Source organism: Cupressus sempervirens, chromosome 9 (assembly GCF_028749045.1).
Source record: "Cupressus sempervirens isolate cs-2001-9-10 chromosome 9, ASM2874904v1, whole genome shotgun sequence".
Taxonomy (NCBI): Eukaryota; Viridiplantae; Streptophyta; class Pinopsida; order Cupressales; family Cupressaceae; genus Cupressus; species Cupressus sempervirens.
Window position 1 is genome coordinate 21,132,151 of NC_143126.1, and position 144,179 is coordinate 21,276,329.

At 36.2% G+C, this 144,179-nt stretch overlaps 1 protein-coding gene across 2 annotated transcripts; it reads right to left on the reverse strand.

The window, feature by feature from the left end:
* Positions 1-19,168: 19,168 nt before the first annotated feature.
* LOC149537437 (uncharacterized) lies at positions 19,169-104,231 on the reverse strand. Of its 2 annotated transcripts, none has more exons than XM_089798880.1 (7): positions 103,738-104,231; positions 97,074-97,334; positions 79,848-79,924; positions 79,695-79,734; positions 79,534-79,591; positions 41,088-41,157; positions 19,169-20,539 (listed from the first exon to the last, which is right to left on the reverse strand). In XM_089798880.1, the coding sequence occupies exons 2-7, from the start codon at positions 97,285-97,287 to the stop codon at positions 19,706-19,708; spliced, it is 1,293 nt and encodes a 430-aa protein (XP_089655006.1). In that variant the 5' UTR covers positions 97,288-97,334; positions 103,738-104,231; the 3' UTR covers positions 19,169-19,705. The 2 variants fall into 2 exon arrangements, with proteins under 2 accessions (XP_089655006.1, XP_089655007.1); XM_089798881.1 differs by having other exon boundaries at positions 79,848-79,940.
* Positions 104,232-144,179: the final 39,948 nt, after the last annotated feature.

A 144,179-nucleotide genomic window follows, 5' to 3' on the forward strand; every position in this document is an offset into this window, starting at 1 on the left:
TGTCAACTACCAACAGCAAAATAACCAAAGCTATCAAAACCACAATCCAAGACCCAACTTTCAAGGGTCTAGCAATCAAGCTAATGCCATCAATGTAGATGCAAGGCAAAAGCCCAAATTTTGACCTACACCTAGAAATTATATACCCCTTGGTGAACCTTTGGATGTCATTTTTGAGAAATTGACTAAGGAAAATCTCATCAAATTTCCTCCTACCCAGCAAATCAACCCAAGCCAATCTAAAGCTGCATGGTACAAAGATAATGATTACTACAAATTTCATAGGGTAAAAGGTCACACTACCCTCAGATGCATGAAACTGAAAGATTATGTGCAGGACCTCATTGATCGGAAAGAAATCACCGTTGGTGCCCAAACCTCTCCCAATACAAGCTTATAGATCTATCAAAATGCTTTTCCTCCTCACAACAACCAAAATCCTAGAAAAACACCTATCCAAACCAACAACAACAACAACACCAACAACCGCCAGCCAAACCAATAGCATGGGAAGAACAATGACCACACTTCATCCTATATAGAATATGGTAGCCTCATAGGTTGTATATCAGAAAAAGATCCTTCTATCAATGTTATCAATATCCAAGGCCCAAACAATGAGTGTGCAGTCACCACTAGAAGAGTATGATTTAACATCGCAAGCCCACCAGTTTCACTAGCACCATCAGCTCCATCAAAAAGCGAGTACAATATCTTGGAACACCTCGGGAACATGCCAGCCCAAATCTCCATTTTAGACCTTCTCTGCACTAGTCCTATGTACAAAAACATCCTTGATAGTGCTCTCATAGAATCCGATGTCCCTTCAGATATCAACGCTACTAATTTTCATAATCTCGTTGGACACCTATCCTCCTCATGTGCCCTATCATTCAAACCCACCGACATACCCGTGGTTGAGCCAGATCACACCCTTTCACTTCACATAGCCGTCATGGTATCCAATTTTTCTGTAAAAAGAGTAATGATAGATAATGGATCAGCCTTGAATATTTGCACCCTAACATTCATAAAACAAGTTGGGTATACTGAAGCAGATATCATCAGTGAGGTTATCACTATCAAAGCTTATGACAACTTGGAAAGAACCACATAAGGAACTATTTTGCTACCAATCAAGGTTGGGCCAGTCATCCAAGAAACACTCTGCCATGTTATTGATCTAAACCTACCATTTAACATCCTCCTCGGTCTCCCATGGATTCATTCCATGAAAGCCATTCCATCCACTTACCATCAGTGCATCAAATTTACGCATCAAGGCACTGAGGTAACCATCCATGCTGATCCAGAACCCTTTGCTTACTGCAATGCGGTTAAAGCTTCATATGCAAACCATTTCCCTAGAATTGATATCGGCATAGCCATCGCTAGCTCATCCCACACTTGTAATGACCCAGAAACCATCCTCGCCTCTACCCTATCTACCATGAAGATCAATAACAAAGGTTGTGGAGAGTATAGTCTGTCAGATGCATTTGCTGTTGGGGCACTCCCATTTGATCCACACGCCCATGGATGACCGACATATCACAAAGCTAATAAAATTTCACCTCCTCGATACAAACAGTTTGGCCCAACAACCTTTGTATCCTCAAAAATCCCTCTTCATGAGGAGCTCACTCCAAATATCAATAATTGGTTACATAAGGATGCACCTCCAAGAAATCAAGCATGCCTTGATCACTTCAGCTAGAATTATCCCCAAGAACATAAGCTCATCACTGACAAATGGAACTATCAAGATGGTGGTCTAGGACTAGAAGAAAGAAGCATGTAGTGCCCAATCGACGTACACAAGTGGGAATCGAAGTCAGGTCTTGGCTTTGGCATACCCACAACTGGGGGCACCAATACGGACGGTCATGCTTTTTTGAACATTCACCGCGACCTTGTCAAAATTGAAGACATTCTTGAGAAAGTTGAAAAGAGAGCCTACGATGATATCCCAGACCAAATCTTCCTCGAAGACTCTGTTCTCCAAGAACTATCCATCCATTTCATTGACCTACCACTCACCCATCCACAACTCATAGATTGGGACCAACCAAGCATCATACACATTGATGAGTTCACATCAGAGGAAGTGCTTTTGAGATTCATGGGAGCTAAAACACCTCACAAGAAAACAAAGCCAGATTCTACCTATATCTATAAGCTAGATCCCAAGGGGTATTTTGGAGAAAATCCCCAACCTAGTTTCGATACACCCAAAACTGGAACTAAGGTGAATTCGAGACTAGCTAAGGCAACAAAGAGAGCTCCTCAGCAAGAAAATCCAGAGTCACAAACAGAACATGAGGATTTAGCATTGCCTCCTCAAGATAATCAACCAGAAGTGTCTTCTATTCTAATTGAGGATACTAGAGAAGTCAACATCGGTTCTTTAGAGATCCCCAGACTTGTTCACATTGTTGCATCCCTATCACAAGACCAAGCTGGCCTCCTCTTTGAGGTCTTAAGAGAGAACATTGGCTAATTTGCATGGTCATATCAGGACATGACAGGACTTGATCCAAAGCTTGTAGTTCATCATCTTGCAGTCGATCCAAAGATCAAGTCCATCAGACAAAAGCTTAGAAAAATGCACCCCAAGGTGGCATTACTAGTCAAAGTTGAATTAGAAAGAATGTTAGCTGCTAAGGTTATCTGACCTATCAACTACTCAGAGTGGATCTCCAACATGGTCCCTATCACTAAACCTTTCGGTGACATCAGAATCTACATTGATTTTAGAGATCTTAATAAAGCTTGTCCAAAAGATGATTTTCCCTTGCCCAACATAGATATGATTGTAGATCTTACAACTGGACATGAAATTTTGTCCCTCATGGATGGATTTTTTGGGTACAATCAAATCAAGATTGCAAAAGAGGATCAGCATAAGACAGCATTCGCTACCCCTTGCGGAACCTTTTGTTACAACATGATGCCTTTTGGCCTAAAGAATGTTGGGGCTACCTATCAAAGAGCTATGAGAGCCATTTTTCATGATCTCATCCATAGCATTTTGGAGCATTATGTGGATGATATCTTGGTTAAATATCACACCTTCATGGATCATCTTGCTGACCTGGAGAAAGTCTTTGATAGGTTAGCCAAATATCATCTCATGCTAAATCCCAAGAAGTGTGTCTTTGGGGTCACATCCGGAAAGCTTCTAGGCTTTATAGTTTCTAAATGAGGTATAAAAATCAACCCCAAGAAGTTCAAGGCTATCTTAGACATGCCTCCTCCCCAGACACTGTGACAACTTTACACTCTTCAAGAAAAGCTTCAATCCATTCGGCGCTTCATCTCCCAGCTTGCAGATAAGTGTATGCCATTTGCACATTTACTGAAGAAGGATGAGAACTTCAAGTGGGATCCTTTATGTCAGCGCAGCTTTGATCAGCTCAAGCAGTATCTCACCAATCCCCCTATCTTGGTTCCACCAGTTTTTGGTTGTACCTTGATTTTGTACATATCAGTAATGCCTACTGCTCTAGGGGCACTTCTAGCACAGCTCGATGACTACGGCAGACAAAGAGCCATCTACTACATCAGTAGAACCCTAGTTGGTTATGAACTCAATTACACTCATATGGAAAAAGCTTGTTTGAAAGTTGTTTTCTCAACTCAAAAGATTCGCCACTACATGCTAAGTCATACCATCCAACTAGTCTCCAAGATCGACCCTCTCAAGTATATGCTCTCTAGAACAACACTTACAGGCCGTTTGGCCAAATGGGTTATGCTCCTTAGCAAATTTGACATCCAATATGTGGACAGAAAGGCAATCAAAGGGCAAGCTATAGCAGATCACCTAGCTGATGCACCTCTAATAGATGCATATCCTTTGATGACAGAATTCCCAGATGAACATATATGTCTAATTGAAGAACAGCCCCCATGGAAACTTTATTTTGATGGCTCATACACATCTCATGGATCAAGGGCAGGAATATTGTTGGTCACACCTCAAGGAGATTACATTCCAAAAGCCTTCAAGCTACAATTCCCTAGCACCAACAATATAGTTGAATATGAGGCTCTCATAGCAAGATTAAAGATAACCGTAGAATAGAACATTACTGAGTTACAAATCTTTGGCGATTCTCAGCTCATCATCAAGCAAGTCCTCAATGAATATCAAACCAAAGATGAAAAGCTATTACCATACAAAGCGCTAGTTGATCAGCTAACCCAGCATTTTACAAAGCTTTAGTTTACACAAGTGTCTCGAATGCAGAACAAAGCAACAGATGCTATGGCTACTATTAGCTCGCTCTTGGAAATTCCCCAAGTAGCTACGTAGTATGAGTTTTTAGTCGAGCAACTCCTCACACCTGCCTATGCGAATGAGGATTCAAACCATGTTTCTATCTTGGTTGGTCCCCAATCCCCTTGGTACCATGAGATTCACGCTTACCTTAACAATGGTATCATATCCCCTCACCTCACACGTACCCAATGCCAGAACCTCATCTGAAAATCATCCCGCTATGTTATCATAGCCAATACCCTATATCGTCAGGGTTATCACGATACTCTCTCTCAATGTTAAGACCAAAACGAGGCCGCGATGGTGTTAAAAGAAGTACACTCTGGTGCCCACATGAGTGGTATTTTTCTAGCGCAAAAAATCCTTAGAGAAAGCTACTATTGGCCTACCATTGAAGAAGACTCATGTGACTTTGTCAAAAAGTGTCTCCCATGTCAGCAACACGCAAATCTTGTGCACGCTCTAGCACAGGATCTACAGTCTATTGCACCACCTTGGCCTTTCACTTTTTGGGGCCTTGATCTAGTTGGAACTATCAAACCTCTCTCATCTGATGGACATAAATGGATAATAACAACTACAGACTATTTCACTAAGTGGGTGGAAGCAATCCCCCGAGTCTCAGCTATAGGACTTCAGGTCTCCAAGTTCGTCTTGTACCACATTGTTTGTAGCTTTGGTATTCCATCCACCATCTTCACCGACCATGGAGGTAACTTTGAAAATATCAACATGGAAGAATTATGCACTTCCCTCCGCATCCATCACCACTTTTCTATCCCATATTTCCCACAAGGTAATGGCCAGGCAGAGGCAACTAACAAAACTCTCCTCAAAATCCTAAAGAAAGTTGTCAATGATTCCGGCCGCGATTGGCACCTACAAATAAATCCAGCCCTATGGGCCTATCGAACTTCCTTCTGTACATCCATAGGCACAACTCCATACTCGTTAGTTTATGGTGCCGAAGCAATACTACCCATAGCGGTTGAACTTCCCTCCTTGTGCATATCTTTGTAGGGGCAAATATCAGATGAAGAATACAGAGTAGCTCGGCTCACCCAGCTAGATCTCTTAGACGAGAAGTGACAACAAGCCTATGATCATCTCACAGTCTATCAAACTCATCTCAAAAGGAATTTCAACAAGAAGGTGCTTCCACAACACTTTCAGCCGGGCGACATGATCCTCAAAGAAAATATGAAAGTCCAAGAAGATCAAGAAAAGAAAGGCAAGTTTGAACCAACCTGGCTTGGTCCTTATGTTGTCACTGCATCCTTTGGCTCTGGAGCCTATCAGCTATCTACACCAGAAGGAGAACTCTTGAATGATCCTACTAACATCATTCATCTCAAGAAGTTCTATGCTTGAAGATCCTTGGTATACCCAGCTTTTGAAAAATACAAAAAAATAGTAAAGAGAAATAAGCGTCCAATGGTGAAAACTTGGCAATTCAAGCAACTTGGATAGGTACCGTGCTGAAAACCTGGTAATTCAGGTGCCTTGTGTAGTAAGACTAATCCATTATCTATCACTATCATATCCCTCATCCATTCACCCACCATCCCATTAAACACTTGCGTGTTCCCTTGGTGTTCCAACCAAATATCCAAAATCTAATGAAGCTTGTAAATACCTCCTGTACAGCTTGTAAATCTTGTACCTTAGCTTGTAAATCTTGTACCTCAGCTTGTAAATTTTGTACCAAAGCTTGTAAATCTTGTATCCCCCCTTGTATCATAGCTTGTATATCCAAATCTTGTCCAAAGCTTGTACCATATTCCAGCTTGTAAATAATCTTGTATCCTAGCTTGTATCCTATCACATGCACACAAAGAACCCCATTTTTTGAAAAAGTCTTTGATGACATCATCATTTATTAATTAATTAATTATTTAATTTATTTATTTATTTTTATGTCATTAAATCTCCTTTTCTTAATTAAAAATATTTAATTAAGGAATCCCTCCCAAAAATGTTTAAATCTTATTTAAACATTATTTCTTTATTTATTAATTATTTAATTAATAAATTGACCAAAAATCCCAAAATAAATTATTTATTTATTTTTTGCCCAAAACTTGGCCAATTTTTTTAAGACCACTAACCTCTTCCAAAAGCTTCTAATCCTTCTTTAATTTTGATTAAAGGCTAATCCCATCATTTTCTACCCTTAATCCCAACTCAAAATATTTAACTAAGGTTAAATATTAATCCTCATGTTTATTAAAAATGTTTTAATAAATATTTCCTCAACCCAAACCTTTGAGATAAATAAACTTTATTTATCCTCAAAACCTTATGAAGTTCTAGACTCTTCTAGAAGGACTTTATCATCTTCCTAAGCCTATCTCTAAACCCCCTTTTTAGCTTAATCCACCCCATCCACCCATACTAACCAAGTTTACCTACTAACTCACCCACCCTCATTAAATGCCATCCACTTGCATATCTCTAACATCCCTAATCTAATCCTAAATCACCTCTAATCCCCCCCCTAATCTTGTCAAATTCCCTAAGCAAGCTTAAGACTTTCCTAAGCCAAGCAAAGTCAACAATCTCAACTCCCTCCAAAATATCTCAACCACCCAATCATGAATGCTCTTACAAGGCCATAAAGACTCTTACAAGCCCATTCATTTCTCTTACAAGCCATTATGAAGATATTATCCCTTGAGCCTCCTTTGTTGACTCATCCTTGCCCTTTCCTCCATCCACTCACCCTGTGACATGTGTCGCTCCCTGATTGGTTGTAAGGAAGCACAATCCATGTGCTCTCCTCTCATGCAATCCTAGCCCTCCTTAACCTTTTCTCCATCCTTGCATCTTAGCCCTCAAACGCTCAAGCCCTTAGCCTATAAATTGGATCCCCTCCCAAGCCATTTCATCACAACCTTGAAGCTAAAGTTATAATGTTAGTTTGAGAAACAAAGCCCTTAACCATACCCTTATGATGCCAAATTGAGAGCTCACAAAGCTACTAATTTGCCATTTTCCATCTCCATTGAATCATAGTTTGAATATCTTGAGCATACATCCTAAATCCATATCCAAATTAGACTCATCCCCAAATCAAGAGAACAATCTCATCGAGAGAGCCTCTCAATGGCTCACATTCTCATTTGAGTTTGTTTCCTCTTTGTCTATCTTAAGGTTATATTAGTCTTGTTAGTTAATGCTTTATTTCTTTAAATAGATTAGTGTTTCTTGCTAACATATTAGTACATACACTCACAACTAGGCACATTGGATATTTTCACATATATTTTATAATGCTAGGTGCATAGTCAATTTGTAAATATTTGAATTGTGTGTCTCTTGATGCAATCCTAGGTTTGCTTCTATGTGTACTCTTGCCAGGGTTGTTAGGTGATTGGACTCTCATCCTCTCATCTACCTTCCATACGTAATCATGATAGAGGGGATAGATGGATCTCTCTCTTGTTGCAAAGCTTCAAATTGGTCAACCAGAGAAATATAATGCTAAGTGATTTCAAATTCTTTATAGTAGGAGATGAAAATATCAACCTTTTTCTCACAAATGAGTAGGTGAAGGGGGAAATGGAAACTTAATTCCAAGAATTTAATTTTTGGGCGACAAGATGAATGGTGGACATTTTAAGATAGACTAAAACCACTCTGACTCTAAACATTCCTTGAAGGTCATTTCCTTTTCCTTATAACTTTCCAACTATTTTTCATTGCATCATCTTTATAATATGGGTCATCAATATCAAAATGCTTGTGTAATCTTAAAGGTATCAAAGGCATCACTAATCAGTAGAAGAATGTTATCCTCAAGAATTATAGCAAATTGAGGTTGGTTTTTAAAATGTTGTTTGATTGGAAAGGATTGAACCTTGAAATTATTCATTTTTGTTTCTTGTGGGACAATCTCTTATCAAATGGGTTTTTTTTGATAATAAGATAAAACATTCAATGTATTTAAATATGCCAATGGCTACACAAGAGCCTATAACACAATGATAAAGCCTCTTATTTGGAAGGTCTTGGGACCGAGTCTATTTGAACTTAATTTATAATAATAATAAGTAATCACAACATATGATTATTCATCTTGGCTTCAACCTCTTACTGATCATATATATATATATATATATATATATATATATATATATATATATATATATATATATATATATATATATATATATATATATATATATATATATACACACACACACACACGCAAAGGGAGAGAGAGAAAGAGAGAGAGAGAGAGAGAGAGAGAGAGAGAGAGAGAGAGAGAGAGAAGTGGTTGACAAAATCATGACCAATGGACTTAATATTTCACAAACTTTTGGCCAACTATGGATATCATTAACAATCTTATAACTTGCATAAAAGAATAAATCAATTAAGTTGAATAGAAAACACAACCATAGAGTAATGCAACACATAACACCATATTTTGTTAGCTAAGGAAACCATGGCTAATGGAAAACCCCAGTGGGGATGGTACCCACAAAATGACCCACTAATCAAAAGTATATTTTGAAAGATATTGACCTTGTTAGGATTCCATTCCATCCGTATGAAAAGGGTGAGTCAAAAACTATATATACAAAGAAATTTTTTATTGCTACCTTCCATTACTTCATGTTGATGGATTATGCAACAATGCAATGGAGTTAACCAAGTTTCTTTTTAGACTTGTTAATCCTTCATTCTATGTTGCCTTCACTAAGTCTAAAATTGTTAAAAGTGCACATAACCCATAAGATGCTAACTCAGTTGATTGAAAATATGTACAACTAAATTGTTCATAGGATGTCCTTTCTTGTAGAAAATCCTCAAGATACCTCTGAACTGTATGAACCTTCAGGGATAAGTGTTCTCTCAACAAATAAATTCTTTACAAAGTTTTCTTCATGCTTCTTTCTAATATCCTTATTTCATCATGTATCTTTCTAATCCTCTATTCCAACTATATGAGTTGAAAATCTATCTTTTTTAGCTCACTAGTTACAAATGTTATCTCATCTTCCTTGGCATTTATTTGTGCATTAAAGGTGCTTGTATATTCATGTGCTAGTGCACATTTCCCATAGAGCTCCTTGGCTTCATGAATAAAAGTTTGTAAATTCTTTGATGCATGTATCAATATTTTCCAAATCATCTTTGACATTCTAACATACTTTTGCAAAAATATTTGTATCATGCTCTACTTGTGCATTTGTTGTTGCTACCTCTATCAATGTCTTGAAATGGATGTCAAATTCTTCCAAGACCTTTACTACCCTTTTATGAATGTCATTCTCATATATTTAAATATTTAGTAGTCTTTCCATCCTTTTTTATATCTTCTCAAGAATTTCTTGAGTTCCTTTTATGCCTTTTCCTTTCTCTATTATTCTACCAGTTGCTAACATTGATAATTGCTTAAGCATTGCCAATTCAAGATCTTTTGATGAGTTCAATGGGGTAGAACTCATTAAACTTGCCATTAAAGTCTCCATTGGTGACTTTAAAGAACTTGTTGTCTCTTGTCTTGCATCTCTAATAGGAGTGACTAATAAACTGGCATCCTCATGCTGATAAACAACTTTGTCAACCTCAATTTCAGCATGTTTGAACTTTGGTACACACAAAGATGTTTCTTGTGTAATCACTTTCCAAGTAACTTGTAAATTCAAATCAATCTTCTTTAACTCATCTACAAGGATAGTTAGATCCTCATCTTTCTTCAATTCTCCTTTCTCTTCCTTTTCTTCTCCCTCTTTCTTTTTCTCATCTACCTCTTCTTTATCTTCTTTGTCTTCTTCTCCATTCTCAAAGCTAGTATACCCTATCAAATTGTCAACATTGGGGCCATAATACTTAAAAGGATCTTATGTTGTATCTATAGTTATTATTGTGCTATCTATATTCATGGTGTCTTTACCAATTATAATCTGAGGGGCTACTGATGTAGGTGCTTCTAGTGTTCTATTGTCCTCTACCTTCTTCATCTTTGTATCAATTGTGGTTGTTGGTGGTACTAATTTTGTAACAAGAGTAGGGATTGCTCCCCCTATTACTTTGTTTGCTTCTTCCTTATTAGGTTCAGATGAAGACACGATTTTGTCTTCTGCACTTCAATGTGCTTCATTTGTGTGATGACCTTGATAATGGCTTGCTTTGTCACCTTGGTAACCTCTTCGTAGTTTCCTCCCATTATCAATATTGCTCTTGTCTTGTTGTGTAATAATGGCTCAATGCTCCTCATTATCCTCTCCAAATGATCATCACTCTCCACTTCTCATAATTTTTTGATGAGTATTTCCCTTATAGCTTTTTCTTCTTCTACTACTCTTCTCTTCCCATTTACTAATCTTTCATGAAAGTCTTTTGGAATAAGTCCTTGTATATAAGTAAACTTCTTATTATTCAAAATTGCATGTGTAATCACTACATTCTCCAACTAAAATTCTCAAAGTTACTATACAAATCATAGAACTTGTTCAACTTTGGAAAATTTCCATCATCAATGATTTCACAAGTTATCTTTTTAATTTTGGGTTTCCATTGTTTCTTCCATTTTCTTTTAGTCTCTATTTTTCCTTTCTTGCTTTCTTTTCTTATTTTCTAGATGGTCGAGTCTCTACAGGGGCTACATATCCTACCATTTTCTTCTTACCTTCATAAGACATTAGTACCTTCTACCTCTTAATAGGTCCTATTGTCATTTCCTTCATTCTCTTTTGTTTGGGTGCTTTTATAGGCTCTTGTTTAATTTATGCTAAGCTCGTAGACTTCCTCTTAACTTAAGTTATACTCACCTCTTCTTCTTCTTTGCTTGGTTGAACTGGTGAAGGTTGGATAATTTGTGGTCGCACTTGTGCAACTATTGCATATGGGGTAGTAGATGTTTTTGTTGATGGCTCAACAATTGTAACTCACATGGCCAACAATACTGATTATGATGGAGTTGCTACCAATGGTGGCACATACAAGATGTTCTCTTGTCCTATTTTCTCCGTTCTAGATAAAGTTTTCTTAACTACTACAAACTCCTGGGGTTTCATTTGTTTTGCTTCCATAACCTTTTTCATTGTGTTATCTACCTTTCTCTTGACTATCTTTTCAAGCTTGGCTTAATAAGCCAACTACATTTTTTCTTCATATGTCCCAAATCTATCAAATTTTTCATCAGATTTTGATTTCAGAATAGCTTGTACATATCCTTCAACATCCTCTTCAGTTACCTCATATCCAAGAGGGTCTACATACAAAATTATAAGCTCAATTGTCTAAATATAGGTGAAATATGTTTTAATCTTAAAACAAATTTCTTCCTTGTACTTGCTCACAACTGATGGTGGAATTTTGAACCTCTGTTTCATCTTAGTCTAAAATGTCTTAACAATTAGCTCTTTATTGCTCTTAATTTTATATATGGGATGTCTTCATGTAAGTCTTTTATCTTCTCCATGGTGAATTCATCATTGCTATTCAACTCAGTAACTGACACAAAGGGAAATCTTCTCAACAAGTGGAAAAACATGCGTAATCAAAGACTAAAACCTAAACTATCCATTCTTCACTTTCTCGATCCTCTCAGTGTTTTCAATCAGTTGGATTCTTAAAACCTCACATAAATTCACCTTAGTTCTCTCAAAACACATCTTATAAGCAACAAGCACAAATCCACTAGCAATATCATCCTCTCTTGAACTAGAACTTAGCTTTAGATGAAATCATATTACAAACAAATCTTACATCATCATGTGTTATCTTGTTGATAACTACGCCTCTTGCATTGTAGGTTGATTTGGTGTTCTCCATTACATTTTTATTTACATTCTTTTTATTCAATGGGATGGAGTCTTCATTAGTTAGACTAGTAACTTCATGAATAAGGTTGGCTGAAAATTCAACTAAACTATCTCCCAAGCAGAACTTCCCATCATGAGTTATGCTAAGAACTAAAAATTATCTTTGTCCATTCTTCATTGTTGAATTCATAGTAAAATAGATAACTACCTCATTCCGACTTAAGTGTTCAAAACCTACTTTAAATGACATGTTTTGATTGTAAACTTTATCAAATTCACCTCAAATGTTTCCTTCTCCTACGGTTTCAAATTTGCTCCTTGTATAACTACCAATGTCCTCCAAGTATAATATTTCGTCTAGGGTTTGGGAAAATGTAGTTGAAGGGTCATCTTCCATTGGTGGAATGTGGTTTATCTTCATCTTAGGTTTAGGGATGTCCTCTACATTAAGAATCATGGACTCTTCCATATTAATTAATAAAATATTGAATACTACTTCACAATTAACTTCACAAGATCATAAAATACCTCAAAATTGCGAAATTAGGGTTTGTTGTAATCACCTTAAACTTCTCTTCAAACCACTTTAATTCACTCTTAAATCTGCCTTCACTTTCTCCTTAACCCTTTACATGATCAAATGGTACACATAAATCCGATTTTGATCCTTAAATCATTTCAAATCTACTTCTGCATTAATTGTGCTATTACACAGGCATCTAAAAGTTGTTTATGTTAGCCAAAGAACTTTATTCTCTTCGCGCACTCACAAATGAACTCAAAAACTCATGTGCACTTAACCATAGCTTCATTTCATCCTTTTCTATCTCATATTAACTGTGCAAGTCTCAACTCTTCATTTAAGGATACACATAAATTTTTGATGCTAATTCCTTTGGTGAAATATGAAATAAGTTGCTCAAATGGATAGGGGTTGGTTAGCAACAATTTTTTACTTTTTCATGTTCTCAAGTGCTTCACTTGACTTATTTTCTACCACAACATATGAACTTGTTGGATCCTTAGCTCTAATGAATGTTTCATTAAGATCTTCTACACGTTCTCTCATACTTTCTTTCTTACCGTTGTTATTCTTATTTGTCCTAGTATTGTTCACATTCTTTCTAAAGTTTGGGTTTCTCACATTGTTCCTAATGTTGTTTGTCATTCTCACATTCTTTATTCTACAAAATCTTGTTGTATGTCCCAAGTTGTTACAAATCTGACATGTTATCACATTGTTTCCATATCTAGGTCCTAATTGATTGCTCTGTAATCTACAATCTCTGGCAATATGACCAAAGTTGTTGCACTTATAACACATTATACCATTTCTTAAAATTTTGGTTCCTCCAATAGGTCTATTATTTGTAGGACTAGTATCTCTAAACATTCTACCATTATTGTTGTTAAATCTAGGTTTCCTACATTCACTATCGTTATGTCCAAAACCATAACAGTTATAACAATAACCCAAAATAGGGTTGGTATACTTACATGTACATTTCTTCTTTCTATGACCAAATTCATTGCATGCATAACACATTCCATTGAATTCTCCTTACTTCTTTAGGTGGTTCAATTTGTTTAGGTACATCTTTAGATTGACTTGACTCAACCTTGTTTTGATCTTCTTGTTGTAGTTCCAGATGTTGGATCACAAGATTTGGTTCCTTAGAACCTTCAAATCTCTTTGATGATTTTGCTTCAAAGTATCCAAGATTAGTCTTATCATAGGAAGGTCTCTGTGCAAGAATCTGCTCATCAAGTTTTCCACTACTTGAATACAACCTTTCAAGATGTTGCTTAGAGTGTGTAAGTCCTCCTTTCACAATTGCATTGTACTTCTCAAGTTATGCATATTATAACTTTGATGATTCAAGTTCAGATGTCACTTTCGCAAGTTTGATCTCAAATCTCCATTCTCTACTCTCATATATGATTCAATTTTCTTGTCATCACCCTTCAAGCTCAATTTCAGATTTATAATCTCTAGCTCATGCTTTAGGATCTCATTCTCTTTCTTATGCCTTGAACTTCATCACTATCCTTGATTTTATCTTTAGACTCTATCTTGGATCTAATATGTTCTATCTTGTCCTTCAACTTCTCAATGTAACATTTTGAATCTTCATAATTATCCTTCAAAGTATCTACTTCTTTTATAAGTACATCAAGTTGCTCAAGAGTTTTTTCTGATTGATCCATATCCAAGTTGTTAGGCCTCTTTTGAGTAATTGTGCCCTAATACCAATTGTTAGAAATAGGAAATAGTGAGGAGGGGCATGGGGTTAATCAATATTTCTTAAACTTTTTCTTAAGCTATGGATATCATTAACAATCTTATAACTTGCATAAATGAATAAACTAGTTAAGCTTAATAGCAAGCACAACCATAATGAAATGCAACACCTAACACCACATTTCAGTAATTAGGAAACCTTGGTGGAGATGGTACCCACAAAATGATCCACTAATCAAAAGTATATTGTGAAAGATATTGACCTTGTTAGGAGTCTATTACATTTGTATAGTGTCTCGGTCCTTGTTAGAGGACTAGGCATTGTCAGAAGCCTCACCCCTATTAGGAGTTGTTATTATAATTACAAAATGTATGCAAGATGAGCCTACTACTCGAGCATGTAATATACAATGATATTCAATGTACAAAAGTATAGATACAATAACCTATTTCTCTATGCTAATATCTTCAATATCTAATATGACCTTTCTAACTCATACTACCAACTTCACATACTCTGTCTTTTACAGATTTGATTACAAAGTTCGCATCACAAAACAATAACATACAAATCACAAAGAATCACACTTAACCTTGCCTTTCAAAACTTTCCTTTATACCATGATAATTCATAATATTTTGCATTGTTAGCCTTAATGCTTTCACACGAGTGCTAAAATACAAAATTATACTTCGCCCACTTAGGGTTAACATCTAGGATGTCATCCCTAATCAATCAAGTAATTATTTTGGTAAACAAAATAATTCCTTTAAATAAAATATTTGATTTCTTAACCGTGTCTTGTTCTGTCTGCTCATAACTGAAACTAGAAAAACCTTTACGACTTTGTCTCTATTGATCATACTATCTCGCACTCTCAAATGTGGAATCCTCATACTCTATTTTATCCATCATGAAGTGTGCACATGCCAATAATATCTCTATGTAGCTCCCCAATCAAAACTATGCTAGTGTTAATAGACAATCTTCATGATACTTGGACAATTTTCTAAGTTTTACTGCCAAAACTTTATCTCCATACTTTGCTCACTTAACACTGAGTATATGTTGTCATAAATGACAACCTCATACTATCTACCCTAGCCAAATTGCCAACAAAGAGAAGCCCCTAAATATGCTTTCTCACCATGATCCCCAATTGGGTTTAACTCTTGAATGTAGTAACCCTTTTTTTTTTCGACCAATGTTATTAGTTTAAATGACACTATAAAACTTCTCTATAAAAAACTTTTTTATGTTCACAAATGTATTAAGAAACTCATGTAGCTCAATGTTTCATCTATTTCGTTGCTTTTATTTTGCTTCATCAAAGTTTTCTTTCTACGGTCAAGATCCTCTTACATCTTAATTTTTGGCTAGCATTGATTATGCATGTGATTAGGTTATAAGGCATAGAGGTTTTAACTTCAAGGTTTCTTGTGATTGGGTGCTTATCAATTCTCTTTAGTTATCTCTATCTACAATTTGACATGCTGCCACCCCAAACCTTGCAACCATATAGAACCATCGGTTTGACCAACAAACCTAAAGAGTCATCTTGTTTTTTCAATCCTAGAGTTCAGTTGTTCTGCATCTATTGGAGTAAATATGAGACTTCCCAACTCCCCTACCTCCTTTTCACTCTATGTCTCCCAACTTAATTTATAATGAAAGTCAATCCAAAGATACTTATATTCTTTCACAATTTCCAACGTGTTGCCTTCAAAAAAGAATGCAAATGTCTTGCCTTCAAAAAAAAATGTAATGTATATATATATTTTTTCTCTGTAAAAAAATCATGATTTTTATTTTTGGTAATATTCACCTGCATCCCAACCCCATAGAAAAAGTGCTCTAAAGCACCTAAAGTCTCCATAGCCTTTTCCTAATCCTCTCAAAACTTCAATTTCCCAATTAAAATTTTTCCCATTATGTCAACCTCCTTTTCACCAATTTCACTAATATCTCCTTAACTTGAACATAAGCTCAAAAACAAAATATTCCTTGTCCCCGCTCTCCATCTTTACGATGCCATTCATTGAACTCTCTTCTTCATTCTAACATTGTCATGAATGCCTAGCTTCCACATTTAATCTTATGCTACAAAAACCAAGCAACAACTCATGCAGAAACCAAAAGGGAATGTACGCACACTAGTGTTTATCTTAGCTTCGCTCGCTCACCTCTTTCCTTCTTTTAATGCCCTTATGATTTCTCAAGTGGAACAAATTTATGTCACAAAACTCCCTAGCACTAAAGCGTCACAAAGCCAACCGGAAAACAAAATTATTGTAAATATATCAAAAAGTAATGGCATGCAATCCAAATATGCCAAAAACAAAATAAACACCAAAGATTATAAGTTCAAGCTCCAATAAATATATGACTTGCATACCTAAAAATTCAATTCAATTTTTTTGAAAAATAAGCCGAGAGGTATCCAATTTCAAGTATAAGTTTAATAAATGTTGTATTCAAATGAACACAAAAATACTATGAATAAATTCTTGTATTTATCTTATATATACTATCCCTTAATATTAATACATAAAAATCTTAAATCAATCAAAAATATATATAGAAATCTTAAATTTTAAAATTCTTCCTTAATTTTATAAGACTGTAAAATCACAACAATTCAAATTTAGACAATGAGTTATTTCATCATAGCAATAAAATAAACAATGGTAATAAATGTTTTGAATTTATTTTTATTTCATTTAATCTATAGAACTGTTAACATTCTATTTTATTTTTCTAACATGTAAATGAATGTCAATTTTTTTACAAAATAGAAAATGTTTACATTGAAGGTTGCTGCCACTGTAGAAAGCCTCTTGACTTAAAAATGTTAAAAATAACGACATCTACATAAATAAATCAGTGTAATTAAAGAGTAATCATTATGCTTTGGCCCTCCTTGAGCGTCCAAAGCTAACACAATTTCATTCAAAAAAAATTCTCCAATTTTTTTTTGATGAATAGTTCTTTTCAATTAATAAAATTTACTAAGATTACAATTCACAAAAAAAAGCTGAGGTATACAGGATCACCCCGCGAATGTGTTCAATCGGCCAAAGCCGGAACAAACAAAAAAAAATTCTCCAATTTAACCTGTTAAACATCCTCAAAAAGATTTCTATAACAACAAATAGCAATGGCCAACCAAAAGAACTCGTAGTGCACAAGAACATTTGTCCACCTAGACTAGTTCATGGGTTGTGTTTTGGCACACATAGAAGATCATTTTCATTAGAAAATAAAAAATGAATTGGCGTATCACCAACAGACCAGTCAATAGTCGTTGAGTGTTTGTTAATTAGAGGTCAATAGATCAAATCTCTCTCACTCTGACTGGACTTCGCTGATATGAGGCAGGATTGTAACCGTTGCTAGCGAGAATCAGAAAGCTATTAACTTGAAATGCCGATGGTAGAAGCAATGAGAAGTGATGCACTATTGGAGACAAATAGCTGGATTTCAGCGGAGATAATTAAAGATTGACTGAATTTCCTACAGAACAGCAACAACCACAAAAAAGAAAAACCAACAGCATTTTGGATGTAATAGACCATGCTTAATAAATACAAAATGAAAAGCTTTGTAAAATGAGTAACAAACGACGATTGAGAATACATCTCTTCCAATGAAAAATTCTACCAAAACTTTCCTAAACAACAAATTTAGAACTTTTATTTTTCAAGTAATGCTTAATTACATAAAAGTATGACAATTCTCATTAATGAATATCATGGATATCTACAGGTACATATGCATTGAAGGTTATGGTAAAGAAACACACTTTCTGTAGCTTATGGACTTGAAAACCGTTAGATCTGTCACTTTATAGATCCTAAATTATTAAACCTCATTTTTATGTCACTTCAACATACCTCGCTATTTATTTGCATACATGAGCTATAGAATGATGGATCTTTAATAGAAAAGTGGGGAAGAGAATAATCTGAAATTTTTAGCTTGAAAACTTCGAATTCCAACACATTCAAAGCTGTGATGCAGACCCTAAAAGGAATAACTTCTACCAGCTATTTGCTCTGAAAAATACAAATAAATACATTGAATGGTTAAGGGGACACTAGCATGGTCTCTATTTCACTACCCAATGGAGTTCCACCAGGAGAAAACAGTCCAAGGCATATGCTTATTGAAGATAAACTTAGAAACCAAGCCATTATTGATGCATCACAAGGAGCGTTCCCTATTACAGAATTTTTTCTCCCTAAACAAATTAGAGAATGGTGGCAACTAGTTAAATTCACACTCCATCAGGATGCCATTCATTGTTAATGCACATTACAGTAATCTTTTAAGTCTAACATAAATTTAACATGCTCCAGCATCATCCATACTCGTGTTAAGGAGATAGCAGATTGTGGCATTAAATATGTGTGTGTGTGTCAAAAATAAATCTTGGATCATAAGGTGGGCTCTAAAAATGCTGACGACGCAAACTTGTAATCATTTACAAACAACTTGAGAGTGCTAAGACTTGCGAGTATCTAAATCTTGGAAGTAAGCTTAAGGTCCTGATATTCTGTATACTTAATTGTGGAGAATATTGTTTACACTATTTAAACATTGGATCAATTCAATTCAACCATTTGAACAGATCTCCATAATGGAGGATTGACAAGCTTAAAAGGGGCAACCAAAACTACATAAGCATTTCAAATAGTCCAAACTATATTATCATATATATGGTGCTCAAATAGATCTACATTAATACTCTTTTACAAGTAACAAATTTTAATTGTAATTGCATTACGTTTCAACCAAAGTAGGGTTGAAACCTTTCAAATAAAGATAAATTACTAATTAGTTAAACCTCCTGACAATAAAAATTACGCAAATAGAAATAGATTGTATTTCTGTGGTATTGCCTCTGGGTTACATGATGTTGGACTTTTAGTTACATTTGAAAGTACTCAAAATAATAAAAATTTGACCCTTACAACTACATTTCAGATGTTAACAGTTTATCCCTTAATATCTACAATATGTCTACATCCATGGCATAAGCCTGTATACACATTACAACAGTAAAATGGCAAACCTTGTGACAAGGGAAAAGGTGGTTTACCACATATTCATTCTCAACATTGACAATTGTTGCAAATAATGGTTAACAGTGATATTCTTGGTGTAAAATGATAATAACTTGCTCTCTAAGAATATCATAAACATTTAGACATCTCTTGGTTTTTAGTTGCAGGCATATAAGGGAGAGCTGGGGACAGACTTATCATGAAGAGCACTAAGTTTAACTAAGTCTATTTAACATATCTTACATGTTATACTCTGATCGGCATCAGAGTACTAAGCCTTAAACTCAGAGACCTATTCTATCAACTCTTTGGGATTAACCAGCTTGGCTCAACTTATGTCCATGGTGGAAACAAACCGGCTTGGGAAGATGGAACATTATGGTGTCCACTACGGCCATCCAATGCACTTGAAAATTCACCTTGACCACTAGACAGATTTGATGCATGCAAACAAGTTGGAATTTGTATATGAGATTGAGAAGACACAAATCCCATAGAAGGAGATGCACTTGTCTCCAAGAATTGTTTAAAAAAATCGTGGGCATGAGGAATTTGGTCTTCGTCGTCTCTCGATAAGGCCTCTGGCAATTCTTGCACGGGCAAGTCTGCAGTATGCTGGGATTGTGTAGGAGACTCAACCTGCCTTGTCAAACTTGCAACAGTGCTTTGGTAGTTTGAACCAGGTGATTTTTCAGCTCTAAAATGCGACTGGCTAGAGAATGTCATTGGCATCAGCTGTTGTTCACTATACCGCTGACTTGCCAAGTTCTCAACATCATTGTTGAATCTGCTTCTTTTCAAAGCTGGTCCAAACTCAGGACTAGCTGAATCTGCAATACCATCACTGACCATATATGGATAGGATGAAAGTTGGTGTTGCTCATTCTCTCTATGGTGAATAACTTCTACATCTTGATGCTTTTGAGTAATATCAACCAAAGGCATGGTAATGTTTCCATCCTTTGTTAGAGTCTCCTCCAATTTGCCACTCTTCCGTTGACCATCTGAATTGGGAAAAGCATTATCTATACCTTCATCAGGTTCTTCAGAGCGAGGGGAGAGTTCAGGGGAAGAGGATGTTTGATTTTTTGCTCTCTCCTGTTCTTCAATGATCTTCTGTAAATATTTACCCTGAGCCTCAATTCGTAATTGTAAATGCCTTTGTACCTGCCAAAGAATGTTCATAATATGTAAGATGCCTAGCCATTTGATTAGTTTCATATAGCAGCAAATAGTAATCATGCAACTTGTTACTCGTAAAATACAACTTCCACAAAATAGGCACATCTTGTCAATCCAAAATGTTCTCTTTCAGTCCCCCCAAACCAATGTACATCTGAATCATTGCTGGGCTTTGGCTACAAAAGCTAAAACATATTATCTCCTTAATAAAATTCTCGTTTTATACTTCTTTATTTTAACATAGAAATAGATTCACTCTATATGAAAAACTCAAGAAGTGACTTTATTGACCATATTCATAGTGGCATATTAAGGATAGTTGTTCAAGATATCTACCTCGCACGCTTGGGTTTCATATTCAGTCATTTACTTCTGCAATGTATAAATTTTTGAGAGCTACTGTAATTGGGTACGATAGGATTTAAATCCAATGCATAGCTGGTGTAGACTTACATGTGGCCAAATATATACTCTGTAAGAGAACTTCATTTACTTCTGCAATGTATAAATTTTTGAGAACTACTGTAATGGTTATGATAGGATTTAAATCCAATGCATAGCTGGTGTAGACTTACATGTGGCCAACTATATACTCTGTAGGAGAACTTCTTGGTCAAAGTACTTTTCTAGTTGCAGAGTGAGATATCATTTTTCAGGATTCTATTATCATTTTTTTTATGGCTAATTAGAAGAGGATTATCATTACTAGAATTTATCCAGTAACCCCTATATTGGAATGTATGCTTAATGGTACTTATTTTGAATTGAGGGTCTTTTGATATATTATTTAGTAATTCGATGCTTGAAAAAAAATTAGAATGGGTTTTGAAGCCTTCTAAGTCATATAAAATGGAATAAATTTAGCCAATGTTAATATTTCTACTACTACCATAACTTGATTATTGATTCATAATTTCCATCAAAAGCAGTTAGAAACCAGGAGCCAAAGATGTAAACTACTCTTCTAACTGGAGATAAAATGATAGTGTCAATCAGAAGGAATTAAAGAGCTGCCATCAAATACATGAAGTTTTGAAATGTAAAGATGCAGCACAAACACAAAAATTTATCCTGAGGAAACCCAGTGGAAGTTGAAGACCTAGTTGGTAGAGGCAGTTGTTCTCTAGCAGAGTGTATTTGTTAAAATAGAAAACTACAAAGTGTCTTCCTTTGTATGAATCTCAAAGGTGTATTAGATGATGGTATTTTTCTGTCTCATTGTTCAAGCAAATCATTTTCAATTTCTTCTTCTACTTACTCTTCTTTACAGCTTTCTTCCTTTAGACAATCAACTTCTTATGCCTTCTCTTTGCGAAGTCTTTCCTCATCTGCTTGGACATTTGCACTTCCACTAATTATGTGCAATCTCTTGTTGCAACACCCGTAGGCTTTGCTCCTTGAAGAATAACCAAGATAAAATACCTTCATTGGACCCAGAGTCAAGTTTCCCCAAATCTTCCTCATCCCTTTTTATATGACATTTGTTCCCAAAGACTTCAACATATTTAGTAGTTGTAGGCCTTTCCTTCCATGGTTCATATAGTATTTTATTGACTCTAATTTGTGTTCGGTTCATAATGTACACTGTCACATGAACCATTTCTCTCCAGAATGTTAATAGGTTTAGACTTACAAGAGTCTTGCCATTTTTTGGATGGTTCTATTCTTCTTTTTACAACTCTGTTTTTTTGTGGATTCCTAGCATCAGAAATGTGTCTTTTTATCCCATGTTGTTCACAGAATTTGTTATGAAATTCCTTGGAAATAAATGCAAAAATCAGAATTATAGCAGGCCATTTTGATGGGGTGATCTTCAATTATCAGATGAAAACATCCGAACTCAATATTAGATGATATGATGCTTTTGGAGAAACATCTCCGCCTTTATTTATGAGCTTAATTATCTAAGAACCTGCCCCTTCATCCTAATTATTTAAGATATGAGTTATAATTAATATTAATGTTAAGCATGCCACACAGACTCAACATAATATATTTTGCAATATATAAAATATGCTTCGGAATATATGGTGTTACGGTCTATCATTAGCTATAACATGCCCCTCCCCTTCAGAAAACAATTTGTGCAACAATTTTGGATGTTTTAATATAAATTGTTCATCCTCCTATGTTGCATCATCAATTGGCATATTCTTCCACCTGATTAGGTGCTCATAGATAGCTCTGTTTCATAGCTGTTTCACTCTTCTCAATAACCTAATCAAAGTTTTAAATAAACTTGTCATGTCCCCTTGTTTTCCAAATTTCATTTTGGCAGTTATTAATCCATTTTATTCTTCCATGGGTTAATTGGCCGAGCATAGGGAGATTAATTAATTTAATATTTAGAAATGTCCAAAACTTCTCTAATCAGAAGGACATTTTTAGAAACACTTACGGGATTTTGGATTTTGTGCCATTTTGGAAAAGCTGTTGCAAGATGAATTTTAGAAAGTTTTTGTCATTGGAAGTAAAGGATAATTTACAATAACTCAATGACAATTTTTGGAAACCATCAAAATAAAATTTGTAGGAATTCCAAGGGAATTTGAAGTTGAATTTATGCCATTTGGGAAAAATGTTAGAGTAATTAGATATTTCCTAATTAACTCTGGTCTGCTTAAGCTAAACTTTAGGCATCTAATAATGAATTCTTTTAGTAATTATTATGATGCAACCTAGGTTAGACCTTTTTAGGGTTTCAATCTCCTTTATAAGGACGATCTCCCATTGTAAACTTTCATTCACTTTTGATAATAGCAATCTTTTTTTTGCTCATCATTAATGTCTCATCTGTGGATCTGAGAATTCCAACCTGCATAGCTTTTGCTTCTTTCTTTTTGTGACAAGTGTTTGCATGCAGATGATTGTTGAAGCTATGGGGTTGATCTTTCATCAACTTCAACAAAAAATGCTACAAGATGAATTTTAGAAAGTTTTCAACATTATAAGTGGGGGTTACATTATTCCCCCTTGGCCTCATTTGGCCCTCGCCATACATATGAGTTGGGCTACCTAGTGCGGGGTTTTATCACCACTCCCCTTCATTTCATCATTCCTAACTTAATTCTAATGATTGACCACCCATTCACCATAGTAGGGATTGTGAGGTGTATCCATTGTACGGTGGCTTGAAAGCCTATCCTTTCTAAACCCAAAGGCAATACACTTTTTTGTCTTTTGGCCTCACGAGTATTTTCTGCTCACAACCATGACAAGGTTTTTCCTAGTGCGTGGCCTCGTCACCATTCTCCCACATACTTCCCATATTAATTCATCACAATACCAATATAACTATCAAAGCTTGTGTCTCAGGGGCTTGGTTCTTGGTGCTTATCAATGGTCAACCAGCAGGGTTCTTCTCTTCTACTTGAGCAGTAAGACAGGGTGACCCATTATCCCCAGTCCAATTCATTATCATGGCTGATGCATTTAGTAGGAGCATTTCTAGAGAATACGAGCATGGTCTTTGGCAAGGGGCACACATTTCAGGAACATCCATGTCAGTAACCCACTCATTTTTTGCAGATGATACTCTACTATTTGGTAAGTCTTCTCTCATAGAAGCAAAGCAAATAAAGCAGTCCTTGGATTTGTATACTTCAGTTTCAGGCCAAAAGATCAATGCCAATAAATCAAAAATCTTTTTCTTCAATACCAGCAAGATCATATCAAAAAAGATTGTTAAGATCTTGGGATTTTCTGTTGAGAAACTGCCCTATACTTACTTGGGGATTCCCTTCTTTGTGGGGGCCAACAAAGCTTCCTGTTGGTCTGCTGTGGTGGAAAGAATAAAAGACCAAGACCTCAGCTTGGAAGGTTAGATGGTTGTCATTATCCGGGAAAATTATGCTCATTAAATCAGTTCTATCTGCTATTCCCAACTACTTTATGCCATTCCTTAAAGCCCCTGCAGCAATCATCCAACAGATTGAAAAAAATTCAAGATTTCCTTTGGAAAAGCAACATGACTGAAAATAAGAAGATTCCTCTTATCTCTCTAGAAAACATGGCTCAAGAGAAAAAGCATGGGGGAATTGGATTGCATAATCTTGCCCAAAGAAACAAACTTTCGGGGGAAAGCTTGTTTGGCAAATGTACACTAAGCCTCAAATCTAAATGGTGCCAAATTTTACAGGAGAAATATTTGGCAAATGTACACTAAGCCTCAAATCTTTCCTCTTTTCTCCTCACTTCTCATCTTCCTCCTCTTTGATGATTGGCAATTTTGGCAAGGGCAGTCTTCTCTTGTTTTGGGCGAATTTTATCTTGGAGCAACTCTTCCATCCCTTGGCGTTTTCTTTCCTAAGGCAGACTTCTTTGTTGCTAGGGCAGAACTCTCCATGTTTGGCGATTTTTTTGAGGGCAGATCTGCACTCTTCTTGCTTGGTGAATTTATGGGAGCCAAAATTTGTGGAAGACTAAATTCTAATATTTTCCAGCTAGAGCCTCAAGATTTGCAAGAGGTTTGAAATTCTCAAAGTCTAATCCTAGATTCCAAAAGAAGCTCGGCTATTGGTAAAAGTAATTTTAAATCATTTAGAGTTGAAAGGGGTCCTTAAGCTGATTTCCTTCTTTCATTCTTGTCTAGATATTGTCTCCCTTGGTTTTTCTTGCATTCATCATCCACCACTTTACCATCCCGTAATAGGGCGACGAGATGGAGGATGGTAGTGCAAGCAAAAATCCTAAGGGAACAAACACTAAGAAAGACAAAGAGGATATGATGCCCAAAACAACTTTCTTCTCGAAAATGAGGCAAATAACTAATACCAAAGTCGGTACAGTATATATGCTACAGATAAAGGACAGACTAAAAGAAGGACAATCCCCCTTGGCAAAGAAGATACAAAAGGTGGTTGCACATCACAGCCCAAGCGTCGACACTTCTATTTCAACCATGATGAGCGATGTTGGGGTGGCACTTGATTTTGAAGACATCAGAGAAAAAGATATCAATGAGACAAGACTTGGATCAAGATTGGATGAGTTAGGAAGGGTTGCTATCAAGAAGAAACATTTGAACACCCTTTCCTCCCTAAATGTTTTTATTGGATTTGTAAAAGAGTATGAGAAGGATCATGAGAAGGCACTACAAGCAACAAGCAACATGATGAAATCGGTTGAGGTCAAGATAAAGCATACACCTTGTCCTCCTATGGAAGAAGTCAACGAAAGGCTAGCTAGGTTCATTGCCTTAGCTAAAACAATGAAAGAAAAGGGGAGATTTGTATTAGAAGATCATTTGATGTAAGCCCAAGTGGCAATTTCTCTTTCTTCTAGAATAGGACAAGTGTCTAATTCTGATTGGCCACCATTTTGGTGCCTTCTCATTGGTTGCTACTTTTTCACTTTTTTCATTGGTCCATTGATGAGGTAGCGTCTTCTCATTGGCCGATGGGGTGGCAACCCTAATTAGGGTTTCTAGGATTCAATCTAGATCATCGGTTTTGTCTCTTTATCTCTACCATCGATTGTACATTTCGGCCTCTATATAAGGCCATTTGCTCTCATTTGTAATGGTTGGAGAAACTTGTTGCAAAGATAGTGGCAATATTCGTTATTTCTTTCTCATTGTTGTGACTTGCATGGTGATTAAGAGCCTTTGGTATTATTGCATGGTTTCTACTTCCAAATAGAGTAAAATTTCTTTTCAAGTTGTTGAAGCAAATTTCATTTCAAGTTGTCAAGTAAGAGTAAAGTAGACGGCTAGTTGCATGGTAGCATTAGTAGATGTTTGATAGGGATCTACAACTAGGCCACTAGCATCTTAGCCACTTGTTAGGGAGCCTTGTGTGGTAAACTAGTTCTCTTTTCCTTTGAATCATTGCATCTATGGAGGTGGAATTGTTCGTAAGCTTTCATTAAATTCGATCCCCGTCCATTTGCTAATCTTTCCATTCATAGGAGTAGGAGTAGAATAGCGAGTAGTTAAGTAGTCGGATTTTACTCTAAGAAAGTTAGGAAGGTAGAAGTCATTAGAAGCATTATTGCCTCCTCGCGCAATCAACATTGTCTAGCGCTACATCCTCCACCATCACTGTCACCATCAACATCATCTGGCACTCATACAAAATCATCACCATCTCACCAAAAACCCAAGTCGTCCTTGAATGAACAACGTAAGGCCGCCTACATGATTACCAGCAAATCACATCGATAAAATTGAGCGAGCATCCACGAGTGTAAGGAACATTAGAGTTATTCTCATATCCCACGAGCATTAACTTTTCAAGAGAGGAATTGTGTGTTTGATACGTCGTATCAAATAGTCAATTACTAATATGTTATGTAGTGGTACAAAAACTCACATCAACACTATAATGCACAAAGTCCCACTAATAATCACTGAAATACTTTATACCTAATTTTGGTATAAGTATTATTTGTACCAAGATATGCATAGTTTAAGACCATTCTTTCATTTTTCCTTTTTTGCATTCTTGCTTTTAACTGATAGTCCCTTTTGGAGATGCCTTTGTCCATCTTAGATATGTCTGGTCCAATGGGAAGGGTTGTGTTCAACGAGGCTTGTCTCCTTGAATGGTGTCCCTAAATAAAACTCAATGTATTAATTAAAACCTACCTCATCAAGTAAGTGTTATCTTCTACTAATTCAATATCAACTATGGCTTATTTACTAAGCACTTCCCTTCTAACAATCAATGACTATTACTTTGATGAGTTATCAACATCTGTATCTCTAAGAACATGTTTGCTGTAAATCATATCATGTTAAATTATTTGCTAATATCCATACTTGATCTTAATATTTATTTCGATGCAATATAATATGTCATTTCTGATTGTTATTCAATTAAGTCTTAAGACTATACAATAGCAGCATCTTAGAAGATCATTCCTGTGAATTTCCTTAGAGAATGATCGAGCTCCTCCATAACATACAACATTTTCAGACCAATTGATATTAATATTTTATATCAACCTTCGTTGATCATAAGATATCATTGGCCACGTCATGTTCTTATCATTCTATTGCAACCTGCAGAAATAAATCGCTGCACTACAATAATCATTTGCATGTATATCGTCTATGTTTTTGGGATTGAATTGAATGGGTGAAATAGAGTCAGTATGTTCCTCCTATTTGCCTTGACCTAGTTAGATTACAGAAAATTGTTAAGTCTTAAAAAACAATTTTCAGATTAATGGAAATCAGTTTATGGATTTATTTGTTGGATTATTTCTTCTGAGTTGCAGATGTGAGAGTGTTTATGGACGGGGACATGACAACCTTTATTTCTTTGGCATATTAAACATTCAGCACTAAATTTCTTTACATCTACTTTTAGACCTTCTGAAAATAAATCTTCTTTATAAGATGATAAGTCTTTCAAAATCCTGAATGTCCTCCTATTTGTCCATCATGCATTTTAGATAGTATCTTGTCTTTTAATTAAGAATTTTTACATAAAAATAATCAGAATTCAATCTCTGTACCATAGTGAACCTTCTTTCCAAACGTTCTTATCAAAAGGAAATGGGTCATGTCAAGTATTTAGAATTAGATTATGTATATAAAGATCATGTTGCCACTCTATGAATGATAAATAAATGATATATATGAATGATATATGAATGCATATTTGTTATTATATATACATATACATTTTTACTATATATGTTTATATAATATATAGCAAGGATATATATATTTTTGTCATGTTTTTTAGTGTGGTTAGTCTTTTCAGCTCGTTTATTTTATTATTAAAATAAAATATTTGAATTTACATTACAAAGTCATATTATAAGCACCTTATCCCTCCCTACAAATGCTTTCCTTCTTCTCTCATATGTTTTTCAAATATGGCATTTTTTGCCTTTAAAAAAAAAAAAAAGATTTACATTTTATATCTTGCAAAATAAAAGTGACTTTCTAAAAAGACATCACTCTTCATAATTAATTTTTTGCCACAAACTAAAGTAATTAATCTATTCATTTGGCTTTTGACAGTAATTCTTTTTATTTGGTCTTATGTATTACCACCATATCGTTGCTCAATATTATAAATTTATTGTGGACTGCACCTCTGTTCACGACAACTGTGGATTTAGCATCTGCTTCATCTATTCGATGGATCCTCAAATTTCATTGCCTTGTAAACAGAATTCATGCCACAACTGCAAGTAAGGAAGGACAGAGACTCTTGTAGTAAAAGATTACGATGATATGAACACCTGAATTGAAAGACTCGATCAGGAAAGCCCCAGGTTGGCTAGTTTTAATGTGCAGTGCAAAACATGAGAAGCTTGGAGCGTGATGAGGGAGCAGAAAACTCTTGATTTTTTCTGTGTTTGAGGCAATAACAGATTAAACTCGTTTCCTTATTGCTAGCCATCCAAATTGCTTTCTTATTGACCTGTCGTTTCTAATCACTCTTTATCACTATATTAAAACTCCAATTCCTTTTTGTACATATGTATCAAAAATTCAATCACTGCATCCTGCTTGTCGGAATTCATTGAGAACAATAGTTTTAGTTCCTCTGATAAATAGAAGGATCATTATGAGTCCCAATTCCCAATTTTCGTTAGCAAAAGAGATACGACCAAGGCTGTATTCCTATTCCTTAGGTTATTCTTGTCTTTCATCGGGCTTCCCCAATTTATTCCTCGGTATGACAAGTGCATGTGAGTATTTGCCCCTTATTACTGGTCTTCCTTCAACACATTCCAGTCTTCTTTTCATTCTTCAGCATTCATCTGATTGGTTTGATATAATCAGTTGATCTGAAACTTCCTATTGCTGCCTCTAATGTGATTTTGATGGCTTATACAATGATCTTATGATAGTGTTTCTGCATGTAGTTGTGAATATCCTTACAATACTTCGGTATGTAAGCATTGACTGTAGCTTGTCTTGATATGAATTCAACATTTAGGAGGTTGATTTGTCTTGTAGTCATGTCGAGACTTGTCCTTGAAGGTGTACACATTCACATATAGGTGCTTCTGTGCTTGATCTTCTATTTCCTTTACATGCTGAGTGTATGCACTTTGTTTCTGTGATTGCAGAATATATACCAATGTCTGTGTGATTGTAGAATATATACCAATGCCTGTGTGATTGCATAAGTAAGAAATATATGCCACAGAGCCAACAAGAAGACTAGTACATATGGTTATGATCCATTTGGCAAGTGTCAAGCGTGTGTACCTCATTGTCTAGATTTTGAGACCAATGGCAGAAAAAAAAATGACAACTGGCAAAGTAAAAAATATTAAATCAAACTTGTTCATCTCACTATATTTGTTCATCATCCCAAACTTGATTCAGCTCCCATTGTGGACCTTGGTTTGACCATTTCCATATTAAGCAGGAATTTCCTTTGTCTTAAATTCTGTAATAAAGTTGTGATATAGCTAAATAAGTGTATCACCACTTTAATAAAAGCAGCAGGAGAGAGCTTGAATGGAAGCCCCAATTTGCCAAAATTTGGGCTCCATCATGTAGCAGCCAAATCACTAAATACAAACGAAACACTCAAACTTGTGTTTCTTTTGCATTGTTATCTATATATATATATACACTCTGCAAGACCTGATTGCCAACATTAGTTGAATTCAAGGGCTCCAAATGGGAAACATTAGGCTGCACATACTACTATGAAGAATCAAGATGGTTAAAACAAAGTATACATTTTTTATCTGCAATTAATGATTGTGTTGCTCTTGATAGAAGAGCTAATGGTGAATAAGGAAAATGGTTACAAAGATAAATGGGTAGCTTTAAAGAATGGAATAAAGTTAAACTTTAATGAGGCCCCCAAACAAAATCCAATTTAGTGGATGCAAATTTTGTGATTAGAGATTCTCAAGGCTCTTTCTTCTTGGGAGTTCCATATTGTTAGGCACAAAATTGAACAATGGACTAGAGATGGAGCCCCTCCTTGTAGATCTTCAAATGACATATACAAAAGGAATTTACAAAGATAAATGCAATGGATAAGAAATCATGCTCAAATTAGAAACTAAGGGACTGTTGGAAGACGGGGAGAAAAGATTTCCTTCAATTCAAGTGAGTCATTGTTATAGAAAATAGAATGGGGATGTGGATTACTTGGCACATAAAGGGGCGCATCTTAAGGATATTTCTTATTTAAAAAGCAAGATGGAAACTAATTGGCCTCATCCTGCTATATTTCTTTACTTTTGGCATCATTGTTAGCGATGAACTCATTTCTAGGGTAGAAATCTCTTGAGCAGAGAACAGAGTTATCCTAGGCAACAATGTATATGATAAAAGCCCTATCACTTGTGTTAGATTTATTACCTTCTTTCTTATAGACTATCAATAAATATACCTAAAACTTGAAGTGTGTTAAAAAAATGATGTGTAGTCAAGGTTTAATTTGGCATTGACATTTAGAGTCTTATGGGCATTGGTTGAGTTATTAGCATTGTACGATGATTAGAGTAGGCTTGGGGTGGGCATGATGTTAATTACTAGGAGTGGATCAAGAAACCAACATCATCATGGGAGGGTAATGGATCATGGTTTGAAAAAGATACTCAATTGCAATATAATAGAGGAACCAGATGTCATAAAACCCATGCTTAACTTTGTTAGTATTGAGGACAATATGGGGTCCACTAGCAAGGTTCTATCATGGATGTTTTGTAAAACTAAAGGTGGCATTTATATTTAGTGTGGTGCATGAGAGTTTGCTTGATCTTCTAGTGAAATCCCTGATTGAAATGGATACTTAGGAGGATGTGAATGTAAATTTTTTGTTAGTCCTCCAAAGCTTCTAGATAAGAGTAAAGAGATATTAGGAGAGCCGAATGTAGATTTTGGAACCATAGAAGCCAATGTCTAATAATAATTATCGGAAGCACCTAGAGCTTCGTATTTTTTTCAAGATACTTATTTGGAGGTTAAGCATATAGTCATCTACAAAATATGGGTCTCATGAAGCTTAAAAGTCGATTTACAAATGCTACTCTTGTAGAATGATCATTTGGTATGAGCAATGAGGTGAGTAGAGATGATTCTTTGGAAGCAACAGTACGTTTAAATATTCACGTTGATGTGTTGGTCATTGTGTTGTGCAATGATGTTTATAGAAAAATTATAATAGCTAGTTGATATCTCCAACTAGGACTAGAATGACATAGTGGGCTACATCTCATCTTTACTATGGTGTGATGTTTGAGTTGTGTAAGTTTTCTCATATGGTAATGATATTTTTTGGGTGAGGATGGTGTCCTAATTTCTGTGTATGCTTTTTTGGGTGGTCTAGTAGTATTATTTTATACTTGTGTCCTACCAGTGTAGCTAATGCAAAAACAAATTGCGCTATAAAATGGTTATAATTGTATATGGTAAAGACACCATATAATCTTAATAAGACCTAGACACTGTGTCAGACTTCAAATGTTGAAATATCTTCAGACCGGCTATGACTTAAACCTAGAACTTGCTATCCAAATTATGGGTTCCCTTCAAAATTTAGATTACAGCAACACCCTTATCAAAAAACTTTTGTGCTTGCAGATTTTGTCTTGCGCTAATGTAATGTGGATTATTCCATGAACCAACGAAGGTAGTCATGGCAATGCTAAGTATGAATGACATGCTGAAATTTCAAATATGCAAAGTTAAGATACAAAACAATAACATCAAAAATGGAGGTCTGAATTGTAAATCAAAATAAAATATACCTAAAGAGATCTACTCTAGAGAATTAACATATCATTGAGATTACCTGCCACACTATAAAAACAAATAAGAATGGCCTTATTGATGATATGTTCATTACAATATATGGTTTTTGATATGCAAATCTGAAGTGCACCAGCAACGGGAATATATGTTTTTAAAGGATAACATGCAACAACTTAATATAACACATACATATAAAAAAGGGTCAGGTGCAACGATAGGCTACAATGTTCGAGGCATTGGCTAACCTAACAGCTCAAATTCTCTATGATCTTATAAATAACTGTTTCATTATTCATGCACTTGTCTTCTTATAAAATATAAAATGATTACTAAAATTACATCTGCATATGGCTTTCCACATTGAGCAATCAATTCATGTTATTAGTGGCACCATTATTTCTATTTTTTCATCTTTAGCACAATTTTGTTGCACTGTAATATTCTTCACCAAACTGAGGGCATGCTTTTATCAAGTACAAAGTGAAATAGACCACCATATGCTTTAAACAAGAAGTTTTATTTTCTCTTCTCTCTATTCATATGGGAGAAAAATTAGCATTATATTTTACGCATCTTATGACTTGTCTATTACAAAATGCAAGTGCAAGATTATTATTTATGAAAACCACGAAGGGTTCCCAGCTACTTGTTTTTACTATCCTGAACATTGATCTTGGCCCTTTCCTTGAGTAAACTGTCAATTTCAGATACTTCAGTCTTTAGAAGGCCTTCCTAGGACATCTAGATTGATTAAATCCTATCATATTCAAGCCATTGAATTAAGCTGGTAATCCAGGGAGCAATAAATTATTTGGGTAACTTAATGAATTATAAGCAGCAAGTGAACAAAAACAGAATAAACTGAAAATAACTCGTATCTGAAAAAAGTGGATTTTTATTTCAGCTGAAATCTTATTAAAAAATGTTGGCAAACACTCAAGGACACATATATGCCTTCTCCTGTACTCTCATGTGTCTTAGCTAGTCATTGTATAGCTTTTCAGACCATAATTAAGGGAAGTGAAAGAGCTCAACTCTTCACAATCTGTATGAACATTCACCTTCCATCTCATGTCCGCACCCAAAATAAATAAATAATGTTTTATGTACAAAACAGACCTCTTATACATTAAAGGATGAGGGAAATCAACTTTTCACCTTCTATCTCATGGACACACAAAACAAACAAAAACTTACTATAAGTGAGAAAAACCTATCATACTTTGCATCAATAATACTAGCATACCCCTTTTGCACTCTATATGTTGTTTCTTCATCACTTTTGCTTCAGTTCAAAAATGTTCTGAATTTCTATATTTAATCCAAAGGCTTATTATTACTGTCTTCTATTAGTTCACTTGTGGAAGCAATATGTTTTTCTTAAAACACTCAAATAGTGATGCAGTGCAGGAGCACCAAGAGCAGATGGCCATCATAAGGCCATGGGAAGATCTATGAGAAATTTTGAGTGCATAGGGTCAAAAATGACCATTTCTTGATGTAATCAATGCTATTGAGGCCATACTATTGCATAATGATGATCTTGTAGTCAAGATGTCAAATAGTCCCATATTGGTCAAATGTTGTCAATTGGGTCATGTATGAGTCTTAAGTGTAGGACAGGAATTCGATTTTATGTTTTGGCATTTATTAGGTCTTAAGTGACCATATCCCTGTAATAGGAATAATAATTAGGTTCTTGATACAAGAAAATCAAACGATTTGAAAGTTGTCAAGTTGACTGTAATGTCCCCTTTTTTAGCATTCATAGCATGATGTTGTCATTAGCCTATTTCCCCACTGTCCCGTAAGCTAAACAAGACATTAAAGGGACTTAGAAGCCATTTGGCCTAGATAGTTTCAGTTGTAGGTCTTTTTGAGGGGTTTTGAGGCAACTTTGGGCATACTTACTATTTATAGTAAGTCATCTTGGACATGGTCGGACATCCAGGGGCAGCGATATGTCGATGGTAATTGTTTAAAATCGACAAGAAGACTTGTTTATCATTGATAAGATTTTTTATGCATTGATAAAGCTATTTTATAAAATTAAATTTAAATATTTAACTTTATTAATGCATAGACTATAGTTTGTGGGAAATATTTAAATTAAAAGAGTCCCCTTTATTTTATAACACATTGGAGACATAAGTTACATAAAGGGAGTTATGTTTTATCCCACATTGAGAAAACGAAGGACGGAGCTCTTGTGAGAACACTATAAAAGAAATGGAAAGAGCTTCTTTTAAGCATGCTTGGAAATATCAAAAAAATTGAAAATTTTTTTGGAGATTATGTCTCTATAGTTTGAAGGACGAAATCCCTTCAAGCTGGAAATCTTGATGCCATTGAAAGATATGGTCTTGAGATTCAACATAGTAGCAATCCGAAAAAGCAGATACGAAAAAGCAATCCGAAAAAGCGGAACCGAAAAAGTAAGCTAAAAAAGTGGGTACGAAAAAGCAGAACCGAAAAAGCAGGCTGAAAAAGCAGTTCGAAAAAAGCAAAGTAGAAAGGGCAGCATTGAAAGAAATTATTACAGCCATCTACAACCAGGTTCTTTTGTTAGTATTGCTTTTTAGAGTGTTATAAGCTTTCAGTTGTAAGTGTGCATTATACCAGCATTATCATTTTGTAATCCATGTAAATGCCATAGTCTTGGCCATTGTAATTTTCATTGCAATTAAGAAGATAATAGTTGTTGGTGTCATTTAAGCAATTTAATATCATTATTTATCAGCTAGTTAGTTTGCATACCAACTGTTTGTAAAAATGTCAGTTGGCTGTAGGTGTTCATTTCTCATGCTTAGATCATATATATGCACTGAATATTGTCAAAATTAGTAGCACACTCATGTTAGGTCATTGTGTAGTCCATTGTAGTCTTCTAGCACAAGATTCTCACTGATGCAAATTGAAGAAAAAGTCATTTGAAGCTAGCTGAAATACTATATCAGTCATACGTCCCTTGCATGTGAATTGTTTGATGAAATTCCTTGAGCTTTCATCATTTTGAGGGCATATTTGAGGAGGGTTATTACAGTGGTATCAGAGCTTGCTTGCAAAGTGTTTGACGAAATGTCAAATAACTGAAGTATAAAGATTTTTGGTGTTTGAAGAAGTTATAACCTATTGGGGTTATTACAGTGGTATCAAACCGGTTTCCTGCCATCCTGTGGAGGTCTTATTGGGAATTTGGAATAGCTAAATAGAGAGAAAAAAAATGTTTGACAAAATGAATGCCAGTCCAGATCAGGGAAAGGAAAGATTCTTACAGTTATTAGACACCTTAGCACAGGAACAGCGATTAGTAGAGCAGAGAGCACAGGAATAGAGTCAGAGATTGGAGCTTATGATGCAGATGATGGCTCGTCAAATGGGGTTGAATGCTAATGTGGGTGGAGGAAATAACCAGAGTGGTAATAATCAGGATGGGACAAATAATGGAGGCGAACAAGTGGGGAACAATTTCGGTCATGCACCCCAGCAATCTAGGACAGTGAGTTCGAGGCCCATTATTCCCACATTTCCTCCTAGGGCTCCAGAGCAGCCCGTACCAGAGCCCCAGAGCACTAATATACAGGACCAGCTAAGGAGAGATTGGGAAGCTGGAGGTCCAGATTTTACTGCTGCAATTACCTTTAGGGAGTATATAGATGTGCGGATGAAGCATATGCCACGTGGACATGACAGGAACCAGAGCTATGAGCTACGGAAGAAAGTAGGGAAACTTCAATTACCATATTATGATGGGTCTAAGAAGTCTACAACAAGAGCTTGGATTCAAAAGCTTGACACATACTTTCAAATGAACCCTATGCCTAAGGAAGAAGCTATTAAGTATGCAGCAATTCACCTGGATGGATTAGCACACGAGTGGTGGCATCATGGTATGGTCACTATGGGTCATGCACACATTACCTCATACGTGGAGTTTAAGGAGGGACTGATTGAACGTTTTGATAGGCCTAAGGATCGTACCTTCCCTATGACAGGCTGAAACTTGTATGAGGAGTTTAACAGACATGCTGATTCGATACAGGGAGACATTAGCACATCTTCAGGTAATGGTTTATCTTCATCATCTTCACAAGTAGAAGGGGTTACAGATGTTGTGCAGGATGAGCTAGAAGGTGATATCACAGGGACACCGGATTGTGCGATTGAGATAGATAGTGATTCTAGTACAGTTGGGCTGGATGAAGTTACAGCAATTGAGGATACTGTGAAGTTACAGCAGTTGAGGATACTGTCATGTTTGAGGATAGTACAGTTGATCAGAAAGTGAGCATTCAAGACTTTGCAGAAAATGAGTATCAGGCACAGTTGGATGCTTCTTCACATGAGATAGAGGCTAGTAGCTCTTTACTTGGTTTGGCAAGCCAGCTGAAGACAAGGGACAAGAATATTGTCACGGCTTTATCTCATCATGACAGGATACATGGATTGATTGAGAATCACATTTGGATGATTCAACTAAAGGAGTCACAACAGGTTCTTCTTGTGACAACTTACAACAGATCAAGGAAGGCATGGAAGCAATGAAATTAAGTTGCATACACCTACTTTTAGATCGCGATCATATCCTTAATCTTTCAAGGACCTATTTAGATGTAGTGAAGAAGGAGGAGGAGGTTGACCGATTTTTTCATGAGCTGGAGGATACTCGGAATTCCTTGGTATGTACTCAGTTGGCTCTCCAAGATTCTGAGAGACACGTGGACGAGCTTTGTCTTGAGGTGAGTTCAGTTCGGGAGTTAGCGCGTATACCAGGGACTCAGTTTTCTTTTACAGTTGGGTCACATGTTGATGATGATATGAGTATGTCTAGCATTCACACTCCAAATTCAGAGATTGTAGACAGGTGCGTGAAGTCAGTTGGTATTGTTCACATTACTCAGGTGAGAAGTTTGCTTGAATTGCCAGCTGGTTTCCGTTCATGGATTAGATGTTGGGATCCTTATCTTAGTACCTTGGATCGTTTTGACCGGAGATATCTATCATTCCTTGGTAGTAGTATCTGTTGCACCATCATGGACTTGATTAGTAGTTTGCCAGGTGTAGTTCTCATCCATGCCAGCAACTTGTTTGATGCTAGATTTAGTTTTTACACACCTGTGTTGGGCATTGTTCATATATCCAGTTGACCATTCTTGTTGGAATGGGTTAATGATCTCTCAAATATGACAGAGTTTACAGAAGAGTCCCAGGATCTGAGTATTACAGATGATAGCTATTCTAAGGTTACTCCTTTGGACAGTGTACCAGGGATAGAGTATAGGAGTGCGACCAGTCGGCACAATCATGTGTCTAGTCAGCTGAGAGTTGGTGAGCGAGACATTTCTATCGCTTGCGAGCATTTCGATGCTGCTCGGCAGTTGTTAACAGTTTATGGATGGGGTTCTCCTACTAGTGATGAGCAGGGAGGCAATTATCTTTCCTTGACAGAGATCCACTCTTTATGGGAGGCTATCCGGATTCTGAAACAGAATTATATGCAGTTGGCAGCCGACAGAGATTATCTTATGGAGTGGGGCAGTACAACATATGACGCATTATTGGTCAAGGAAGATGAGGTGAGTGAGCTTACTCAGCAGCTCAAGGTGACTTTTGAGTTTCTTGAGAGTACACAGTTGGCTTTCAAGGAGTCACAATTTTATTTAGCTAAGGTGACCGTGGAGTTAGAACGACTTCAATCTTTACCAGATTTTGTACAATCACAGACTGTGGTGTCTGGTGATCCAAAGATGTCCATGATCAAGGTTGAATATGAGAAAAAATTGGTGTGTGAGTTGTAGCTCCGTTCTTGGCATTTGAGGACGTTTATCCTCTCTTGTAACATTCTAGACGTCATTCCCTTGGGGTTTGGCCTTTGGAATTTTTTGTTATCGGCTTTCATTATCAGGCAATTTAATTGCATTTCCAGCTACAGGCAGATTTAGTATTTTGCTCATATCTTCTTCACTACTTGTCCGACACTTATGCCGCTTTGAGGGAATGATATTACGAAGGTAGTGGAATGATTGAAGGACAAAGTACTGTAGCAGCACTATTCATGCGGCACTGTAGCATCAAGTTCGAAAGCATGGGCTGGAGTATTATGTCAATAATGCTGAAGTAATTAGTGAGTTGATAAATCTGCCATGTATTTGGTTTTATGAATTCTGAAAATAACATTTTATTGGCAGCAGTTCATTTCCACTTTGCATATTATTGTAGTTTCTTTCTTGTTTATGTTGTATGACACCAATTCCATGCACAAAACACAACAAACAAATAAACGTTTGATTTCCGGAGTTATAAGGGGTTTAAAACATTAAACGGAGAAATAAGAGGTTGAATGCAAACTGTTTGACATAATTCCTTTCAGCAATTTGGTTTAGTTTTTTGGGACATTCAGGGGTGCCCATTACAGTGGTATTAGAGCTTGCTTGCAAAGTGTTTGAGAAAATGTCAAACAACTGAAGTATAAAGATTTTTGGTGTTTGAAGAAGTTATAACCTATTGGGGTTATTACATTGACAACATGCTAATGATCATGTTTAAGGCATACCAAATGATCAAAGCATAGTTAGAGGGTCCTGTCAGTTAAAAGTTAAAACAGATGGAGGCAAGTTTTGAATGTCTTCGCAAATGTCAAAAAATACAGTGTTGGTCAATGTATGAACTGGAGTATCAAATAAAATTATAAAAGTGAATTTCTGCACTATTTCCTTGCTTTGATCAGTTAGTACAGTCTGATTGCAGCCATTTTTTTATTGTGAGAATCTCTGCATATTGATCTATCTCCTACTGGAATTGATTAAGAATTGAGTTTTCTTTATTTTGGTCCGTGTCATTAGATTTCACCAAGTATTGACAGAGTTATCTAAGTTTTTGTAAAAACTGTCCAAACCCTTGGTAGGGTAAGCAGTGAAGTTTCTAAAATTTAGAAGCTCCTCTTTCTATGTTGACCAAGGGCCAAGACTTAGTGTAATGGAGGGAGGAATGGTATACATTACTTTCAATTTGGTTGCCGGACTCCATGCAAAGTCTGGCACGTGTTAGAGGAGACACAAAGTCAGATTTTGTGTCACAGTGAATGTTTCCAGAATTGGCAGTCAGAAAATGTTGGTTGGATGATGAAATGGACTCGTACAACCCTGTAAGTTTGGGAGAAGGTACCTCTTGATGCCAAAAAACTTTGTTCCTTCCAGAAAAGTTTGTTTGGAGGTCTAATGGGTCAAACAATTTGATTTCTGAAAACTGTCCCAGAAGGACCGAACATTGGACCATCACAGTTTTGACAGCATAACAGATCCATATTTTGTGTAGGGTTGGTACAAAGTTGTTTGGCTGCATTGGGTAGTAAAAATGGTGTAAGCGAGAGTCTTTTATGTTGACGAGGGACTAGTGTTTCAAGCTGAGTGAGTTAACAGACATTGAGGAGTGTATGACTGTCACAGGGAGATGAATGTGATCAGTTATTCAAGACTGTTGTTTGTGTTTGTGGATCAGAGCTTGATATGAATCTGAGGGAATGTTATTTGTTCAGTCAAAGATTGATGTCAAGAAGGTTGTTTGGAGAAGTTGAAGGTTGTGAAGTGTTGGAGACCTAAAGCATAGGCCTGACAATTGGGGTCATTTGAAGAATGAAGAGTTGTGACAAGTGTTTGGTCAGTTTGGGGGACTTGTACATTGATCCTGTTGTCGAAGTAAGGAGATGTGATGCTTGTAGATGCGATCAGAGATAAAGTGTTGAATGTGTGGAAGGCGAGTTTTGTCTTGAAGGACATTGAATAGGCGAGTGTTGCTACAAAAAAGAAGGAAGAAGGAAGAATGAAGACTTTTATGGTGAATGTGAATGGGTCCATGATGCTCTGCATCATTATGCGTTATATCTATGTGCTTTTTCTTCATATGATGTACAAAAATCTTTAAATTTGATGGCACTTTGATTATTGATATTCAAAGCTACAGGACCATTTTTGCCATTCTATGACTCTTCAAAAATCCTACAAGGTGTAATAATCTCTTGAAACATAACATACTGCAAATAGTCTAATTCTGTTGTCAAGTTAGCCCCTGTATCCTATTACTTGAAGTTGCAACTCCAACCTACTAAACTTATCCTTGAGATTTCTTCTGAATCGAAGTGCCCCTTAGATACTACAGCTTTCCACACAGATGGTGATAGTATGTGAGACATCACAATCCTCGATGAAGTCCATCAAGAACACTCAAATCTTCTTAACCTTCACTAGAAGTTGGAATTGACTACTTTCAATATGAAGTTTCGGTGACACACCCACTTTTACCACCCAAACTACAGGGCAGATGCATATTAGCCTTCTCCTCTCTGCTTATGTTGAATTTTAAAGGTAAATGCTAGCTAATTAGGGTTCTGTTGCTTCCTCTCTTGTGGTTAATTCAAACAACTGACCATCTTACCCCAAGACAATCCCTTAAGGGCATCATCCCCCTCACTTACATTTTTGAGGATATTGTTCTTTTGCCTATTGCAGATTATGATGTAGATGCAGACTAGAACTTTTATCTCCATCACACCTCTATGTTTACTGAGGGCCATCTTTGCATAGAATTATTTTTCCCATAGGCTTGTCTACATTGAGTTGAGTATTTTTTACCCACTTTAGGTTTAATTCTTTCTTATATGGTCCTTTTCAATGTAGACCAGTATTTCAAACTTCCAGTTGGTCTTGATCTTTTATAGTTGGAGGTTCATTTCATCAACACTCTTTAACATTTTTGTAAAGAAATAAGTATGCCAAAATCTTTATTTCATACAAATATACAAATCATCACTAATCTCTAAACCAAATCAACAGGCTAAAAAAAGCTCACCTCAAGTTGTTCATGCAATCGTTTTTGAACCTCCATCTGCATCTGAAGAGCTTCTGTGATTTGAGTTCCCCTATGAACAGAAAGACATAACAGTAAGGGATAGCACTAGATCTTTAAAAAACAATATTTGAAAGTTACACCCATATAATTGCATCTAATTAGTCACATTTTAGGAATTTCACAATGTTAAGAATTTTACAATAGATGATTGGCAAGATGGCAATAACTCGTGGTCTAAAGGTCATTAAAATTCATCAGCATTGTTGTTTCAGTCATTGTTATCCTGAAAACACCATTTAATCTATTTGTGTTCTACGAGTTTTGATTGTATTAGTACTCCATTTTCAAAATGACACTAAATCTTTTAATTCATATTCCATGTAGGAAACACAAAATAATCATATCTGCTGGGTAACCTTCTTCCTATTTATTTATTAGCTTCTATATCCCTTCTCCCTAAGGAGCACAATCCATCGGGATGCCTTTGTAAAGTTAATTGTATATTCAATGAAGGAAACGGAACTTAGAATATATAGGAAACTGGATTACAATGTTTCTAAAAGAAATAATCATAAACAGAAGTTGGAAATAGAAACTGCCTAAACTAAATAAGACAACCATTACAGAAACATTACATTTTTTTAAAAAGCCCCCCTTAATGACCATCGACTCATCATGCTAACTACCCTATAATCTACATGTCTTTTGGTCACAATAGCATGAAAGGTTGGCCCTTTCTGGTCACAGATGCATAGATCGCTCTGCAAAATGAGCCTATTGTTTTGACCCCTGCTGATTCTGCAAAAATTTGATAATGACCAAGATAACCACAAATCTTCAAACCTGATGTTGGGATACAAAACTATCCCTTCTTGTAGCTAGAGACACCAAGAACAGCTTCTCAAACTTTAAACACAATTTTCAGGAGAAAATCTCCAAACCCGATCTGCTCTAGAAAAACAGCTACGATTTTGTTGGAAAAAATGTTAAAAAACTTTGCAAATGAGCATTAGGATCCAAAGATAGACTGCAAGAAACCACAATTTTTGTGGAGAAAATAGAAAAACCCTCCAATGATTTTTCTGTGGAAAAAATGAAAAAATCTGACTACCAACATGAATTATGATTTTTGGGAATTAAATAAAATCCGAGATATAATTTTGAAGGAACAAATTATCAAAATCCCACACAACAGCAACATCAAACATGTTTTCTTCGAAATATTCATGAAAATCTCATGCAGAAAAATGGGGCAAAAAAACAAAAATCCAGGACAGTGAAAAAACTAGATGCAACTCACCATGATCTTTTCATGGAAAAAAACTAGAAAACTCTCTTATCTCCTTACGTTCAAAATACAAAACTTTATTTTTAAAGAAAAACAATAAAACCCACAAAAGAAAACTAGCTTGGCCTTCATAAACCCACAATCTGCAAACCCTTCAACTTGTTTGCAAGAAGAAGCCAACACTTGAGGATAAGTTGGAAAACCTTACTTGATTTTTATGGAAAAAATCATAAAAGCCCTTTCTGTGTTTTTTTGTGGAGAAAATAAAAAAACCCAGAAGACTGCAATTTTTAGGATGAAATCATGCAAGACCCTTGCACTGCAGAAAATAGGTCATAACTACTGAAAACAAAACAACTCATCAAAAAATAATTCACATGGTAAAACACCCCATAAAACAGGAAAACTTCATCAGGAGATAAAACAAGAAAACACTTTGCACAGAAACAACCTGTCATGGCACACATGATTTGTCACAACTCAGATCAAGACAACATTGAGATTTTTGACAGTGATAAGAAACCCTTGCATAAAATGAAAGTACATGAAACAAGCATGCAACCTACATAACCTACGGCCTCTTGTGAGGGAGTTAGACCAAGACCTTCTCTTATACCATATAAAGGTAATTGTATAGGTGTTAGCTGCAGATTTTACTCTCTGAAATCACAAAATGATCTATGTTAAGAAAGGATTGGATTGCTGAGAGGAGTGTATGTAAAGCATATTCCAAGATTCAACTGACTTTGGAGTAGATATGAAAAAGGCATGCCTCCTTCCTTTTTGAACGACTAATGCCAAAAATCAAGATGTTCATATAAGATAAATTAGGAGAGGGTTCAGCCCTTACAAAATGCCAAAATGCGGAAAGGAAGGGGGATCACAAGGAGTGAGACCGCCCAGCAAAAAACCAGCAAAAATCAATCAGAGAAAAGAACCAGCAACAACAAGAGCAAGAAACAACACGACTTGGAACATAAAGCACCTAAGACCAAAGACTAAAGAGCAGGGGGCTTAACCTCCTTCCAATCGTGATTGAGCTCCTTTAGAAAATTCAAAAAAGGAGCCTTTTTTTTCCTACTCCCTTATGCAGGGGCAACAGCTTCAGGGACCTCTGTTGCCAAGTCACTCGCCATCTCCTTCATTTTTTCTTTTTGCATGCTCAAGCTCTTCTTGGAGAGTCTAAGGAGAGCTAAAAGTATCAGTCATCATTTCCTTTCTATAAACCAGAATCTCCTTCAAATTTATTTTGAGGCCCCTAGTTGTTGTTTATATTGGCAATGGCACTAAGAATTTATTTTTTCTCCTCCTCAAAAGGCACTAATTCACGGAGCTCCTGGATTTTCTCTTCAATATTCACCCAATTATTGAGTCTATGGATAAAGTGTCAGTTGCTTTGCAAGTTCTCTCATTGTGGACAAGTACAGACCAATTATCTTCTCGTGCATCAACTTCAACCAAGGTCTCCAACTTGTTAATCTTATTTTTAGTTGTATAGAGTTGGGCCAATAACCATTTGATGATTTCATTTTGTTTACTGTAGAACACATACACTATTAGCTTTCTTCACCACCTCCAAGAAAGCCAGAAGATCCACCTGTTGGGAGAGATGGGGAGGAGAAGTAGGGTTAGGAGAAGACTGCCCAAGGTCCAAATTCTTGTGCTTTGAGGGGGAATTATTAGGGGTTCATTCCAACCCAATAGTCTAAAGAAAGAAGAACTATAAAACACCTCAAGGATCTTCTTGAGCCACTTTCCTATCCTTACACCTATTCTTCATTTTAGTCATCCTTTGGGGCCTATCCCCACTAGGCAAAACATGGGAGGCATACCCAGATCAGATGAGGAGGTCCCTTTGCAATCTTTCAAATTTGAAAGCTCAACCAGAAGATTGGGATCTTGCAGGTAGAAGGGTTAGGGCCCACAGAAAATGAGAAGGATAAATGGAAATTACAAAATCTAAGGATTAGGCCCAAATAAATGGTAAGCCCACCCTTAAACCTCATGGAGGCCACAAATTAGGACAAAGAAGAATAAAACAAAAGGGAAAATTTATATTAAACCCCATGGCGAAAGTGATTCAACATAGGAAAAGGATGGGAATGGAAACACTTCAACCTGTAATCTAATGTAATGTATCACCACCTTCCATTTCCCTGGAAGCTCTTCTGTGTTAAACCTATTTTATAGACAAGAAAACTAATCTCCAGGAAGCAGAAACCTTTTGAAATCAATTTTTTGGGAGAATTGTGCCTCTACAATTAGTCATGTAACTATGAAGGAAACCCCACCTATTGAGATGAAGCCCTTGTCCCATGCTTTTTCAAAGTTCTTGAATAAGTTCGGGTCAAAGCCCTACATTCCTTCAATGTAGCTGGCAATATTTCCTTTTACCAAAATTGGCCAAAGTGTGGAGTCATTTTTGAAGACATCACATCGTATGGTTTGGTTTGAATCAAATCCACCCCCACAACACTCTAAATAGAGAAATACACAAAGATGCTAAGAACAAGTTAGCAAGCCAGACAAGAAACCAAAATATTTCAGCAATACAGACTATGGAAAAATATGGAAATTGTAACCAAGAAAATAGGCATTTCCAAAGCATAATTATTACAGGGAATTATATAACAGGCATTATAAAAATGGAAATGCTCAAATTTTTAGGTAAATCATCTGTGGCTTCAGCTTCCACTCCTGATGAACCACCTATAGAGGGCCATTCATTCTTGCATACTCCTCAAGGACCAGTTGCAAATAAGAGAGCAATGGAGCCCTTGGAAACATCATTTCAGAATGAAGCTAGAGACATTGTTGAGCAAGCCATAGCAAGATGCATCTATGCAAATGGATTGTCATTTAATGTTGTTCGCTCATCGTATTGGCAAAAAAAGTTAAGAGCAATTGATGAGGCTCCAAAAGGATTCAAGGGCCCTAGTTATGAGAACGTGCCACCACTTCATTGGATAGAGATGTGACCAGCGTAGAGGCTTGCATGTAGTACATCAAGGATTGATGGATCAAAACAGGTCTGACCATAGTATCCAATGGACGAAAAGATGAGAGATATCATCCTTTGGTGAATGCTATTGCAATGTTCACAAGAGGTGCAATGTTTCTAAAATTTGTGGATCATAAAGAAGAGGTGAAGGATGATCCTTTCATTGCAAGCATACTCATCCAAGCCATTGAGCAAGTTAGCCCTGATGGAGTTCTAATTTTAAGGGCTTCATTCGTGCACATCTTGTGTAATTGGAAGAATTTTTGAGTTTGAAGCCCCTTTTATAAGGGCAGTCATGGATCAAATCTCCATGCAGTAGACCAAACAATTCACCTGTTTGTTTAGCTTGCTTGTCACAGATACATCTACCAGCATTTCCAACCATAAAATATGACAGAGATTCCTTTAATTATGCCTTGAGGGGTGTCTCTATGTTGCTGTGGAAGCTCCTATTATAACACAGATAAGAAGGATGCTTACAAGCCCATAACACTATATTTAGCGATGCATTCTTAGCGATGCATTCTGTCAGTAAGTTTGCATCCACCATCTTTGCTTGAATTTGAACATTTCCATTTCTTCATGTGACCCAATGACACCTCTTTGAGATATTTTGACATACATATGTCAGCCATTTTTTGTGATTCCACATTGATATTTGCCAAACAATTTACAAGCCTTGTTTATGGTTATGTATTTTGCGTTCGAGCCTATGGTATTTCATCAAACATTTGACTATCATTGTGTATGGTTCCAAATTTTATAATATAGAAAAACACCCTCTAGGTATTGTTGATGCATGTTTTATGACCCACCAACCAGTAGAACAAAATACCCAAATATCTTATCCTCTCTTGAATAAAGTCGCGTATGCTAAGATTGTAAGAAGATTGTATGATGACTCCAAGGTTCCTTCAATGTCAGGTTTTGACTATGGATAAGGTAGGTGGTTGATGTGATTTGTTGATGATCACAAGGGGCCTTATGTGTCTTTACTCAGATTCATTTCAAACCATATTGGATGCGGGAGGTATCTGAGGTATTTTGCAATGAAGTACTTAAATTTGGTTTTCACAAAATATGCGGAAAAAAAATGGGATAGGGTGTAGAGATCCTAATCTATTCCTAAGGGAAGTGATGACAATAGATGGTACTCTGGTGGACAAATTCCTCAATTTACCGAGCTCCACTTCACCAAGTTATACTGCAACTACATGTGAAATGGTGCAATCATCAAGGGTTATGCCAAAGATTTTCATACCACCACATACAACATCATAACGAACAACGTATATGAATGATAGAAGTTAAACATATGCATGAAAGAGGTTTAGGCTAACTTTGCACAACGATTTAGAATCAGTAAAACATCAAAAGTATGAACCAAAGGGATTCATCAATACGCCATCACATTCTCCATTGCAATCACAACACTTTAACTAAACTAAACTTAATCTAAGTGAGGATATTTAAGAGAACAAGCAAGCACTAAGACACGTCAAGTATTCACCAAGCTTCAATGAAAACTCTATTCTCTTAATAGCTCATTGCAACAATCTCACAAAATCCTCCCTTTTACAAATGAGGAGTGAGGCCTTTATATAGGTCCTCGATTACAACAAATGGCCTAAATGATCACAATAACCGATGGCCCAGATCATGTCACATCAGCCCTAATTAGGGTTAGGGTAAAGAAAAGTAATCTAAATTAATGCAATAAGAAATATACTATCATAGTGGGTAATAAATTCCCACTATGCATGCTTGCACAGAAGGAGAGTGGTTAGCAATAAATATCCACTATGCATGTCTATTCCTTGATAAATGCTCAGTCTTCCTTGAATAGATTATTCTTGATTTCATTCCCTAAATGCATAGAAGTCTGACCTGGAGACCTCAACTCATCAGAAAAGATAACTAGGTGCCACAAAATCATGATGGAGGCCACGTAAGCTTGATTCCTTTCCAACTGCGCCATTCTTTTAGGTATGATCGAACTTTGCCTGACTTTTTTGAAAATCTCCCCTCGAAGATCCTATCTTTAATGTACCTTCTCAGAAATTTATTTCCCTGTAATGGATCAAAATCCATTGCTGATGATTTTGTCACTTTAGAATTTCCTCATATTGAACTTCCTTCGCCATGTTCTTGGATTTTTGGATTTTGTTGTGAGGTTCTCACACCATCACCCCAAAATTTTGGGGGGCCCCATTTTTCAGTCGTCTTGGCAAAATTTTTGAAGTTGTCCAAAAAAATTTATTTCGATTTTTGAAAATTTTGAGTCTTGGATGCCTTCGGGCCCAAAGGGAGAAGGTTAGATCTATTTTCACCCGATTTCAACTTGATTTTCCAGAACGACCAATTTCATCCTTAGGCCGGACAAATTTCAAAGAACACTTGGCAAGGTAAAATTGTAAATTTTGTACTTTGACGATTTTTTTTTGAAAATTAGGATATAATTGTATAAATTTGAATAATTTTCAAAAAATGAAATTTTGTTAGATTTAAGTTTGGAAAATCTTGAATTTTTTCGATGAAAAAATTAATTTTTATGATGATGAAATCAAATTGCAAAAGCGATTCTAGACTCTAGAGATGATTTTTTTTGTCAAAAACTAAAAAATTGCCTAGCAAAATCGATTTGAATTGAATTGCAAAAACCTGGAATTAAATGGATTATATTTGCCTTGAAAATTTTTAAGTCCTTAATGAAATTAGTAATTTAATATTGAAAAATGGCTTTTGGCTAACCAAAATTCGGTTTTAATGACATATTAATTACCAAATCATCATTAAATGGAAACATTTAGCATCTCCAAGGCATTATTTACTTTTTTTTTGCAATTTTAGTCTAATTGGCAATTTAAAAAAGTAAATTTCATCTTAGCAAAGTTAATTTTGGGCTAAGCATTTAATTGGGGGCGAATTTTGTGTTCTAATTAATATTTTTTTAGCTCCTAGGGTCCCAGTCGGCCAGCTAGAAAGGATGAGCAAGTAGGGTATAAGAGGAAGCTCTTCCCCCTTATTTCTTCATTCCTCACTCCTCCTCTTTGGTGCTTAGGCGATTTTTGACTAAGAGCAGATTTCCTCTTCCTTAAGCGATTTTGCAAAGGCAAATTGGCATCTTCTTTGGGCGATTTTTCCAGCTAAGGCAGATTGGCATTATTGTTGGCAAATTTCTTCATGGTAAAGATCTCTATGTTTGAGGATTTTCCATGATTGAGGGTAGATCTGCACCATTGGCAATTTTTCATGATTAAAGGCAAATTTCCCATGATTGGCAATTTTCTCTAAAGCAAATTAGACTTCCTATTCAAGGCGATTTGTTTTGGCAAGAGGAAACATTTTCAAAATTGCAAAGTTGGAGGGCAAATTGGTTGTTATTCAAGTCTGATTTTGTATTTGCTAAAGGGCTGCGATTTTTTTTTCCATGTCCTAGCTGATTTTGAGTTCTGATTTTATATCTTCTAGAGGCTGTAATTTTCTCCCAAGTTTGGACGATTTTTGGTTGAAGAAGAAAAGAAGGAGTAAAGTCTGATTTGTAGCATGTGCATGGGGAATTTCAAGTGCGCCAAATTCTGATTTTTTTCCAGCTAGCGCACCAAGATTTGCAAGAGGGTTTGAATTTCCTAAGGTCAAATCCTAAATTCCAAAAGAAGACCGGGCTATTGGTAAAGGTAATTTCAAATCATTTAGAGTTGCAAGGGGTCCTTAAGTGGATTTCTCTATTTCGTTCTTGTCTAGACATTGTCTCCCTTTGTTCTTCTTGCATTCATCATCCACCACTTCATCATCCCATCATAGGTTAAAATTTTGAGATTGATAAATGTAGAATCCATGATAGGACATTTGAAGAGGCAAAAATACACTAGACCACCCTAGGTATTGGAGAGAGATATCTAAGTGTAGTCCATCCTAAGGCAAAGGCGAGGCAGAAATAAGTGGTAGTCCTGTCCCACTCCCAGGTTGAAGATTGAAGATTGATAAGTGTAGTGATAGGGCATTTGGCGAGGTAGAAATAAGTGTAGAATTCATCAATAGAAAGAAGGTTGGAGATCGATAAGGGTAGTCCATATCACTTAGAACGACAAGGCAGAAATAAGTGTTTAGGATGGTAGATGTTAGTGCAAGCAAGAACCCTAAGGGAACAAACACTAAGAAAGACAAAGAGGATATGATGCCCAAAACAACTTTCTTCTCCAAAATGAGGCGAATAATTGATACCAATGTCGGTACAGTAAATATGATACAAGTAAAGGACAAACTAAAGGAAGGACAATCTCCCTTGGCAAAGAAGATATACAAAAGTGGAACTGTACACGCAGTAACTTTTCCTCCTACCTTGCCTTGTCCAAAATTGGTTATGGAGTGCGCATCCAGGTTTGATCTGATCAGTAAATCCATCATTTTCGATGAAGGGAAGAGGGTGTTGGCAAACATTGGCGGACAGGCAATCGAAAAAACATTCAACATTCCCCAGTACACGAGCATGATAGTGGTGATGATGGATCAGGCAGCCAAATCATTTCAGGATAACTGGGAAGCCTATTTCACACATCTAAAGCAAGATTGGCTTCACAAGGGAAAGTAGGGAGTAACCAAATCATCAAGGCTTACAGTGGCAGACTTCAAATCAGAATATAGAGATCTCATTGTGCTTCTCAGCCGGATCATGGGCCTAGCTCAAGGTATGCAATTCGAAAACTGGATGTACTTCTTTATTGATGAAATTGAAAAAGGAAAAAGAAGATTTGATTAGGTTAAGATCATAAGTGAGAATCTAGAGTTGCAACTCAAAACCGTACAAAACCAAAAGCAATTCTACATGGGATCCTATCTATTTTACCTAATTGCTAGATTGTATAAGAGTCTGAGACTTAAGGCCTTAGGAGAAATTAGTAGTGGGTCGGGGCAATATTTGGTGCATGAATGCTATCCGCAGCTTCATTTGCACAACAAAAAGGATTACAAAATGTTTTGTGATGCCTTTGCCATGAAGACAGTAAGGGTATTACAAGGGACACCTGCTAAGAGACTCTCATTGGAAGCAAAAGCAAGGATTAAGAAGTATGGGAGTTGGTTCATCCAATTTCCACAATTTACATACATTAGAGTAGCAGGAAGCAGAGTAACGAGAATCGCGCACCGACAAGGTAGTTTTGATGGAATTGGCTATAAAATTTGAGCACTATGATAGAATAATGAGACTAGAGGATAAGACAGGGATTACCTTCTCATTCGAGATTGGCAATGATAGTTGCCCCAATCGTGCCGCCTTTGCAACTGCAGAGAAAGAATTGGAATGGTATCATCTAGGATGGTATAGAGCAAGGCAAGGATTCGATCCCAATGGTCTTATCAAGGTATCTCATGGAAATGGGTTTAAACATGTTCCCACTATAGAGGACCTTTGGGCCAATGCCAAAGATGACTTTCATGTGAGAAAGCTAGCTTTCTCAAGGTTGTCGGTGAACATGATGAGAGATATCAAATGAAGAGGCCTTGATATTCCCAATCAATTGGAAGATGATGGAAAGGTGCTAAGAGAAGATTAAGATACAGTAGAAGGAACAGAATTGAATGCAGTAGATTGGGATGATCATCAGAGGATCCTTCCTTGGAGGCAGTTACAAGAACAGTTGATTTGCATACCGAATCATGGTACAATGAAAGATTAAGGAAGCTACAAAGTCAAAGGATACCCCTTACTTATGAGAAGATGAGGCCAAAAGAGGGTCCAATGGAATCAGCCGGACAGAAGGGAGAAGGAAGTAGCCGGTAACAAGAAACAGTTAGAAGCAAGAAGAGAGCTTTGGAGGTTGAGAAAAGCAATGAACATCTGAAACCTCCAGCAAAGAGACAATATGCAGCACCATCAAGGGAAACCATAATTGACACTAGAAGCCAAGAGGTTAATTCAAGTGATAAAGGGACCGCGGTAGAGGTGAGCTCTGATTCAGAATCAAGTGGTTACAGTGAGAGCACTAAGTATTCTCCTCTCTCGGAAAACCAACAACGAGATGATATGACAGTAACTAGTGGAGAAGAAGATGGACTGATTGATATTGAGGCAATAAGTCAGGCACCCGAGGCCGTTGGTGATGCTCTGTTAATCGAACTGAATCCAGATTTGGGGAGATGCACCGCACCACTATGGTTAAGGCAAATGCTTATGCCAAGAGGCAAGGTAGTAACTGCCCGAACAGTCGAAGACATCCAAGGACTAATAGAAAAGGGTGATAGCGAGAACCAAAAACAAATGGAAAAAACGGTGGTAAAGGTAATCAGGAGTGACAATGATGGTCACCGAAGGGTTCAGATTGCTATACCAACAGTCAACAAGGCATTGGATGAGATTGCAACTCAGGAATACAAGATAGTGGAACATAATTTGGGAAGGAACACAGATGATATGGAATGTGAGGAGATCCAAGAGGGTATAGCTTCAATCAGAGAAAGGTTGAGGAAGGCAAATGAAAGGATCATAAAATTGGAGGCTGAGAACAAATATTGGAGAGATTGCCAACCTATCCAACAGTTGCATCAGGCAGCCCTTCCTCAAGACAGCGGGAGCAACCTAGAAGAGATATCAGCTCAGCTACATAAAGTCAAGGATTGGATCTATGATACAATCCAAGATGAGCAAAATTTCTTGCCTTCCTTCATCTCAACATTCCGGTCATTAGTGACTGTTAGAAACAATTTCAGAACATTTGAAGAGGAGTGGAAGGATTTCCTTCCAGTCAAGGATTTGGCTATTCCCAGGTTGCAGAGATTCATTGGGCTATCGAATACATATTTGGAAAGGGCCATGTTGGTTGATGAAAGAGGATTGAGTATGGTTGAGTCTTGGTTTGTTGCCTTGACTACCAGCTTGAGAACACTCGAGGAGATACAGAATGCAATTGCACAGCACAGCCCAAGCGTTGACGCTTCCATTTCAACCATGATGAGCAACGTTGGGGTGGCACTTGATTTTGAAGACATTGATGAGACAAGGCTTCGATTAAGATTGGATGAGTTAGGAAAGGTTACTATCAAGAAGAAACACTTGAACACCCTTTCGTCCCTCAATGCAATTATCGAATTTGCAAAAGAGTATGAGAAGGACCATGAAAAGACACTACAGGCAGCAAGTAGCATGATGAAATTCGTTGAGCTCAAGATAAAACATACACCTTGCCCTCCCATGGAAGAAGTCAACGAAAGGCTAGCTAGGTTCATTTCCTTAGCTAAAACAATGAAAGAAAAAGGGAGATTTGTATTAGAAGATCATTTGATGTAAGCCCAAGTGGCAATTTCTCTTTCTTCTAATATAGGACAAGTGTCTAGTTCTGATTGGTCACCATTTTGGTGCCTTCTCATTGGTTGCTACTTTTCCACTTCTTTCATTGGTCCATTGACGAAGTGGCATCTTCTCATTGGCCGATGGGGTGGCAACCCTAATTAGGGTTTCTACGATTCAATCTGGATCATCGATTTTGCCTCTTTATCTCTACCGTCAGTTGTACATTTTAGCCTCTATGTAAGTCCATTTGTTCTCATTTGTAATGGTCGGAGAAAATTGTTGAAAAGATAATGCCAAAATTTGCTATTTGTTGTGACTTGCATGGTGATTAAGAGCCTTAGGTATTATTGCATGGTTTCTACTTCCAAATAGTTAGAGTAAAATTTCTTTTCAAGTTGTTAAACTGGATTGCATTTCAAGTTGCTAAGTAAGAGTAAAGTAGATGGATAGTTGCACGATAGCATTAGTAAATTTTTGATAGGGATCAATACTAGGCCACTAGCATCCTAGCGGCTTATTGGGAAGCCTTGTGTGGTAAACTAGTTTATTTTCCTTTGAATCATTACATCTATGGAGGTGGAGCCGCTGGTTTACTTTCATTAGATTCGATCCCTGTCCATTTGCTAATCTTCCATTCATAGGAGTAGAATAGCAAGTAGTTTAGGAGTTAGAATTTTGAAGAAGAGAGTTAGAAAGACACTAGTCAAAAGAACCATTCACCCTCCATCACCATCACCTTCTCCATCAACACCATCTAGCATACACACCGAACCACCATCTCCATCATTCCATTAAAGTCCAAGTCATCCTCAAACAAACAACGTAAGGCCACTTACGTGATTACCAGCAAATCACATCGATATACTGAGTTAGTATCCACAGGTGTAAGGAACATTGGAGTTATTCTCATGTCCTCATGAGTATTAACTTTTCAAGAGAGGAATTGTGTGTTTGATACTTCGTATCAAATATTCAATTGCTAATATGTTGTGGTATAAAAATTGACATCAACAGATTTGAACTTTGATCTTTGAACCTTGAATTCTTGGGACCAGATCACTTAGTACTTGGATGTCTTTGATGTTGGTACTAGAATTTTGGATTTGAGCGTCTTTCTTGAATTTCTAGAACTAGAGCTTTCTCCTCTTGCAAAAGAGAAATAATTGATATAAGAATTGTGCAACAAATTCAAAATGAAACATATAGACCTGTTACATATTCTCTCTCTCGCTCTAGAAAAATATTTTCTCCAAAAATTCCCCCTTTCTCTCTCTTAATACCTTTCTCTTCAAATGCTTTAAATTCATTGTTGTGCCTTTTCTTATGTTTTTGAAGAATTCCCCCTTTTTGTTTATTATTCCAATCATGGGTGCGCACTTAAAGAGGGTGAAATTTGAGATCTAGAGGACAAAATTTTCAACACTTATTTTTCTTCCATGAGGGAGAAATTTCCAACACTCAGTCATCTTTTCTTCCATGAAGGAGAAAATTCCAACACCTAGCCAAATTTCATACTTAACCAGATATTATCTATTCCTTGAAATTTGTTTGATCAAGAAGAAATTTTCCAAATCTTTCCATGAAGGAGACATTTCAAACACTTAGCCATTTTTCTTCCACAAAGGAGCCATTTTTATCTTCCATTAAGGCAAAATTTTCTGAAACAAAGCCATTTTTTCTTCCATCGAGGAGAAATTTTCTAACACTTAGCTGTTTTTTCTTCCATGAAGGAGAAAGTTTCCAACACTTAGCCATTTTTTCCCATGAAGGAGAAATTTCCAACACATGGAGGGTGAAATTTGAGATATGGAGGAGAAATTTTCCAACATGGACAATTCTTCTTCCATGAAGGAGAAATTTCCAACATTTAGCCATTTTTTCTTCCATGAAGGAGAAATTTCCATTACTTAGCCATTTTTTCTTCCATAAAGGAGAAATTTCCAACACACAACCATTTTTTCCAAGATTTTCAGTTTTCTTGTTGGAGGAAATTTTGAGTGGTCATGGATTTTGTCCATGATGGAAGAATTCTACAACAACCATTTTTTCTCAAGGCAGGATTTTTTGAGTGATCATGGATTTTGTCCATGATGGAAGAATTTTGCAACAACCATTTTTCTCCAACGCAGGATTTTTTGAGTGATCATGGATTTTGTCCATGATGGAAGAATTCCACGACAACCATTTTTCCTAGTGTTTTCATGCCTTTCCACTTTTGGATATTTCAAGGGTGATTCCAGACTTAACCATTTTTTGATTGACTATCTTGCTTCCTCATTCCTTTGGTTATGGAAATAGATACCCTTTGTCTCTTTATCAACCAAAGCTCACTTGTTGCCAAAACAGACCTGTCAAAATAGACTTTCTAAAAATTGTAAGTTGTCCCAAAGTCAAAATAAGGTCAATCCGAGAGGGAGTAAAACTTACTAAAAATAGACTTTCTAAAAATAGTAAGTTGTTACAAAGTCAAAATAAGGTCAATCCGAGAGGTAGCAAAATCTACTAAAAATAGCTTTTTAAAAATAGTAAGTTGTTCCAAAGTCCAAATAAGGTCAATCTGGGAGGAAGTGAAATTTATTATATAGACTTACTAAAAATAGACACGCTAAAAATAGTATGTCAGGACATTCAATTTTCAGACAAACAAATAGTTTCCATTCTGGGAGCCAAATGGACAACACTTTCTAGACTTGGCAATTTTACCACTTCTCATTCAAAAGAGGGGACCTTAGAAGATTGAGCCCAAGACTACCAAGAACTAAAGCCAAAAGGAGAAGACCAAGAGAAAAAAGGGGTCCCTTTGCAATGGGGTGATGGTGTGAAAACTCCACAATAGCTCCCAAGTTTTTGATCAGTATGAAAGAGTTGTAGTACCAGTGGGCTGAAACAATAAAATGAATAGTTATGTTACTTTTGGAATGGCATCGTCAAAACAACATTGGTGATGAACTTCTGACTTGTACTAGCATTTTGTAGATACTGTTGCAGAACTTGGTGAACTAGATAGAGCAATTACAAAAGGTTTTTCTAGAGTCATGGGTATGCGGGGTCTTACTATCTATCATGTGAAGAGTCATTTATAGAAGTATCACCCATCCAAATACCTGCCAAACTCTAAAGTTGATGGTGACAAATTAGAAAAGAAAGATTTTGCTGATATCCTCTCCAATTTGATGTTGCATTGGGAATGCAAAGTTATGGAAGCATTACAGATGCAGATGGAAGTGCAAAAAGGCCTACATGAGCAACTTGAGGAGCAAAGGCAATTACAAGTGCATATTGAGGCACATCTTATCGCAAAGCAGTTGATAAAGGCATATAGAACCAAGACTGCTCGTACCTTTACTAAGTGTGTAGTTTGTCGCAGCGAGTCATGTATTGGAAGTCACGTGTATGGCAGTGATTTGGATAGTAGACAGGATAATGGAGGAGCAACTAATCTTATTATCAAGATTCATTTCTCAAAATATCGAAAGCCCTTTCTCAAATAAAAGTGTGGATGAATATTCAAACGCTAATATTTGAATATTACTCAATGGTTAGAATAAAGCTTCACAAAAAATGTGTGAAGAACCTCCTTATAGCAATATCGTGAGAATGCTCGAAATAACAGAATACAAAGTGATAGCAGAACTCAGAATGAATCTACTGATCGCAGGCCACTTCGAGGGGGTAACCTCCTTTGAGCAAGCTCAATACAATAAATTCGTCCGTGTCCATCAAGGGCCTCAACCTATTCTTATATACTGAGTACGATCTAGAAAAGTAATACTACCTATGCATGTGGGATAATAAAATATACTCACGGGACGACTTACAAAGCATATGCGTCCAACAACACTACTCTAACAAAATAAACAGAAGGAACACACAGGTTCCTAACATCCCCTCTCCCTTAGAAAAAAGCTTTGTCCTCAAAGCTTAAGGTGTGGAAATTGTTGTTGAATCTGAAGAAGGGGTTCCCAGGTAGCATCCTCTGGTTGCATGCCATGCCACTGAATCAAGACCTCAGAGATGGAGCGAGAGCGAAGCTGGCGAGTGCGCTGGTCAATGATTGCCACCGGCTCTAGGATAATGGATCCTTCCGTATCCATTTCAGGGAGAGTAGTTTGTGCTCTGACAGTGGTACCCAGAACTTTCTTTAGACAAGAAACATGAAAGACTGGATGAATGCGGGAAGAAGGAGGAAGTTCCAGTTTATAAGCAACTGAACCAATCTTCTGCAGAACCTTATAAGGCCCATAAAATTTTGGGGCCAGCTTATGACACCCTTTCAGCTTTAGGGAGGATTGTTTGTATGGCTGTAGACGAAGAAAAACCATATCCCCAACTTGAAATGAGCGCTCAGAACGGTGTTGATCTGCTTGCTGTTTCATCCGATTACGGGCCATGTGAAGATTATCCTGTAAGGTACGAAGAATCTGATCCCTGCTGCGGAGAACTATGTCAACTGCCTGGACTGGTGAGCTGTTGGGAGTGTAGGGAAGGAGCACTGGAGGTGCCTGACCATAGACTGCTTCATATGGAGTCATTTTAGAGGCAGTGTGGTAAGAGGTATTGTACCACCATTCAGCTAAAGGGAGCCACTTGGCCCACTGATGTTGCTGTTCTGAAGTGAAGCAACGAAGATAAGTTTCCAAGCATTTATTGACAATTTCAGTTTGACCATCAGTTTGTGGGTGATAGCCCGAACTCCAAAAATGACTGGTAAAAGTTGCATCACGATCAGAGACAATGGAAGAAGGGAGTCCATGAAGACGAAATATCTGGTCCATGAAGATTTGTGCAATAGAGGAGGCAGTATAGGGGTGGCTGAGGGCACAAAAATGACTATATTTCGAGAGACGATCAACCACAACCAAGATCACTGTCTTGCCACCGGATTTAGGAAGCCCTTCAATGAAATCCATAGAAATATCAGTCCAAATCCGTGTAGGGATGGGCAATGGTTCGAGCAAGCCAGGAAGGAGGGTCGTTTCACCCTTGTGGCGTTGGCAAGTATCACATTCAGCCACCATCTGTTGAATCGTCTGTTTCATCCCTTTCCAAAAGAAGTTTCTCCTTGCTCGCTCATAAGTTTTGAGGAAGCCTGAGTGCCCTGCTGAAGGAGAAGCATGGAGTTCATAAAAAATAGCCTGATGTAGAGCTGGGTTCTGAGGAAGCACTAGCCGACCCTTGTATCGAAGAGAAGCACCATCCCAAGAGTAATGTGGTATAGCAGAAGGATTATTGGCTAGCTGGTGAATGATTTGAGATAAAGAAGAGTCACTGTCATAGCCCTGCTGAACAGACGCTAACCAATTGGGAATGGGCATAGAAATAGCGGAAAGGGAAGCTTGATTATCAAATGTGCGAGAAAGAGCATCTGCCACAATATTCTCCTTACCCTTCTTGTAGGTGATCTCATAATCATACCCCATGAGTTTGCTGACCCATTTCTGTTGTGTAGGAGAGGATACCCGTTGTTCCAGGAAGTATTTCAGACTTTGGTGATCGGTTCTGATGCAAAAATGACTCCCTAAGAGGTATGGCCGCCACTTCTGTACAGCATGCAAAATAGCCATTATTTCTTTTTCATAAGTAGAGAGGGCTAGATTCTTACCAGAGAGGGCTTTGCTAGTGAACGCAATAGGATGGTCATCTTGCAAGAGAACAGCACCCAATCCATTGCCGCAAGCATCACTCTCAATAGTGAAGGGTTTGGAAAAATCTGGCATCGCGAGAACAGGTGTACTGCACATAGCCTGTTTTAGTTGTTCAAATGCAGTCTCAGCAACAGGGGTCCAGGAGAAGGCATCCTTTTTTAACAGAGCTGTCAATGGTGCTGCAATTTTCCCGTAATCTTTGACAAACTTGCGGTAGTAGCCAATCAACCCCAAAAAACCCCGAAGGCTCTTGAGAGTTTTAGGATGCGGCCAAGTTTTCATGGCATCTATTTTTGTAGGATCCACCCGCACTCCATGGTGTGCAACAATATGCCCGAGATACTCCACTTCCTCCTGGCCAAACACACATTTAGATAGTTTTGCACAGAGTTGATGATCAGAGAGAAGTTGCAAGACAAGCTCCAGATGATGGAGATGCTCAGCCCAAGTTTTGCTATATATGAGGATATCATCAAAGAAGACCAGAATGAATTTCCGGAGGTATGGTCGAAATATGTTATTCATCACTGCCTGAAATGTTGAAGGAGCATTCGTGAGGCCAAAGGGCATGACTAAAAATTCATAGTGACCATCATGTGTGCGGAAGGCAGTTTTAGGTATATCCTCCTCATTAACCCGAATTTGATGATACCCAGAACGAAGATCTAACTTGGAGAAAAAATGAGCCCCATGAAGTTCATCAAGAAGTTCATCAACAACTGGAATGGGAAACTTGTCCTTTATAGTGAGAGGATTAAGTGCTCGGAAATCAATGCAGAGTCGCCATGACCCATCTTTTTTGCGAACAAGCAGAACTGGAGAAGAAAAGGAACTGGTACTAGGGCGAATAATACCTTGCTTCAGTAAGTCACGGACAAGTATCTCGATTTCGGTCTTCTGATGAAATGGGTAGCGGTAGGGCCTGATGTTGGGCGGAACACTGCCAAGAAGGAGCTGAATACGGTGGTCCTCTGGACGAGAAGGAGGTAATCCCACAGGTTCAGCAAATACACCAGAATACTTGTCCAAAATGTGTTGGAGATCGGCAGGAGTGCTAGAGACTGCTGATGGCTGCATCTGAATGGAATGGAGCTGAGCGATGACACCATGTGAATTCTTCTTAAGAATTTTTTCCATACGGTGTGAACTGATGATGCTGAGAGACCCTGGTTGTAAGCCTTTCAAAGTGTGTTGGTGCCCCTTGGCTGAAAACTGCATCCAAAGTTCAGCAAAATCCCAGAGAATGGGGCCAAGAGTGCGTAACCATTGGGCACCCAAAACCACATCACAGCCACCTAAGGGTAAGGCAAACATGTCAGAGCGCATGTTATAATCTCCAATAGAGAGACGCACATTGCGACATTTCCCTTTACAAGGTAAAGTGCCCCCATTGGCAATCATGACTTCAAAGCTAGAGCAGGGATGGATAAAGCAATCAGCCTGTTTGGCTATTCGTGGGTCAATGAAGTTATGAGTGCTACCAGAATCAATGAGTATAGTAAGAGGGATCTTCTTGAAGAAACCCTAGACCCGCATGGTTTGTGGAGTAGTGACTCCTGCCAAAGCATGGACAGATATCTCTGGTGGAGCTTCTGGTGAAGGAGGTTCAGGCTGGTGAGGCTCAACCTCATCATCCACTGTTTCCTGAGCATCTACATATTCTTCCAGTTCCGGTGGAGAATCCACATCCAAGAGATAGAGCTTTTGCTGAACACATCTATGGCCCCGAGACCATTTCTCATCACAATTATAACAAAGCCCTTTGTCTCGCCTGACTCGCATCTCTGTTTCAGACAAGTGCTTGATCGGAGTAGTTCTGGGAGCTGGTATGACTGGAGGGTTGTGAGAACCTGTATTTCTGAATGGAACAAAATTAGATCTGGAGCGTTGTAGAGCACTAATCTTGTCTTCCGCTAACTTAGCCAACCCAAGGACTTCCATCATTGTAGTAGGTCGAAACATTTTGACTTCTGAGCGAAGTGCATCCTTCAGACCACTGACAAAACAACTACGGAAGAATTCATCAGACAAGCCCTCTGTGTAATTAGCTAATTTTTCAAACTCTGTCTGGTATTCTCTTACAGTGCCTGTTTGACGCAGTTTAGTGAGTGCTCCTGTGAAATCATCAAAGGAACTAGGGCCAAAGCGCTCCAAAATGAGGGTGCACAATTCTCTCCACGTTGGGCCTACATTAGCCTTGATGTACCAACGGAACCATTGAAGAGCTTCATGTTCCAAATGAAAAGATGCAAGGGAGACTTTGTGGTTATCCAAAGTATTATGCAAGCTGAAATACTGCTCTGCCCTATAGATCCATCCAGTCGGATCAGAACCATCGAAGCGTGGAAAATCAAGCTTTGGTCCACGGAAATTGCCAGAAGAGGACCCAGTATCTCCTGAATGGTTTCGGCTCATGGCTGACTGCTGAAAGTTAAGACCCAGAATTTTGTCATCCAGATCTTGAAGTTTGGTTTTGAGGGATGCAATTTCCTCTTCCATGATTTTTGCTCCTGTACGCGTAACAACCATAAAGCAAGGTTTTTTTTTTTTTTTTTTTTTTTTTTTTGGGAATGGGTAGAAGATGAGAAACAAAAACTTTTTTAGTTACGGCAAACTTGGATTTGGGTAAAACTCATATAGGAAATGGGTGTTCGACGGGTGGTGGGAGACTATCTGGGGACAAGGGAAAAAGAAAAATGAGGGTTTCAAGGGTAGGGAGGCGAAATGAGGCGAACAGTCCAAGAGGGATAAGGGAGCAAAATGAGGAATTGAATCTTGTGGCTCAGTTTGGTGGCGATTGGATGAGAGGTGAAAAAGATAGGGCAAACCCTAAAATTAGATAAATGAGGGATTTAGGGCTTTGATATGTAAAATTTGGGGTTGGGTCGCCAAGGAAGGAAGTATGCGAAATGATATTGCAGACGTTCTGCGGAAGTATGAGCAGAAACAGAAAGCAAACAAGGAAGCTACGACTAAAAAACAAAAACAATTTTACTCTTTTCTTTTTTTTTTTTTTTTTTTTTTTTTTTTTGAACAGTCGACTTAGAAAAATTCACTCACAGACAGAACAACTGAAAAGAGTTATTGCAATAACAAGAGATATTAGAAGTGAGAGGAACCTGAAGGCCACGACAGAAAAAAAATTTGATGTAATTTCCACCCAGCGAGCCCAAGAGAGTGCTCTGATACCAGATGTGAAGAACCTCCTTATAGCAATATCGTGAGAATGCTCGAAATAACAGAATACAAAGTGATAGCAGAACTCAGAATGAATCTACTGATCGCAGGCCACTTCGAGGGGGTAACCTCCTTTGAGCAAGCTCAATACAATAAATTCGTCCGTGTCCATCAAGGGCCTCAACCTATTCTTATATAATGAGTACGATCTAGAAAAGTAATACTACCTATGCATGTGGGATAATAAAATATACTCACGGGACGACTTACAAAGCATATGCGTCCAACAACACTACTCTAACAAAATAAACAGAAGGAACACACAGGTTCCTAACAAAATGGCAATGGATCTATTGAAGAGAACATAATGATAGACAATTGCCCTGTTCATATGCTTATCACATGCTTCCTCCATATGCAACCATCCCCCAGAAATGGACTTCACAATGAAATATGTATCATACAACAATTGATCTTTTATCTAGTTACTACATATAAAGTCATATTTGCTTCCTAAATTGTTCTCTGTCAGATAAGAGCTTTCATGTATTTCCTATGCAACACATGTCATTTCCTCAATAGTAAGGGAGTGATGACTAGGATGAAGAAACCACGATGAAAGTAGAATACGAAGCTTTCAATGGCATAGCTTGCCGTAAAAGGAAATGATAATAAAAACGAACATAAAGACTATGAAGGAATTGAAAGACAAAACCGGTTGGCATCAATAACTGTGATGGTATTAAAATAATGATCTAGATGAAGTCACGATGGATTACAAAATGGGTAAAAATATCTCTCAGATTTCACTCAAGGCATCAAAGCTCCACTGTGGAGGTTCAAAGGAAAAGTATTTTGCAAGGAGATCAGGTTCAAGGTGTAGGTTTACCCGCCTAGGTGTAGCAAAGCTTAAAGTGCAGGGGAATTTGAATTATTCTCATTCGCTGCCCAAAATTGATTGTGGAATCCTATTGGAGAATTGGTGAGCTCTTAGATTTCCAATCTATGGTTTTGGAAACCAATAGGCTCTTGGAATGTTGTTTAGGTAATAACCGACAATGCCAAAAATTATAGGGTTGCTAGCTTATTGGTTGAGGAGTGCTTCAAACACATTTTTTGGACACCTTTGTGTTGCGCATTCACTCAGCCTAATGCTACAAAAACTTGGCTCTAAGATTGAGAGGGTTAAAAAAAATGTATGAAGATGCACATGAGATCCAAATGTTTGTCATGAACCACCATATGATGCAAGCACAATTTAGACAATTCTCAAAATTAGAGCTCTTGAAGGTAAGTTCCATTGTTTAGAATTTAAACCTGTTTTTAAAATCTAGTCACTTTAGTAAACTTTCTATGCTTTTAAATTTTAATTTTAATTTATTATTGTTTTGATCTTAAAATAGGTTGTTGAGACTTGCTTTGCCTCCAACACTATTGTTTTAAGACGCCTTGTCAAGGTTAAAGAGGCATTGTCTAAAATGGTAATCGACATTAATTAAAGCATATGGAGGCAATCTAACAGGGCCAATGTAGCTGGCATTAAGGTATTGATACTATATGACTCTTGGTGTGATCGTGCAAGTACCTTATGAAGTTCATTGAGCCTATATTGAGCATGATCTGATATGCTCACATGGATAGGCTTTGCTTGGGTAAAGTATATGATGGCATTGACTCCATGATAGAGGATATTATAAATATCATAAATGAGAGAGGAAGGTCCTGATGAAAATTTCTTCAAGGAGCTATAAGTAATCATGGTAGAGAGATGGAATAAAATGACTACCTATTGTGAGGTTTTCACACCATCGCCCCAAAACTTTGGGGACCCCTCCTTTTTCGAGCAGGCCTTGGCAATTTTCGCGAGTGTTGTAAGTCTTTGTTTGCCTTAGTGAATTTTCAAAGTTGTCCAGAGGTTTCAAATTGGTAATTTTACACCTTGGACGTTTTGGTCTCTAGGAGGGATTCAGTTTATTTTGACGTGGTGCTAAACTTGATTTTTCGAAACATATAATTTTGTCCTTACACCAAACAAAATTCAACAACATTTTTTCGATGGTTAAAATAATATGTGGCAGGACAAATTTGCAAATTTTGGACTTAGATGGATCTTTGAAAATTTGATATAATTGTATAAGCTTGAGCATTTTCAAAATGAATTTGTGGACTTAGTTGTTTGGAAACCTTTATAAAAAAAACTTTGATGGTGAAAAGAATTTTTTTATGGTGGAATTGAATTTTGAATGAAATTGAATTGCCAAATAAGGATTTATTTTAATTGCAAATCGAAATTGTTTAGCAAAAAATTGAAATTGGATTGTAAGTGCGAAATTTGATTACGTTGATATTAAATTGCCTAGAGGGGGATCTTGAAATTTTAAAAGGAAGTGAAATTGAAATTAAAATCATATTTTTGGGTTGAGTGTTTGTAATTTGGAAATTTAATTTGGCCCCCTTTGTGTGTTAAATTCATGAATTTTAAGGCATACGAGGTGTAAAATTCAAGGCAAATTATTTGGTCCACAATGGGGAAGGTTTAAAGCTATATTAGAGGCCTACATGACTTTTTTTTCAAAATTTCAATTTTAGGGCTTATGGTAATTTCGGATTTAGGTAATTTAAATCCCTTATTTAATTTTATTTCCCTCCAATGTAGGTAGGCCCTATTCAAGAAGGCAAAAGTTTGGTATAAGAAGAGGCTCCTCCTCTTCATTTCTCATTCCAACTTCTTCCATTCTATGGAGCAGCGAATTTGTCTGGAAGGGGAGCATGGTTGATTGTGAGGTCTGATTTTCTGATTTTTCGCAGCAATTTTCTGCCCTAGCTGGGCAAATTTTGGAGGCAGCAATTCTGATTTTTAGGAGCAATTTTCTGCCCTAGTTGGCCGAAATTTGTAGTATGGCAGAGTTTTAAAGTGCAGACCCGAATTTGAAGCAGAGGTGCAATTTTGAGGGCAGATTTTTGCAAGCAATTCATTTGCTATGACATCGTATTTTGGAGGACTGAAATTTCTGAGATCAGATCTAAACTTGAAGAACTTGAAGAGGCCTGATTGTTGGTAGAAGGCAGATTTAAGATAAGATTCTCATTCATTTTCAGAGCTGAAGATTGGTTTTAAAGGCAGATTTTATTCCTTGTTCTTGCTTGGTTTGTTTCCCTTATCTTCTTCTTGCACTTTTCATCCACCACTTCATCGTATTACAATAATAGATAAGTCATCTATTATTAGTTAATGGTTATCTATTGTAAATATCTAATTAGTTTTAGTTAACTTTTTCTTTTTTAGTTTTATCTATTAGAATAGAATATTTCTATTCTTTTTTATAGTTTCCTAAGGAAACATCACTTTATTCTTTTGTATAAATTGACCTTTCGGTCTCTATTAATAACAAGCAAGTATTTACCGATTACTTCTGTAATATGGTATCAGAGCCTAGACTTCAAATTTTTTCGATTTTTTTATCATTTCTTTCAAAATTATTTGCTCCAAAAAAAAAATATTCAAAATTCTTTCTCAAGTCTTTTACATGCTTCATAATACCTAGTCACTACTAGGGTTTTAGAGACAAAAATTTGCGAACTTGTTTGAAAAAAAAAGGGCATATTTTCTAAGGCGTTTTTTCTGAAAATCATAATCTGCAAATTAGTGATTTCTTGGGAATTATTTTTTTTTGAGCTTTTGGTCTATGTTGTCCCTACAAAAATGCCTTTGTTCTAGAACAAATTGGGCATCTTTTTGCCTAAAAACATCCTTTTTTCTACCATTTTTTACCTCCATGTCTACCAACTATATTTTTTTAAAACCCTAATTTCTGAGCTTGAAAAAATATTTTGATTTTAGATTCTTGGTGGGTTTTTCGAGAGCTCAACTGGGTTGTCATCCATTTTTTCTGAGTGTTCCATTTTTTGCCTCAGAGAATGTGCCTTCACAGATTTTCCCAGTTTTTCATTGCAAAACGTGCTATGGCATCTCTAACAAACATTCTTCTTGAGCATAACTCCAAATTCAATGATCGAAATTATGGCACCAAGAAGCAGTGGATCATCGCAATTTTTGAATATTGGAACACCGATCAACTTGTTCTGGGTGTTATGAAGTGTCTGACTTCTTCAGGTCCTGATCAAGATACATGGGATCTGAATAATTGAGAGGCAGTGATGCTTCTCAAATTATCCGTGGCTGATGATCAAATTTCTCAGATTCCATCCGGAAAAACAGCTGCCGATATCTGGACACATCTCAAAGGTCTTCATGAGACTTTTGACAAAAGCAAAGCCTTCTTTCTGAAAAACATTGTTTTCTATTGTCATGGATGAGCGCACCTCGCTCCAGGCACACCTGAAACGGATTCAAGAAATCCGTGATCAATTACTTGCCATCAGTCGCAAGATGGAGGAAGAGGATATTGTAGTTATCACTCTTCGAAGTTTACCAAAATCCTATGAGCATTTTATCGAGACTCTCAACATCACATCTTCTGGTGTTGATTTGAAGTTCATTGATCTCTGCTCACTACTACTTCAGCAAGATCAGTTCGATAGAAGCTCCAATTCCACCTCCAAAGAGCAAGCCTTTGCTGCGAAATCCTTTCAGAAGGATAAAAGCAAGTTTCAGCAGACATCACAGTAAAAGTCTTCTACTCCAGCATCAGATGGTTCTCAAAAGAAGAACATTCAATGCAACTACTGCCACAAGTTTGCACACATGAAGGTTGAATGTCGAAAACGCTTAGCTACACAGTCTAAGCAATCAGGTTCGCAACCCAAAGCAAATAGTGCAGAGCACACTGAGCAGGCGAAATCTGCCTTTTATGCCTTCATAGCTAAAAGACCTGCAGATCATGTGAAGTCATCTGCCTGGTACATTGATTCAAGTGCCTCTTGTCATTTCACTCATTGCAGAGACTGGTTTTTTGACTACCAGTCTTATTCGGACTTTGTTATTTTTAGTGGCGGAGAAGAGTACACAGTTGTCGGTAAAGGCAACATTCAGATTCAGTCTGTTGGGAGGAATCTCATATTCCTTGATGTGTACTACATTCCAGGGATGGACCTAAATCTACTCTCAGTCACTCAGTTGTTGTGACATTCTCCACACTTGGCAGTCACCTTCAATTCACATCAGTGCACCATCACTAATCGGGCGACTATGTCTACTATTGCAGTGGGTCTTGAGGATCATGGTCTTTTTAGACTTACTGAGTCTGGTGATTCTCAGGACTTAGCTATGGCTGCTCGACGATCTTCTGTTAGCGCAATTTGGCATCAGCGATATGGACACTTAAATGTGCATTATCTCTCACAGCTTGCTCGAGATGAGCTTGTTCTTGGATTGTCAGAGATTCAGACTCAACAACTTGGAGTTTGTGATGCATGTCAGGTTGGGAAGCAACATCACACACCTTTTACCAGTGGTGACTCATGGCGAGCTTCTCAGGTACTTCAGCTTGTACACGCCGATATTTGTGGCCCTATGGCCACTCCTATTCTTGAGTCCAGGTATTTTCTGTTGTTTGTTGATGATTTCAGTAGAAAAATGTGGGTGTATTTCCTTAAGAAATCAAATGCATTTCTTGTATTTTAGAAGTTTAAATCTTTAGTTGAAAAAGAGTCTGGGAAATCTATTATTACTCTTAAGATTAAACAATGAGCGGTAATTGTGTTCTAATGTTTTCTCCAGCTTTTTGGATACACATGGCATCAAACACCAATTAACCACATTCCACAGGCCACAACAGAACAGTGTAGTTGAATGTCGAAACGGGACAATCACTGAGATGGCTCGATCCATGCTCAAACACAGACATGTTCCGAAGCAATTTTGGGCAGAAGTAATTAACACTGCAGTTTATCTATTAAACCAGTCACCCACAGTGGCGGTCAAAGGTAAAACTTTGAAAGAGGCTTGGTCAGGTCGCAAGCCCAGAATCAGTCACCTGAAGGTTTTTGGCTCCCTTGCTTTTGTTTGGATCCTTGATGCTTCACGCACCAAGTTGGATGTCAAGAGTCAGAAACTCATGCTTGCTGGATATAGCAATCTTCACAAAGCCTACCACCTGATCGATGTTGAGACATGTCGTCTCATCTATAGTCGTGATGTAGTCTTTGATGAGCAGCGAGGACTTTTCATGCCTATTTCTCTTATTCCTAATCCACCAAACCAGCCTATGCAAGCTCGTGATTTGGGAGTTCAACTTTCATTAGATCCACCTGATGGGAGGGCTCCAATAGCTCCTGTAGCACCAGTTATACAAGTGATACTTGTACACACCTCCGACTTCTCCTGCAAGATCACCTTGCTTTGTAGATGCTTCACTTGAGTTTGATCCAGATTCTTTTGATAAAGATCTTGTTGATCAAGCATCTCCTGGTACTAATGTTGGTCATTCTCCTATCTGGCCTGAGTGGTGGGCTAAGACACTTGCTGATCTTTGTGATGATGAGCTCATTGATGGGAGAACTGCTCGGAAAAAGAGCAAAACTACAGATTCTCTTATATTTGCTCTCATGGCCAACTCATAGTGTGTTTGAACCTCAAACATATTCTGAGGCTAAAGGAATTCTAGAGTGGGAACACACCATGACATCTAAACACCAGAGCCTGTTGAAGAACAACACCTAGGTCCTTTTTGATCTTCCACCAAGGAAGAAACCCATTGGCTGCAAATGGGTCTACAAAATCAAATACAAATCGGATGGTACTTTGGATAAGTACAAAGCTCGTTTAGTGGCAAAGGACTTTTCTTAGCGTCAAGGCATTGATTATGAGGAGACCTTTGCTCCTACTGCAAAGATGAGCACCATTAGATTAGTCCTAGCCATGGCAGCACAGCTTGGCTCGAAGGTTCATCAGATGGACGTCAACAGTGCTTTCCTAAATGGTGATCTCCATGAAGATCTCTACATGATGCAGCCTCCTGATTTCAAGGTTGCTGGTAAATACCATCAAGTTCTCAGACTGGTAAGAAGTAGCCCCCTCAGGCACAGTACATAAAAATTGATAAGTACCTCAGTGATCAAGGCTTCAAGAGGAGTTCTTCAGACTCAAATTTGTACATCAAGACTATTGACAGTGGCATCATCCTTCTGGTTATTTATGTGGATGATCTAATCATCACTGACAGTTTGGCATTTTTTATTCAAGGAATCAAACAGAATATATGCCAGTCTTTTGATATGACTGACCTTGGGCTCATGCATTATTGCCTAGGTGTTGAAGTTTGGCAACAATCTTCTGGTATATTCATCTCTCAGTCCAAATATGTCAGGGCCTTGTTAGACAAATTCCGTATGTAGGATTGCAAACCTGCATCTACACCTATGGAGAAAGGTCTCAAGTTATCAACCAAGTCTAATTTTCCTTCCGTTGATGATACTACATATAGGCAACTAGTAGGCAACCTCATCTACCTCTCTGCTACTAGGCCTAATATCAGCTTCACAATTAGCTATATTTCACACTTTATGATAACTCCTAAGGCCAATCATTGGATGGCAGCAAAGCGTGTGCTTCGTTATGTGAAGGGCACTTCAGATTATGGACTTTTGTACTCTTGAAATTCTAATCTTAAACTCAGTGGGTTCATAGATTCAGATTGAGCAAGCTCCGTTGATGCTAAAAAGTCAACCTCTGGATGTGTTTAGTTTGGGCTCCGGTGCAATCACATGGACTAGTAAGAAGCAGCAGGTAGTTTCTCTCTCTTCTACAACGGCCGAATACAGAGGGACTCTTAAGGCAAGATGTGAAGTTGTTTGGCTTCGTTGGATGCTTGGGGATATGCAGATGTCGCCAGCAGGACTGACTACTCTATTTGTTGATAACGAAGGCAATATCAAGTTAGCACGAAATCTAGTCTTCCATGAACGAACCAAGCATGCAGATGTTCACTATCATTAGATACGACAGCTGGTTGAAGATGGGACTATAGATTTGCAGTATGTTCCTACCACAGATCAGACTGCAAACATTCTCAGCCTCTTGGTCCTAATAAGTTTGTCAAATTTAGAGGACAACTTGGTGTTCTAGATAGATTAACCATTAAGGGAGGGTGTTACAATAATAGATAAGTCGTCTATTATTAGTTAATGGTTATCTATTGTAAATATCTAGTTAGCTTTAGTTAGCTTTCGCTATTTTAGCTTTATCTGTTAGAATAGAATATTTCTATTCTTTTTTATAGTTTCCTAAGGAAATGTCGCTTTATTCTTTTGTATTAATTGACCTTTTGGTCTCTGTTAATAACAAGCAAGAATTTATCAATTACTTCCGTAATACATCATCTCCATTGATAGGCTGAAGTTGGGAGATATAAGTGTAGATTTCATGATAGGACACTTGGAGAAGCAGAAATAAGCTAGACCACCCTAAGATTGAAGTTGGGAGATATAAGTGTAGTCCAAAGGTAACGAAGAGGCAGAAATAAGTGGTACTCTCACCTCTAGGATTGAAGTTTGGAGATTGATAAGTGTAGAAATAGGATTTGGAGAGGCAGAAATAAGCTAGATTGCATCTGTAGAAAAAGTTTGGAGATTGATAAGTGTAGTCCATATCATTTAGAACGAAGGGGTAGAAATAAGTGTTTAGGATGGTGGATGTTCGTGCAAACAAGAACCCAAAGTGAACGAATACCAAAAAAGACAAGGAAGAGATGATGCCTAAGACCACCTTCTTCTCGAAAGTGAGGCGAGTAAGTGACACCAACAATTGACATAGTGAACATGGTATAGTTGAAAGGCATGACAGTAGTAATGATGGATCAGGTGGCCAAGTTCTTTCAGGATAATCAGGATGCTTACTAAATTCATCTAAGGTAGAATTGGTTATACGAAGGCATCAAGGGAGTTACCAAGCCGTCAAAGCTCACCCTATCAGATTTCAAGCCACAGTATGGAGACCTTATTGTGCTTCTCAGCTGGATCATGGGCATGGCTCAAGGTATGCAATTCAAGAACTAGATGTACTATTTTATTGATGAAATTGAAAATGGAAAGAGAAAATTTGAATGGGCTAGAATTATAAGTGAAAATTTAGAGTTGCAACTTAGGACAGTGCAAAATCAAAAGCAATTCTATATGGGCTCCTACCTATTTTATTTGATTTAGAGGCGGTGAAAATTGGAAAGTGAATTTCAAGTAAGATCTAATTTGGAAGAAGTGATTTGAAAATATTTCAAGCTAAGCAAGGCTTGACTATTCATGCAAACCAAATTCAAATAGGAAGGTTAGAAAAGACTAGGAAGGTTAAGGAAGTCAAGGATAATGAAGGAGGAAAGTGAGACGAAAGGTTCAAAGAGGTCAGGTTCAATTTCAAGGTGGTGGCCGAGAGCAAGACTCTCAAATTGCAAGGAGGTTCACCTCTAGGCAAGCCACCTAGGCCCAAGCAAGATTACCCCAAGTGCATGGAGACCTCAACCTTTCAAGGTCAGGACATAAGGTACAAGCAAGTTCAAGTGGTGATGAGAAAGTTTCTAAGGACGAGCTCAAGCATCCAAGGCTTCACCTCATCTCAAAGATTAAATAAATTTATAAGATAAAGTTGATGAGGTGGCAATTTCCTATGCATGCAATCAAATCATGCCAAGTGTCCTATGTTCTCATTGGCTGAAAAATTATTGTAATTTTCTCATTGGCCCACAAAGTTGGTTCCCTCATGTAATTGGTTGAATGACAGTAAACCTAATTAGGGTTTGCAAGGTTTAATCTTGGCCCTTGATTTTGCCTCTTAATCTTGGCCACTCGTAATTTTGAGCCTCTATATAAGGCCATTTTATTCTCATTGTAAAGGAGAGTTATGTTGGAGAATTGTTGCCAAAATACTATCAAAGTTGTTCTTTATTCATTGTTGTGGCTTGCATGGTTGATATACATGATCATTTTGGTGTATTTGCATGTTTCTTCTCATCTCTCACATTAAAGTAGGATTTCATTTCATGTTGTTAGAGTAAATGTAGATGGCTAGTTGCATGATGATGTTAGTGAATGTTTGATAGGGATCTATATACTAGGCCACTAGCATCCTAGTGGCTTGTTAGGAAGCCTTGTGTTGTAATCTAGTCCAATCGCTCCCAAGTTCTACTTGCATTTCATCTTTCCGCTTGTACTTCAAGTGTGAAAATCCTAAGAGTATCCCTTAGAATCATTGCACCAATGGAGGTAGCATCGCTGGCAAGCTTTCATTTGGTTGGTTCCCTATCCATTTGCTAATTTCTTCATTCATAGGAGTAGTAGTAGAGCAGTAAGCAATTAGTGGTAGGAATAGTTGAAAGTGAAAGTGATCAAGGAGAAAAGAACAAGTCAAGCAAAGCAAAGTACCAATTAGTTATCTTCGAATGAATAATATAAGCCCGCCTACGTGATTAACCAACAAATCACATTAATATAACTGAGAGTTAGTTTCCACAAGTGTAAGGAACCTTGGAGTTTTCTCATGTTTTCCATGAGTATTTACTTTTCAAGATAGGGTTGAGTGTTTGACATTCCATATCAAATATTCAATTGTTATATGTTATGTAGTGGTACAAAACTGACATCAACACTACCCTCATGCATCTATCGACCTTTGCGTTGAGCCAATGTTCTCTAGTCAATCAATCCTCATTGGGAGTACCACTAGAGTTGCCTCATACAGAGATCCTGAAGTTGTTCAAGGGTACAAGGCAGCCCTTTGAAGACTTTCCTGAGCACCTATGACCTACAGTAAGGTATGAATTCATGAGTTTCACAAGTACCAATGCTTGTGGTCTTGAAGCTCTTGAAGACAAGAACAAAGCAGATGCTCATAAATGGTGGTACATCCATACACAAAGACACTTGCAACCCATTGCCATCGAAATTTTATCACAAGTAATTTCTTTACTTTGAAGATTCTAATTTCTAAATTCTTGTTGATGAATATTAAATTAATATTTTAATTTTTTTACTCAAAACTCTTAACTCTCTAACTTCAAAATTGTAAATCTTGAAAGGTGCTAGTTCATCATCATCTAAGAGAAATCGGAGCACATATTCCTTTATCCACTCAATAAAACACAAAAGACTAAACTCCAAGAAGGCATATAACTTGGTCTTTGTGCATTCAAACTTGAAGCTCGCAACACAAAGAAAATAGTTACAAAAAAGGGGAGGCAAAGCATTGGAATGTTGAACCAAAGTTTGCTGAGTTGGAAGCCCACTTTAATGCATTTGCAAATGATCATGGTGATCGTGAGCTACTTAGTGATGTTGAGGCTGAGATTGAGGCTGCTAGCATTGATGCTAGTGGAACTATTTGTGATTCCAATATGATAACAGAATGATGATGATTTATTTGATAATTTTTTATTATATTTGATCATGATGATTGATTATTAATGACATTATTGTTTTCAAACCAAAACATTGATATAGTGGTGTATTTTGACATTTTGTTATATCATTTGAACAAAAATGTTAATATATGTGGTGGTGTATTTTCCTAAGTTGCTTTGATATTAGCATAGTGTTGTATGAGCTTATTTGCTGCAGCATAGTTTTACAATGTTAAATATATACATAACCCTATATATGTGTGTGTATATATATATATATATATAACTTGTATGAACGAACTTGAACCATAACCCAAATGAATTTTGGATCAATATCCAACTGAAACCTCAAACCCGCATCCGAACTGGCAAATTAGAATATAATAAGATTAAAATTAAGGAGTAATTGTTTAGAATTAAGATTAAGATTAAAAGTTAAAAAAATTAGAATTTATTTGTTATTTTCAAAATAATGAGAATCAATAACACCATTTTAAATTAAGTTTGTTATTATAAATACAAAAATGAAGTAACAATTACAATGATATTTTTTTAATAAATTGAAATTAAGATTAAAATTACTTCAAATTTATTTAACCAAATTTCATTATATTATATTATAATATTTAAGGATGGCTTTTTTAATTATTAAATTTTAAGGTTGGAGCATTTATAATATATAAATCATAATTCATTAATTATGGATTAAGAGTTCTAAATTATTAAAAATAATAATAAATATTTGATCAAATATCTTATAGTACTAATTCTTCTTAATATTAACTTTATATAATAAAATATTTACTTTATTCTCATGATTTTCAAGTCAAATATTCTATATTTTTTATATCTTAGGCTTAAGTAGGATAACATATTTTTAAAATGTTGGGGCAACTAAGGCCTAGGCTAGCAGGGTGTGGGGGAGTGATAAGAAATTAATTTGGCCATTGTCTTGTTGTTGTCGCACTTCCCTTGGGAAAACAAAGCAACCATTATACGGAGGCAATAGCGGCCCTCCAAGCCACTAGATTGGCTAAAGACATGGGAGTTTCTAAACTTTGGTTGGAGGGTGATTCAAAGTTCAAACAATATAAAAAATTGTCTGAAAGAGAAATTCAAACCCCCATGGACCATCGACAACTTTATTCAAGAGATGTTAGAAATCCAAGGAACCTTAGAAAGTTATTCCATTTCTCATATCCACCGTGAATCAAATATGGTTGCCGACTCCATTGCCAACATGGTTGTAAGACTTAACTAGGGTATGAGGTGGAAAGGGGATGTGGCACTTCCTATAGAGGTCATGTCATGTATTAATTATGATTTGATACATGGAAAGGAAGGAGTTATTTTAATTGATGAAGATGGTACTTTGGAGGGATGAATTTATAATTATGAGGAATTGACAAGATTGTAAGGCCAGATTTTGCAATTATGTTGCTTTTATCCCACATGTTTTATGGGTATTTTTGGAAGCCCTAGCTTCATTTATTTTCTTACCCAGTTCTTTCTCTACAAATATTACCTCTGGTTTTTGGTGATTGCTCTGTGGTGTATTAACGGCATGGGTGGTCAGCAAAGGAGAAGAGAGTCGCTTAACTGTGACAAATGGAAGAGGACCAAAGTTTGGGAAATTCTGGAGAATGGAGGTCTAACTCCTTTCATGGAGAAACTACACGGTGCTAAGCCAGAGGTTACCAAGCTATTTCTTAAGGGTTGGAATGAGGGAACACTAGACATCTTAGGGCGGATCTTTACTATCACTGAAGACCTCATTTCCTAGGTGACTGGTATTCCAATCGTTGGGGAAAAAAATTAGAAAGATAGGAAAGTTGTTGTGGAGGAGTTGCCTAAGGAGGAGGAATGTGTAGCTCTGATCAAAGGAGGTAAAACCTATTAGCACCCCAAATGTATCAAAAAGCTCTAGAGATTTGTATTGAGGACTTTGTGTATTATATTACCCTTGATGGTAGCATCTCTCAGATTTGTACCAACCACTTTGTGATTTTGAACCATTTTAGGTATGCCATCAAGATTTCCATTCCGTTCTATCTTTACACTTCTATGAACGTCAATATTCATGTTCTTAGGAAAAAAGTTTTGACTAACCCCCCTCTGCATGATGGCTTAATGCTCTTAATTTATGAGCATACTGTGGCTCATTATGTGGGAACGTCTATTGATGAGGAAAGAGATCTGAAGGAAAAGTCAGATGAGTTTGATTCTCAATAGGATTGGTCGGAAACTAAGGATAGTGAAGATATGCACTCGGAGAACACGGATGTTTTGACCCACAAGAGGAAAGGAAAGGAGCCCAAAATCCCATGAAGAAGGTGAAAAAAGAGTTTAAAGGCTCTACTTCAAAAAAGAGGATGAATAGAATGGTCATTTCCTTAGAGGATTACAATGAAGATGATGATGACGTGGAGACAAACATTGAGGAGCTAGACAGCAGCACAAAAAAGAAGGGCTCTTCTTCCAAAGGCAACAAGAAGCAAAGAAAAACTGCTATGAAGACCATGAATAGAGACTAGAAGAATTGTGGCTCGGACTCCCCAATTCAAATTCAGCAGTAGCCTGTTAGGGAGTCTTCTATGGAGGGTTTGAAGAAGAATGAAAGAGATGGTAATAAGACGGCTACTGACTCCCCTAGTATGTCTGTTCTAGATCTTTTACCTGATTTTCTTGTTAGATCCCCTATCAGCGATACTCCTACCATGGAGAGGAGGGTTGTCTAGAAAACCTTCAACATGGATTCCGTGCGTTTGGGAATTGCCAGGGAAAAGATTTAGATGTAAGTTAGAAGAGATGAGGGTGGTGAGGTGGAGCTCATTGACCCTTCTATGCTGATTTTGAGCGATTCAAGCAAGAAGCTGAACTTGAATGTCCTCAATAATGCCAGGAACAACCTCCAAGATAATTTTAGGTCTATAAAGTAGCATTTCCATGAGGCCACTAATATGAAGTACAGGATGAACAACCTAGAAGACAAGGTCAACATTCAAAAGAGCATTCATAATGAGGCAGGGGATGGGGCAAATAGGGATTCTCTTATGGACATGGCTTCTTTTTATAGGCTAGAAGCGAAGGTTCTGGACTTGGATAGTAAGTATTCTAGCTTCGAGAATATGTTGAAAAACATTGCTGACCAGAGCTATAAGATTTTGAAGGCTTCCAAGGAACACATTAAGATCCTCATCATCAACTTGGATGGTTCTGCAGGTGAGAAAGCCATTGTGAAAATTGTAGATGATTAGGAGGACCCTAGTGATAGTCGAGGTGGCCCAGGCAAAAGGATTAGGTCCACCTCTAGGAAGCAAGCTTTTGTGGCCACTAAGGAGATCACGAAAATCAAAAAGGTCACTAAAGAAATGGACCAACTTGAGTTGCAGGCGGCGGAGCTCATTAAGTATATGGCCTGACTACCTTTTGTCTGTGTTGTGTGGTCTCTGGTCTTTGTGTTTTCTGTTTTCTTTTCTATGTTGTCTTTCGGTTGTTGTCCTTGGTCGGTTGGCTTTTTGTTTCTTTGCTGGCCTGTTCAGTTTTGTCTATGTGAGCTTAATGGTTTAAACCTTTAGCTCTTTGTACAAGGTTTTAGGGCCATTTCAAAACCCGTTTTACTTAATCAAAAACATATTTTTAAAATGTTGTGATTGCAAATATTACAAATTACACTCATAATCAAAACCCAAATAGTGACCCGCCATAAAAAAAAATCCATCTTTAGATACAATATATCTCAATACTATTGTTTCTATTTGATTTAGTTTTAGTTTTAGTTTTAAATTTAAATTTTGTCTTATGTTTATATAAGTTATAATTATTTATGCTTTTCTAATAAGAATGCAAACAATAACTAATATTAACTAAATTAATCTAATTTATAATATTGAAATTTATTGAAAATTTTAATTATCCTAGCACAAATTTTTATTTTTTTTGTATTTTTATTTACATAATATTATTAATATTTCAGTTTTAATAAATTTAAATAATTATTTACTAATTTTTATACTTTTATGAACTTCACAAATTTATAATATTTATTATTAGATATTAAGCATATATATTGGATAATAATAAACATCCAATGGTTATGATGGTCAGGATCAAGGTTAGAGTTAGGGCTCTAACTATTGTTAGATTTCACGGTTAGGGTTACAATTATGTTTTAAGGCTTACAATTACCATTATATTTAGAATCATAGTTGGCAAAGTCCCCAAGATCTGAAAAAAATTCAAGAAAAACTCAAACAATTTTCGGCAAAATCTTAGCAAATAACTCAGGTACTTAAAAATTGCTTAAATTTAATTAGAAATGCATTTTTTTTCAAAATTCAATGAGAAGATGCGTCCAATAATTCAAAAAATTTGAACGCAATAGAAATAAGCAAAGTCTAGATATTATTAATTGTAAAGTGGGTACAAAATCACATTCTTATGAGTGTTGATCACTGAAAGCAAAATAGAAAATAGTTCCTGTAAAACTAAAAGTAAATATATCATTACGATTACATCTTGCTCTTCCCATCTCTAGTAAAAACTAAGAGAGAGGTAGGACTCAAGGATCTAGTCCTAGAAGCTTTCACTAGGCATGACTGTGCCCCCTCCCTTGATATGTTCGACTCACATTGTGGCTGTCCTACATCCTAGATGTACCTCTTCTCTATCTTCTCCCAGCACTGGAAATGGCTCCTCATCTAACTCATCCTCCTCAATGTCATCTAGTGTGAAACCAAATCTGCTCCCCTTATCCTCCATAGCTTGCATCTCAAAATCATTGGCATTAACCTCTATAAACAATGGAGGTTGCTCTTGTGATGTCCAATCTCTATAAGGATCTATATCACTCAAATCCATGAAAATCAATTTGCAAGTGTTTGGAACAGTATTTCCCCACTCTCAACAAAATACAAATGTTGAAATGAAATTTATTTGGGCCCTTTTTTACCTCTAAATGCTATTTTGAAATTGTGGCCAAACTCGCCAAGTTTTTGGGAAAAACTACATGAATACTTAACCATTTTTGCCAAAAAATCAACAAGTTTTGGCACCAGTAAAAGTCAACTCGTCACGCATAAAAACTAGGAGTGTTGTTCCAACTCGGCCAATACTCTGCCAGAAGTCCATCTACGGTTAGAAATTATGATAAGGGTTAAAGTTTACATCATCGTTCTTGTTATCACTAGGTTTAGGATTACAATTATAGCTACGTTTAAGGTTTATACCATGGTTGTAGTTATGGTTAGTGTAAGGGTTTTGATTAGGGTCAATATTTATAGGGTTAGAGTTATGAGAAAACTTTAGGTTTAGGCTACAGTTAGGATACAATTAGGTTTAGAGTTTGGGTTACGATCTTGTTTAGGATTGCGGTTTAATATTTGGGTTAGTGTTACAATTACAGTTGGGGTTAGGATTCTAATGAATAGGGTTCAAGGTTATAATTATGATTAGGGTTAAGCTTAGGTTTTAGGTTAGATCTAGGAATCTAATTAGTTGTATAGTTAAAGTCAGGGTCTTTATTAGGGTTATAGTTAGGATAATGATTGAGGTTTATGTCCAAATTAGTTTATGGTTATGATTTAATGGTTTTGACAAGGTTTAAGGTTAAGGTTTGTGGTAATCGAGCATGAGACTCTTCCTAACTATAAGTTGTTTTAATTATTTGTGTACTTATCAATCCTCTATTCAGACCATCTTCAACAAATATTGTTGACCGACCTTATAAGTTGCACAAATATATAAATAAATAGACAGTTTTTTTCCCTAATTCGCCTTCAATATCTCTTCGGTGGTACCCATTGGACCCTAAGGTACCAATTGCTAAGTCTTGTAAGTTTTTACCCTTCCATTTTTTTCTAAAATCCTATTTGACATTTTCCTATTTTAAATCAGCAATGGCATTTTGACGTACAGTAGCGACAGCAAACTACCACCATGCTTGGATACATAGACATGATGCGCAGTTTTGCCCTAATCTGTCCAATGAGATCAAGACAGAAATAGATGCCCTACTTACCAAATTTGACAAAGAGAACAAAAGGAAGAGGACAAGGTAAGCAATGGCACAGTGACAAATTCCAATCGCAATACATCTATTGATTATTTAATTGACCCAGCATTTATATCTGCTTTCTTCTACTAATAAGACTCATGAGAGTTCTAGCTGTCTTCCTTTACCAGATTTATTTATTCTTTGCCGTATTGTAAGTGCACAAAATTCACTTTAAGGCACAATTAAGGCTCATCAGAGTTCTTGCATATAAGAATTGCTATAAAAGGATCTTGGTTAACGATCAGATTAATGCTCATTTAAGGTCATAATTATTGCTGCATTTTAAGTCCCAAATTTCAACAGTAAAACAATGATTTTATGGGTATTCTCCAAGCTGTATACTATTTCAGGACAAAACAACTTGTTTCATGTGCAGTGCAGTGCAGCACACCATCAAAGAAGGGATTTAAAGCTTCCTACAATGTCCAACACAATTGGTGCCATCAAGCCTTTATGTAGCCTTCGAGAGGTCAAAGTCAGAATCAAGGAAGATCTAATGGTATGCTTGATAGATATCAAAGAATTAGAGAAATAATAAGTCTTCAAAGTTTAAACTTTAAACACTATTCTATTGACCAAACTGTTTGATTACACCCAAATTGTACAGAATTAAGATGCAAACTTTTGCTGCTCAGGTTTTCTTAATGATGGGTCCTGGACAAGAACATTTAATAATTTAAAGCTTATAAAAATATGGATTAACTTACGATGTAGCTTCCAGTTTTGAGACTAGCTCACTGCCCTTTTTCTTATCAGATTTTCCAACTATAATGTGGAGTCATAAAAAAAGAAAGGGTCAGTACAACATTCAATAAAAACAGTTTATTTGACTAAAGAGCTTAAATTTTGGAGCATGAAAATTGCTTACCTTCTACTGACTCTGGAATGTACTTTGCTAGTCGATATTTCTGAAGATCATGTATATTGTCAGATGAACAAAAAATTCTACACAAGCAAATATATACACATATACAAAGCCATTGTACATTATGAAAGACATCAAAAGGTGAAATGCACAAACCTGTAGGTGACTTTTCACGTGATAGATAGTAAGGCCTTGAACACCCATAACCTTAAGAACTCCCTTAGGTGTGGCCCCTACAAAAAGCAATACCTGAATATCAGAGTTGAAATCACACATTAATAAAAGCTCACTATGAAATAGATCTGATTAAGTCAACAAAAAAGTGCAAGCTATTAGTGTGTCTTTTCAACCAGATATTCATTTAAATGATTACTTATGTAATGAATGCAATGTAATTAGCAATATACATATAAACAACAAAATCCTCTTTTTCTATAATTCATGGGTTACTCTTTATTTTATGTGCTCTATATATCTCTACACAGTGGAAAAAAATTCAAATTTTTTTTTAAAGTTCTTTTTGTCTTTTCTTCTACATTTTGGTAAAAAAAATTTCAATATGATTTCCTCCAGATTTTTTAATAAAATATCATGTTTTTGGTTTGCCAATTCTTCCCCAAATGATTTTCGCTGCTATGAGCATGAGAATGCTAGTTCTAGTGCTAATGACACTATTTGTGGTACTAATTTACTAGTACCTACATCATCTAATATGGATAGCGGTGAAGAATGTTTTGAAGAGCCATATGATGACTGGCCAATTACTGTCTCTTGACATTATTGGTTTTTAACTTCAATTATATCATGCCATTTGAGTTTGACAAATATTTGACTATTGATAGAGTTTTTTTTTTTAATTATATAGAATAAGATGCTATATGTGGTGTGATTTTGAAATTAATTACAACTGCAAATATGTACATATTTCTGATTCCTATATGTGTTTGTATGTATAAGCCCATAATGAACCGAACCCATAAAGAAATTGACAAAACCCATGAAGTGAACCCTTAAACTCAAACCCAAACCCAAACCAGTGCTAGGACTAGTAACTTAAGTTTTATGTGAGGAACTGCAATAATAGGGGTTCCACACTTACAAACACCCTTAGTCAATGGATAACATAGTCCCCTAAGGATGGTATCACCATATAAATGGAAATAATAACAGCTGCAAATTCAATGTAGGGTGCAATCAGCACCCTGCTAATTCAACAAGCTTACAGTTGACTATTGGTAATTTGGTGCAATCCATCTACTATGGTTTTCCAGTGAACTGTATCTTTTCTAGCATCAAAACTCTCCTTGCTGCCTCCATGATATTGTGGACTTTGCCAGCATTCTCTCTCAGAGGCCCTAAACATTGTTGCGACTCTTTCTATCCAAAATGAATAGTAACTAGGTTGTGATCAACAATCAATGTTCAGAGAACAGCAAGCAGAAATTCAGCTATAAATCCCTTTTAAACTGTAGCAAATGATGGTCAACCATATGCTATGTTCCTAGCTGGATTCTATGATCAGATTTAAGACATCTCCTCAATGGTGCAATCTGCTTGAAATATCCTATAATCAGCTTGTTGTGAGGTTTTCACACCATCGCCCCAAAATTTTGGGGACCCCCTTTTTCGGACAAGCCTTGGCAATTTTCACGAATTTTCGGAATTTTTCCGATTACCTTAGCAAATTTTTCGGAGTTGTCCAAAAGTTTTCGATTTGAAAATTTTACACTTTGGACACCTTCAGGCCAGGAAGGAGGGATGTGGTTGGATTTACCTTTTCACCCCATGCGAAACTTGATTTTGCAAAAAATGTAAGTTTATCCTTAGACCAAACAAATTTCAAAGGCAACATTTTTTTTCAATGGTTAGAACAATATTCGGCAGGATCAATTTGCAAATTTTTAGACTTAGACGGATTTTGGAAATTCGATATAATTGTATAAGCTTGAGCATTTTCCAAAAGAAATGTTTTAGATTTAATTGTTTTGGAAAATCTTGAATTTTTTGGTGAAAAAGGAAATTTTTTATAGTGAAATTAAAATTGGAGAATTGATTTTGAATGCTAGAAAAATGATTTATTTTTGGATTATATTGCAAAATCTCATTAATTTGGTTGAAATATTGCTTAGGAGATTTTTAAATGTTGAAAAGAATTTGGTAAATTAAAATTGAAAATCGATTTTAGCTTGCTAAATTTGATTTTAATTACCAAAATGTTGTTAAATGAAAATTTTAACATCTCCTAGGCTTTCCTCATTTATTTTGCAATTTTTGATCAAAATTGGCAATTAAATGGGCTAATTTCACTATGAGCTAAGTAATTTTAGTGTGGCATTTAAATCTGGGCCATTAATAAAGAGCTAATTTAATTTTTTTCTTTCCTCCAGGGCAAGTCGACCAACTTGGATGGACAAGGAAATTTTGGTATAAGTGGAGCTCCCCCCTCTCTCATTTCCTCATTCCATCTTCATCCTCCTCATGTGTTGAGCGATTTTCTCTAGAAGGGCAGGTTGCAGATTTGGGCGATTTTCTTAGGCAGATTTTTCCTTGCTTGGCATTTTTTTTTCTTCTTCCATCTTGGGTGAATTTTTGCCCTAGACGATTTTGGAGCAGATCTGAATTTTATCTAACTTGGGCGATTTTTCTAAGTCTGATTTTCTTGCCAAAGGCTGTGAATTTCTGCCCTGGATTTGGGCGATTTTATTTGGTAAAGGAGATACATGACCCAAGGTCTGATTTTTTGGCAAATTTGGGCGATTTCAAGGAGGTCAAAATTCTGATTTTTGTTAGGTCATCATTATTTGCAAGGAGGATTGAAATTTTCAAGATCTGATCTGAATTTGATGAGAGCCCGGTTATCGGTAAAGGCAGATTTAAGGTAAAATTCTATTCATTTTAGAGGTGAAGATTGGTTTAAAGGTGGATTCTATTTCTTGTTCTTGCTTGGTTCGTTTCTCTTATATTCTTCTTGCATTCATCATCCACCACTTCATCATTCCATTGATAGGTTGAAGTTTGGAGAGATAAGTGTAGATTTCATGATAGGACACTTAGAGAGGCAGAAATAAGCTAGACCACCCTAGGTTGAAGTTGGGAGATATAAGTGTAGTCCATCCTAAGGTAATGAAAAGGCGGAAATAAGTGGTAGTCCCACCCCTAGGTTAAAGGTTAGAGATTGATAAGTGTAGAGATAGGACTTGGAGAGGCAGAAATAAGCTAGATTCCATCGATAGAAAGGTTGGAGATTGATAAGTGTAGTTCATATCATTTAGAACGAAGGGGTAGAAATAACTATTTAGGATGGTAGATGTTAGTGCATGCAAGAACCCAAAGGTAATGAATGCCAAAAAAGACAAAGAAGACATGATGCCTAAGACCACCTTCTTCTTGAAAGTGAGGCGAATAAGTGATACCAATATCGGTACAGTAAACATGATGTAGTTAAATGACAGATTGAAGGAAGGGCAATCCCCCATGGCAAAAAAAATCTACAAAAGTGGAATTGTACATGCGGTGGCCTTCCCTCCTACCTTGCCTTGTCCAGAATTGGTAATGGAGTGTGCATCCTGGTTTGATATTATTACCAAGTCCATCATTTTTTATGAAGGGAAGAGAGTGTTAGCCAACATCGGCAGACAAGTGATCGAAGAAGCATTTAATATCCCCCAATACGAAGGCAAAACAATGGTAATGATGGATCAGGCGGCCAAGTCATTTCAGGATAATCGGGAGGCTTACTTCATTCACCTAAATCAAAATTGGTTACATGAAGGCAAGAAGAGAGTTACCAGGTCATCAAAGCTCACTAAGTCAGATTTCAAATCAAAGTATGGCAATCTCATTGTGCTTCTCAGCTGGATCATGGGTTTAGCTCAAGGTATGCAATTTGAAAACTAGATGTATTATTTTATTGATGAAATTGAAAAGACAAAAAGAAGATCTGATTGGGCTAGGATTATAAGCGAGAATTTAAAATTGCAACTTAGGACCATACAAAATCAAAAGCAATTCTATATGGGGTCCTATCTTTTCTATGTGATTGCGAGATTGTATGAAAATCCTGGGCTTAAGGCCTTAGGAGTAATTGGCAATGGGTCGGGGCAATGTTTAGTGCATTAGTGTTATCCATAGCTTCATTTGCACAAAATCAAAGATTATAAGATGTTTTGTGACACCTTTGCCATGAAAACGGTAAAGATATTGCAAGGGACACCTACTAAGAGACTCATTAGAAGCATAAGCAAAAGTTAAGAAGTATGGGAGTTGGTTCATCCAATTTCCGCAATTCACATATATTAGAGTAGCAGGAAGCACAGTGTGTCCCAAGAGGCTTCCAAGGTACCCACCCGACAAGGTAGTTTTGATGGAGTTGGCTAGGCAACTTGAGCATTATGACAAAATGATGAAACTTAGAGGTGAGACAAGGATTACCTTCTCATTTGGAATTGGCAATGATAGTTGCCCCAATCCTATCACCTTTGCAGTAGTGGAGAAAGAATTAAAATGGTATCATCTGGCATGGTATAGAGCAAGGCAAGGATTTGATCCTAATGGTCTTATCAAGGCATCTCATGGAAATACATTCAAACATGTTCCTACTATAGAGGATTTTTGGGCCAATGCACGGGATGACTTTCACGTGAGAAACCTAGCTTTCTCAAGATTGTCAATGAACATGATGAGGGCAATCAAATGGAGATGCCTTGATATTCCCTATCAACTAGAAGATGATGAAAACGTGTTGAGAGAAGATTATGATATAGTGGATAGAACGGAGTTGAGTCCAGTGGATTGGGATGATCATCAAGATCCTTCCTTGGAGGCAGTTACAAGGACAATTGATCTGCACACTTAGTCGTGGTACAATGGGAAGTTAAGGAAATTACAAAGTCAGAAGGTATACATTACTTATGAGAAGATGAGACCAAAGGAAAGTCCAGCAGAGTTAGTCGGACAGAAAGGTGAAGGCAGTAGCCAGCAACAAAGAGCAATTAAGAACAAGAAAAGAAGTTTGGAGGTTGAGAAAAGTAAAGAACGTCAAGAACCTCCAACAAAGAAACAGAATGCAGCACCGTCAAGGGAGAGCATAACTGAGACTAGAAGCCAAGAAGATAATACAAGTGGACAAGAGGCCGCAGTAGAAGTGAGCTCTGATTCAGAATCAAGTGGTTATAGTAATAGCACCGAGTACTCTCCTCTCTCGGAGAACCAACATGGAGATGATGTGACAGTCACTAGTGAAGAAGAGGATGGGCCAATTCATATTGAGGAAATAAGCGAAGTGCTCGAGGCTGTTGGCGATGCTTTGCTAGTTGAACCGAACCCAGATTTGGGGAGATGCACAACACCACTATGGTTGAAGCAAATGCTTATGCCAAGAGGCGAGGTGGTGACTGTCCGAACAGTTGAAGACATCCAAGGATTAGTAGAAAAAGGTGATAGCGAGAACCATAAACAAATAGCAAAAATGGTGGCAAAGGTAACCAGGAGTGACAATGATGGTCACTGAAAAGTTCAGATTGCTATACCAACAGTTAACAAGGCATTGGATGAGATTGTAGCTCAGGAATATGAGATAGTTGAACATAACTTGGGAAGACTCACGGATGACATGGAATGTGACGAGATCCAGGAAGGCATGGTTTCAATCAAAGAGAGGTTGAGGAAGGCAAACAAAAGGATTGTAAGGTTGGAGGCTGAGCACAAGTATTGGAGAGATTGCCAGCCTATCCAACAGTTGCACCAGGTAGCCCTTCCTCAAGACAACGGGAGCAACATAGAAGAGATATCGGCTCAGCTACGTGAAGTCAAGGATTAGATCCATGATACAATCCAAGATAGGCGAAAACTCAACATTTAGGTCATTAGTGGCTATTAGAGATAATTCAGAATATTTGAAGGTGAATGGAAGGATTTCCTTCCAGTCAAGGACTTAGCCATTCCCAGGCTATAGGCATTCATTGAGCTACTGGAGAAATATTTGGAAAGAGCCAAGTTGGTAGATGAAGGAGGATTGAGTATTTTGGAGTCTTGGTTTGTTGCCCTGACTATCAGATTGAGAATACTTGAAGAGGTAGAGAACGAGATTGCACAATACAGCCCAGGCATTAACAGTTCAATTTCAACCGTGATAAGCAATGTTGGGGTTGCGCTTGATTTTGAAGATATCAAAGAGGAGAACATCAATGAGACAGAATTTGGATCGAGATTGGATGAGTTGGAGAAGGTTGCCATCAAGAAGAAACATTTGGGCACCCTTGCCTCCCTCAATGCCTTTACCAAATACGTGAAAGAATATGAGAAGGATCATGAGAAAACACTACAAGTAGTGAGCAACATTATGAATTCAGCTGAGCTCAAGATGAAACATACACCTTGCCTTCCCATGAAGAAAGTCAACAACAAGCTAGCCAAGTTCATCACTTTGGCTAAAAAGATGAAAGAAAAGGGTAGAACTATAATAGAAGATCATTTGATGTAAGCCCCAGTGGAAAATTCTCCTTTTTCTTGGGTAGGATAGGTGTTCGATTCCGATTGGCTACCATTTTGGTGCCTTCTCATTAGTTGACACTTTTCCTTTTTTTCCATTGGTCCATTGATGAAGTGGCATCTTCTCATTGGCCAATGAGGTGGCAACTCTAATTAGGGTTTCTAGGACCCAATCAGGATCGTTGGTTTTGCCTCTTAATCTCTACCATTAGTTGTAATTTTGGCCTCTATATATGGCCATTTGCTCTCATTTGTAAAGGGTCGGAGAAAATTGTTGTTAAGATAATACCAAAATTGCCTCTCTTTATCATTGTTGTGACTTACATGGTGATTAAGAACATTTGGTATTATTGCATGATTTCTGCTTCCAATAGTTAGAATTAGATTTCCTTTGAAGTTGTTAAAGCAGATTTCATTTCAAGAAAGTTAGCAAGAGTAAGAGTAGATGGATAGTTGCATGGTGATATTAGTGGATGTTTGATAGGAATCTATAACTAGGCCACTAGCATCCTAGCCGCTTGTTAAGAAGCCTTGTGTGGTAAACTAGTCTTTTCCTTTTGTTACATCCCAATTTTTGACCTAGCTTGAAATATAGCCATTGAGGTTCGCATGAAGTCAATTTGCAGTTTAATTTGTTATAATCTGGGGAAATGGTAAGATAGTTGTTATGATTTCAAGTGAAGATAACATGTTAGTTGATCGTTACTCACGAATTCATGGAATTTACTGGCAATAATGCCATATTAGGTGGAGAGGTGATATGACTCATGAGCACTTGGGAATCATCGGCAAGGAAGCCTAAAATGGTGAGGAGGTGTAAAGGGTCTACAAGAACACGAAAGAAAATTCAATGATGATTAAATTAAGTAATTTAGTGTTCGAATTTTGAAATCTTTAAAGAACATAATTTATATAAACATAGAATGTGAGATGGTGGTTGTATGTAATCTTCTTGGATAATTGGTAGAGCCATTTGCTCTGAAAATTTCAAGTACCTGGGACTCACCCGGCTGTTTAGCCAAGAAGATGGGTGATGAGGTGTGAGAAAGGAATCACCAATAATATGAATCAATATCAGATATGACAGTTCAATATTTATCATTTAATATGAATTAATTAATAGCTCATGCATATTCCTATTAATGCGATCTCTTGCTGCCAAGTCCTATGGTGAGTTAATTACCAGGAAGCCCAGTAGATGGCAAGATGACCCCTGCCAATTCCGGTTAGAGATCGTGTGGGGACAAGTTGTGGTCCGAGGTTGGGTGGTTAAGCCCTAACAATGTTTCACCTCCTCCCAGGAATGTTAGACGTGCGTTAGACAGAGATAAGGTATGCATTCAATTGTTTATCGAAGATAGGTAATATTACTTTTATTTATGAGGAGGTAAGATTAAATTGAGTTATTTCACTGTTACTGTTAATTTACACCTAGTTATAATAGATAAAATCATGGATTGCTTTTCATTTATATGAATATCGATTATAAGCATACTTCTAATCTTGAGATATTGTCACAGTTAAGTAATTGGAGGGAAAGGAATCTGAAGCCCTAATTGATTGAGAGATGACTGGAATCCTAAATGATACAATGGTATCAGAAGCCCTAATTGAATCCATGGTTGTGGAAGCCCTACTTGAATCAGTGGTATCGGAAGCCCTAATTGAATCTGTGGTATTGGAAGCCCTAGTTGAATCTGTGGTAGCGGAAGCCCTAAGTGAGATAGTGGTATCAGAAGCCCTAAATGAACCAAAGGTAAACAATGCCCTAATTGATACAGTGGTATGTGATGCCCTAATTTTAAATATAGTGGTATTTAATTGTAATTATCATTTGATTCAAGATAGCGGTTTGTAAGATGTTAGTCATCATATGAAATTGTTATAATGTATTTGAGGACTAACCCAGGTGGTTACAGAAGCATCCCTAATTTGATTTTGATCTCAATTTTCTGAGGTATGTGGTTATCAATTTCTATAGTAATTTCATTTGATGGTATTTCAAGTTTTTAGTTACGAATTTTTGTCTAACTGATTTTAACGGTAAAACTTATTCACATGAACATGAATGATATAACTATCTTTCTATGAAACAAAGTAGAAACTGTATGCTTTGAGTATGTCAGATGTTAATTTAGAGCCGAGAAAACTGGATGTTACACCCTTGAATCATTGCATCTATGGAGGTAGAGCTGTTGGTTAGCTTTCATTAGATTCGATCCCCGTCCATTTGCTAATCTTTCCGTTCATAGGAGTAGGAGTAGGATGGCAAATAGTTGAGTAGTCGGATTTCACTCTAAGAAAGTTAGGAAGGTAAAAGTCATTAGAGCATTATTGCCCATCATCGCGACCCTCAACATTATCTGGCATTAGGACCTCCACCATCACTACCATCAACATTATATGGCACTTGTATATTTTACAAACCCATCATCATCACCATCATCCCAAAACCCAAGTCATCCTTGAATGAACAATGTAAGGCCACCTACGTGATTACTAGCAAATCACATCAATATAACTGAGTTAGTATCCACAGGTGTAAGGAACATTGGAGTTTTTCTCATGTTTTCATGAGTATTAACTTTTCAAGGGAGGAATTGAGTGTTTCATATCCCATATCAAGTGTTCAATTGCTATATGTTATGGAGTGGTACAAAACTGATATCAACACAGCTCTTAATCACAGTTCATAGATAATAACTTTCTTGTATGCCCGTGCTCAAATCTAGCTCATATGTAGATGTTTGGCCCCTAAAAATCAGAAAATACTTGGAGTCTCTAGTGGTTAGGGTTTTGGAGTTGATATCGAATTTTGATAATGAACTTCCTTATGATGATGCCTCGGATCTTTCCCAAGTAATTGATGAACTAACAAGATCACTCTACCAAACAACTGGTAACTCAATAGATAAGCCTCCTGATGAGGAGCTTCTTCACTTCAGAGCTTTCTTGCTCTTCCCAGGCTACTCTTAGCCTACTTGGGGAACCTGTCCCAAACCCCAACCTAGTCGACTCCTTAATCCCCTTTCAACAAGAAACTCACCCAACAATTCAAATTTCCATCCTCTACCTCTAGTTCACCAACTATGCACTATTTGGCCTAGAGTGCCAAAACTTCACCCAATACACCTAAAGGACCAAAATCAAGTTTTAATCACCCTTATGGGGTTCTTGATACATTTCCTACCATTCTAAATCATTCTTTTGAGTTTCACATGCCCACAACTCCAAATTACCCTATTTAGCCTTGTAGCCCTAAGAGCCCCTATTGGTCCTCCTAAAAACAAGGAACAAACTTTAACTCCCAAAAACTCTTAACAAGGCCACTTGGTGTCTTTGGGACTTTGATTCCTAATGACCTAAACTTGCATATTTTTCAAGTCTTAGACTCCCGTGATGACCGTACAGTATGGCTTCAGAAAACCGTCATTTTAAGAGTTTCAAAGGCAATGACAATATAACTTCTACAAATGACTCCAAACTCCACACCCAACCTCCTCCTCCGTGTTATGGACTCCTAGTGCATTGCTCCTACATTGCCTGAGCAAGATTGGCACGTGTCAATCCTCTGTTCTCTTCAAATCTCCATTACAAGCCTTCATTGCACCTTGCCAAGCATTCCTTGCTTACTTAGGGCTCACTTGTAAAAATAGCTACTTCACTTCCACAGACCCAAAAAAACACTATTTACATTATTTACAAGGGCTATTGCTTGATTTCCAAAGGCCATGGTGTTTTGACCATTGAAGTTCAAGCCATAGCCATTTTAGTGATGGTAATGCAAAACTAGACAGCAGGAACACAAATTCTAACTAATTTTCTAAACCCTATCAAATGAATGCTTGAGACCAAAACAAGTGTGCACAAAATCAACACATGGAATCAAGCAACTATTCCATTAAAAACAGTAAGGTTTTCAATCCAACTTCTTTACTCAATCCTTCAAAAGTACATTCCCGTTCACAAAAACCTTCTCACATAGGTGTTGTCTGTACATATGTCAAACCAGCCCTTGAAAATGAGTTGTAAGGTGTTTAAGTAGGCTCCCTCCTCCATCTTGGCCTTTGGTTCAAGCCATAACTACCCAAGTAGTTTGTTCCTCAAAACTGTGCAAAAAGTTACTATTCAATTTTTGCAAAAATTGCAAAGTTGTCAATGAGCAACTTTTTGACAACTTTTGCAATTTTGCAAGTGGAGCCTTCAAACTTGACCAGTTTGTTTCCAAACCTTAGGAAATGAACTTAAAACACCTAAAGGACACTTTTAAATACATCTTGCCCCCTTTTAGGCCTTTCTGCCATATTTTGCCTCTTTGAGCAATTCTAAGCAATTTTTGCCTATCAGGACCTAACTGACAAAACTTGACTCACATTCCAAATCCTATCTATTCAAACCTCCTAAACGTACCTTGGGACTTAATTCCTAGTCCTTATTTCTTCAATGGTTGGTTAGACCATTTACAAACCAAAAATGCCTTATGGTTTCACCTTTACCCCTAGGTGTTCTTGCACCACCTCCCAATAGACCTTGGTGATGAAATGATGATTTCACTTGCCAAGAACATTGTAGAGACACTGTAGCAATTGAATAATGTCTTTTAGTTTTAATCCTTCCATAGATCAGCATGAATTGTGATTCCCCAATTTAATCATCCAAGACTGGAAGCAAGGTTTTCATCCCTGATTCCAAGTGTGGAATCTAAGGGATAATTTAAGCTCTCAAGGCCCAAACAAACCAAGGGTTTTCATCTTTGGATGCCCTAGATTGAACAAAACTGATTAAATTCAAAAGTTGGATAGAAAAGATAAATCCCGTGATAATCAAAATGAGGAGAGACAGCTCCTTTGTATAACTTTTCAAAACAGGCTCTTGACTCCTAGATTTCCCTCCAAGTATTTTAAAAATACTTTTAATAGTCTTATTTTATTTTATATTTATCTTAAATATTTAAAATTACATTTATTTAATGCTAGTGTTTAAAAAATAATTTTTATTTTACATATAAATAATATTATTAAGTTGCCCTTTAATTATTGATCATCAAGCCCAGTTTAAATTTTATTATTAATTTATCTTAACCTGAAAAAGGGGGCATGACAGATCTAGACACCCATGGACTAGAAGAGCAACTGGAAAGTGCATAATTGGAGTGTTTTGTTGCAGCCTAAAATGTCTTACCAGACTTTACTATAGCTGAAACCATGATGTATAGAACCTACTGTCATGAAAAATTCATCCAATGCCAAAACCATTGAAATGTAAGAAAAACCTAAAAACTTTCACACAAGCAAGGGAAATGGAATGCTTTGATGTCTCTCTTTTCAAAGTCCTATGGTACTTGGGATATCCATATAAAGGATGTTGTGAATTTGTGTGCACAACCCTTGTCAATACTGTGATTCTTGGATAAATGATTATATAAATGCAGAATATAAGCATTCAGTAGGAGAGTGTATTGTTCTAACAAGTTGCAGACAAGAGCAAGCCCCAAGAGTGCCACCAATATGCTGTCAGTGTTCTTAAAGATCTTGAGAAGGCAAATTGGATTGTAAAGTTGCAAGAGATGGTACCAAAAGAAAGCACAGCCTTAAGACGGTAACAAAAGAAAGCACAGGCTTACTCTTTTTAGAATTCTACACACTAGCTTTTACCATTGTATACCTCGTGCTATGAGCTCAGTTAACATTATGTGTTTCCTTTTATGCTCGATTCCCTTCGTGTTTACAACAACCTACACATAATTTTAGCATTTCAGCAAGCACATTTTTAAGCAACTTACTGTTTTCAAATGAAAACACTAAGAGGACAACAGACATAATCTGTTTGGATGAATTCAGACAGGCTAACCCTCATGTTGGTGAATAAGCTATTGAATATTTATGCTAAACATGGATCATCTAGTAGAACAAATTTGGGAAAATTAAGGCTCAGATGAGCACAAAGTTTGTTGCAGAAGTTGGCCAAACATGTAAAATAGAAGGTAAGATTTATTAAGGGTACACATAGGGAAGAAGATTTAAGACTGATCCAGAAAGGGCAACTTATCATCTTTATATGTGAAATTAATCTCTGTTTATGTTTCCAATGGGGTCAGTTTTTTCCAAGGTTGCATGGGTGCTCGTACCCACACCCCTGGTACATGTACCCACGTACCCAAGTACTGGGTACTCAGTGGAGAGCATCATGGCTAAGGACCCTGATTAAGATTTCTGATTTTTTTTCGGTTTTTTGTTTGCGTATCAGCGTGTTGTTTATCAGGCTTAATTCAATACTTCATCACTTTGAAACTTTGATACAATATTGATTATAAATAAGCTTTATCACTATTCAAGTCAGAAGTTTATCATTTGCAATATGTCATTGTCATATGATTTATGATCTTCTTGTTCATGTTTAAAGTTTGTCTTCTCTGTTATGCATCTAAACATTTATCATATTTTATTATTACAAACATATAGAAAATCTGAAATTGAAAACAATACATTACATTTCCAAACTCTATCACTGTTCTTGTTTTGGAAAACCATTCTCATGACTCGTAATTTCAGATTTTCTATAAAAATAAAAGTATAATTTAAAAATGAAGTTTGACATGCCCAAGTACCCCTGTCCCTTATTTTGAAAAAAAGTTGTACCTATATCTGTAACAGTATCCTAGGTACACCAAGTACCCTGTCCGCATGCAACCTTGGTTTTTTCTCAATCAGGCAACACTAACAACAATATTAAAAAGTTCTGCAACAATTTGGTCCTTTCCTGATCTGTACGACCATTCACTCCATGCAATCTCACTAAGAAGGCAAAGGGAATAAAACCCTTTGTCTCGAGATAGTTATTTTACTTCTTAAAAGGGGATTTACTCAAGTTTAGTTTCAGAGTTGCTACCTCAACAATATGTATGCTTAGCCCACTGTCTATCATAACCAAGATTGTTGTGGCAATGCTATGTTTAACCAAGTCATTTATTTCCCTCATTCAGAACCAGTGTTGAGCTGGAACCAATCCCCACTTACAAGAAGTAAAAACAAATGATTTTCTAGAGAGTGATTCGGCCTGTATAACAAATTTTCCAGAATTCGATATATAGACTGCATTGCAGCTCAAGTATGCTTCTTCTATTGCATCTATTAACTTTGAACTAATAATTAAGCGGGAAGGTTGTAACATGCTAAAAATGTGAAATCTAATTAATCGATTAAATAAAGGAAAAGGCATCACAATTTTAACCAAATGAAGGGAGATACAGTTAAATCAGTTATTTTATTCTTTCACATGAAGGGGAAATAATTTACTGTAACATTTCCAAATAACTAGAATCTAACAACCATTTCAACTACTAGATTCACATGACATTCAGTTAATAACTACCATTCCACTTGCATTTCATAAACTAATTTCTTAACTTTAGGAAATATTCAAAATATATGATAGCATTCATCAAATGAAATGTGAAAAACATGAAAAAGATACCAGAGGATAAATGGATGATGTCCGTATGTTGTGCAAGCTTTTGCATTTGGAAGAAAGGATAGAAGCATTGCCATGGGCTTAACCTCCCAACTGTGGACCTTAAGTATTCCCACACAATCTCCACTGAGAAAGGCCCTCCCTACCTTGGGAGTTGGCTTGAGACACCCACGTCCAGCCACTGGGCATCCTAGTGTTAGAGTGTCTACTAGTCAATTGACGAAGTTGTGGACACTTTTCATTAACCTTACTACTACTAGCACTCTGACCTCTAGTGATCACAACAGCAATTATGCCTTTAACTACCTTGGCCAAGGATTTCGGATGGGCAACTTAGATGCCCGCTCACCCACCGCTCAACTTTACAACAAGAATTTATACAAAGGATTCCCATGAGCTAACTTAGGTTACTGAATTTGAGAGTTATTACTAATTATATTTCCCTTTCATTGCAGGATTATTCCCACTCTCTCCCTTCAACTCAATCATGCCGGTCCTCATGGATGATTTCTAGGGAGGTTCTTTATATGATATCTGGTTCAAAGCGTACTTATACATTTGCCATCTTTCATGCCAATTCTGGCCTATGGCATCATAAGTGAATTAAGCCTTCATTCTGATTATTACTTTATCATATGGAGCAGCAGCCCATCTCAGAGATATATTAACCATATCTCTGTATGGGTCAGCACTCTTGACAGAAAACATATGTGCTTTCAAATTCAAATACTATCACAAGTTAATGTCTTTTGGCAATCAGATAATTCTTTTCTAGTAACAAGTCTATAATAGAAGAGGAATATTTCAAAAAAACACATCCTGAATATGGATTTCCAATGGAAACAAATACAGAGACCTGCTCTAAGAGGCAAGGCAACAAGTTCAGAATGCATGATTTAAGCATGATAAATAGTATATGAATGTAATGCCAGACCTGATTCAGTAGGCGTGATTTGGAAAATATGGTTGGTTTTGGTGTCAAGTAGATGCCACCCACCTATGCTATCAAAGCTTTCAAATTCGATCAAAGAAAGGTATACAAGATTGACTGTAGTCTTGTCAAACTCAGAGGCAGTCGCCAATTACAATCACACCCTTACTTGATATGAGTAGAGAGAAATATAGCATGAATAGGAAAGAAGTTCTGTGGAAGCAGAAATGTGTGGAAGAACCGCCCGAGTGAGTGAGGGCAATGTATAATTGTAAATAAAATGCATCCATAAATAGGCAAGCAAGATAAGCAATAGACACATGCATGCATGCTTAGTTACGCAAGAATGACTGAGGTGGCAAAAACGTTCGCACGGGCATTCCAATTTCATATTTGAATAAAAGAAAAGACATATAGCCCAATGTCATAAAGAAGACATGGAAAAGTTGGCCACTCAAGGCAATTAAATAAATAATAAGTAAATCATAGCCAAGGTTCAAAATAAAAGAAAAAGGGTGGCAACAACATCTTCATTCATGCCTTAGTATATTAATGTCGCCCCTTTACATTCATGCTTGTTTGAGTAGCCTTAATATGTAGGTATATATATACACTAAATTTGAGATTCGCATACATATGTGTGTGTGTGTACACATACGTACATATTTTATACCCACACAAGCATGAGTATATTATTATACTAAGACATGGTAGAATTTGCAAGATATACTGAAATCATCCACATAATGAAGGTAATATTTCTTATTTGAATTTTTATTATGTTTTAATTTAACTGGTTAGCTCATGGTCATCCTTTGTACTTTCTTGTTTGTCTAGCTATTTCATCCTTGGTCCAGGTGGTTATATTTCATACTTGATGGTTTGACAGTGGATTTAGGTGTCCCATTCCTAACGCCCATTTTGGCAACACTCCCCCCCTTCTTCGTGCTCCTGCAAGATGGACATGGTTCCGAGTAATAACACATTTCCATAATTTGAAATAATCATAAAATATCACATACTCATTTTCAATTCCCATCATAATGGCTAACTAACATGTCAAATGAAACAATAACTAATAAACGAAATTCCATCTCACAAGAATCAAATATCTCAACAACTTTACCAATAGATCAACTTCACATGGATCAATTATTTCAACAAATTTACCAACACATGAATTTCCAACAGCTAGAAGATTATTTTTAAATGTAGCAAAATATGGGATGTAACAAAGGTCAGGTCAACTTTGGGGAAGGCTAGGTAGCATTCCTGATACTTCATTGCCATTGTGTTTAACCCAGATTGAAGTAAAAACCACTCTATGTTGTATTACAAATTTAGAAATACAAACATCAGGCATATAATCAATGCATGAAATTTGTGCTGGATCATCATACAAAGCAGCCTGACTAGTTACTTTACCATGCAAATCCACCTACACAGCCAGGTTCATCCTCCAGCATTATTGAGTGGTTCCTAACATCTGAATTCGTTATGCTACATTCTGCCTTTAGTATCCTATGATAAATTGATTCATTATACTTTTAAAATTGGCCATTCTAACATGAATACACAGTAAGGTATGTGTTTTTCCACTTTTTTATTTCTTATTTATTAAAAACACAGTTGGTATTTATTGTTTATATATTACTATTCTTGTTAGTTCTAATCACTTTGAATTCGACATGGAACAACAATAGAACGGCATTGTTTGTGGGTGTGGGTGTGATTTTCTGTCAGACCAGTGTATTCTTTCTTCCCATATTCAAACCATTCAAATGCAATTGCCAAAAACAATTATAATGAGAGTTTTTGATAGACATTTTCACAATGAAGCAAACTGGCATTGGATACTCCCAAAGGAAGCCAGTTGAGACTTCAGACGGACTGAACGGAATGTGCTGCATATAGATTTTGTAATGAACGGAATTAATACACTAGGGATTAAACATTCAGCATCCTTTGAATTGACTAATACAGACTGACACCCCTTTCAGCTGAGGTAACATAAACTTCAACTATTCAACCTGTTTAGAAGAAGGTCATCTGCATGTGAGGCAAGGGGATGAATTCAATGGCTCCAATATTATTGCTCAAGTAAAAGATTCAAGCATCTAAGGTATATCTGTCCAAAACTAAAGAAAATAAATTAAACTCTCAAAAAAGTAGTTGTCTTTCCACTATTTTTGTACTCAATATTGCAAGTTTGTCACAACTGACAATACAATTTTCATTCCAAGGAGTTCCAGGAGATTAAGAAAAAAGATCATAGCCTAAATATATGGTGATTGTAAGAAGACAAATCGACCCATGTGCTTCTCAGTTATTATGATTCCTTTATAAGCTGCACATTTCCTTATTAATCAATAGGTAAACCTTCAAACTGATAGCACAAAACTCTTCTTATTAAAGATTAGTGTTAGTGAATATGCATACTTTACATAGATCAAATGACCATATAACTAACACAAGATCAACAAGTAGCTTACTATCTGCACCACCAAGCTGAGCAATTGCCTCCACAAATCGGTCATGCAATTCAGGTGTCCAACGTAATCGTTGCTTTGCTGATGCACTACCTCCAGATGTAGCTGGACTACCAGTTGAACTAGAAGGAACCACTACTGGGCCTGCACTCCGTTGCTCAGGTGCATGGAGCCTTTGAGGAACAAGGGTAGACATAAACTTCTTTGTTTGAAACATGATGCGACAGATTTAGAGAGACCCCCCAGTACACAAACACAATTAACCTGCATATTTGACAAAAAAATCATATTATACAACTATAAAATAACATTGCATGTTAAACAACTGAGATAATTAATATATTGAAGTTCAAACCTCCAATATTTGAAAGTAGCCTAGGTTAAAGATTGCGCATATCTTATTGATTCAAAATTGTCTGGAGTAATTAAGTACATGAAGAATCAAAGTAGGTTAAAGGCAGACATGTGAATTCTAGTATGCTGCATGTCTGATTGTCACATCGAAAGCAAAATTTTGTCAAATCTTTTTATAAAACGTATGTAGCTATAGAGAAGGATATCCACATAATTCCAGACTTGTTTATTTTTCCACAGAGCCTTCTGATGGTCACAACTAACAAGGTCTGAAAAAATCAACACCAGAACTTTGGGAATTAATGTCCTGATATTTGGCATTTAATATAGTATTTGTAAAGTTCACAAATAAATAAAAGCATTTTTAAAGAGTGTCTTGCTCTTTCTCTATTTTACAACAGGATTTATAATCTATTGTAATGCTCAGCCAAATGTATATCTATACATTTGGCACATAAAAGAAGACTGTCAAACAAAATAAAATTTCTACATAATGCTAATTCAAAAAAGAAACGGCAACAAATGAAAATTTGGTGTAAAAGGCCACCAAAAGTAGCAGGATAAGACAAAAATTGTCATTTTTTTAAATTTTCCAGTAAAACATGGCAAAATTGTAGGCCATGTTTATCCTTCCATTTCTCAGTCTATGATCCTTTTCACCAAAATGCAAATGGCCCGTTTACTATAAAGGATTAGAAATTCCACACTAGCCAATCCAACCATAACTCCATATCTAAGAATGCAACATCTCAATTTGGAAATTTGGAAATATAGAGACTGTCTCAATCCATTTAAAGAAGCACGTGACAATGTTCCTTGATCAGAACTACCTGCTTGCCAATTTTCTTCGAGTTGCAAAGTCATATCTCCAACATACAGAAGAACTGCTATGCTTATTGAATAATCTAGGACAGAAGTCTTTCAGCTCATGTGATTTTCCTAACTCAATGCCTCAAACTTTTAACAAATTAGGTGGTACTTATCACTGCAGTATAGCTGTGTATATATTTAAGTTAAGAGAAGTAACTATGTTGCCATTTTAGCAATGGCCATAAACACTCTGTCAAAGATACTGTCAAACATAGTTGAATATTTTCACAAACTGATATGTTTTGCTATTGTTAATCTATCTGAGATGATCTCTCGAGGCCCATGGATATTGTGCAATCCGGTTCCCCAGATATGTCTAGCTGATTTAATAGACATTAGTGTGTGTATAGGCATCCATTAAGGAATTTATTACTTCTTTCCTAGAGTGGTTCAATTTTCAAAAGCTAGATCTTGACTAAAAAAAATATTATGGCCTTATAGCTGATTTCAGTAGCCCCTCATGATAAGAGTATTGATTTATCATTGCTAAATTAATTTTTGCATAGATGACTATCTAACTCATAAAATTAAGCTATGAACCATAGCTTTTCTTATAAAAAGGTTCTGTAGAGAAGGATATGATGTAAGGGGTTTGAAATCCCCTTCTCGTCTCCCTCAATCAGCACTTGAAACACACATACAAATCTAAAATATATAACAGAAAATAGAAGGAAATGGACAGCAAACTGATGCAGCAATTTTCAGAAATTCTTATTGGAACACAACACGAATTTGCATTACAAAATGGTGAGCCTATTGGCTTCACTTTGAAATATTTCCATCGATTTGGTCTCTCACAGACCTGCAACAATGGTGTTTTTAACAGCAAGTAGTGTCTTCTCAAAAGCCTTCTTTCAAACTCTCATCCTAAAGCTACACTTGCATCCAACAAGTTGATCACTCTGCACTAAAAACCACCCCCCAAAATGAAACTTCACCCCAAAAACTTATGCAACCCACACCCCAAAAATACTACCCACAGCCTCTACAAGGCACCCCAAAACAAAATCATTAAAAGCCCCCTCACCTCTCCCATACATAACTGACCAACCCATTACATATTTACTAAACTTCAAATATGCCTCCAACATTGTCATTCAAATTCCTAACCCACCAGGGAAGGGAAATTTGAATTTCAAATTTGATTTTCCTTAAGATGTGGATGCCCAGCATCAGGATATTGCTTGTGTAAGCATCTAAAGACACAAACCCAATAAATTGAATAATTCAGATCCTCAGATTTAAATGTTGAATAGTTATTTTTTCAACACAACATTAGAAGCAGGCAGGGACTGGAAGCTTGTAGCACCTGCTCAGATCTTTAGGAAGCATTTTCACAATAGTTTTTTGACAGATATGCTAATGGTTAATTTAAGAGCAAAATCCAAAAACTTGACCTATAAAGGAGATTTCAAATTTTCATGTTTGATATAACCTTCCTACTGCAAATCACTCTGTGAATAATGTCCATTAAGGCAATTATCAGAGCCCCTTCCATCAGGCCATTGCTGCATGCCTCCCCAAATTCAGTTAGTATTTGAAATAGTCTAATCCTCTCTTAATAATTTTCAAGCTATAGAGATTTAATATTTATTAAGACCCACTTCACAGGGCTAATTAATCGACATTGGTGCTGGAAAGACTTCCCATATTATTCTGTTGAACTTTAAGCCATATAAATAAAACAGTTCAGGTACTTGATGTAAGGGGATGGAAACCCCCAAACTCAAGGCAATCCAACTGACTACAGCAAGATGATTTCCACATCAAAATATGCGAGCAAAAGTAAGGAAAATTCTTATTGAAACTTGCAGTGTCGTTACACAACAACATGCCAAGCCTATTGGTTTCTTATTACATCGTTCCAATCTAATTTGGGTCTGTTCTCAAACCTGCAACGGTGGTGTTTTATTAGCAGCAAAATGGCTTTTTAGAAGCCTACCTTCAAGCTCTACAAAAACCTCCCCTAAAACCACCACCTACCACTCTCTAAAACTCCGACACCCAAAAACTTCGGAAGAAAAAAACTCACGCCCATAAACCTAGAAGGAAAATGCTATGATTTCCTTCAGATGCAGTATCCCCAGAAGAAATTTAAAAGAAAACTGAAATGCCCACTACCTACGCTGTGGTGATATTTCTGGAACCACTCACCCTGCTGTCTACTAATGCTAAAATAGAATCAAAGACACTACACTACAGCAAACATGTAACCCACGCATTAGGGAGTGTCTGAAAATTTAAAAAGAGATTCTCTCCCATGCGGATGCCCTGTATCAGTATTATAGAGGAATTAGATCCTCAGTGGGTGGAATACGCTACTTGCATTGGCTTCTAATTAAATTATATGTTCTCAAAAATAGCATCCAGAGTTACCTAAACCCATATGTAAATGCTACTAAAAATATTTCAACTAAACAGTCTTTCGAAACAATCCTGAAAACTAATTCATGGTTAAAACAAAATCCTTAAGAGATTCCTCTTGTGAAGATCTGTCAAATCCGAATTTGTTTCTTTAATAGCCATCACTGCAAAGAGGCCACAGGCCACTGTAGGTGTTCATCAACTTTTTAATGGTTTAAGTTAGTAAAAGATCAAGGCAAATACAAATTGGCTTAAAAGGCACCCTCCCCTGGAAGCCCACAAGAGAATGATTTTCGTTTAGAGTATATATAATTAAATGTTTGCAAGCCTGAGCTTTCATTGTACACGCAACTCTGGATACACCACCTCTTGTCAATCAAGCTACACTTCATGTGCATCCTAATCATGATGAGATAACCCTGACATAAGCCATGCACTGTCATGGCAGATTTCATTTCAAGCATACTTCAAAATATTCAAGGTCATTGATACTGAATCTAATGTTCAAATTGTCAGTTTAATCTGAATACAAGTTTAATTTTGAGTTAAAATAACATAGCAGTCACCTGGAGTCAGCATTCCACAGACATCTCCAAAGGTGTTGCAGAGAAAACTCAGAGAGAACTTATAATTTCTCAAATCGAATAGCATGTATGGCTCTGCTGCAAGTGTTTGGAATTTTAATGATTATTGAATCATGTAAAAAAATTCCTGAAATTAACATTGTAGCATATAAGCCAAAATTCACTGCTATGCATCCTGTCACTAAAAAATCTATGCAACCACTACAAATTTAACCCCCATAGCTAACCCAAGCAAACTACCTCATTACTAAAAAGTAACCACATCAACATTTAAGGAAACTATTCTAAATTTTTCACTAACACAAATTTTATATTTCGTTGCTGCCTGAATAGAATCAGCAGTCCAACCCAAGGGACCCTGCTCACAAAGCCCAAATTTCAGAATCAGTGACAGATTTAAAAGAATTATGGATAGCAAACTAAAAAAAATTCAGACTCCCCAGATTGGATAACAAATGATAATTGCTTATATTTCAAGCTACAACGCATGGGCCCAACATGTATAACCCAGCCAGGTATTCTAAATATATTCTCAAAGTTCCAAGATTCACATCCCCTCTCAAGTAATATCTTAACCATAATATTGAGGCGTGCTAAATATGTTCTCAAAGATCCAAGGCTCAATTCATCTATCAAACAAAATATTAACTGCAGTGTTGCAAGTGTGAGACACCAAACCGCATAAACAAATTTTTCCTTTAATTACCAATGTTTAAACACACATGGGACTTATGGACTTGTATTTGGTAAAACGAAAACAAAAATTTTGAACCTCATTACACGATGAACAACAGATGGGAGCATTTTAGCGTGTTTAAGGCATCCTGAAAATCTTCTCAAAGGTCAAGGGCTTGATTCACCTGTCGAGCAATATCTTTACTCAATTTTTGGGTCTTGTGAAGTGTGTTATCAAAGGTACATGGTTTAATTCCTCCCTCCTAAACAAAATATTAACTAGAGTTTTGAGGTTTTCTGTGCAGTATAGTCTGTTTATGAGATTTCCTGAAGAAACTGAGAGAAGAGATTATTAACTAATGATGTTTCCATGTTATCACAAGGTCAATAGGACTAACCATCAGCAAACTGAAGACCTGTATTTTAACTACTTAACAGGTTGATAAAGCAAGGCTCATTTTGTATTAAAAAAATGCAATCTGGCACTCATAATCAACATGATGATTCACTTTATTTGTCATTTCATACAAATTTTACCTTTCAGTTCAAGAGCCAGATTTAGGTGATGCTTTAACAACAAAATTTAAAAATATGAATTCTCCCCTATTGCTGAGATTTAAGCTTGATAGCTTACAATTTAAGCTGCAAATGGTAGGGTCATTTTAGATGTTCCAGGGCGTTCTTAATTGTGCAACTTCATCACTTTCTCAGGGTAGTACTAAAGAACGCTTTCCATCATACACAGTACTATTACTTTGTGAGGTCAATACTAAAGAAAACATTGAGTCACATATAGGACTAGTATCAGTAAAATGAAGCCCAATCTTAAATATCACGTAAATATAACAGGGCAGATTTTTGCAATAAAAATTATCCAATCTGCTGCTAGGATTCAAATTCAAGCTTTATTAAATGTTTTCGTTCTCTACATAGGATTTATCTTTCATGGTTCCACTTGTGTCATAAAAATGGGAAGGCACTCCATAGAATCCCACCTTAGAACTTCAAATTTCAGAAGTACTGAGAGGTTTAGATAAGACTTGCATAATGAAGGTAAAATTTATCAGCTTTCTCTTGATGCGGAGGCATAAGCTCAATAGCTTCTAATTCGAGCAAAAGAGGGCAGATCATTTCAGCAAGACTGCATTAACTTTGCTCTCGGAGCCTGGGGTTCAAATCCCTCGTCAAAAGACGTTACAGGTTTTCTTCGCATTATTGCGAGCTTGTTAGTGTCTTTTTTGCGAAACTCCTCAAACATTTGTCTCTTTTAAATTATGGACGTTTCAAGTCACATACGCGACTCATCATCAGAGACGAAGCCATATCTAACTACTTTACCTTAAAAGATTGATACAACAAGGACATCTTGTATAGAATATATACTATCTGCTGGTTACACTAAAAAATGAGGTTTTGTTTTTACTTTTCCCGAAATGAAACGGCCCAATAACGGGAAAAAAACGCGTTGTGGACAAAATCTTAGCTCCCTTCCATTACGAGGCCACTATAACAGGGCACATTTTTATAAAAATATATAAATATATAAATCTGTTGCCGACATCCTACATGAGGTTTTGTATTTAATTTTCCTGAAACAGAACAGAACCAAAACAGAGGAGGAAAAAATTAACTTAAAAAGACACTAAACTGTCTTACGTTACTAACCAAATATAATAGGGCACATTTTGTAATTTTTAAAACCACAATCTCTGCTGCTTACATTCAACAAAAGTTTTTTATTGGCCATTTTCCATGGCGCTTAGCAGAAGTAAACAAAACCAAAGAAGCTTGAAGCATAGACGACCTATGGACACGCATACCACAGTTAATTTGCAGTCAATCTTTTCTGTCAAATGCTGCCGCCCCAAGAGCACAAAATATCCATCGCTCAACGCTTTTCCTTCAAATTTCAACTCTAAATTTCCGTCAAACAGAACAGGAAAACTACGGACGTGTCTGCAACTCTGCCTTACCAGAAATATCAACTCTCTGCCACTCGGATCGGGACGAAAGCATTTCAATTCCCATTCAAAGATGCAGCCGACGGGAATCTCATTAAATTTGAGTGTACTGAAACTTACTAAAAAAATAAAATAAAAGCATCTTCTTATCTATTTGCATTAATAGCTATCAAGCTACTGCTGGCAGGTGCAGGTTGAGTGTTCGAACCCTTTGCAGCACAAAATTGGTACAAATATCTGCACTGTGATAATATACAGTCAAATTTCCAGCTGAAGAAGACAAAGCAAATGAAGAATTCTTTGCTTTGCCTTTCAGCTAATTCAGGGTTTTCATCGACCATATACTACTGTGTATTTCACAGAGAAAATATAGACCGTAGTTAATATCGGATTTAATATTGTTTCGTTTATTTTTAACGTGTTTTTATTACGTCATTAGTCGGCGGACCGGATCTCTGTCAACCTGTACTGGCTGTAGCCCGTGTTGCCATTGACATTTAAGGAAATCGTTTATTTATTAACACGATTCCGGGAGCATCCGGTGGTTTCCTCTACATTGCCGGCGGAGGAGAATGCAGGACGTTGGGGACTTCCTTAAACTAATGATTATGTTAATGAAATGGAATGAAGATTTTTAATGATGTTTATGAAATCAGGTAATTTATAGGATCTAGATTTGAGAACAATATAATGATCATTAAAGAATCAATTCAATTTATGTAGTTTATAGGATTTAGATTTCAAACAAATAATGATCATTGAAGAATCAATTTATGAATCTTAGAAACAAATCAAGATCGGTTATTAATCTCTGTTGAAATCTTCTTTGATCAAGTTTCTTTTGTTTTGACTATTGATCAAGTAATATGTCATTCTTACGGTTCATTTATCATCCTTGAATAAAGTATTTAGAGACTCAACACATAAACTCGACTCTTAGAATATTTGTGCATGTGCTTTGAAAATCTTCAAAAAGTGACAATTCATGATGTAATGTAATTAATTTTCCAATGACTCAAATCTGGAAAGAAGACAAACCTTGTCACTCCATTCCTCTTTGCATGTTTTCTAGCTTTGTCTTCCATGCCTAAGATTGTGTGAGATAGTTCTTATTTAGGCAAACAACATTTTTGCATTCTATTTTATATCCACTTCTATGTAGTCTTTCGGTTGATGTTCACATGTGGGATTGAAATACTTTGTATTGTTCTCTTCTTCTCTCAAGTTGTTTTGACACTAATATTACCTTGACCTTCTCTCTTAAATAGGGGAAGCAATTCCTAATCCATATGTCGAAATTTGCCATTTTTTTTGTGAACCTTTATAGGTGAGTGAAGAGCTTAAAGCTAACCTTTTGGCTTTCTTGCATTTATGAAGCTCTCTATAGAACTCGTGTAGTGTGAGGTGGTCTAAAAGTGTCATTTTAAGACGTTCGTCTGGAACCTATTATGTTCACCCCCCAATAGCCACTCACCAAAAAATTAGTACTTTTTTGTACAAATGGACCAATCAAAAACCAAGAAAGTTAAAAAATGATCAATTATTAGTGCATGTGTGATCGAGTATTAGTACATGTGCTAGCATTTTTGGACCTTTTTATGAGGGGGGGTATAGGTAACGGTAAGACATGAGGGGGGGGGACATTTTCAACATTCATATTTAAGCATTCATGCAAATCAATTCACCATCTACTCAACTACTCGATTTTTGTTTTTATCAATCTAGTCTTTCATCTATTTAGTGTTTTCTTGACTACAATTTTGGGCTAAGAGTGATCTTTCATTTTTCGTGTTCTCTCCACACAACCTAACAACCCAATCCTTGTAATGTCTCAATTAAGAAGGCTTCAATTTCTATTAAGGTGATCTTGTAAGGAATTGTGGTTTTAATTTTGAAGTTGCGTGTGATAATGTATCTTCATAATATTTCTATTTGTCTCCATCTTGATATTGACAATGATAAAGATCTCGCTTTTAATAAGGACCTTAACAAGAAGGTTGTATCTTTGCTCCTAACATAGTTGCATCAAGTTTATAAAGGTGGGTAGGAAAAGAGTGTCAATAATGTCAATAATCTTATACTTTTTAGTTTATTTTTTAAAATGTGAGGTTGCAATTTATATTGAAAATTGTATTATGTGAAGCACAAAAATATTGAGGAAATAATAATAAAAGTTGCAAAAAATGTAATTACGAAATTATAATATTACAAAAGAGTTAAAGTAATAAATTCATTAATACATGAAGACTTGTCATCATCAAGTTTGGATTTTAAATCATCATTTGCAAGAATAAGACTATCTTGAACTAGCTCTAAACGAGTCATTTGTTCAATACATTAAGTATCCACATTATTCACTAATTATATTTGAGCTTTGAAATATACTTTAACAACGTTACGATATTTTTCCCCTTTACTTCATAATATATGTAATTATCAATATTTTTCTTGTAACAATAATAAGACATCATATGTAAAAAAATAATAAATATTTAAAGGAAAGCCTATATGTGTTCATTAATGATTCTTCCTTTTATAATGAAATGTTCTTCCATGTGAATGTAATGATAGTTAGATAATCATTAGAGAAATTATTTATTTAGTGTAAGCATATTGTCAAAATTAATCATTCAATAGATTGTGATATGAATATCAGGATTTAACTGTGTGATTTTGAGTCAAACTCGATGACCCATATTTCATGAGTAGTGATTCAACATGAATCCATCTCTCATGAGAATAAATGGAACACTTAGCACTCATTGGATCTAGGTGATGCTCACAGGGGTGAAGCACCGGGACTTCCCGGGAGGTCACCCATCCCAGTACTACTCCAGCCTGAGCGCGCTTAACTACGGAGTTTCCTCCTTAGTTAAACCCAAAGCTTGCAACCCCATTTGCAAAACCTTCACCAAGTGTTGTGCCTTATGAACCATTCATTAGAAAGCCCCTTAAGCTCATCAATTGATAAGTAGGAGATAATTTCCACAGCTAGTCAAATTGTGATATGAATATCAGGAGTTAACTGTGTGATTTTGAGTCAAACTCGATGACCCATATTTCATGAGTAGTGATTCAACATGAATCCATCTCTCATGAGAATAAATGGAACACTTAGCACTCATTGGATCTAGGTGATGCTCACAGGGGTGAAGCATCGGGACTTCCCGGGAGGTCACCCATCCCAGTACTACTCCAGCCTGAGCGCGCTTAACTACGGAGTTTCCTCCTTAGTTAAACCCAAAGCTTGCAACCCCATTTGCAAAACCTTCACCAAGTGTTGTGCCTTATGAACCATTCATTAGAAAGCCCCTTAAGCTCATCAATTGATAAGTAGGAGATAATTTCCACAGCTAGTCAAATTGTGATATGAATATCAGGATTTAACTGTGTGATTTTGAGTCAAACTCGATGACCCATATTTCATGAGTAGTGATTCAACATGAATCCATCTCTCATGAGAATAAATGGAACACTTAGCACTCATTGGATCTAGGTGATGCTCACAGGGGTGAAGCACCGGGACTTCTCGGGAGGTCACCCATCCCAGTACTACTCCAGCCTGAGCGCGCTTAACTACGGAGTTTCCTCCTTAGTTAAACCCAAAGCTTGCAACCCCATTTGCAAAACCTTCACCAAGTGTTGTGCCTTATGAACCATTCATTAGAAAGCCCCTTAAGCTCATCAATTGATAAGTAGGAGATAATTTCCACAGCTAGTCAAATTGTGATATGAATATCAGGATTTAACTGTGTGATTTTGAGTCAAACTCGATGACCCATATTTCATGAGTAGTGATTCAACATGAATCCATCTCTCATGAGAATAAATGGAACACTTAGCACTCATTGGATCTAGGTGATGCTCACAGGGGTGAAGCATCGGGACTTCCCGGGAGGTCACCCATCCCAGTACTACTCCAGCCTGAGCGCGCTTAACTACGGAGTTTCCTCCTTAGTTAAACCCAAAGCTTGCAACCCCATTTGCAAAACCTTCACCAAGTGTTGTGCCTTATGAACCATTCATTAGAAAGCCCCTTAAGCTCATCAATTGATAAGTAGGAGATAATTTCCACAGCTAGTCAAATTGTGATATGAATATCAGGATTTAACTGTGTGATTTTGAGTCAAACTCGATGACCCATATTTCATGAGTAGTGATTCAACATGAATCCATCTCTCATGAGAATAAATGGAACACTTAGCACTCATTGGATCTAGGTGATGCTCACAGGGGTGAAGCACCGGGACTTCTCGGGAGGTCACCCATCCCAGTACTACTCCAGCCTGAGCGCGCTTAACTACGGAGTTTCCTCCTTAGTTAAACCCAAAGCTTGCAACCCCATTTGCAAAACCTTCACCAAGTGTTGTGCCTTATGAACCATTCATTAGAAAGCCCCTTAAGCTCATCAATTGATAAGTAGGAGATAATTTCCACAGCTAGTCAAATTGTGATATGAATATCAGGATTTAACTGTGTGATTTTGAGTCAAACTCGATGACCCATATTTCATGAGTAGTGATTCAACATGAATCCATCTCTCATGAGAATAAATGGAACACTTAGCACTCATTGGATCTAGGTGATGCTCACAGGGGTGAAGCACCGGGACTTCCCGGGAGGTCACCCATCCCAGTACTACTCCAGCCTGAGCGCGCTTAACTACGGAGTTTCCTCCTTAGTTAAACCCAAAGCTTGCAACCCCATTTGCAAAACCTTCACCAAGTGTTGTGCCTTATGAACCATTCATTAGAAAGCCCCTTAAGCTCATCAATTGATAAGTAGGAGATAATTTCCACAGCTAGTCAAATTGTGATATGAATATCAGGATTTAACTGTGTGATTTTGAGTCAAACTCGATGACCCATATTTCATGAGTAGTGATTCAACATGAATCCATCTCTCATGAGAATAAATGGAACACTTAGCACCAGGGGAAATTATCTGTGGAAATTATCTCCTACTTATCAATTCAATAGATTATTAATTGAGGGGATTCATATTTCATCCATCAATATGTTACACCAGCTTATCTTATGACATATGTATTAGAAAATGAATATTGTACGATTAATTGTTGTAACCTTTTGCATATTAAATCTATTTTTTATATTTTTTCAATATAGGTGAAAATTTTAATCGTACTGTCTAAACCTTGTACTTGTTAAAGAGATGTGAAATATTGAATTTTATTATAAAATATTGTTAATTTATTTTTAAATCAATTTGTACCTTACCCTATTTGCCTTTTCTAAAATATGGATTAGTAGCCACCTAAATAAATGTTAAATGTTACCTAGCATTCACCTAATCAAATTAATAGCCACCGAAAACATCTAGAACATATTCCCCATTATTTCAAATCTTGTTCTCTCCTCTCTTTTTCTATGGTACCTCCAAAAGTCATCAATAATTTTTTCCTTTATAACTATAATTCTTGTCCTTCCTTGTTTGATGTGAAAATATTGGATGGATTTGTCACTTCCATATACCAATATGGAACTAGAATCATTGCAAATTTCTTATTGTGGGTCAAATTTAAGAAAAAGAAAAAGTCTTTCTTGAATTGAAACCTTCAAACATTCATAACTTCCAAACATTTAAAAACATTTCTCATTGTAAATATCATAATATTAAAAACTACAAACAAATATTTTCTAAAAATAATTATACGAACAACATTGACATTATTTAATAATAAAAAACACTTACTTTTAATTCAAAATTTACATTAAACAAATATTTATTTATTTTTAAATCACAAAGTTCAAATTATCCATACCTATATGCACTTAAAAGAAAACATCCCAACCAAATAATCAATTTAACATCTCCCAATCAAAAACACCAATGCACTTAAAAGACAACATCCCAACCAAATAATCAATTTAACATCTCTCAATCAAAGACCTACCTTTTACAAAAGAACATATTAAAGAACAATTTTAACATATGAACTTAATGATGTTCACTATAAACAATAAACAACAATATCAACGTCTCAAAATTATTAGATAATTATTTATGAGACAAGATTAACCATCAGAATTGAAGCCCAATCTGTAATTGAAGAAAACAAAGAGGATTCCCATTTAACGTGTGTTAGGTACCTAAAAGCAAACTTCCTTTCGCTTTCAAACACATCTAAACAACAATAAAACCTTCCCTTTCTCCACTGCTAAAATTTAACCAACTACTCTTAACCGCCCGGATACTTTAAATATGCTTCCCATTTAGTTACGACACTTATTTAGTTACCACAATATTTTTTCAGTCTTTTCACCGTGCAAGGTATACGTTTTGGATTTCCCGTTTAGAGCCTTTTCACCGTGCAAGGTATACGTTTTGGATTTCCCGTTTAGAGCCGACGTCATTTTCTTCGAGGTCAGAAGAGCGCGCGAGTTGACCATACACAGTAAATAGTAAATTTGACAGCGTACGTGTACCGAACTTCTACCCCACTGGTTTCAAAATTTACGACCGTATTAATGCCATGAGAACAGACACGAAAGCTTTGTGAACCAAAAGTTGGGAATAAATTAGTTTTTTATTTGAATAATTTAAGAATATTGGGGCGTGTTAAAGTATGAATGCGGTTGAAAGAAAAAAACATAATTGCGGAAAGGAATTTGTACCAAGTGATAAGTAAGGTATGTGGTAGCGGCAGAATTGTTTTTAACATACATGTGTCAGTAGTGGGCATGCGAGTAATATTATAATATTTCTTTTGTCATCTCAACAAGAATCAAGACATGGCTGCTGCTTAAATGTTTTGAGTTGTGCTCTTCGCAGGGGAGATTTTGTTTCACCTACACCTTTTAAATATGTCTTGGTTTATAGATAATATAATAATAATAATAATAACCTCATAAGTTTCTTCACAACAAAATTGCATGGCTGAAAGAAGCTAGAGTAAAATATTTGTTTGGGTAGGGGGAGCTAGTCAATAGTGAATCAGAGTCTAGTAGTGGTTCACTTAATTTTAATCATTAGATATATCTCAATCATTTATAAATATATTAATAATTGGTCATTTTTAACCTTTTTGTCTGATTGGCTTACTTGTGCACCACTAGTGGCGATTTATGAACCACTAGTGGAGATTTGTCAACCAACTACTAGACATTTTGTAAATCATCATTGGGGATTGAATGAATACTTATTGGTGCAGTGGTAGTCTAGTATTAGTAAACACTTTATTTTGGACCACTTCTTGACCCTTTCATGCATAACATCTCTTGTAGAGCGCATCGTTGTTGTTGAAAAGTTGAAACCTTAGCTTTAAGTAGTTAAGTTGCATAGAAGAAGAACAAAAAACTAAGAATTTTCAACATCGTTAGATACCAATTGAATATGCAAAGTGAATTATAGCCACTATTGTGTGTCTTCACAACAAAAGTGCATCGCTGAAAGAAGCTAGAGTAAAATATTTGTTCGGGTAGGGGAAGATAGTCAATAGTGAATCGAAGTCTAATAATGGTTCACTCAATTTTAATCATTAGAAATATCTCGATCATTTATAAATATATTAATAGTTGATCATTTTTTACCTTTTTGTTTGATTGGCTTACTTGTGCACCACTAGTGGCGATTTATGAACCACTAGTGGAGATTTGTGAACCAACTATTAAACATTTTGTAAATCAGCATTGGTGATTGAATGAGTGGTTATTGGTGCAGTGGTAGTCTAGTATTAGCAAACACTTTTTTTTGGACCACTTATTGACCCTTTCGTGCATAACATCTCTTGTAGAGTGCATTGCTATTACTGAAAAATTGAAACCTTAGCTTTAAGTAGTTAAGTTGCATAGAAGAAGAACAATAAACTAAGAATTTTCAACATCGTTAGATACCAATTGAATGTGTGAAGTGAATTATAGCCACTATTGTGTCTCTTCACCTAATACCTAAGTCCTAATAATATTATTTGATAATAGATATATTTTATTAATTTCAAAAAGAGTTTAGATAGAGTTAAAACTTGATAATTTGATTATATCTTAGTTTTTTATCAAATAGTTTCAAAAATTAGAAAAAATTAATGTAAACAACTATCATTCAAAAAATATTTTAATTTCTTAAATTATAATAAAAAATATCATGAAAATGTTTTGATTTAAATCATTTTTTTATATATTGAAAAATATTTATATTTATCAATTTTATATCAATATAAGTTTAATTAATCATCAAATTTAATATGATTTCTAATTTATTTTTTATATAAAATAGTTAAGATTAAATTTAATAAAATGTTAGATTGTACTTAAAAATTATATTAAAATCTTGTTTCTACATATCAAGAAGAAAAACATATCAAAATATCACAGCCCATGTTGGAGAGTATTGAAAGCGTAACAAACACTAGCTACAACACTAAACTAGTATGTCATCTACCGATATAGTAGAAAATGCATACTAAATCTCACCTAACTACAAAAAGTATCAACCACCTTAAGTGTCAATGGAAAGAGTTACATCATTACAAAAAATATCAACACAATATGACATCAAAATATGACATAAAAGGATTAGTCTTTCTCCTCCCAAGTGGATCCAAATGTAGTAAAGTGGACAGGAGAGGGCATGAATATATTTGTTGGGATGTCTTTCTTTTGATCTCTAGGCTAATTCCAACTACCTTCTTCTTTAAGTTTATGTATGAAATGGGCCAGCGAGATATTAAACTCATCGATATCTTTCATTGTAATGAAGCCATGAGCAAGATCTTTTTTTTCCACAACTCTTTTTCCTTCCTGCAAGATTCTAAGAAAGGTGCTCTTCTTCAACTTGAATATTGCAGTGACCTAAACATCAACAACAAAGATTATGAGTCTCCTTAGAGACTCACTAAAAATCCTAGCTCTACCTTGAAAAACATCATTATTCCTAAGTTTCCAAATAAGATAAAGAATGATAGAGGATAAAATAGACCAAAATACATTGCATCACTTGCTACTAAACAATTTTTTTTCCAAAGGTAATGTTTTGCACAAAGAAATTGCCATCTGAGATAGGTCCAAACAAACCCCAAACCCCCCGGGCAAATGGATAGTGGAAAAAAAATGAAGAATAGATTCATCTTGTTGACAAACATAACAGGTATTGCAGAAATCCCGAGTCTTTTGAATGGCAGTTTATGTAATAGCAACCTCTAAAGAAAACAAACAATTTTGGGTTCAATTAGTTTGGACCATAGGTTCATGATATGTTTCTTCCAAATAGGATGATCAAGGGAAAAGCTCCAACATGAATCAAGATTCTCAAGGATGACACAATTAGAGGTATGAGAAGAGTGTACAACTTTGGATTTAACCAAATAAATGGGAAAGGAATCCTACCAACACAACTAAAAGGAACATGAGGCTAGAGAGCAGCATTTGAGATTAATATATGTACTTTGAAGAGCATTTTTTTACCAAATTTTAGGTCCTCCAATGAAAACATGGCAACTTGAACTTCTCTTTCAGTTCTTCCCATTGAATTAAAGATCCAACACTGAGAATATCTTTGCAAACAAAGATACTTGATTGGGCCCACTTTTTAGTAGAACACCCCAATACAAGAGTTAGAGTTTTATCATTATTTTTAAGGTTCCACAAAATAGAACCTTGTCCACACCAAATATTACTAGCCTTTGATCTCAAAGTGGATCCAAGCAGGGGTTTAACACTAGTCTAGCTCTTCCACAAGGACTTGAATACATTGGGACCCCCAATAGAAACTTTTACATCTAAAGACAAGAAGTCTAGTATGTCCCAGTCACTCCTCAATCTAGCTTGACAAGGATGATCCCTGCTAATTTTTCTCATGATTAGGACTTTCTAAGGCTCACAACCTTCAGTAGCTTTGACAATCCACTTCATAGGAAATGCCTTACACCCTTAAATCCTTCAATCCTAGTCCACAAACCTCCTTACTTTTAGTACACCAATTTGACTTTACAATGTGGCCAACCTTACCCCCTCTACCATCAAACCAAAGGAAATCATGAATGATTTTCTAAATGAAGCCAAACTAACTAACATTGAGCAACCATGCTGAAGAGAAATGCACTATGGAAGAAAAAAAAATCTTTTGACAAACTTGAATTTTTCCATCCAAAGAAAGATACGAGTTACATTTATTCAGTTTGCTATTGATTTTCTCCTTGATCCAAAAACACATATCAACATGATATTAGGATTGAAAACAAATGAGATCCATAAATATCTGACTACATAATTTGGTCCTTCCTAACCAATGTTTTTTTTTTTACCATCTTGGAGGTTGTTGATCCCATCCTAGCAGGATAGACTTGGAAATAGATATATTGATGCCTAAGGCTAAACAAAATATGTCCAACTTGATCATTAGATGGTCCATATTTTCTTCTTCAAGAAAAAATAGTATGGTTGTATTATCAACAAATTGAGCATTAGATGTTTCCTCTTGATTTGGAAGAACAGATCTATGGGGAAAGAAAGTTATCTCTTAGGAGGTAACGCAAAGAATCTAGAACAATCACAAACAAGGTAGGGGCCAATGGACAACCTTGTCTAATAGACCTAGAAAAATCAAAGTATGCCGACCTAACCATTAATTTCAACAATAGCTCTAGCACCTTTCATTAGGGTGGACACCATTTGGCATAAGGATTGAGGGGAACAAAGAGCTTTCAACACTATTAAGATGAAGTCCCATTCGACCCTATCATAAGCTTTTTCATAATCAATAAGTAACTTTCCAACATTCAGTCCATAAGTTTTGACCCAATCTGAAGTTTCCTAGCAAGTGATCAAATTTTCCAAAATGTACATCCCTTTGGAAAAACTAGTCTGAGTGGGATTAATGACTTTAGGAAGAATATTCTCTATTCTTGATGCTAGATTTTTAGCAAGAATCTTGTAGGTCACATTGAGGAGAGTAATAGGTCTCCAATTCTTGATAAGAGTTTTGTCTCCTCCTTTGGGAATCAAATTAACAAAACATGCATTGATCTCCTATCCTAATGATCCTCTTGACAAGGCAAAGTCATACAAACTTTTGGGCTCAAAGCAAACCTGGTATAAGTTGGCTTTGAAAAATTCAACAACTAGGCCATCCGAGCCAAGAGCCTTCTCCTTGGACATGATTTGAATGGCCCTCTTGATTTCCTCTATAGAAACGGTGCAAAATTATATTAATATTTCAAAAGTTTTCTTCCATAATATATAATTAGGTTTATATATTTATATGGAAATTATAATTATATGTGTATTTAATATTTTAATAAATCTTTTAAAATAATTTTGTAATCATATATTTGAGCCGTGCAAGTTGTGGTTTGTCCTAGAGGTTGAGCTCATAATCTTAGCCTATAGAACCGAAGACACCTTAATAAACAAGAATAACTCTTATCTAGTTGAAAAAATCCTAGTTGTATGCTTGAACAAGGCCACAAGTGGCGTTATGATGGTTATTGTTGAGCAATTATTTTGCATGATGTTTAATGGCAAAAATCCTTTCAAAACTCTCTCTGAAATGCTTATCTAAGATCAACTCCAAGGTTTCAAATGGTTGTTTTTCAACCTGCTCAGTAACTCAATTGAAGATAAATGCGTGTGTCCACAAGTAGGCTTTTGATGATACCCACCAATCTGTACAACTTTGTTGAAATGTAACCACAAAGAAAGATATATTTTTGTATTTTTTGTTTTATGATGAATGCAATTTCTAACCAATGCAACTATATGAATTCCTATTTTAACCAAGTGTTTGAAAAGAAAATAATGAAGATCTGAGTAACAAGAGATTAAAGAAAATTAATGAAAGAAAAATTCCTAATGGACATAAGCCAAAGTAACAACATGTCTATGAATTAAATTATCAAAAGGATATAGTAGGAAACCAATGAAATTAGGAGCAATGCTTCCTCAACTCCACTGAAGCAATCATTGATGAGAACTTCAATAAAAAATAGAAATTTGTTTCATATTTCATCAAATCGTGAGGCCATGAAAAGTATGCTCACATGAGACAAAACACTGTGTAATAACAAATAGTGATCCTTTATCCAATTTGTCAAAACAATAGAATTCGTTAACATCATGAAAACACCAGAATTAAAAGATCGCACAATTATAACAACACAATAAAACTATTAGCTCCAATATTATTCATGAACATGCATTTACAAAAATAACACACTCCAACAAGATTTACTACATTAGAATGAGATCACCAATAACATATATTATTGCATCAAAATAATGACCTGGCGTACATATTACATCCATTTATTTAAAAGAAATCCTATCCTCCTTTTGTGTTAGGAGTGAGAGCTCTTCTAATGCAATTCATGCTCAAAGACTAATAAAGCTACTTACATACAGACTGACTCTCTAAATGATGTTAAGTAGGTCTCCACCCTTGTTTTCATCAATTAATGGGTGCATGAGCATTTACATGACATAAAAGAATGAGAAGATAAGAAGATAGAAGACATGAGATGATATGGGATTCATTGAGAGCTCTAAAATGGAAGCTCAACCTTCTCTAGGTGTCTCTGGTGGTTGAATTGTAGTCAAAATATGTTTTTGATGTATGGAATGCCCTAAAACAACTAGCAGTTAACTATTAGCACACTGCCTTTTTAAAAAATTTGATACACCTCTAAAAATCGCATCATGGTGAAGTGCACCTTCAAAAAGCACATATTGGTGGCAAGACCCAAAAATCCAAAAAATCTTCTAAGTCGCAAAACTTGATTTCCAACATCTAGGTTTTCTTCCCCTTTATACCAAAATGATGTTTGGATGCTTGCTTTTGAATTTCTCTATTATTTCTCCTACTTGCTTATCCTCTAGTAAATCTAATGAATCATACTTATTTTTGTTAGAATTTTTAGAATAATTGGAGGGGGGGAGGGTGGGAGGGGGAGGTGAATCAGTTACTCAAGGTCCATAAGTACCATTTCAACAATCAAACATAAACATTCATTATTCTACTTATCCTATTGTTGCTCGGTCTCTATAAAATATTGATAAAAAAAATTACTAGTAGTTCATTGTCCTATTATAATAAACTTTGTTGAATGTAAACATGTAAATGCAAAACATCATAAACCATTCAACATGTGTTTGACACTAGGATTTTATGTGGAAACACAATTTGGGAAAAAACATAAACAACATGTCACCACTTTTTCATATTTTGAAGTGAGCCTTGTTAGGAGCCAACCATATTAAAGGTAAAGTACACACTGTTAAATGTGACCTGGTTAGAGGATTTAATCACCTTATTAGGAGTGGCCTTGTTATAAGACTTTGATCATTCCATTTAGAATGTCACCTCACTAAAGGATTTACATAGATTGTTAAGTCCTTTAATGAATGTTAGGTCAATCTTTAATTAAAATGATTTCAATACAAACTATTTACAATGATTAGAAAGAAATATTTATAATGATTAGAAAGAAAACAATAGGTTTTGATCTGTATAATTTAAAACTCACTTTTGCAAGTTCAGACCACACGTTGGCTCATGTGTTGATTCATTGATAAGTCCCCCTTGTTAACTTTGTCTCTTAACTCACTTGGCAACCCTTCAAGAAGTCATCCCTCTTCATATCAAACTTAAGCCTTCTGCTTAGATTCACTTATCAACTTTAGCACCATTTGTGCAAATACTTATTTTTCTTTGCTCTCACGCTCACTCATACACTTACACACATACACACACACACACTCTCATTGACTCTATGCCTCCTTAAATAGGCAATTCTTGTCTTGTCATTTTCCATGATCACTATAGATCTTAGGGTTTACAATCCAGTTCATCAGGTTCATTTTATCTATCCATCTTCTTTGTCTTCTAGAGACTTCCCTTCCATCAAATTTGATCTTACCTAATCCTCTCCTTGAACTTAATGATCCAACTCATCAATCTCATCTTCAACATGGTTTCCATATCCCAAGAAATTAACTGAATTGGCTGAAAATCACAATTCATCAAACACATTCAAAATACTGTTACTTGGCAATCACTAAGTTTCGACAATTAGTCATCACTTAATCACTTGGTTGCTATAGAACTCTTGTCTTGGCATCAACTAGCTTGTTTGGTCGATGCTAATACTCAGTCAACACTAAATTTTCTTGACACTTACTGTGGTTCAGTTGCTGCTAGCATCACTTGGCAATCCTTAGTCTTTTACTCTATTGCTCAGTTAAGCTTTACATCAATGATATAAATAATCATGTTGTCTTATCAAAGTCTAACTAATCAAATGTCTATTGCAACTTCCTTTTCATAATTCAACCTTTTTTGTAGGTGCTTTTGTTATGAGCAATCTCTCAAATCCTCTTCATCAATCAAAATAGATATGACATTTAGATTAGATAGCATCATGTCTCATAAGTAGATTTGACATCAATAACAAAATAATAATTATTCCAACTGTAATTTTCCAACAATCTCCCTCTTTGGCATTGATGTCAACACCTTAATACATCTTACAATAAAGGAATACAATCTCCCTCTTTTTTACCATGCAATCCAAAAGAATAAATGAACATTAGCCTTAGTTGCATTCTAAGTCTTATCTCTGCAAGTTCAGAAGTTCTTCCTCTTTCATTATTCTCTCCCTTTAAGGCTTATCTATTTCTTTGTAGTAAATCTCTCCCTCTTTGACAACAATGCAAAAGACACCAGCTTTCTTGGCTTCAAATACATCTAGATTATGTAGATATTTGCATATCTGGATGCATTTTGTCATCTATTTATGACTAATTTATTATGTTGGTCCTCTTCTTAACTTCACTAGCTTAGGTATCTCCTAAAGTAGAACTACTTGCATCAATGTGTATGGTATTTTGATTAGCACATTTGATGCAATGCACCATATCTCCTTAAGTTTCTTTGCTAAGGGGAATCACCCCTAATTTACCTCTAAGATATTTATGAGCATCTTTAGGTAAGGCTTTAGTGAATATGTCAGCAATTTTTTCTTTGGTATTTACATATTCTAACTTCACTTCTTTGTCTTAAACTAGTTCTCTCAAGTAGTGATACTTGATAGCAATTTGCTTTGTTTTAGTGTGCATCACTAGATTATTTGATATATTGATAGCACTTGTGTTATCACAATAGTTAACCACTAGATTTGTAATTTTTTCCTTCATTCCTTTCATTAACTTTTTGATCCACATAATTTTTGAGAAGATCACTACAAAAACCACATATTTAGCTTTAGCTATTGATTGGGAAAGACAATTATGTTTCTTTCTTTTCCATGAAACCAATCTCTTTCCTAAAAATAATGGAACTCCACTAGTTCATTTTCTATCATCAATATTTCTTGCCCAATCAGAGTTAGTGAATGCCTTCAATTCAAATGTATCACTTCTCTTGTAATAAAATCCATAATCTTTTGTACCTTTCAGATATCTTAATATCCTTTTCACTTCCATCATGTGATTCTCTTTAGGATTTTTTGAAAATCTAGCAACTACCCCAACTACTAATGCAATATCAGGTCTACTATGAACAACATATTGCAATTTTTGAGTTATTGGTTTGTATAGTGTCTGGTTCACATCAACAAATTCATCACTTTTAGATAACTTGTGTCCTATATACATAGGTGTGCTCATTGGTCTTGAATTTTCATTCCAAAAGCTTTTAGTATTTCCTTGATAGATTTGGACTTGGTAATGAAATTACCAAACTTCATTTAACATACTTGCAATCCAACAAAGAATTTGATTTCACCAAACATAGACATTTCAAATTCCTTCTTCAATTCATCATCAAATGATTTGCATAATGCTTCTTTACCTCCAAATATAACAACATCAATAAATATTTCAGATATTAGTTTTTGATTATTCTTTCTAGTCTTTAGATATAGGTTGTTGATATCATTTGTTCTTTCAAAACCAATCTTCACCAAATAATTATGTAGTCTTTTGTATCATGTTCTTAGGGCTTGTTTCAATCCATAAAGATCTTTATTCAGTTTGCATACCATGTTCTTCATGTATGGATCCACAAATCCTTTAGGTTGTTCAATGTATACTTCTTCCTCAAGTATACCATTTAGAAATGTAGATTTGACATGTCCATTTGATATACCTTGAATTTCTTGTTGGCTGAGTATACAAGCAGAGTTCTAACCCCTTCAAGTCTTTCCACAGGAGAAAAAGTTTCTCCATATTTAACTCATTCTTGAGCATATCCTTTTCATATCAGTCTTACCTTGTTTTTTGTTACTTTTCCATTTTCATTCAGCTTATTCCCAAAAAAACACTTTGTTCCAATAACATTTTTATCCTTTGGTCTTGGTACTAGGGTCCAAGTATTGTTATTCTCAAATTTTTCAATTTCTTCATTCATTGCATCAATCTAGTCTTCATTGTCTAGAGCATCCTTCATTGGTTTGGGCTCAAATTTGCATAGTAAGCATGTATAATCTTTTAATCTTTTCCTTGTCATAACACTTGATCCAGCATCACCAATGATTTTTTTAGGTTTGTGATTTCTTCTTACAAACTTGGCTAGCATAGGTGGTTTCCTTATTTATTCTTCAATAGGTTCATCTTGAAAGATAATATAAGGCTTATTAACTCTTTCTTGTTCAAGTTCTAGTTCAGGTTCTGCATGCTCGACATTGTCTCTTTGATGGTCGACATTTCCTTTCTTTGACTTGACATCTTTAGCCTATTGCTTGACACCCATTATTTTTTGCTCAACAACTTGTTGTTGCACATCGACATTCTCTATTTGTCGAGAAACTACAACTTTTTTTGCTTATTTAGTAGGAGTGCTTGGAGCATCATCATCGGCATAGATGCATGAGTTGTAATCTTTAGGTTATTTCTTGCATGAAATGTCATTTCTTTCTACAAATTCATCAACTTTCACGTTTGCACTTTCTACAACTTTGTTAGCATTAGAGTTTAAACACTTATATGCTTTACTCTTAGTTGAATATCCTAGGAATATAACTTCATCATTCTTTGCATCAAGTTTGTCATTCCTAATATATTTGAACATATAACATTTTTTTCCAAAGATCTTGAAATATTTTACATTAGTTGCATATCCATACCATAGTTCAAAAGTTGTAGCATTTGTATCTTTCTTAATGTGTACTTTATTTAGGGTATAGGAAAAAGTACTAACAACTTCTCTCCAATACTTTTGTGATACATTATTCTTCATCATCAATGTTCTTGCACAATCCATTATTGATCTATTCCTCCTTTCAACTATTCCATTTCGAGGAGGGGTCCTTGGTGTTGACATCTACCTTTTGATTCCTTTGTCATTGTAGTATGTATTGAGCTCATTGGAAATGAATTCACCACCTTTGTTAGATCTAAAACATTTCAAAATCTTCCATGTTTCTTTTTCAACTCTGGCCAAAATACCACTTAAATAACTAAAAAGCATCAGATTAGCTTTAATAAACATCACAATCATCATCCTAGAATAGTCATCAAAAAATAGAATGAAATACTTATCTCCACAATATCTTTGAACATCAATAGGTCCACGTATGTCAATATGAACCAATTCTAGAATATCACTAGATGTGTATGTTTTTCTCTTAAAACTAGGCTTGGTCATTTTTTCCAATTGACATTGTTTACACATAGCATTGTCAGACTTCTTCAATTTAGAAAACCCTCTTACTTTCTTCATTTTACTAATGTTTATCAAATTGTCAAAATTTGCATGACATAATCTTTTGTGTCATAACCAAACATCTTCTTGTTGTGCAAACAAACATTTCTCATTAGATAAATCGAGATAGAACAAGTTACCTCTTGTCTCATGATCATCATTTCTAATTAGCTTTCCATCAACATCATATATCTTGGCCTTTCTATGATGGAATTCAACTCTATATCCTAATTTATTTAGCTGTGAAACACTCAACAAATTATAGTTAAGTCCTTCAACCCAATAAACATCATCACACTTAATCTTGTCAATCAGTTGAATAGTGCCTCTAATTTTCACAACACATGGAATATCATTACCAAATTTAACACATCCACCTTTTTATGGCCCAATACCCTCAATTTTTTTTTTATCACCAGTCATATGGTTAAAGAAACTACTATTAATTATCCATCTATCACTATTGTTGACATAAGAGATTAATGCGGTTTTCTCATCTTCATCAGAGTCTTCTTTCATAGAAACATAGACAACTTCATCATCATTACTTTCATTATCAATGTTAGTTTCTTCTTCAGTAATATCACAAGATTTCTTACCTTTCTCATCCTTTTTCTTCTTGTAATCTTGGTCATCTCTTCTTCTTTTGTACTTGCTTTCCTTTCTTTCATCATTGTCTTCTTTATCAAGACATCTAGCAACAATATGACCAACCTTGTTGCATGAAAAACAAGTAATAGGTAACTTACCTTTGTATTTACCTTTGCCTCTTCCAAATATTTTTGCAATAAGTGCTTCAAGTTCATCAAGCTCATCATCATAACTGTCACTATCATTGTCACTCATCACATGTTTGAATTTTCTCTTTCTAAGAACCAACTGTGACTTGAAAGTAGATTCACTAGTAGTAGTTGTCTAGTTATCAAAATTAGACATTTGAAAAATAGTAAGTCTACCAATTATACCTTCTAAGGTCAAAGTATTACTTGGAGTGCATCTCAACTCTTGTATTGTAGAAACTCTAATGACATATATAAGGAGTAGAGTCCTCAATATGTTGCTTATCACTATTTCATCTTTGATTTCTCCATTTGTACATCAAATAGCATTGACAACTTCTTTGACTCTTCTATAGTATTGTACTATATTCTCACCTTCCATCATTCTCATTTCATCAAATTTACCTCTTAGGCTCTCTGATTTGGCTCTCAAAACATTGCCATCTCCTCCATATATGGTCTTCAGTTTGTCCCACATCTTCTTTGCACTCTAACATTCTTTTATGTCATCAAACTCAACATAGCTTAGGGTCGAGGCAATCTTCAACATAGCTTGATTGTGTTATTTCTTTTGCTTTATTTTTTCAGCTATCAGAGGAGTAGTCATTATTTTCACATGCTCATTATCCACAAAGTTTATAGTAGCATCACTTAAACTGGATATTTGCAACCTCGTCAAATTTTTCCATGCAAGAAAGTTCTCTTTGTTCAACTTTGGTACCTCCCTTTTGCGAGTCATGATCTTTAGCTTTAAGTACCTTCAAACTTCTCTCTGTAACCACTGGTGCTCTCATACCAATTGTTAGAATGTTTAGAATAACTTGGGGCGGGGGGGGGGTGTGAATTAGTTACTCAAGGTTCATAAGTACTATTTGAACAATAAAACATAAACATTCATTGTTCTGCTTATCCTGTTGTAGCTCAGTCTCTATTGAATACTGATAAACAAAATTACTAGTAGTTCACTATCCTATTATAATAGACTTTTTTAAATATAAGCATGCAAATGCAAAACATCATAAAAAATTCAACACAAGTTTGACACTAGGATTTTAGGTGGAAACCCAATTTGGAAAAAACCACTAGCAACATGTCACCATTTTTCACAAACCCTATTAAAGATTACCATACACACTATTAAATGTAACCTAGTTAGAGGATTTAATCACCCCGTTAGGAGTGGCCTTATCATAGGAATTTGATCATTCATTTAGAATGTCACCTTGCTAAAGGATTTACACAGACTGTTAAGTCCTTTAATGATTATTAGGTCAATCTTTAATTAAAAGGATTTCAATACAAACTATTTACAATGATTAGAAAAAAAAAGTACATTTTGATCTATATGACTTACCACTCACTTTTGCAAGTTTAGACCATAGTTTGGCTCATGTGTTGATTCGTTGATAAGTCCCCCTTGTCAACTCTATCTCTTAACTAACTTGACAACTCTTCAAGTGGTCATCCCTGTTTATATCAAACTTAAGCCTTCTACTTAGATTCACTTATCAACTTCAACAACATTTGTGCAGGCACTTCTCTCTCTCTCTCTCTCTCTCTCTCTCACTCACACACACACACACACACACACACACACACACACACACACTTTATCATTGACTCTAGATGATTCCTTAAATATTTAATTCTTTTTTTAATGTTTTCCATGATCATCATAGATCTTAGGAATTACGATCTGGTTCATTAGGTTCATTGTATATGTTCATTTTCTTCTTCTTCTAGAGACTTTTCTTCCATCAAATTTGATTTTACCTAATCCTCTTGCTTAATGTAATGATCCAACTCATCAATCTTATCTTCAACACAGTTTCCATATCCCAAGAAATCAATCGAGTCAGCTAGAAATCACGATTCCTCAAACACATTCAAAATATTGTTACTTGACAATCACTAAGTTCTGACACTCGATCATCACTCTATCACTCAGTTGCTGTAGAACTCTTGGCTTGACATAAACTAGCTTGTTTGGTCGATAATAATGCTCGGCCAACACTAAATTTTCTCGGCACTTATTGTGACTTGGTTGATACTAGCATCACTTGACAATCCTTAGTCTTTTACTCTATTTCTCAGTTAAGCTTTGCATCAATGATATAAATAATCATTTTTTCTTATTAAAATTGAACTAATCAAATGTCCATTGCAACTTGCTTTTCATAACTCAACCTTTCCTCTAGGTGCTTTTATTATGAGAAATTTCTCAAATCCTCTTCATCAATCAAAATAGATATGACATTTATATCATATAGAATCATGTCTCATTAATAAATTTGACATTAATGACAAAATAATAATTGTTCCAATTGTAAGTTTCCAATAATCTTCCTCTTTGGCATTGATGGCAACACCTAAATATATCTTACAACATAGGAATACAATCTCCCTCTTCGTTACCATGCAATCCAAAATAATGAATGAATAATATCCTTAATTTCATTCAAAGTCTTAATTCTGCAAGTTTAGAAGTTCTTCCTCTATCATTGTTCTTTCCCTTTGAGGTTTATCTCTTCCTTTGTAGTAAATCTCCCCCTCTTAGGTAAATCTCTCCTTATTTGACAATAATGCCAAAGACACTAGCTTTCTTGGCTTCAAATACATTTGGATTATATAGATATTTGCATGTCTGGTTGTATTCTATCATCTATTTATGACTAATTTTTCATGCTAGTCTTCTTCTTAACTTCACTACCTTAGGCATCTCTTAAAGTAGAACTGCTTACATCAATGTGTATGGTATTTTGATTAGCACATTTGATGAAATGCACCATATCTCCTTGAGTTTCTTTGATGAGGGGAATCGCACCTAATTTACCTCTAAGATATTCATGAGAATATTTAGGTAAGACTTTAGTGAATATGTCAACAATTTGTTCTTTGGTGTTCACATATTCTAACATCACTTCTTGTTAGGATAAACCACGGACAGAAATAAAAACTACATGCAAATATAACCAATAAAAAATATAATAGAACACACAGAAATGAACACAAGGCACCAAGATTTAACGTGGTTCACCCAATCCCTAGGCTACGTCCACCAAACAGCAAGTCCGATCTTATTACAATCCAGTGATTACAACCTAATTACAATCTGTAATCCCTTACAGCTCAATATCGTCGCAAGAACCAATTTCGTATCACCACATATCAAAAAATACCCAACCCTAAGCCCTTTTTATACAAGTATTAAACCGCTTTAGGGTTATAACATGTCGACCATATGTCGGCCATAATATGTCGGCTACCATGTCGGCTACTTCCAAAAAATTTTTTTTTCGGGCCGATGCCCCGAACCCCACTATTTATGAAGTATGTACAGTACTTTCCTGATCAGTCACCACAATCTAACACTTCTTTATCTTGAACTAGTTCTCTCAAGTAGTGAAACTTGATAGGAATGTTCTTTGTTTTAGTGTGCATCACTGGATTCTTTGATATATTGAAAACACTTGATATCACTATAGATAACCATTGGATATATAATTTCTTCCTTCTTTCCTTTTAGTAATTGCTTGATCCACATAATATTTGAGTAGTTCAATGCAACAACCACATATTCAACTTTAGCTATTGATTGGGAAATACAATTTTGTTTCTTGGTTGTCCATGAAACCAATCTCTTTCCTAGAAATAATGCAATTCCACTAGTTCTTTTTCTGTCATCAATATTTCCTTCCCAATCAGAATCAATAAATGCCTTTGGTTCAAACTTATCACTTCTCTTGTAATACAATCCATAATCTTATGTACCTTTCAAATATCTTAATATCCTTCTCACTGCCATCATGTGATTCTCTTTAGGATTTTCTTAAAATCTAGCAACTATCCCAACTACTAATGCAATATTAGATCTACTATGAACAACATATTGCAATTTTTGATCTATTGATATGTATAGTGTCTGGTTCACATCAATAGATTCATCATTTTTAGATAATATGCATGAAATCAAAATATAAGAGGTAAAAAAAAATTCTCCTTCACCCTCCATCCCTTCAACCCACTTTTGTTTATCATCTTCAGAGATTTCAACCTAGATAGGGTCCCTAGGGACAGAAGGCTATGTCTCAGTCAAGCTTCTTCTCCTCCCTTCTTCATCCACAATAGCTAAAAAAGTCCTCTTGTTCAAAGGTACAAACTCAAAATTTCCCCTTCGTCCTCATCTTCCCCCTCAGGGATGGTTTCTGGCACTTGCAGAGAGGGAGTACTCTTCTTCTTTAGTCTCCTCCTCTTCACTCATACCACCATCATCTCTATTTGAGATATTTTGGGCACCAATGGGGATGCTTCTATATCTAGAGGAGGTTGTGGTGGTTGGAGTCCTTCTTATGCTGATTGAGCCTATTACGGCTCAGGTTGAGCTTGTTCTAGCTCTTGTTGGGCTTCTTCTTGTTGAGCAGTTAGATTTTCTTGAGCCTCTTATTCTTTCTCTCTTATTTTAGGGGCCCCTTTTCTCTTCTTTCCCTTACCCTTTTGCATCTCAAAATAGTCAACCTCTCACTTATGCTAGTGTACCATCTCTGGCCTCACTGGTGATTTGGAAGGGTAGGTTGGTATGGTGACCTTTGTTCCTTTACCTCTTTTAGGTCAGGTTGTTTCTTGAAGAGGTAGAGCTTGAGGAATTGGAACCATCCAAAAAGGCTTCCTAATCCATTCCCTTGTTAGCTCAACTATGTGTTAGCCTTAGTCATTAATATAATCATCCTCCTCAAGTCTAATTTCTACACTCATAATGGGCCTTTTAAAGATCATGTCTTTGTTGTACAAGGGATCTAGTATCTTAGGGACATCCTTGTCCCATGCTTTGAGGGGAATCTCCATATTCAACACCTTTTCTACAAGTTGTAGACTCATTCTACAATAGTCCCAAATATGGACAACATAGTCAACTATGGCATCCCACCAAATGCTGCACTATCTCAATGTTGTCAAAATATGGGTAGGGTGCTTGATAATCCTCAAGAGGATATTGATCCTATTCTAAATCAAATATAACAATATCTTTCTTTTGCTTCACCTCGAAGGCTCCAATACTGATTGGCCATACCAAAGTATTCTAGTGTTGTTTCCTCACTATGTCATATGTAGAAGTAAGTTGTTGAGCTATCTCCGATAATATGAGTCTATCCAATGGATATCTTGGAAGCTTCTTAGGGCACAAGAGAGTACCAACTACCCATAGATAAGTGGAGGTCTTAAACTAGATGTAGTAAGGACCAACCTATGTTATCTGTGTTTTAACTTCTACTGAAATCCTCTTTGCATAGTCCCCTTTAATAAACCTAATGATGGAATATATGAAACCATCATTGTCCACCCTATATTCCACACTTTACAGTGGGAGATTCTTCTTTACTAGCTGCAGATACATGAAATAAGGACAAGCATTTGTATCTTGCATGCTTTCCTTTCTATATATCCCTGGATAATCTATAGTTCTTGTTGCCAATAGATATACCATATATGAGGTCATATAGAAGTGAGGGTCATTCTTCACCAAAATCAACTGCTTATCCAAGTTATCACTTAGGATTGTAGCCCAGTCAATAGGTACCTTGCTTGTTCTGAAAGTATCAATGAGGAGCACCATCCATGTCTCTAGATGACTTGTTGCAAGAAGGCCTATGCTCAAGAGAAAAATTGAGTAACCAATGTTATCTATCATATACTCATGCATCATATCAACCTTGCCAGCTCTTCTTCCCAAGGGTATCCTTTCAATTAGGTACTTTGATTGTACCAAATATTTAGCCTCTATTTCATTCTACCTATACCATCTGTCTACACCATCATAAGTGATCTGAAGGTATTGATCTTCCCATGGAAGATAGAAGATCTTTTCAATGTTTCATGGTCTTTGATCCAAAACTATCTCTCCATTTACACTTTTGATGACCTTCTCCTCTGGTATGTAGTGATGTTCTAGGGTCATGATTAGTTTCAATGATTGAATTGATGTTGGGTGAGAATCCATGTTCACCAACCCACTTTAGATCAGGGCTGACATCATGGATGATCTCTCTTTAGGTTTTTTGTAGATGGTCAGGTATACATTCTAGTTAATGTGTCTTAGTTCAATGTCTTGGATCTTAGTGTGTTTATCTTGGAACTAGGATTTCTTTAGTGCTCCTTGATACTTAAAAGCTACTAGCTTTGGTGTGATCTTTTCTACCATATAGGATGAAGATGACGCTAATATATCTACACAAAAGGTAGAAATATTAGTATCTAATGTTAGAAAACTATGATGATGCTCATACAAGACTTATACTGATGATAAATTGAGAAAAGATAAGAGAAAATAACCAAAAATACCCCCTGGTGCTTGATATGCACACATGCATACCTTGTACACCTAGCACACCTACACATGTGTGTATTGCGTACATGTACACATATTTCCCTAGCATTAAAAATATAAAATGTGCATAGTTGTGCACTTTGTACACTTGCGTAAGGTGTGCACATGCACAACTGTGCAGCTGATCCTTTGTTTGGACAAGTATTTTGTGGACTTTTCTTAGTTTTGGTATGTACATGCACACCTATTGAGGGTGCATACATTCACATGTGCACACCTCAATAGGCAGTGCTTTACCTTTGAAAGGCAAGCCATTCCCAGAGATGTGGACGTGCAGAGGAGTATAATAATGTAGTTGCTAAACTTGAGAGGGTGTGAAGGTGTGATGATCAGAGGACATGAACAAGAAAAGTGAAGAGAATAGGAGGGAGCGGGTCTATTTATAGACATAGGGTGTAATGCACACCTCTGAGGGTGTGTATATACACAAGTGCACATCCGCTAAAGTAGGAGTGCATAGATACCCACTTAGTGCACATGCACATGTGTACATTGTTAGAATATATAGTCCACCAATATAACTGAGAGAGGGGGGGTGAATTAGTTGTCCAACTAATATCACAATTATCAACCTTATTAAAATTTAACCATATGAACAATACAAATAGAAACCACAATAAGATATTCATGCACAATAACACCAAATATGTTAACTAGGGAAACCCTTGATTAGAGGGAAAACCCTAGTGGGGATGATACCCATAAGATGATTTACTAATATAAATATTGCTTGTTACAGTATGGACCCTGCTAGGATTCTATAACAAAATTCAATACATATCAGTCCCTATTAGGAGACTTTGAATCCTATTAGGAGATTCCAACCCTATTAGAAGTTGTGCCAACCCTGTTAGGAGTTGTACCAACCTTGTTAGGAGTTGTAGAAGATAGATGGACTCACTATCCAGATAGATTCAGGGGAAAGACCAATGAAACCACTATCCAAATGATCTCTACATTATACCTTGCAGAATAATATAAATTAATAGTACTTTCTTCCTCTTTCTCTATCATGTTAATCAGACTTCTACTCCTAATCTTGTAACCAGATCACAAATCTTGCATCCAATAATCCCTTGAATTGGTTACTGAAATTCACCAAACACTCAACTCCTTTTTACATTTCACATTTAATGTAATGATCACACTCTTCCTCATATATTACAAACAAGGAAAACATCTTTCCTTTATACCATATTTTCAAAACAATTCCTTGAGTTAGCCTTGAGGCTTTCTCAATTAATTCATCATTACAATAGCACCATTGGCTCACAATTTAAACAACTTATCACACGTATGACACAAGGGCTTGCACATTCACTAATATAATCATCAGACTATCTTATGTTACTAGTTGACTACACATTTCTAGATTATATCTCTCTTAGAAGATATAACAAACATAAAAAATCACTTCTTAGGTACTCTATCTCTGAATAGCACTCTATAAATTAGACATATCTTCCATATATCTTTGACTCACGTACTATGCTTTGAACCTTAACATCAAGACATTGTATAGAGCATGTCCATGAATGTGCATCACCAAAAAATCAAAATATTGTCTGTACAACTAATATCCCAGTTTGCTACTTTATCAGTCTTCACAAACTTACTGCTATGTTGACATCAATGACAAACACAATCATGAATGCAATATGTCAATCATGCTAACAATCTCCCCAATTATTCTAGAAAATTCTTAGTATACTCCCCCAAAGGAATATCATCAACATTCATGCTAACATACAAAATTTTGAAATTAAAACCTTAAATTTGATTAATGACACTCTCAAACCTTCTTGATACTTCTTGATCAAGGTCTTATAACTAAACTATACCTAGAGGATGGTCCTTAATGACCAAGGCACTTTACTGGGTGTTCTAAGAGGTTTTTTAAATTAGAGGGTCCCCATTTTGTGACTCAAAATGGGGCATGTGTTGTGAAACCACAAGAAATAGCCTTGACAAAAGGGAAGAAATGACAGAGGCATTTATTCATCAGCAAGCATTCTTCCAACATTTGTCAAGTAAAAAATGGATTTCAAATTTTATAAGAAACTTTTAGGTCTTCTAAAGCTTAAACTTCAGAATCTCTAATATTCAAGCTCAATGTGTGCTAAGTATTCCAATTCCTTTTGACTTCTCAAGGTGTCATCTATCATGAGTGTGTAGCGATTTGAAAGTAATCATTTTCTTAATTGACATAAACCTCAGAAATCCTCATAAATCTATTTATCCATCACTATATGACTAGATGAGAGAATTCATTCTAAGGGCTCTTTATGAGTTATCACTCTCTTTTCTTTGAGTCTTAAGTAATCTTTTTTAACTTACTTCATAGAGCTCACACATTTCCACTTTATTCTTCCTTGAAGTGTTTTGTTCATTGTATATAATAGGATAACAATTTTGAAGTGTGTATCCCTATATTTGATTAACTTTTTCAATTTTCTCAGATCTTTACATGTAACACCTTTGTGATTCTTTTTCTTTCTTTTCTTAGCTTGACCACGTTTAGATTGTGTGGCCAAGGCATTGGTTTTCTTTTCTAGATTGATACTTAGTTTGATAAATCTTGCATTTCTCTTTTAATGACCTTTTTGGGAAACTCTCATTCCAAATAGTGATCTTTATAGGTCATTGAAGAGGCCCTTTATTTGAACTGGTAAGTTTTGAATTATCCCTTGCTCCTACCAACTTAGATTTGAAGACAACCTAGATGATCAATACTTTAAATTTGCAAAGTTTTGAGTGATCAATCTTAGATTCTAAAATTAAAGCAAGAAGTCCTTCGTGATTGCAAGTAACACCTATTTTTTAATTGGAACAAGAAACAGAGTTATCAAAATGCTTTAACAAAGAAATACCTCTTCCCTAAAGTTGAAACCAAATGGGGTGGTCTTGGTTATGTGTCAAGAAGGAAATCTTGATTATATCTAACCATTAGACTGATAAGAAAACAAACACACCAAAAGAATACACACATGTAGAAAGAAAACACACAGACTGAAAGGAAACAAATTTATTTTTTTAATTTTATTTTAAAACATTTTCAATATTTAGGCTTCAAAATAATGTTTGAAAAACTAGCCATTAACTAGTAATGGAACCAATTCTCCATGTAAGGTACTTAGCCTAAATGTATTTCCCCTAGAATCTCTACAATCTAATAAGGACCAATCCACAAGCATTGAAACTTGGTAGGACTACCTAGTTTTTCCTTTGCCTTATCCCAAAGGAGAACAAGGTTTGAGATTTTGAAAGATTTGATTGTGGCTCTCTTGTCAAACCAACATTTTATGATAGCCCAATGTTTCAACATATGTTCTAAAGATGTCATCCTTTTCTCATCCAATTCCAAAAGATTTATCAACTTGATTTGGACCCTATCAATATCCTTAGTGTATCCTCTCATGAATTTTGACACTATAATCTTGAGATTGAGGAGGAATACTAGTTCTTGGCTATAGACTAATAGATACAAAGATGCTCCCAAAGCATTCTTTATCGTGACTTTATTTGTCCATAATGCATATTTCATTTGGGTATGCCAATATTTTAGATTCTTTATGAAAAAATGTTTTATGACTATAATCAGATTCTTGTTGGTGGACTCGACCATGCCATTCCCTTAGAGATAGTAATTGGATGAGAATTTGATTATGACTTGACTGTCTAATGCCCATTGAGTAATAAAACTTGACACAAAATATGACCCATTATCACACACTAGGAAGAATGACATTCAAAACCTAGTCACAATGTGTTCTTCTAAGAAGTCAGTGACCACTTTTTGATGCATAATTTATGACAATTTCAGCTTTAGTCCATCATGTGCAATAATTTGTATCTATGAGGAAAAACATATGTCATGTCAATGATGGTGGTGTTGGCTCCTGATTTAACAGTTTTACAAACAACCAAGAAACCAGACAAATGCATCAAAGGCTAGAAAATTCCTATGATAGACACACCTGACTGCAGTCTTGGGCCAACTATAAGGCATAACTCCTTCTTCACTTTAGGATCTGCAAGACTTAGGCAGGTTAACCTTGAGGTTCTAAGATATGGTACCAGTGCAAAACATATCCCTGAATCTATTAAGCAGATGAGAACCCCTAAATCTCCTAATATCCTATGCAGTAACAAAGAAGTGCAGTAGCAAATTACAACTCTATGAAATGCACAAGCTGAGTGAGGGTTAAAATATTCTAGCTCTTCAACATAAAAATGAAAAGAACGTTTGATTAATAATGTTGAATTCAGCAAAACCTCAGATATGCAGTAGTAAGACTTTAATAACCCTGTAGCTGACTAGTGCCTAATCCATTGGGCAAATCCATGAATCAAATGCATACATATAGTTATCTAATACTTATTTATATATTCAGATATATGATCTATCTATTTACCTTGTAAATAAACATCTGTGCTCAATCTAGACCTCATTCTTACATGATATCCTTCTCAATAAACCTGCAACCTTGTTGATTCACTGAAGCATTTACATAACCCCTTGAGTTACAAGCAACAATAAGACAACATACAACCTTAAGGGACTGCAACTAACATCTAGGCTCTTTGTTCAAAGATCATAAAACATTGAAGCTCACTGAGATAGGAGACACGATTCAAGATGAAACTCAACTTGCTGCTGCTCTTTGTATTATTTCCTTGAAATTATACAGTCATATACATTAAATGAAAAACATGAAACAACTTAATAGATTTGAACTATCCATATATTCCTTCCTACTGTTGTTCACATGAGAGAATTATGTTGAAAAATATGGTGTCTCAGTATTGGGAATGCATCAAGACTAGAACCAAAACCCTGGTATCACAGTAGTGTGCAAATTTTCTCCAAAAAGATTGGAACCTGTACAATGAGAAAGAAAGAGATAGATATAGGAAGAAGAAAACCCCGGATCTAATTAGGAAATGACAAGTGTCCACTCATAATTCCTTCCCAAGAAGATGAAAAAACCTCTTTCTACCCTCTCTCTTCAACTGCATATCAAATCCCATCATTTGGTTCTTAAAAGCATAAAGAATCTCAAATATTTGGTAGAAATATAACTAATTTTTGATGTCACATTTGAACTCAAAGAAAAGGTGAAAATCAATTATATGACCTCAAAAGGCAAAATAAACTTTTCAAATTAGTTTTCTTCCATACCCAGGATTCAACAAGCCTTCCCACCTACCCTTTAACCACTCTTGATGACCAATGATGAGTTTTTCCAATTCTATCACTAATGCCTTAGGAATAAAAAATTGGCTCATAACACAAACCGGTGAAGACCTGTGCACAATCTAACCTCAGAAATGGAAAATTTGGATTCTCTCAGTTCTGGTTGTATATTGGAATGCCTATTTTGGATTAAAAATGACCAGGTTATGCCCTTCTGAAGTTTGGACCTCTATTCCATGGCTTCCATAGCAGATATTGAATATTTTAACTTTACAAAAGTTAAAACTATAGAAAAAATCCAAATATGATTTTAAAACTTTATGCCCTGCACGTAGAACTTGAGAAGGAATAAAATAAAATTTTATTTGAAACCTTTGAAATTCTTCCCCCCCTTCCAATCTGGGTCAAATTGAGTTCGACCAACTTGGACACATGTCAAGATGTGATTGGATTAGGCTTGTATAGCTGGTGCCAGATGGCATCACTTCATTCATCCTTGTCCTTGCCATGTCATCGTGCCACCTGGATGCCACATGGCACTTTATTATTGTTCAAAACTCACATCTGCCTTGTCAGTGTTATCGAGACCCGCTGCTACATGTTGTCACCACATCAACCCTCGCTATGTCGCCATGTTATCGCGTGAGCAACTTCTCCTTGGCGAGATAGCGAGGACCGCCAGATGTGCCACATGGCACGATCTCCTTCCTCTATCTATGATCTCGCCGCATTACCACCTACTCAAAATTTGTGCCCTGTGGCACCTTGTGGTTGGTTTGAAGCTCCACATCATTGCTCAGTCACACTATACACCCTTGCTGACTGCCACTTGCCACTACCTAATTCGTGCTCTGTATCTAGGCTGGACCCACATGCTCACTTTACCTTTGCCAGATTTTTGATTTTTCAGGTGGGTCACTAGCTAGAATCTCCATTTCTCGGGAGGTAACCATGTCGCTAACGGCGAGACCCTCCCATTTTAAGTGGTGACATGGAGACTGTCGAAAACTTTGACTTTTTCAGCACCTCTTCCAACTTTTTCGGTGACTTTGTCTTGTGTTCCACGTCAAAATTTATTTTTGACTACATCCAATTGGCTGGCAGACCACGGGCCCCACCTCTCTTCACGAGGCTTTCAAAATAGGCCATCTCTTTAAGACATTACAGTATGTGAGTGGAATCATATTTAAAAAATTGAAATACCCACGACACCACCAATGTGGGATAAAGCATTTTCAATTGTTTTAGCTTTGTTTTTTACTCGACACTCCCCCCCTTTTTTATTCTCCATTTTTATCTGCGTGTTCTTCATTGTTTGGTGTGACTGTGGTCTTTTGCTCTCATGCACATCCCTAGTGTTGATTGCTAAATGTGGGGTGTTCTCGCTATTTTAATGGCATGTTCATTTTAAAACATCTGCCATCTTCATTCTTTTGACCTTTGAACCTATGGCTCTCTTGCTTTGTTTGCGTAGGATCCTCTAATGACATCTCATCACAGTCAGCATTGTCCTCAAAAGTGAGGTTTCCAGGAGAGACATTCAAATTTATTGCTTCCTTTTGTATATCTATTATTTCCAATGATAATGCATTCATTTTGTGCAATAGGCGTATTGCTCAATTGATGTAATATCTTCAAGGCTGTGATTATTTCCTATGTCTCAAAAATTGCATAATTGTGTTTTGCTACCAATGATGCCAATGAGAAGTTTGCAAGAAAACTATTATGGGCACTGGCTACAAGCCCCTTCTCCCTCTGTATAGTTGTCATTCCCTGCACCTTTGTTCTTCTTGCCAGTGTGAGGCTCTTTTTTGTTTTAAACCTGTAGCTGGTGTCTTCCTTTGTCGATGCGTGTATCTGCTGTGTCACCTTCTAGATTGTGCATTCTCCTTATTTCAATGCCGTGGGTTCCATTTTACTCTAACGACTTCTCTATTTATTTGCATGGACTATCACAAGAGATGTCCCTATTCATGTTTTCAATCTGCGAGTTCTTTCTAATGCTAGGTGTGACCCCCTTTTAATATGCTTGGGCTAATTTTATGTGCTCCTCTATCTTCTTTTCTCATCATGGGTGTTTCTATATGTCTTCTCTTTCATGTGTGAGCTATTGTTGCTCATTTAGAGGCTTCTTGTAGTCATGACGACTTTTTCCTTTGTTTAACTGCCCACTTCTTTCCTCTCAATGACTTGAATATCCTCTGCTATGCTTTCTATTCCATATACATCTCTTTCACATGGGTCTTTGAAAGCGTGTGTTGACTGCTATTTGACTTGCTTCATGTCTTCACTCCTTTGCAATCGGCTTGTTCCTATAGTCTTGAAAACCAATAAGAGGCTCTGTGAGAGTAGAACTCACAAATGGCAATGTACATGGCCAATCGCCTTCAGTAATAGCCAACTCAAAGTTTGGATAATATGAAGCTTGTAAGAAATGCTATCCTGACAAGCTTTATAAATTGGTACCCGGATACTTCCACAAGCAGAAAGGTTGTCCACTTCCACTTTTGCTTCCTGCTTACAAACATTGACCTCATTGAAATCAATGAATGCTTTTGTTGGGGTAAGACTCGCACTATAAGTTTTCTACAATTTTCCAATTAGTTTTATGGTTACTAGAATCTAAGGAAAGAGCCATGTTTTAACGGTTATCATCTTGATATCCAGTATTCAGTTGTAGAAAATTTATAATTATAATTTATAATTTCCAGAATTATAATGAGTTATAGTAAAATCTTGCTATAGCCTTAACTCATCTAGGGAAATCATAAGCCCTTTTGTGAGTTCCCCAACTTGTCCATCCATTTCTTTTGACTCGGCTCCCACTTATTTGGGAACACTGCTCCTTCATTTTTCTCATGTAAATGCACTTAAAAATCCCAAACAATGGAAGAGTCGAAAAAAAACCATTCTCTCATAGAAATGCCATATGAACTTGGTTATGGACAGGGCTCTATGAAATGAAATTTTGCAATGACATCTATCAGTGATCTGACCATAGTTATCTTTTCCCCTTTGAAAACCTTTGGAAATCATTATACCAACATATTTTCATGCTTTGGCTCACTCTGCTTGATGTAATCAATCGGGCCCCAACATGGGTTCGGCTAAAAAAAATTTCGTTTCCAAACAACTGAACCCTCAAACTGGCCTACTGAGATCTTCAGACTGATTGGAATCCAAATCAAGCATTGAATTATTCTTAAAAACACATTTTTACCCCTTACTGCCCACTGTCTTTTTAATGCTAGAAGGTCCTTTGACTGGCCTTAAAAACTGACCAAATCACCCAATCAGGCTTCAAAAATTGGTACACTGACTCTTTGTTTTGCATTCTTGCATCCTATCGAATCTTGTCTCATGACGAATTTGGGGTCAAAAGATATTGACCGTCAAAGTTGACCTCTCAGAACTACCTGCAAGCAAACATGTCAGAAAGCAATAAATTGGGTTCAAAATTGGCTTTAAAAACTGGGCAAATGGACACTTGGAAGAATGAAACTTAGGGTCTTTGTCATGAGGTGAATATAAATTTGGGATTTGGGCTCATGACGAATAACAGGACACAAATGGCAAGTGGTCAAAGTAGGCTACTTGGAAATTGTAAACTGGAAACATTGACAGAAAACATTCTTTGCGAATGGAATTGACTTGGAAAAATGTGCAAATGGATTCGTTAAGATGTGAAAATTGACACACTTATAGTATTTTTAGGGTACAATATAGTGGTACAATCCATTCAATCTAGTCAATCATGGATTAGGAGTTATGGTTTCACAAACAGGGGTACCAAACAATCTGCAAATGTTGACACCAGTAAAAAGATAGAAATTCCATTTGGAATCATGTTTGAAAACTGATCAAATGGATTCCTCATAAGCTAAAACTTGAAACATAACAAGTCTCTATCTACAATGCAACACAAAAGGAATTTTAGCATTTTGGTCAACTGGGTCAAAGTTATAACTTGTCAAACAGGGCCTCCCAGAATTACGTGCAATGTGCATCAGCATGAAAACATTAAATGACCAACTTTGAGGGATTCAAAACCTAGTCAAACGAACATGAAATGACTCAAAATATGAAACATAAGTTCTCTAGTATGGACACTAGGCATTCCCAAAGTGGCATGTCATGACACATTTCTGGATGCGAGATATTCAGTAGCAAACATAGCCTCCCGTCGCTGTTTGACACTTGAGGTAAAAATGCAGATTTAACAATTGCTCAAAACAGGATCTTACAGAACAGCTCGGAATGTCAATTTATCATCATGGAACACTTACATGCACTGAATGGAGGGTGTTAGAAATATTAAACACCTTAGGGGCCTCAAAGGTACACCCGAGTACAATCTCATTTAAAAGCATTTATAGGGCTCAATTTTCTCAAAAGTGCTCAAAATTTGGACTACAATTTTGACCACCTACAGGTGGGTTTATAGGCTTGATAAAATCTAGCCCCCACTTTGCAAAGGGGCATACCTCAAATACTGGTTGCAATGACATAGTTGGGTTTCTTTCCCTATTGGCACTTGTTTGATAGGTGTGACAAGAATGTACATGTTCAAATGTGTCTTTGAAAATAGTAGGCCAAAAGTATTATAAGGTGAGAATTCAATGGGTCATAGCTTTCACTAATCCATGTTTAGAGCCATACTTGTCATGATAATGTTCTAGTACTTCTTTAGCTTCTTCACATCCTAAACATTTCAAATAAATACCTTTAATCCTTTGCATTGGGAACTATTAATCCATTAAGGGTATTGATTTTGCAAGAGGTAAAATACAATATCTTGGTACTAAACATCTATGATTATTCCTTTATTAGTGTCTACTTGAGATACTATGATTTTTTCTTGGTCATCAGTTATCATCTTGGTTAAAGTCTACCCTCTCACAAAATTCATTGGTTAAATTTCTAAATCAAATTCTTGTAGTATGGCCATCCATTTCCCTCATCTTCCACCTAACCCATCCTACATTAGAAATTATTTGACAGTAGGATTCAACACGATATCATATACCTTACTCTTGAGTATGTAGTGGCAAAAGTTCTTGATTATCTTTATTAGGGCAAATGATTTTTTGTCAAGATTGGGATAGTTCAATTCAATGTTCTTTAGTGGGCAACTCATGAATGCAATGGGTCTCTCATCTTCTTTATCTTTCTTTTATGTGATGATTCTTGAACATGAGTGTTTAGAAGAAAAAGAATAGATTTTGTAAGGTAAATCATAATCAAGACTGTGTAATGTCCCTTTACTAGTTTTTCATGGTATTTCCAGCCTCAAATCAGATCTTTAAAATCAAACAACCAAAATTACAAAGATCTGCCAATTTCCCAATAAACCCAAATCGGGTATGTCCAAATTAGTGCCAAAAAACTTCACAACTTCACAAATTATTAATAAATCTGAGAATAAATTTTTTTACAGAAATTTCAGCAGCATAACAGCCTACAAAATAACATTTCCAGATTTGTATAGCCTTTACACAACAGCTCACAAATGTAGGACAAAACTATGCTCAATCGGGCTCCCGAAATTAACACACAATGCCCGGAAACACCACAAAAACACTCATAAACTATTTCAGAAGTTTAATCATGACCCAATACATATATTCAGCTCTATTTTAACTTTTTAAAGTCTGAAATACAGTAGCAACCCAAACTGATATGAAACACTCAACTGAAAACACCAAACTCAAACCAAAAACAACCCCGAAAACCCACAAATCGACACTATTCAGCACAAAGGCAAACTCTGTATGAGCATGCACATGGAATGGCTTCAAACTCCTATCCTTAGCCTTCCTGAAAACTTGCAAACTCCCGTTCTTGGGTCTCCTTCTCCACAGGTTTGGCAGCCTCTGAAGAACAACAAGAAAATTAGCAAAAATCCAGTTCTAGAATGAGTCCAAAATGCCTCCAAACCCCCTTAAAAGAGGGCATAACCCTAACTCACGTCCAAGAGGGGTTAATAAAATATAATTTAATAATAATTTTTATTTATTAGTCCATTGGTTTCCAAAGATTAGCCCCTTTTTCCAAAACTTCACCTTTTTGGAGCCTGCCTGCCTTAGCAAAGTTTATTATTATTTTTAATTATTTGAAAAGGGGACATGACAAGTCCTCCCCTCCCAAATATTTCTTGTCCTCAAGCAATGAAGGTTGGAATTCTCAAGAATATGTGCTCCTTCCCAAGTTGCATCCTCTAGTGGTAATCCTTTCCATTTGACCAAATGCTCTATGACGCTCCTATTTCTCAACCTTTTCTCTCTTGTATCCAAAATCTCTTCTGGTATCAAAACTAATTTCCCTTCATCATCAAGAGGTGGTAATTCTATAGATACCATGGTTTGCTGGCCTAGAACCTTCTTTAAGTAAGATACATGAAAAATATTATGTACTTTGCTGTTTGGTGGGAGCTCCAATTCATAAGCTACCTCTCCTACCTTCTTGATGATTTTATAAGGCCCATAGAACCTTGGCTTGAGTTTCTCTGCCCCACTCCTCTTCAAGGTGCTTTGCTTATATGGCTGCAACCTAACAAATACCAAATCTCACACCTCAAAAGATCTTTCAATCCTTTTCCTGTCAGCATATATCTTTTGTTGGTTCTGTGCATGTTGTAGATTGTCCTTGAGGGACCTTATTATGTCTTGGCTTTGCTTGATGAAATCACTTGCTGCGGGTACTCTGCTATCGGAAAGTATTAGATCAACAAAGGAAAGGGCATCATAACCATAAAGAGCATGAAAAGGAGGCATACCAATAGACATGTGATGAGATGTATTGTAACAATACTCCCCTAGGTGTAACCATTTCACCCAAGCATGTTGTTGATTTGAAACATAGTTCCTCAAATATCCCTCTATCCATTTATTAACTATCTCTGTTTGTCCATCTGTTTGAGGGTGATAGCTAGTACTGGGAGTGAGTTTAGTTCCTGCTAAATGAAAGAGTTCCTTCCAAAAAGAGCTAAGGAATCTACTATCTCGGTCACTAACAATGTTTCTAGGCAAACCATGTAATCTAAAAATTTCCTTGAAGAACAATTCGGCCACTTGTGATGCCTTGAAATCAGATGTGATAGGAAAGAAATGTGCATACTTAGTTAGTCTATCTACCACCACATATATGCAATCCTTACCTTGAACCTTGGGCAACCCAGTGATGAAATCCATGGAAATACTTTCCCATTTTTGTTCGGGAATAGGAAGTGGCTGCAACAACCCTACAGGAAAATTTTGCTCACTCTTGCTTTTTTGGCATACCATACATTCCTTAATGTGTTTAAGGACATCCTCCTTCATACCCTTCCATGAAAACTGCTCTCGAATTTGCCTGTATGTCTTGAAGTATCCCTGATGATCAGCCAAAGGTGTGTCATGAAAGGCCCTCAATATCTTCTCCTTAGTTTTTGACCCTGGCACTAAGAAGATCCTGTTCTTGTAATAAATCAATTCATCAACAACCTTGTACCTATTATCATCCACTAACTTATCCAAAATATTGGTTGCAAATGAATCTTTAGCATACTCTAAAATTATGGAGACTTTCCAATCAGCATAGATGGATGATAAGGAACACAAAGTGGGCTTTCTTGAGAGAGCATCAGCAACCACATTATTCTTTCCTTTCATGTATTCAATATCAAAATCATAAGCTTGAAATTTGCTTACCCATTTTTGTTGACGATCATTCAAATCCCTTTGGTTCAAGAAGAATCTGAGGCTATTATGGTCTGTCTTTACAATGAATCTCCCACATACCAAATATTGTCTGAACTTATGAAGTGCATGCATGATTGCCAACATTTCCTTATCATAGATGGAGTAACCTTTCTCTGATTGATTTAATTTTCTACTCTCAAATGCTATTGGATGTCCCCTTTGAGTTAGGACAGCCCCTATACCTTCTCCAGAAGCATCACATTCAACAACAAAAGGTAAAGAGAAATCTAGAATTGCAAGCACAGGGCATGAACTCATTACCTCCTTAAGCTTATCAAATGTTTTTTGTGCCTCTTCTATCCAAACAAAAGATCCTTTCTTTGTCAAATCAGTCAAGGGGGCAGCAAGCTAAGAAAATCCTTTGGCAAATCTCCTATAGTAGCTACACAACCCGAAGAAACCTCTCAACTGTGTAAGATTAGTGGGTGGAGGCCAATCCAAAATTGCCTGGATTTTTTGTTGATCAACCTGTACTCCTTTAGAACTTATAATATCTCCCAAATATAGGATCTCTGTCAAACCAAACTCACATTTAGATAGCTTAGCATAGAAGGATTGCTGCTCTAAGATTCCCAAAACAGTGTCTATGTGCTTTAGATGCTCTTCCCATGTTTTACTGTATATCAAGATATCATCGAAAAATACCAAAACAAATTTTCGAAGATGCTGACTGAATACCTTATTCATACAAGATTGGAATGTTGTAGGTGCATTAGTGAGTCTGAATGGCATAACAAGAAATTCAAAGTGCCCATAATGACATCTGAAAGCAGTCTTCTCCACATCTTCACTCCTCATTCGGATTTGATGGTAACCTGATCTTAAGTCAATTTTTGAGAAGTATACAACACCATGTAACTCATCAATGAGTTCATCTATGCGTGGTATGGGATACCTATTTTTTATGGTCTTCTTGTTTAGAGCCCTGTAGTCTATACACATTCTCATTATACCATCCTTTTTCTTGACAAGTACCACAGATGATGCAAATGGACTAGAGCTAGGCCTTATGAATCCCATGTCCAGGAGTTCTTTAATAGTTTTTTCAATTTCTTCCTTATAACCTCTTGGATGGTGGTATGGGGTTGTTATAACTGGTTTGGCACCCTGTTCTAACTCTATAACATTCTCAAAACCCCTATCTGGTGGTAATCCTGGAGGCAAATCATTGAAAACTATACTATGCTTATCAAGAATATTTTGAATTTCAAAATGGAAATTACCTTGATTCTTTGGAGAGCTTGTTGGTTGGATTATGACTCCTGCTGCCCATGTTACTTGTCCTCTTCGAAAAGTCCTCTCCATCCTCTTTGCAGAGACCGCCTTAGGTGCTTCATTCGATAACCCTCTCAATATGACTTCTTTCCCATTGGAATGAAATTTAAACTCCATAGTTTGATGGTTCATGTAATAGCCTCCGATAGAGTGCAACCATTGAACACCCAATACAAGATCTGTCTCCCCAATACCAACCACATAGAAGTCATCACATAACTCATAATCTCCTAAGGTCATCTTGAGTTGTTTCACCACCCGTGTGCAAGGCATGGTGAATCCATCAGCTACAGTAACATTGAATCCCTCAAAATCTTCTGTTTTAAGCCCTCTTTTCATGACAAATCCCTCATCAATAAAATTGTGAGTTGTCCCACTATCAAGAAGAACAGTCAACCTTTGCCCTGCTAGTACCCCTCGAATTCAAAAGGGATGGTATCTTGGGACTCCTGATAATGCTGCTAAAGTGCCATCCTTGCTGATTTCTTTTACTTTCTCTTCTTCTACCTCCTCCTTAGTATCATGAAATTCCTCATGCTCATGTAAATCAGATTTTGAAGCAACTTCAATATAGTGCACTTGACCTTTCCCCAAACATCTGTGTCCTGGAACCGATGGTTCTCTACAAGTAAAACAAAGCTTTTTCCTTCGTAATTCACTCCTAGTCTCTTCATCTACCTTCTTTTTTGCCACATTTATCACATCTTTTGGTGGTAGTGTTGGAAAAGTCTTTTTCTGAAAATTTCTCTTATGTTACCAAAGATTTGGGGGTTTTTGATTAGTGATTGATTTCATAGGCACGCAAGTTTCAAGTTGCAAGCTTCTTTTGATAGCTTCCTGTAAGGTTGAGGGTGAGAAAGCCTTAACCAAACCCTTAACAGAATCTTCTAAACCATCAAGAAAAAGATAAACAATCCTCTTTTCACTCATATCAGGTACCATAACAACCACTTTTTGAAATTCTTCTATATACTCATTAACTGATTTGGTTTGCTTCAACTTTGACAATTCTTTAAAGTACTCTTCATCATCCTTGAGGTCAAATATATCTATCACTCTTTGACTGAAATCTTCAAATGTAGTTACCTGATTGTGACCTTGAGTAGTCATTCCATGATACCACCAATCATAGGTTGCATCTTCCAAGTGTAGACTTGCAAATTGAACAACATCACTCTCTTTCATGGGGTTAAGTGTGAAGAAAGTTTGTAATTTTTGTAGCCATGCTCTAGCTGAAATTTTATTTGTTCCATCAAAAGTAGGTGCTGTAAACTTGCTTA

Excerpts from the sequence above, each read along its gene's own strand:
- LOC149537437 (XM_089798880.1), bottom strand. The coding sequence starts at position 97,287 with ATGTTTCAAACAAAGAAGTTTATGTCTACCCTTGTTCCTCAAAGGCTC. Across the intron at positions 79,735-79,847 it reads ACGTGAAAAGTCACCTACAG|AAATATCGACTAGCAAAGTA; the intron begins GTTTGTGCATTT and ends CATGATCTTCAG. Across the intron at positions 20,540-41,087 it reads GATTGCATGAACAACTTGAG|GTACAAAGGCATTTACAATT; the intron begins GTGAGCTTTTTT and ends ATTCTTTGGCAG.